Source organism: Mycena indigotica, assembly GCF_014461135.1.
Source record: "Mycena indigotica strain 171206Taipei chromosome Unknown Mind.scaff0001, whole genome shotgun sequence".
Classification (NCBI taxonomy): domain Eukaryota; kingdom Fungi; phylum Basidiomycota; class Agaricomycetes; order Agaricales; family Mycenaceae; genus Mycena; species Mycena indigotica.
In genome coordinates, this window is record NW_023503000.1 from 268,686 (window position 1) to 407,960 (window position 139,275).

A 139,275-nucleotide genomic window follows, 5' to 3' on the forward strand; every position below is an offset into this window, starting at 1 on the left:
ACATCTCATCCGTCACTGCGTCGCACTCCTAGCCGTGGTCCTTGTTCTGTGGTCGCCTGTGTGGGTAATAGTTGAGAGTAAGAAGGTCACACCGTATGATACTATTACTGTTCCCGGCCGACTCGTTCAGCAACTGAACGTATTATCACCTTCTGCCTGGCGATGACAGCGCCTTAGATACACCGTAGGAGTCCCAACTCTGGAAACGTTGCTACTCTCACCAGCGAGGCTTCAAGTATGGGAGAAGACCGGAAATACAGTCCCCGAAGCCAGGCCCGGGCGACTACTGGCTCAGGCTGACTACGGCCAGCTCGTAATCTATTTCATCAAGTTTATGTGTGTTATGCAAACGTCATTCGGTCATCCGTCAGTTGGACCTTCAGCGGTTCTTTAGAGAGCTGGGACTGCTAAATAAGTAGTACTAGCGAAACGAAGGCGCACGAGAATCAGTGGATGGTAGCGCAGTACTCGAGATCGTTTATCGTCACCCTGGTGTATTTCAGTATACGAAAATACATCTATAATTGTGTACAACAAGCGGAAAGAACAATGCCCGAGTCTCAGTCGGTGGTCAGTGAGCCTGAGGCATCCTGTGCACTGTCCTTGTCTTCAATGCCTTGTCCACTGTCAGTGCTTTCACCGGCACTTCCGTCGATGTCCTCTTCTTTAGTAGGCTTGCCCTTGTCCTCCTGGTGCTTGTCACTGCTATTCTTGACCACGCCGAACCCGACGTTCTTCATCAGGTGCTCCTCAAACAGCTGTGCAATGCCAGCTTCGCTGGCAAGGTAACCCCTCGCATTGCACTCGTCTACCCCCAGTCGGATAACGGTTTCGACGTTTCTGAGATTTCGCCTAGTGCCAATGGACATTATGATCCGCCGCTCGGGTTACGAAGATGTGGACACAGACCTTTCTACCTCTGCCCAGCGTGGGTCCCGCCTGTCAGGAACACACTCTTCGAGAAAGAGCAGTATGTAATCTATCTTCCGTTGCATTATTTCGCGATCCAGGGCTAGGGTGGTCAAAGTGGTGAGATCGCAAATAACAGATGGAGAGGGTTTGGTACGTTTGTCTCGCAGCCGTGCAATCTGACGGCGGGCATATTCACTTAGAGATATATTCAGGGCCATCTGCGGGGAGCTTAATGAGCCGAGTCGAATGCTGACGGCCAAGTTAAATACCTTTGCTGTGGACACGGTGTGTGTTGGTGCGGGAGCTTAATGAGACGAGTCGAATGCGAACGGCCGAGTTAAATACCTTGTGGACACGGTGTGTGTGGGTGCGAAGCAGGCTGAGGTGAGTCATCTCATGATCACTCGGAGTCACGGTCACGACTCACGCTTCAAGTTGCCAGTGGGAAGAAAGTTAATTTGAAATGAATACGAATTTACGAGTAAGTAATCGTCGATCTGAGATCTACTAGTATATCGCACGTTCAGACGATCGCAAATCAATCGCAAATAATTCGACTAGCACCACGGAGTGACTCCGAGCTCGAACTTAAACGCCAGTACTCGGAAGTCGGAACCATCCTCTGCAGTCCTCTGCCGAGTCGAACTCGGCTTGGACTCGGATCTGCCAGTGCCAGTGGATCTCTAGATCTCCAAATCTCAGTTGATCCAACTCATGTCGAACTTCGAGTTGTTCAACCTGAGGTTAACCAAGAGGTTAACTCCGAGGCTTCAATCGAATGCTGTGCCTCATGATGTCGAAACTTCAACTTGAAGTTGCCAGTGAACTGGAATCGAACTTGAAGCTGGAGCTCCGCATCCGGCCCGCCGCCGCCGGAAGAACTCGCTCATGATACGAGTACGAGCTGAGTGCCTATGTGCCAACGCTGGCATACATAGAATCACCGGGCAGTGCCAGTGTTCATGTTGCAATTGACAGCCGCGTCGCTAGCATACACGTGCCACGTGGGTAGCATATCGAATAAAGGAGCTGTGCAGCCTGTGCGACTTAATCCCCCCCGGGCCGGGCGGCAGTGCACAGATTCATCGGCACAAATCACGATGTGCTGCCACGGCCCACTGGCACCGGCAGTGCAAACTCTGTCAACACGACTCCGAGTTAGTGATGGCCAAGTCCGGTTCGGTCCGGTTCTTGGCCATTTTTGGCCGAACGCCGGACCGCCGGTTCGGTTCAAAAGCGGATTTGGCCGAATGTGAACGCCGAACGGCGGTTCGAACCGGCCTTTTTTGGCCCAAAATGGCCGAACCTGGCCGAACCGAGGGCCAGGTTCGGTTCAGAAACGGCCTTCGCCGAACCTGAACGCCCGAACGCGCGTTCAGTCCGGTCCGGTTCGGGTTCGAACCGAAATCCCGAACCGGACCTGGCCATCGCTACTCCGAGTCATCATTCAAGTTGTCATATCGGGCACTCGGATTAGATTGGATTGGACTCAAGTCTACACGGCACGGTCCGACTTGTGAGTCGCACATGAGATGACTCTAAACGCTCCACAAAAAAACAGTCGCGTGCCAAGGGCACGTGATGGCGGACAATACTATATATAAGTACGCACTGTTCGATACTGGCACCTTCAATTGCAAGTCCTTTCATCACAACAAGCTCACTGCTATAGTAATGGCGCAGGAGAACCATGACACACTCACCAGTTTCATTGTGGATGCTCAACACAAGCTCGAGAAGATTACTGAACCCTGTTTCCGACTAATACGGGTTGCCGATTCTGAGGCTCTCAACAGACCTGGTGTTCAAGGCGATTGTGAGTCTTGAATGTTTCGATAAACTTGAGCGTTCTTGACACATTCCACTATTAGTAGCAAACACCCGAGCGGACCGAGCTACCCAAGTGACTCCTGCTCAGCCTGGCAGTCACGAGAGACCGGTACAATCCAAGACATCAGATGAAAAACACCGTGACAATCCGCGTGAACCTATTAAATGGCAGTACACGTTGGAAGAGGGTGCCCCACAACGTCTGTTTTTTATCATAATTTATTACGGGATCCAGATGGCTAATACTTGCATAGAGGCACTAGTCGAAGAGGCAGTGGCCTACCCATATGACAAAAGACACAGTCGTGGACTCGTGGTGCCAATTCATGGATAAGTCGGGGGCAATATACCTGTGGTCAACAGTTGCAAAAAATAGCCGTAAAAAGAATAGATCGAGACTCAGACCATGCCAGTGATGGCAAGACTTGGAAGAAGTTACCATCTGAGATTGCTATTTTTTTCGCGCCTCCGGGATCATTCAAATCACGAAGATTCTGATCGGATTGTCCAATGCTTCGGCTCTGCAAACTCCCCCTTCAACGACGACGTCATGATGTGAGTTTGGTCAAATTCTTTACTTTACTGGCATTGGTACTCAATTGCAACTTGTAGCTTTTTTGAATGGTGTGATCATGGATCACTAGAAGCTTCTGTTTCAAACCTCCGCCAGAGTGGGAAGGCAACTGATGCAGAACTTCAAGACCCAATCCTTCTCAGTGGGATTATTAGGCAAGTAGCGAAAGGAGTCAAGTTCCTTCATGATTGTGATATTATCCATGGGGTAAAACAATAAGTTTAATGAAAATTTCATTGTTGGACTCAGTCTCAATACTAGGATATCACGCCAACCAACATTCTTGTATGCCACGATGGCCGCCTTAAGCTAGGGGGGCTCGCTTGCGCCTTTGTTGAAGGTGAAAAATCAGCAACTGAAGACCAATTGAAGGGGACACCAACATTCTTGTCTCCGGAATCTTTTCGGGGCATTAGACACAAGTCACGTGATATTTGGGCGATAATACTCATACTGCTTTATTTCCGGGACAATGGTGGTGAATTGAAGCCTGCTGGAATTGATACTTGGGAAGCTGTTGTGAGTCACACATACACAGTATTATCAACTTACACCTACTAAACTATTCCTGGCAGATTCACAACTTCCGGCTATGTCTACCCAAACAGAAATCGGAACACTCGTGGATCAATGAATTGGAAGCCCAATGCTTGGTTATTGCGTAAAATTCACTTACTCTCAGATTTTGATCTGATAATTGACACTATTGGTCAGGCATGAGCAGCGGCCTTCTATTAAAGCTATCCTAGACTCTGAATACCTACCAAACCCAGAATCTCCAGAAAAATATCTGGCTGCTCTTCTTGCCCGAAATGGCCCTGGTTTTCAATTGCCAGCCTCAACGATCAGGCATAAGTTGGACGGACAGCTACTTGAACCTACTCCCAGGCGCTTAACACCATACACAGCAAGCCAGCTTGTTATCCAGAATTCCATCATCATGGGAGGAGCTGGGGGGCCTGGAGGAAGAGGACCCTTTCGGGGAGCACGTGGAGGAACTGGGGGTGGTCCTACAGTGCTACACTTTTATCTGGGCTCGGGGGAGTATCACAGAACTAACCCTGTAACATATGTCGCTTAGATACGCTCCTTAGCTATACAAGGCGTTTTTGCTAAATGAAAAGTGAATGAGAAACGGAAGAGGGCGGAGGCCATCTTGCGGCTACACTAACCAGACTTGTCTGGGTAACCGTTCAAACTCGCTCCCCATTTGCACCGAAACCTGATGAGTCGATTGCGAACACGAAAGATGCGAAAGGCACAGCCATAGAAAAGACTCAGAACAGGGAAGAGCCATGGGAGGGACGGAGCCGTGAATGGGCGAGGATACATGTAGAAGGGGGGCAATGACACCGGTGAAAGCAATAGCAATGGCGAGAGGAATTGCATTAGACATCTTAGAGCATGATTCATACAAGCTCAAAGACATACGAAATGCATGCATCGACCTTCTTCCGACTGAGTTGCTCGTGTTCCATCCCAACAGCTCTATGACACGGAATAGAGCCCAACAAACCAGCCCCGTCTATGCACCCTCTCGCGGAATTTGCAAGATGTGCAGGTGGCGTTGCGGCGTCTAGTTCTACAGGATGAAAGTCAATGGAATGATAGGACGAGGCACTAAACTCACTCTTTCGTGAGCCACAAGGATTGCGGTATGGCCCTCGCGGTTGAGAAGCGAGTATCACGGTAGGCTGGACTGCTTCATTAGTAACAGACACAGTAAACTGTGGAACAATCACCTGTACTCAAGCCGCCCACATCCAAACCTACATCTTACCACAACCTGTCCTCGCTGTCGGTAGAGGGGCCGTAGTTTTCTAGCACAAGCGCATTAACACGGACGGGTTCGAGGTCGGTCAACGCCGATATGAATGGTTCTCGCCACTGAAAAAACACACGACTAAGTTATTGTCGGGAACAACAAGACACACTCACCAACACCAAAAAGGCATGCTCTTCCCCTACATCCTGCTTCAAGCCAACGAGGACTGCAATGCCGGGGGTGGGAACAATGAAGAGTCGATACAGGTTCCGCCACCCTGGTCATTCGTGGCCCACAATGACAAGAAAGGTCTGTGGCGGGAGGCACCGAGATGGAAAGTCGCTATCTTGAATCATTTCATTAGTGGTGCTCGATAGGGACAAGAGCGGACACGCACACGTTCTCGGACGGAATTGTCATCGACGAAAATGTGAGACTCGTTGAAGAGAGACCATGGCGGGAAGGAAAGACTGAGTGTTGTTGCGTAGGTCCGTCGTCGTCGCCTCCATGGCCGTTTCTGTCTCAAAGGCTGGGAAAGACAAGAAAGGCAAGTGAGTGTTCTGAGTGTTGGGTCGGGAGAAAGATGTCAAAAGTCACGAGACCATTCAGAGTCTGTCTTTGAGAGACGCGTCGAGTCGCGATTCCCCACCAACTCCATCATTTCTCTGATCAATGTGCGATCCAGGGCTACGATGGTGCGGTGGTCAGACATCGCGACTGCGATGGCTTGAGAGTGTGTTCACGTGTAATTCGCGGCGTTCCACCGCGAGCGAAGGCAAGCCTCCAACTGTCTAAAGATATATTCAGGGTCATCTGCAGGTAGCTTCAAGTTGATTAGAGGAGTGGAACACCAGCGAGTTAAAATCCCTTTTTGTGAGTTATTCGATGAGGCCACGGGCAGATACTGAAGAGCTCTTTGAGGCACTACAAGTTGCGGCCACTGTACAGTGACCTCGTTGGCAGAAAACGTGGTCGATCGTGTCTTCTCATGCACACGCGCAGGCTGTCACGGCCCAACAGAAACATATCGTGTATCATCAGCGCCGTCCGCTCTCAGGACCAGCTCTAGTATGAGCGTTGACCACGTAGGTCGAGAATACCGCCGATAGTATTGTTGCGCTCCTAAGTCCTGCCTGACAAAATGGCAACGAAAGCTACAAGAAATGCACACGTCTCGTCCTCCAAGCGTCCAGTACTCCTAGTAACAGCCACGGTAAACAGTCAACAGATGTTGTATGACTTGCGAACACCCAGTTGCGTTGAAGTCGTAGTCTTGCTAAAGCTCCCGTTTTAGGGTGGGTAGACGTTGATAATGAGGGAATTTTATCCTGGGAAGCAGGTTATTTCCGACTCGCAAAGGGAAGCAAAAGAACGCGAAGACATACTCTTGCACTAGTACTCGCCTCCGAGCTCAAGCGATTCGGAAGAAAAACTCTTATCCCAATCGAAACCAGTCTACGACGGAACAAGCCTAAATTTATCAGTTGTACTCAGAACCGACAAGTCAAAACACCCACAATTGCTCAGGCTGAACGATGGGAAGCAAAAGCAGATCCTCAAAGCGGGTTAAGAACACTTGTTGGTAAGCGCATCTTGTTGCCAATTCGTTCGACGAGAGCATGAATTCCAGAGCGTTTGAGGAATTTATCGCCATGAGGAAGGGTATCAATATGACTGGTATTGAGCTCTCCCTGATTCAATGGATCGGGAACTCCTTGAAACACCACCACCAATGCCCTTGCGAGATTCTTCTCTTGTTCTTGTTGGCTGAAGTATAGTGCATGCTACGCTTCACGACGGTGGTACCGTATTCGCTATTCACGCTAGTCCTGTTAAAGTCCTGTAGAAGTTCTAGTCCCGTTGAGAGAGGCTGGTCGAATGACATACCCATTGAGACGACATCCACTTTTCTCCAACGAAAACTTGTTTGCCAGTAAGTTAGAGGGTCCCGTCCGCTGGCCGAGCGCGTAGAAAGGGAGAGAGCGACGCCAGACTAGAGAGTAGCCCTATCAGCCCCGGAGCCCGCGTTGCGACAGAAAACACTTTGACTCACCTACAGACCCGTATCGCTGTTGTCGCCTAACCAAACTATTGGGACTTGTGCCTAGGCGGCCAGTTCCCATGTAGGCATTCAGACTTTATAACGCTGGCGCTGGCCGTTATGCTCCTCTCCATCGTGCAGCTCGGAAGTGTGAACGAGTGTGGACTGTGTGGTTCGGCCAGGCCGTTAAACGGACAAGGACAGATGGGCGGGTGACTCTGCAGAGCTTTCGAAGGATGTAGAGCGCCATGGCAAGTGGGGGAAGACGGAAGCGGGAGATGGTGATGATGGTTGACTCCAAGCCATATCTTCCCTCCAAAACCACGGAGCCCGCGAAACATTTACCACAAATACCCAAGGTACCCAGTGTACATTGTTCAACGTCGAAATTAACAGGTTTAACCAACCTGTTGAGTCTAATTGTAAAAGAGACATAAAATCGCCCCGGCTTTCTCTCGCTAGAATCTCTTTCAAGCTGGCCTTCCCCCTACGGTAAGCGAGACGGTTGAGGTTCGTTTCCGAATTGACACATCGAATCTGTCAAGATCGGATATTGACCCGACACGTCGGACTACTGATCATTTGGGCGGAGAATGGCTGCAAGCAAGCAGCATGATAGCACAGTTATTGTCGTAGCTCTACAGGCAGTAATTGAAGGATTCTCTACGCTTAATCGTCGCCCGAAAAGGCCGACGTGTCCTCTCCGGTGATACACCCTTCTGATTCGTCGGTGGTATCCGGTCCGAGAGCTTCCGTCGACAGCTCAAGTGGGAAGACCTCGTCGAATTCAAGACGCTTGCAGACCTGGTTGCATTGGTGGCTGTTGATGAATGATTCAATGCCTTCCATGCCAAAATCACCAAGTCCGGAGCCACTGAGACAGAGTTAGCACCGTTAAGTAGGAAATTGGGGAATCCAAACCCATCGGCCGTGTGCGTCATCACGTCAAAAAGAACCAGTCCGTCTTTGCCACGGACAGTGGCTGGGGTTCCCTGAATATCAGCCATAACAAGTGTCCCATTCGTGGCACCAAAGACATAATGTGCAAAGCCGTGAATCGTGAGTGTTTGGAGATCAGAACCGCGTGTCGCATGGTTGAGAGTCGAAGTGAACTTGATGACAGTAGCGGCGCGTTTGTCTTCAATAAGCCAGGTTATACCGTCGTCCAACCCCTCGAAACTGTCAAGTCCCGATGCAACACTTGGTGTGCGCGTGATTTGAATAGGTTTCTCGGATGCCAGATAAGCGTCGGTAAAGTCGATTGCTGCAGGGTGTGAGTATGTGAGTCAAGAAGCGCCAATAGAACACACCAGTGAAGATTGTGACATCCATTTCTTTAGCATACGAGATGAAATCTGCCAACAGTTTGCGTCCAAGGGCAATACGGACCAAGTCCGCTTCGAGAAAGGCCCGGTTTTCAATAGTGCTGATGCATGTGTTGGACGTCGAATGTGTGTCGTCATTATCAGAGGCACGATACACACGCTTAGCAACAACGCGTCGCCTCATCCTTACCATCCTGCGTCATGATCATCTAGGAAATAACCTTTAACTTCGAAGACAAATCTGAAATCAGGAAACATACATTGAATGCAAGTTTTGATTCGCCTTTGGCAAAATGGACGTCATCGACCACTGCCTCCACTGTTCCGGGGCGACGGATGACCTCGGGATCATATGTCTTTGGGTCAACCGAGACATCAAAACGCTCGAGCGTAACCCTAGACTGGGATTTGACTTGGAGTGGGACAGCGGAGCGGCTTCCGGAAGGGCCAAAGCGGGAACCAAGGAGGGACCCGATATCTGTTGAATGTCAGCGCCAATAAATGGAAGAATAAGTAACGGACTATTGCTGCTGATAGTGCGAAGCCGTTTACTCAAGCCTATAGCTCCAGTGGTGGAAGCCAGTCGTTTTGCGGCCAGAGTTGCCGGCGTCATACACCCCAGCGGTGAGTTTTTCACGATCTCCGTACTGTCAAACATATGTCAGCGAATATAAGTGGAGATAACAGCAAGTTTATACCGAGTCCATGTTAACAACCAGTTCAAGGCAGAGGAGTTTCGTGTTGTGACCACGCGCAAGGGTCTTGAAAGTGGTAGGAATGTTATTGATGTATGTCGTGACATTTTCCGATGACGACGAGTGCATGGTAAAAAAGCTTCCCAAAGTTCCTGTGGTTGAGTCAGGCTCAGGCAGACGGTTCCCAGACCAGCGAAGATCGGCATCGCCACTGAGAAGTGTCAGCTTGCATAAAATGCTATTAGAACTGTCTTACAACTCAAGCGGCAAAGTTCCTAGCTGGTACTTGAGAAACTGTGGGGAGATCACATCGATAATCTCTTGAAGCAAATCTGGGCTAGCTTCAGACCAACAGCCCATGCGACTAGCATGCACTGTGACATACCTGGCATTTGCGTCGAGGCTGGATACAACTTAATGAGGTTACCGATTTGGGTGTTTGGCGTCTTCGAGTTACTCAAGCGTGTCTGCTCAGTGAGTTAGAACCAACTCCACATGCTCTCGAGTCTTGAGACATCAAAACGTACCGTTACAGCAAGACGAATCTTCTCTTCCGACTGATTCCCAGCTCCACCGCTCTCGTGAAACACCAAGGCTGCTGTGTGCAACGCAGTTCCTGGCCGCGCCGTCCCCCCTACAGCAGCCCGAAGTCGCTGTCGTGTGGCCGCAGCACGCCTCGATGAAGCTCTCAGGGATGGTAGAGCCCGCCTGACTCGAGCCACCTTGAATCTGACCTGAGCCGACGCCTGTTTTTCGAGCCTCAGCAAGGCAGCGGCTAGCGCCACAAGTGCGCGTCGAGCCAATCAGTGGCATATTGTTGGGGCGAGTGAGCCCACAGAAGGCGCACTGCGGCTGCTCCTGTTCCGAACGTAAGAAGCAAAACACGATACGAGGGAAGACTTACTCGAGATTCTGGTAATCGACACTTCCACGTTTGAGGTGAGAGAGTTTGTCACACTTTTGACAGATACTGTCATCGGTGCGAAGAGGGAAAGTTGTTCCGCAATCGACACATTCGGACGGACGGAATTGCGAGTCGGCCATGGTGAGTAGTGAACTTGAGAAGAAAAAGAGAGGTAAGGTCTTTGCTCCCCGACACGAGCTTTTAAAGGCAAGTGGCTGCCTCGCTAAGAGTCTGATATCCGAGTTGACCTCTTCCGGTCCACCAGTGTATTGTCAGTTGATTGAACCGGATCGACAGTGCGCTAAGCGCATTGTCCGTGAACAGGTCGGGGATCCATGGGCAAGAGGCAACAAAAAGACAAAGTAATAAGCGTGGGCCACTCTGCTCAGTCAGCCTTGGCCCTCCATATTTTCCATTCTTCGACTTATGGGGCTCATGGATTGTTTTGTCTTAAGAACAGACATGCTCTTGGGTCCCAACAAGTCAGTACAATGCCGAATTACACAGGAAAGAATGGCTATCCGGAACAGACATGTGAGTTTACTCAGTTCATTGCCAGGCACTGGCAGACTGTCGCAGACACTTACTCAGATACTCACCGCACAGCACCCGATGATGAAACACTCAAGGAGGCATTGCCGATATGCGCGCCAGGGTATGACACGTGAGCTTCAAATCGCAGCGCCGCAAATGACTTCAATTACCACATCCGGTGAGTTGCCAGTGCTCTCTGTTTATACAACTGTTACTTACTCCTTGACTGTTTAAATACTCTGCGAAATGTCAAAATTCGACTTGGTATAACGGCAAGCGTAAGAACACAAAAATTGCCTATGGATGCAATCCGTCAAGCCGTAGTCGACGAGGTCGAGGTCGATCCTGCACAAATGCGAGGCCCAGCTTTCATCAAGGACAAGCTTCGACTGAAGATGATTTTTGCGCCACGGTATGTCGAGACTTGGACAATCAAGTAGTCTGTGTTGAAATTTCTCAGCGATCTCATCCGCAATATCATGATTGAACAGTACCCTGGCGGCTTTGACGTGCGATTTCCTGGGAAGAAGAATCGTCGAGTTGTTCGGATTCCGCTTCGCGCCAGCGGTCCATACTACGAGATCAGCGGAGACGGCCACGAGAAGCTTGCCCCAGCCGCACTCCGGATGGGCGGGGTCGGATTCTCTATCTACGGGTACAAGGACAAATATGGCGACTCGGTGGAGTACCTCCGGGTGCTGCCTGACGTTCGCACTGCCGGGGCGGGCGGGCACATATTTCTTGACTTTGCGGAGTCCACTGGTTGTGGGTTATCATTCTTCACAGCTTTCTGCCAGTGTCTGATTACCTTCCCAGTTATTCCAATCCAGCTCACAACGGATAAAGGCTCCGAGGTTGGGTGGCCGCATGCATTCATGGCAGCATTGAGGTATGTCTTCATTTTATGTGAATATCTGTATTTTACTCGTTTCTAGAGATGTCTATGCGCCTGACATTGATCCAACACTCTATCCATGCCATGTCATGATCAAGAGTACTCACAACACGGTCATCGAAGGATTTTGGCGGCATCTGAAGGACAAATTGGGATTGAATCTGAAGGACTTCTTGCTTGGGGTAAGACTGAACATCTGTTCAATGTGCATGACCCGTTACATGAGTGCGCCACACTCCAAACTCATTCGGCCTGCTTGACTGACCTTATACTTAGGCCACTCTTCTACTGGATTTTTGCACCAATAATCCAGAAGGAGCTCGACGAGTTTGCCGATTGGTGGAATAACCACCGTGTTCGTCACCAGCACGAGAAGATCATGCCATCTGGACACGTCCCGTCTCACGCCATGAACTACCCAGAGCTATTTGGGGCACTTGACTGCCGGATTCACATCCCACAAGCCGCCATCGATGAGCTCCGCGAGCAGATCACTGCCGAAGAAGGACCAAAATCGCAGTTTCAGTCTTGGCCAGGCCTCACCGAAGAGTTTGATGCCTATGCGCAGGAAATTTACTCGGAGATTGGTGCACCAATGCTCACTATGGCCAAAGGATGGGATGTTTTTGTGTCAATGGCTGTAGTTATGGCCGTACAAGCTGTACATGTACAGAATTAGGCTAGAATCATATCCGATTCGAATGGGAACCGATGACGTAGTCTAAGGTGGAGAAAATTTGCTCGACTTTCATCTACGTCATAGCACTGCTTGAAGGCTGGGCGGATCAGCGCATCAGCGCCTCCTCCGAATTGACCTCTCTCTTGCCCCACATGATGGCGCTGACAGAAGCCCTCCTACTACGCTGTTGCCCTTCCTTAGCCCCAGTATAGACAGCGAGGACCACTGAGGAGGGCGGAGTCAAGAAACAAGTGCAATTGATGTGACTTATCTTGCCAAGCCCTGACAGATTCGATCTGTCAATTCGGAAACGAACCTCAACCGTCTCGCTTACCGTATTCCCCACCACTGAAATGGTCTGTAAAAGAAAGACGCAAGACGTATTATTCGACAACCGACACAGCAATACGAAGTCCACCGTCCTCAATCTCTCGCAAGCTCTTCCTTACTTCAGACAAAACCGCGTCCAATTTGGCCTTCGCCTCCGGCTTCGAAAACACCAAGCGTAGTCGCTGAAGAGCCTGACGCTGACCAGTACTCCGGCGAGACTGGACCATCGACACAAGAGAGGGAATGGCAATGTCTGCCGGACAATTCTCCAGCACCAGCTCTTTCACGCTGGGCAGGTTGCTCCCCGCGCGGGACGAGAGGCTCTGCAGGAGCGGATTGAGGTGCGTGCCCGTGTGGTTCGGACGCAGCTCGATACGCAGCGACTCGATGTCGCAGTTGACCGAGTTGTGAATGCCATTCTGGAGGGCAGAGAGACACTCGGCGATATTCGCTGGCCACGTAAACGCAAACCCGACAGCCGTGAGCGGCCATTGCGACCGTTCGGCGAGGTTCATGAGGCGGGAGAGGACGGGAGAAGGTGGGCCAAGCGTGTTCATCCCATTGATATTCAATGTCGTGACAGCGGGGAGCATGAGCTGCTCGAGTAGACCGCCTTCCTCGGAAAATCCGACCGTCAGTGTGTGTAGACGGGTGAGCACTAGTAGCGGGAGACCAGCCGAAGGAGGCAAGGGACCGTGAAATAGGTAGTTGTTTGTCCGTAGATCAGCGGAAAGCGATTCAAGCTGGGGAGTCAGCTCCAGTATTTCGAGACACCCGACAAGCGTTATTCCCGACAGAGTCAGATGCGAAAGTTGCGGCCAGGGAAGCGCAATCTGCTGCAAAAACACCCCCTCCAGGACAACATCCTGCAGCGACGGCGCGATGCCAAACCCAGACCAAATTGGCTTGGTCGGCGTCGTTTCCGCGTAGGAAGAAACGGTCGTCGACACCTGCAGTCGCTTCAAACCAGGCAGCTTGTCGAACAGGAGGTCGTCAGGGAACTTGAATATGCGCTGGAGAGACAGCTCCAGAGTGCGTATGCGTGTCGAATGGACGGCGAGCAGCGTAAACATCTGGTCCATCAGGTCCTGTCGCGAGCAGGTGCCAATGCGAAGATCGATGGGGCAGGGGGCAGAGCGGCGAAGCCACGCCTCGAGCAGGGTCAGCAGACCACTGTATTCGTCTCTGGAGCGGTAGTTTCGGCGTGGGTAGACATCCAGCGACATCCAGAGACTGGGCAGCGAAAGACACAGCGCCCGCCACTGTTTACAGACGCTGGCAAGCAAAAGCGGGCCGCGAGAGGGCGATTCAGAGTATCGCGAGCTGCCGATGTGGGGCGCCACGATGTACTCCTCGAAGACGAGCACGAGAATGTCCACAGGTAGAGTATGTACCGGGTAGACGATGGTGCTGAGAGCAGCAACGATGTCATTCTGTTCGGCAATGAATGTGTCTAGATTGGCCTTCAACGCGGGGATGGTGGTCTGAAGCTCTGCCAAACGGGCCCGGAGCTGCTGGGTCGATGCCATAGCGTAGTGGTGATGGTCTGAGGACAAGTTGGATTCATATCAACCCGAAACGCCGATCTCTGGGGAAGCTCTGTTTTAGCTATTTTAGTTGTACCGTTCGAACGAGTGAAGTCCATTCTACAGTTACTCTCAAGGTCAAAGAATTTCATGTCGTTGGTTATGGAGAGTTTCTGGATCAGCTTATCAACCAAACAGAATAGCTTATATCAAAGCTGGTCGTTATGTGCTCTTGCCCCCCACTCTGACACCTTTGTACCGCATACTTAGCTGTTAAGAAACTCTCCTCTTTATTGCAGTAGGTACATGCGTGGTACTGTTCACAAATAACCATATGCGACCTTCGTTTATGGTCAGCGTCTCGTTCGATTGCAATCATTGCTCATTTGGCATGCTTACTACTTATAATAGGCCATCACATCCGCCCCTTATTCAATTTACTGTTCACTGTCGGTCAGTTTGTGGTTTCTCCTGGCAATTTTGCTCACCCTGAAGCACCTTCATCCACGTTCACGGAGTATATATTCCAGCGCATGTTGTCGTCGTCCCTTCTTGTATTGCCCTTCGTTGCTAGTCCGATGCCATATCTAGCGAAATAACGGGTCGCTGTAGCCAACGCTGGCTGCGCTGAGCAAATGCAGTCATTTGCCAAAGACCCCAAGGCCGGTATGGCTTTACTGGGAATGTTGTCCATATCTTTCGAAACTGACAATGTTTTAGTATTTAGCGAAAGACATTCACGGACAATGGCGTGCTACTCGCCTTTTCGAGTGCCAAAGGAAGTCTTGGGGTCAAGGTTTTGGCTCGGCGGACCCGACTTCGGTATTGCAGCGCTCCGACTTATATTTGGCGGTGGGCTATCGTAGTCGATGTGAAAGACAGAGCGTTCGTCGCAAAGAGTTCCCGCGTTGTGAGAACACCCATCGATTTGAGTCGCATTCGTAGAAGAGAACGATGTGCCGCTCGCTGGTGTAGGTGTCTTCGGTGTTTAAACAGGATTTGGCAATGCAGAGACCGCTATGCAGCCATTTCGGCCAGCCAGTGCGGCTTTGCTCGACGCGGGGCACATAACACTTGCATTGTGGCAGGTATGGGGTAGGAAATGTGGGGGAGGCGGGTTTTATCGCAAAGGGTGTAGAATGCCGAAGTTAATGGGGGCCATGTTGTTGTTGTTCCAAACCGGGCGAAGTTTCGTATTCCGGAACGATGTTGGCAGCGGGTTGGAGGGCGGGACTGAGTTGGACGTTTGGTGCAGGCAAGAGGAAGTGATGGAAGGGTCGGTCTGGCGCTGTCTGGCGCCGTCAACACGAGCTCGGCTTTGGTAGCGACCGGGATGAAGGAGACTCACGACATTGCAGAGCAACCTCATACGAGACACCTTGCCCGCCTGGCTCTTTCCATTCTCCTTCCGACAACTTTCTCTCCCGATAGCAATACATTGCTCAAAAAACGATTGCGAAGTTGTGACTCTGTTCAGAGAGAAAGGTACTCGGGGATGGTGGATTGAAGCGCTACTGGTGGCTGTTGGGTCGATGGGTGGTGATGGTCTGAAGTCAAGACGGATTGATATTCATCCACAAGCGCAAATCTCAGTATCAGCTATTCTAGTTTTATATCCACCTCTTTAAACGACTCCAGCGCCTCCCACACCCTATCGAGGTCAACGAGGCGCATGTCATTAGTCGAAAAAGAAACGTGTAACTTTTCCAGTCGGCCCGCTATCACTTGCGCAAGCAGCTCAAGCGAAATGTCCGTCGGACAGTGGTCCAGCCCAAGCCTCCGGAGGCGTGGGGCATTGGCAACAAGGAACTGGAGGAAGGAGGCAAAATGCTCGTCCCGCCACATGATTTCCACGTCCAAAGACTGGATGTCGCAGCGCAAAGAGCTCTGTTCTGGGTCTTGCAGGCCCGTGAGACAACCAATGATGTTTTCGCAGCTCATGCCGACAATGCGGAGCGAGGAAAGCGGAAATTGCGAGCGGCGCGCGGTGTTGAGAAGACTGGACCGCCACCCGCCTTTGCCTGTTACTCCATTGAAGAAGAGGGTGGACAAATTGGGGCAGGTTAGATGAATGACAAGAAAGTCATCGTTATCCTCGTGAAGAACGAGGGTGCGCAACGACTGCAGTTGAATAGGTTCCGATGCTGAGGCTGGCAGCAATGGGTATTCCAGCAGCATCGATGCAGAGAGGTATTCCAGCCGCGTTGTCAGTCGCAATATTTCGAGCGCCCAAAAAAGCGGTGTTTGCCGGAAGGTCAGGTGCGTAATTTGGGCCCAAGGAAGCGGGAGGCGCAGTTCTCGGACGCTGTTGACCATGACCTCCCGGAGCTGCGGTACCGCGCTGAATGCGTCCAATGTGAGCAGAGGGTTATTCCCATCTCTATTCAGCTCGTCGACATCCACCACCAGTGTTTCGAGTATCGGAAGGCGGCCAAGTAGTTCTTCGTTCGGAAACGGGGGTGAAGTAGTCGAGGGCGACTTCAAGGTATCGAATTTGCGGAGCAAACTCGACGATAACGTTGTACAGCTCGACCAAAAGATCCTGCCGAAAGGTGCGTTGCAGCCGCAAGAATATCGCCCGACCTCTTGCTCGGGACAGCCAAAGACCGAGAAGAGTCACCAGCCCCTCATAGGACTCTACATCCGGGTAGTTTCGGCGCGGGAAGACATGCAGCTCTGTCCACAAAGCGGACAGGGAGAAGACGATGTCCCGCCATCGCCTGCACACACTGGCCAACAGCAATGGTCCTCTCGATGGACTCCCCAGCGGAGCGCCACCCCCAATCCCCGGGTTTTCGATGTAGGCTGCGACTATCTGCCCCACAATCTCGGTGGGCAGGGTGTCGACAGGGTAGGTCAACGCGGAAAGCGCTCCGACCACACGAGAGCGTTCGGTAGTGAGACTTTTGAGTTTACTCTGGAGCTGGGAGATGTCGTCGTCGAGAACGGACAAGCGCTGGCGCAAGGATTGGGGAGATTCGGCCATGGCTGACCATCCCGCATATGGATGCTTTTGAAAGGAGCGGAGTTGATCCGATCTGTCTAACTCATTTCCTTGGTGAATCCCAGCAAGCGCCAAAACAGGAATTATGATTCAAGGAAGACTTTTCTACCCCAAGTATGAAAAAAAAAGACAACAGAACCTAAGCGGCATGGCCTGCCTGAACGACGAGCCCAAGCAGGTTAACCAACGACCCCGTGAAAGCATCCAGGTTCTGTGGACCCGCCGGTGCAGACGGGTTTGCGCTCGGACTGGCTGAATGTGCTGCGGACTTCGAAGGGGATTCGGAATGGGCTGGGCTGGTAGACGACGAAGGCTTTGGAGTCGTGCTTGTCGTCGTCGGCGGGGTGTGTGTTGTCGAGGTAGTGGTCGGCTTGGGCGTGGGCTTGGTCGTCGTTGTGGTCTTTTTTACCGCCGTTGTCGCCGTTGTCGCCGTTGTCACCGTTGTTACCGGCAGATCCGCCGAACGACCATTCCGCTAGAAAGAATGAGAGGCGGGTGCATAAGAGGATATATTGCGCACCTTGAATAACGCCGACAAGGTTGTTGTTTTGCTGGCCACCAACGAAATGACCGAAGAAGCTCTGCGACAAGTCGAGGCCCCAGTCTGGGCAACCCATGCACTGTGGTCGGAGTTAACGGTGGAAGAACGAGACATGGGAAGGAAACTCACCTCATCGACGATGATACCGGTGCCAGTTTTGCCGTTGTAAGAGATGGTAACTTGCTTATTGCAGTATTGTCCGTTATTGAAGTTTTGGTGTGAGAGCGCAACGACCTGTCAGAGTGTGAGCGATGAAACAGATATTTCACGACTAGAAACGGACGAACAAATTCGCTGTCTTGATGCCAGGCACCACACGCGCCTCTAGAAGACTTTGTCAGCCCTCTCTTTTCCTTGCGCCATAGCGGCAAAGACTTACTGGTCTTCACCAGCTGTCGGTCGCTTCAGCAGATGCCTGAAACAGTGACAAGGCACTCACCGAAGTAGTTTGTCATCCGAATATTGCTGTAACGACGGGACAAAGTGTGGTTTGTGGCCAAGACGGAAGGAAGGAGGAGCAAAGCGACAGAGGTGAGTGCAAACATAACGACAGTGATTCACGGTTGTGAAGTGGTAGAGCGAGCGTGTCGAGGGGAAAGAGGCGGGTGTAGGAGGGCCGGTACACAGGGAACAAGCCGGGTCTACAGTGCTGGTGGCGATTGAGGACAAGAGAAGGGTGGTGGGAGAAATTGCATGAAGGCGTGACGACTGTTGTGACCATTACGAATGCGTTGCGGCGTTTCATCATGCCCGATCGCCGAGTCACGGTCACCTGAGCAAAAGAACTGAAGATATTGGCAGCCAGCGCGCGACTGAGAGGACGAAGAGTCTCAAGTTAGTGGATTCTATGCATGTAGGTTCTAATCAATCCTTTAGTTCGCACCCATTAAAGCATTGACTCGGCCTCGTCTGTCACTATTTTTGGAGAAGTGTTTGATCCGCGCTTCGTCACATCAGCACTAAGCCGTGACGAGTCGCGACTTCTTTTCTTCCAACCAGTTATGCATCCCTCTCTCCAGTTATCTAGCCTCTCCCGTCTGCCTATAGGAATTCGAGCGAGTATATACATACACTGATAGAATGATTCACTGACTCTATAGATAGCACCACGCAAAAACTGCTGTGAGCGGCCCAGGTTCCGTGGAGGCAATAAGCGCAATCGTGCGTCGGTGGGATGCTTTTACCGACCCTCAAAAGGCTCTTCTCGGACCAGTCTTTTACTCTCAACTCAACTTATCATATATCCCTGAACTTGAGTTCATCGAGCTCGAGTTGGCCACCGACTCGGAGGAGCTCCCCAACTCAAGGCCTGAAGTCGAGGGGAGATTGGATCTTTGGTCGCGAATATATTGTGCTTTATGGTCAATCAATGCCCTTGGCCCCCTTTTCAAACGATCCCTTCTCCCAGCCGAGACCATCACCGAGATTTGGCCACGAATTCTCGGTTGGATGCAGTTCATCGACGCTCTTTTCGAGCAACTTCCTGCGCTCGTCGTCGAAACAAATCAGAATCAAATCCTTCTTGGAGCCTTCAACATTATATGGATTCTCCGAGACATGTTCTTCGTGCCCAGTGCTGCGGTTGTCGCAGTGAATGACCCTCGTGTATCCCTCCCGATTGTTGGGAGCCTCTGGCGTCGATTGGTTTCCGAATCAAAATTTCGCGACAATTCCCTCTGCATGACAGACCTGGTACGCGCACTATTGAAGCCCAACGGTCACCTTTGGGTCGCTGACGATCCTGATGCCCTTCAATATCTTATTGCTGGAACAGGGGGATCATGGAAATCGTTAGCTCGAGTCATTGTCGCAACCCTACAACAAATCGAACAAGAGCGTCCTCATCCCATTTCGCCTGACCCTGCCTCAATATTTGTTATGGAATTCAGCGTTCTTGCCAGGCTGATGGACATTGGGCGAAAAGGCTGTTCGGATTTTGCTCGATACCTTCTCGACGCTGGGGTTATTTCCCCATTAATCAAAGGAGTGTGCTCACGGGCGACGATGACTGCTGATGCCTATCTTGAACATCGAGGAGGTTCCTCTGAATTACCAATCGAGTCACCGCAAACGCTCATGTTTTACGACATATTCCTTGCCTTCAACCTGAATACTAGTAGCGCGACTCGGAACCGCCGTCTGCAAGAATGGTTAGTCGAGGCTCTTGACGCGGGACTGTTGCGCGCCCTCCTTCTCTGCGCCAAAGCTAACGCCAGGATAGGACATCAGCATGATGATCATATGTTACGCCTTGCACACCGACTTCTCGGATGCACGCTCTCAGCTTATAGCTTCTATTATTCAGTTCTTGTCGCACTGAGCGCGGCGTTCCAGGACGTGGACAATTCAGGCCTCGACCCACTGGACAATGAGTTTGTTCACCCAGAAACTTCGATACTGTGGCGTGTCCTCCGATACCATGTTGAGCAACTGCTTAAAGACGTGGTGGGATACAAACAACAATCAACATCGCCCACCAACCTTCGAGCTTGTGATGCCATTCAGGTCATCGTCTTGTGGCCTTGTTTGCTTTTACGCGCAACTGATTCCTTTACAGTGCGGCCGGATCGTACGCAAAGGAGTACTAAAGCAATGCCCACATTGTCTCAGTCGGCAATACTGCAACACAAGTTGTCAACGTTTAGATTGGAGAAAATGCCACCGCGAACAATGCGCTACTCTGAGGTCCGATACCATGGGTAAGCGCTTGCCTGGGCGTCAATTCGTATGCGCGGACACTTACATCCGAGTACTTAGCGTATCGGACTCTCATCTGCCGCCAAGATCGCTCATTCTTCCGCACAATTACCGGTTGGATGTTCCAAACCCATAAACACGCCATATCTGTCGAGCTTGTGGACGTTCTTGCAAGCCGTGATGTCCCGTTCGACCAACTCTGCGTCAAATTCAAATTGCTGGACATCTACAAGTTGCAAATGGACGTACCAGACGAGCCACTGGTTGTGGGCCCATTGGCACCGGAGATCTTGGATATTACTGATCCAGAAGTGGCGCGTGTCGTTGCTATGTACCCCCATGACTTCCAACGGGTGCGGGAGAGCAGGGGAATGATGCAAATGCATCTTGTCGAGGTTGCACTCGGGCGACAAGACCCTCGAGAGGAAGAGAACACAACAAGGTGGATTCCCATGCCGCTGAGGTTGACGAACAACCAGTACGCTTCGAAATTAACGGAGCTGGCCAGCCTCAAAGGAACTTTGGACCAGATGGACATTACTGCCGAGGTCAGAAAAGTCGTAGACGAGATGGGTGTTTGGGCATACTAGTATCAAGTACTGAGTTGAGTACTAGTGGCGACATTTTGGAACGTTAATAGTCGATTTGGTTTGTCAAAACTCGGCGGCGTAAGCTCAGAATTTAAACTAGAGTCTGAATTTCGGTAGCGCATCCTCCAACGCCGCGCTGAATGACTTGCAAACGAGTGTTTTTCCCCCTTTTCAGAAACTTTGACGTGGCTTGAGCATGGAGGCGAAAATGAAAGGCTAAACATTGACGACCAGGAACGTCGTGACATCCGCGTCTGGAGCAAGCAGTAAACCACCATCATCATCTCCCACTTTCGCTCTTTCCACTTGCCATGGCTCTCTACGTCCTTCATACCCGACCCGGACAGGCCCAGTCGCACCGTACTCGCTCACCAGACGAAGTTACACGCCAAGGGCATCAGGGCACAATATTTGGCTGCCTGTGCTTGCACAGACGCGACTAATAGCCGTTAACCCGTTTGCTGGTGAAACTATGCTCTCCATGTGGGCAGTAGCTTCCAACTCATACCTGTCTCCGACGGGGGGACATGGATATGGCCTTTCTTCGTGCGTAACTTGACCAGCCTCCGTGGACATTGACTAAACTCTTACTCTCTATAGAAGTACCACCAGAGCATCGCTGCGCGTCTAGTGCATTTGTGCCCAGCAACCTCGGCGATGTTTCTCGGAACAGCTGTAGCATCGTGCTCCTCCCCTTGCCCCCAACAAGAACGGACAGCTAATCTCGCATGTCGCTCCGCAAGGCCATCGATGTTGGGGACATGTTTCGAGGAGTTATCCGATGGTCTCATCGAACGAGGGAAAGTGTAGAGGTCTTGGGATACGTGAGTGAACACCAATTCCTTGTCCATCTCCGTCTTATTACACGACCACTTTACAAAACGCGGGAATACCACCTTTCGAAACCGAGGTGAGCAGAGCAGTGGCTACCCGCTGTGACCGCTAATGAAAAGACTCAAGCTGGCGTCTGTATCCAGGGCACGACCTCCCTGGCCGTCATCCCCGCCTTTCCCCTTATAACTGCACAATCTTTGGTCGAATTCTCTGATACCATACTTGGCAGCGAGAAGGCAGTACCAACTAAACGTCAACTACGGGACTACTAGTACTTCAACGCTCTGGACCCGGGCCTCCGTTTGTGTCTTTTATCGTCGAATGTCTCTCGCATCCTCTAGTCCAGCCTAAGCAATTGTGCATGCTTTTTGCATTTCCTGGTGCAGTCCTACTAGTATACCAATTGTGCGTGTTTTGACTGTCTGTTCCGAGACAACTAATAAAATGGCTCAAGCTCGGGCTGGTGGGTCTACTCCATCGTATACTGGTTCCGCCTGAAATAAGGGCTTTCCCCCCCTTCCTCGCGGTCGTTGCATCACTTGTCGCTAGTCTTGACAGCCGACTGGCCATTATTGGCGGTAGTATGGTGTTGTTGATGTGATACTAACTACATACCCTTGGAGTCCTTTCTTTGCTAATAACTAGCTTCTGAACCCCCCCTTCAATGGTGTACATACGCTGTCCAGTATTTTGCCACGATCTTTGTTTCAATCGATGATTTCACTGAAGATTAGATTCTGTTTGACCACAAAAAAAAACCTTCGTGTAGGGTATATAGACTGGTGGTACAAACGTCGCGCAGCTACTTTCTGTACTAGTACCGGCGTTCTGGTTTTTGGAGTTGTCTTCCGTGTCGGGCTGGCTTGTGTTTAGAGGCCCGCGTGCGTGCTTGTGCTTCGCCTCGTCTTCAGGCTCGCTCTCATCTTCAGAGGAGTCGTACATTGTGTATGCTTGCGGGCCCTGCGGAGGGGTCTTGATGTCTGCTAGTTTGTTCTCAAGATCTTCGAGGACACCTTCCACGGTGGCGAGCACGCCATGGTGGTAGCAGTACGCGATGCCCATTTCGATGACCTTGTCGAGATCCTTGAGGCCTTGCCTGGTCAATGTTAGAAGCGATCCGGCGTGTTAAGTATCTGGGCACGCACTTTTCCACCTCGAGCCGGCGCGGGTCCCCAACGGGCACAAAGCGGTTGAACATGTCGAGTATATCCTTCATACCCTTATCCAAGAGCGCGCGATCCAATGCTGTGGTGGGTGGTTAGACGGGGCGGGAAGATTGGAGGGCGGTGCTCACGTCGTTGTTGCAGAGTAATATGCACAATGCTGTTGTCGAACTCTAGCTTTGGCATCTCCATTCCTGACGCTAGATACACCGCTTTAGCTCTGCTTCGAAGTCCGCGAAGCCCACACCCACTTGATAAGGACGGAGCTCATCTCGATCGACGATGGGGCACCAGCAGGGTCGCGGTCGCTCACCGAGTCAGTTTCTCGCCGCAGGAGCGTTGTGTTGTGCACTCGTTGTCGCCTGCGCAGTAGCGTTTGTGTCAGGAGGCTGGGGAGAACGAGGTTAATTGTCGATGTCGGGAAGAAGATGTCAAAGTCACGAGATCATTTGCGACTAAGTATCGCTTTCTTTTCATGAGCGCTTCAGCCTTCACCACCCTCCCATAATGCCTTGCTGCTCAACACGCGGCTGAACTTCAACACTAAACGTCCAATGTGCTAGCGAATTGGCGAAGATGTAGTCGACTGCATAGTTTCGAGCTCCACCAACGATTCGCAAATTGCCAGCCTCACACGATAGATGCTCTGCGGGCTCTGGTCCAGGCCCCTGGTCGTTTCTGGCTCATGCTACGCGTCGCCAGACAGCCGACGACCAGCGACTTCGGAGAGAGACGGGTGCGCCGTGACTCGTAGGGATGACGAGGGTCCTCCTCAGGCTGGTATATCAAACGCGACCTGTACATCCTCCTCCGCTTGACTGACGCATTTTCGTGGCAGATATTCCTGAAACCTTTCCTGGGTGTCTCTGCATCTTTTTGAGCGACACACTGCGCTGCTTATTCCCCCTACGAGCAAAAGCGCGCTATATCGGACGACTACCGCCCGGGACACTGTCCCGGTCAAAGAGGAGGCCAAAGAGACAGTACAGTCAAGCGTCGTCGTAAACGAGCCCCCTCCTGCGTGTCCTTACCCATATATATCGCCTCCGCCAATATTTGTGCAGCAGGTAGTACGAGGCCTACTTTCGTGGCTCCAACGATGAAGAACTGAAAGAATGCAGCAACTCGTACTGGTGTGTGTTGTCCTATGGCTGATGCTGTACTTACTTCATACTAGTATCTCTTCAGAGGCGTAGGACGCCAGAAACAGGACATTTCAACAGCTGAATACAATCCCAGCCAGCGACAAGAAACATTCACTATTCCCTCATCCGTCTCCCCCCATTCGAGAAAGACACCCAAAAGAAGGTCATGGTCGTCAACACATTCGTTATCCATCCCTGCTAAGCCGGAATCCTCACCATCCTTCCCCGCTTCACCTCCGACTCGACAAGACTGCGCCTGCTATTATTCCCGAAGGTCACGTGACAGCACATCGGAGAAAAACGTTTCACCTCTGCTTCTGCACCACATACCGCCCTATAAACTGTATCCCGTGGTGCAGTACAAGCCACCCATTCCAATAAATTCTTTCAGGACGCTTTCATCGATGGGAAGACCTTCGTCGACACCGTTTTCGACGACGTCGCCACTTGTGCTGCAATCAAGCCACGGCCTCGATAACCTGTCTTGTTGTGCCTGCGCATATACCTGGGGCGGAACGGCGATGGGTTCCGCCTTAGTTAGCATGGTGGCTAAGGGAAGCAAGGTGGACTTGCATGCCTCTTTCGCCTCTTTCGCCTTTGTCATTTATTCACGATCGCTTTCGGGCCTCGGCACATAGAACGAAAATATATGGCGTTGCGCGGCCAGATAGAAGTTCCCATTGACGGACGAGGGAGTATCAGACGAGACGAGAGCTCTCCTTGATGCCTCTATTCAGCTCAGCAGCGCCGATAATTCCTGCTGAAAACTTGTTACTTGGTTGTCACGGCTGGAGTAAGATATCGTTTACAGTCAACCATCGCCATCAGCTTCCACTTTCGCTTCCTCTACTTACGACGGCTTTCCACCCCCCTTCGAAAGCCATGTGGCGTCACCGGATCGTCTTCGCTCACCCATACACCCGACCTGAACACGACTCAGTCCAACCGCACCGAGAGGTGCACAATGGCCAGCGGTACCAAAAACCTGGCTGATCATCTGGACAATGCCGGCTGCTAGTTTGGCCACCATATTGACGCGACACGGTTGTAGCCTACATACTTGTAGGTAAGTAAATGTCTTTTTATGACGCAACCCAGAGCTGATGGCTACTTCATAGTCTGTCTGAATCGGCGCCCTCTTCGTTTCTGCATAACATGCTCGTCCGGCGGACGGGGTCTTGAATTCATCAGTCTGGTTATTCTCGGTTCGTCGTTTAGTGTGGACTCTCTTGGGAACATCGACTAAAGCTTCTACCCAAGCAAGTATACTAGTACTGCAAAAATATGCCTTCGTGGTCGATTCCTAGCTCTCCTGCTCCCCCTCAGCCTTGGCCTCGCCTTGACTAGTAATACACGTAGAAAATGAGCAATCAAGGAGATCACCAGGACCTTCAACTCAACTAATCAAATCCTAATTATGTGCGGTTTGTGTTCGGGGTTCGAGCCACAGGAAACGGCTAACAAATTCAGATATTCTTATTGGATCTCAGTTGTAATTGGGATGTTGTTTAAACTGTGTTTAACTGTTTTCACTTTAGATGAACAATAGAGCAGATGGTTGAGATGGTGTGAGATTGTTGAGAGGAGCAATATGGCTCAACTCTCCCTAACTTGACTTGACTTAACTACTTGACCTGACTTGACTTGACTTGACTTAACCTAACTTGACTTAACCTAACCTGACGTTTATCTTAACCTGACGATATGTGAAGTGTGACAAAAACCCGACTGATGTGACGATGGTAGTAGTCACACCCAGGGGCTAATCTATTTATCTAGGGTTTTACAGGCCTCCTTATATACTACTCTCAAATTAATTACATAATCCGTGACGATGTGACTTGATCCGCTGATCCGGTTCTAGAATGTTCTAGTTCAGGCTTCTGGAAGGTTCTAATATAGGTCCTGGGTCAGACTTGCCAAATATGGACATGTTACCCTTGGTTCGGTTCAGAGTCTAGACCAGTCCCTGGCCTAGAGCAGGCCTAGACCTTGTGGCCGGGTGCATATAGATTTGATTCAAAGGTTTGCAACATTTATTCTGAGATTCTTCATATGTTCCATAGCTATTGTGCATGAAAATGAATTTATGGGGTCCATATGTTATCATTCATATGGTGGTCATATTGACCGCTCATTATCTCCCCTTTTCATAAATCTTGACCGTCCTCGGTCAGTTCAAGCAACAATATCTGACTACATTTTTCATCACTTCCAGCTACATTTTTCACTGGGTTTTGTTTTTATGCCATGCAAAATATGAAGATCAAGTCCCAGTTTCAACTAGGTGGAGCTTCACCATTAATGTCCTTGTTTCCTGTTTTGAATCTATCATTATCACTGCACTGTAGTACCTCTGTTGTGCCCTATAACTTGGTCTGGTTATCTCTGCAGGTACCATATATGTATATTATTATTCTATCATTTTTCCAGATTTTTCTCTAATTTTCCAGCACTTTTCTGTCAATTTCTCTGTCACTTAACCAATTTTCAATGGTCCCCCAGTCATCTTGTTGATATCCGGTAATCATAAATGTTTTTCTTAACATTTCATTCATGTCCTCTGGTATGTCCAACCTCTCAAATGACTATGACCTTCTCAGTTTTACGGTTTTATTATCTGTTTGCAAGCGTTTGAAGTACTATCTAATCTCGTTCGGCGATCTCGGCGATCGAATCTGGTTATCTTGGCTAGATCGCCGAACGGATCGTCGGTCGTCGGTCCGTTCCATCTTCGGTCCGGTCAGGCTTCCGTGCTGCCGATCACGAGGCGGTGCCGTGCTTCTTCCTTCTTGACCACCACCACGTCATCTTGCACGACCTCTGGCCCTGCCCTACGAGCCTCGTGCGCTCGTCGGGGCGCTTCTACTGGCGGCCTCGCGTCTCTCTCGGCGCCTTCTTCCTGCCTGCTGGCGCAGCTTTCTCTCTGCCGGCCCGATCCGCTTGGGCGACGCGTCATCGCCCGACGCGCACGACTTATCGCGTTTCTCGTTGTCCTGGGCGGCGATCGGCGCTCTATCGTCGAATCTGACCGATGGGAACGTTCGGATGGGTGGGATGGGAGGAGCTGGGGGCAGGGAACGGCGGTTCTGCGCTGTTCGGTAGAGGTTTGGGCGGGGCTCTCTGGTGAGTCCCTACGTTGTGTTGTCCCTGTCCGACGAGCCTCGTGTTGCTCGTTCGGCTGTCCCTTACCGGTGGCTTCCCTCGTTCTCTGGCTGCGGCGGGCTTCCGCGCGGCTGGTTGGCCTCGTGCTGGCGACGCGTCATCGCTCGACGCGCGCGTTTTCTCGCGTTCGGCGCCGTTCTCGGCGTCTCATCTCTGTGCTCTGGCGAAATATGGCCTGTCTGGAGTGCCGGGTGGCTGGCCGTGGTGGATTTTGGGGCGCAAACAGCGGGGATGAGGGCGGGATGGCGGAACACGGGGCTGGGCGGACAAAGCCAGGTACGTCTATGCCGGTTCTGCTTACTGATCCCTTTACTAGCATCCCCTGTTCCTTTCGCTGGGTGCTAGCCGTCTTCGGCGGTACCCATTCGACCTCTCGCTGTCGATTGAGCCCGGCTCCCATCTTCCACCCTGTGAGCGCGTTTGCGTTCCGTGTTGCTGTGTGCGCGCTGCACAGGCAACTCAGCGTGCTAGCTGGTTGTGTCGGCGCCGTCCCGTGCTGCTGTGTGCGCACTGCGCAGGCAACTCCGGGCCGAACGCCGTCTTCCGTACGGCTCTGTATACCTATTTCTTGTCAATATAGGCTCTTGTCCTGCTTCTATTGGGTCTTAGGGGCGCCTCCAGGCGCGAAAATTGCCTTCTTTGGCCTTGTGGACGTCGCGTGGCAATTGGTAAGCCACGACGCGCCTGCGGACCCTCCCGTCCCTTTTTTCAGAACCCAGAACTGTCCCCAGTTCTGGGGGGGAGGACGACGCGTCATAAGGCAAGGGTCCGGGCTGCAGCTATAAAAGCTGGCCTGCTGCTCCGGTAAGCCCCATCGACTCGTCGACCCCCTCTACTCACTCTTACTTAGTCATCTCAACCATGGTGTCCAACCTCAAGACTGCCTCTCTTTCCACTCCCACCATCCAGGTGTGGAACCCCGACGTTCACCGCATGCCCTGGCGGTTCGCAAGTGCCTCTTGGCCTCCGCCAAGTTCAACGCGAGCCCTGTCTTCAAGGACCTCAACGCGCGACACACTTTTTGAGCGAGTGCTGGAAATGGGTAAATTTAAATTTCCGTGTTCTATCCTGCCTGTTTACTAACATATCTCGAGGGCCAGCATTTTACTTACGCCCACCACATTGCGGACGACCCTGTGTTGCTTCAGGCCGCGCGGGACCTGCTGCTGAACTCCATGGACTTCGTGTCGCATGGCCAGCCCGACGCGGACACGGCGGCGCTGCGCCGTCTCAACACGGAGATCAATATGCGTCTTGACCAGAACAACCACGCGTTTGGCGTCGGTCGGTTCAGTCGAGGCGCCAAGTCCGTGGCCGCGGCCTTCAACAGGGCGCGCCAACATCCCAAGTACGGCGACGCGGCTCCGAGGCCGCCGTGGCCGGCCTATGCAGGTGTGCTATTCTTTCTATATTGTGTATCCTGTTTTAAATTGTCCTTCTTGTAGATCGCGAAGGGGCCTGGTCGCTCCCGCGCGGCTCGCGTTCTTAGCGCGCCGATCGTCGTCAGCTCTGATGATGATAGCTCGGCCCCCACGTCATCTGCGTGCGCGGGTGCTTCGCCTCCGCCGCCTCCGCCGCCGCCTCCTTCGCGTTCCAACACCGTTCCCGACTCCGCGTCGAACTACGGTGAGGGTGGTGCGATGGACGTCGATGACGCCGCTGATACGGTACGTTTGACAGCTTATGTCCAATTGTGGATTAACTCTTTTACAGGCTCCCACCGCTAAGCGTGACTCTCCGCCTCCGCTCGAGAGCGTTGATGCCTCCGAGGAGGAGGGGTCTGATGCTGGTATGTCATTTTCTAATCTACTGCAATTGTTGGTGGCTCATGTGATTGTTCAGCCATGGTAAGCTGTCCTGCTGGTGCGGACATCTCAATACTCATTGGGCATCTTAGCCTGCAGCCCAGCCCACTGGTATGTGTATTTCTAATATTTCCTGGGTTTGTACTCAATCAGACATCCAGGCTCTGCCTCTGAACGCTCTGGAGCCACTGCCTTCTCCTCCAGCATCGATGCTCTTCTCTCCGACGCCGCCCGGGCTGCGTTGGCATCAATCCGCGCGGCCGGCCCGATCACGCCCGAGCGCGTCATCGCCAATGCCTTGCCTCCACCAGTCGCAGGTGCACACATTCTTCTTGGTTCAATTTTGGCTTATGCTCATGTTTGTCTCAGCGCCCCGCTCACCCGGACAGATCCGGCACGACATCGAAGATCAACGCTTCCAAGTCAAAGCGTTGGAGCGCCGCCTCCGGGAGCAGCAACTCAATCCCATCTCCGAGCGCACTCCACGCAAGGACCTCGAGGCCCAACGCGATCACGCCACCGCGAGACTCAAGGCCGCGGAAGCCGAACTCTCGGTTGCAAAGCGTGAGGTTGCTCGTTCGCGCCGACACGCTGATGAGACCCCCAACTCCGTTCGTTATCTTCTTATATCGGGTTTTCTCACTTATCCCATTTTCAGGCGCCCAAAAAATTGTGAATATTGCAAGGATATTCCCCACACCAAAGGGGTTTGTTGCTGAATCAAAGGAGTGATCCAATACTGTACTACCATCCATGCTTATCTCTTACTTGTTTCAATTTACAACATTTTTACGATTTCTGCTTGTGTTTGGTTTCCCCTTATAGTGTCTAGTTGAAGTAGGAAGTTTAGTAGCACATTTCTTGTACTTTCTTTCCTGAGTGCAATCAAATAACTTCAACTGTATTCCTGGACTGTATTCGGTCCTATTGATCTATTGATCGATCCCGATCAATTTTGATTGATCTTGTGATCTAGCCTCGCCCAGCTAAGTACATTTATAGCGTGACTATGCCAGTTCCAACTCAGACTCAGAGTTAGAGTCAGATTCTGTTTCTGAATCAGCAGTTGGATTAATTGTGATATTTGGAAATTGCAAGTCTTTTCCTTGATACTTTTCTGTCTCAGTGTGATCTTCATCTTCCTCTATAAGTTGTTGAAGCCTTTCTTGGGACACATCAATCATCTCTTGAACTCTTTTACCAATTGACAACTTCTGTCTTTAAGCATAGGGGATGACCCTGAATCTTGCAACCTTTCCATGAAAGAGTGCACCATTAAGTTCTGATATGATATATGATCCACCTTTGCTTCTGGCAATGACCACCATAGGTCCATTCCATCTGTTTTTATTACGACTATTAAGTGAACTCTCTACTGCCATATCTCTGACTAGAACCAAGTCTCCTGGTTCAAACATATAGTCCTTTATAACATGTTTATATTTCTCAGCATAGTTTTCAACATCTTTCTGTTTCCATTCTGCAACTCTTTTCCTCATTTCCTGTACATGGTAGGTATGTTTGGCCAGTGCTTGTGCTCTGTAACCAACCAACTCTTCAGTAGTTAGAATTCTATCTGGATATTCAACTAGCCAAGTAGCTTCTTCTAGGTCTAGAGGCACTATAGGGTGTGCTCCACAGACAGCAAAGTAAGGTGAGCATCCAAGTCCTCTCCTAATTGTGATCCTGTCTGACCATAATACTTGGGGTAGGAACCAAAACCATTTCTTTAAGTCACCTCCAGTGGCTTTACTGATTGATTGCCTGATGTCCCAGTGGCCTCTCTCAACTATACCATTTGCTTGAGAGTTATATGCAGAAATACGGATTCCAACGATTCCATATTTGGATTTGAGCCACTCAATGGCTGCTATGAATGGAGATCCATTATCTGATATTAACCAAGCTGGACAACCCCAACGGCAGATTATCTCTTCAAGAAGAAAGCGACCAATTGATTCCGCATTTTGTTTTACGTAATGCCCGTCCTTCAAGATATCTTGATAGAGCACATCTTGCATCTACAATATAAGAGCATCCATTTTGACTTTTCACTCATATGCATAACATCAGTGTGTATTTTCTGGAACAGACTTGGTGTTGCAGTGATGACTGGTGGACTACGAATCAATGCCTGTTTACGAACTTGACATTCGTGACATGTTTTGATGTACCATTTTACATCACTTTCTATATCTGGCCACCAAAATCGCAATTCAATCAACGATCTTGTAGCAAATACCCCTTTATGGCCTAGTGAGTCATGTGCCGCTCGCATCATATACATTCGATGTTGCTTTTCAACAACTAATTTATGCATTGAATTGTCTCCCCGCAGGTAAATCTTTCCATTGGTACTTCGGAAAAATCGTTTACTAAATTTCATAAATCTTATATATTTCAGATTTTCTTTTTCTCCAATTGAAATGGGTCTCTGTAATGGATTTTCAAGCCATCTCCTGACCTGATCAATTTTCTGATCCTGTATTTTGGAACCTTCACTTCTATGAGTTTCATCATAGGGTTCTTGTTTTATCTCATTATTACGTAGTTCTAAATCAGGCAGTAGTTTGCTCTCTGATTTTGAGTATACATATGCAGGCATCTCTAATCCTTCTGAATGATATACTGATTGAACATAATGGACTCTGATATTTTCCTGTTCTCTGGCCATATCACATTCTGATTTGAATGCAGCTATATCCTCAGCAGCTCCTTTGAGTGTTTGAACATAACCTCCACGTTCATCAATATCATCTTTGAAACTTTCAAACTCCAGAGGTTGTTGGGAAAAATAATCCCAATCAGGATGATCTTCAGGTGGTTTGCTGTCTTCAAATTCATCTTCATCTGGGAACCATTCTTCATCTCCTGGTTGTGGTTCCCTTCTTGACAAACCATCTGGAGGGAAGTTTGCTCCCCTTACATGTTTCAACTTGAAGTGGAACATCAATATTTGTTCAATCCAACGATTGATTGTAGCATTAGGTCCCATTCCTGGGTTGTTCTGCATGCCCTTGATGTACAGTGCATCTGTTTCCACAACTAGACGTCTGCATCCTAGCAGCCAATACTGCATAGCTTCTAATGCTCTTTTTAGACCATAGAGTTCCCTTTTTGGTTGAGAGAATCTGGCTTCCCTTCTATTCAAGGTTATGGATGCAAACTTTGCATAATACTTTATTTTTGGATCAACTGGGTCCAGCTGGTATATTTGTATGCCAATTGCCATCCATGATGTGTCTACAGCCAACACAATATCTGAGTCCCAACTATAGTTCAAAGGTTTGAGACATGGTGCAATAGCTATTGCTTGTTTCAACCTGTCCATAGCTTGTTGCTGTTCTGGTCCCCATTCAAATGTTTCATCATTTCTAGTCAATTTCTGAATTGGTCTGGCCAGAGTACCATAATCTTTTATGAACATTCTCATGACTCCAATTGTTCCTAAAAATTTTCTAACATCTGAGACATCCTTAAGTGGTCCCCATCTCAATATAACTCCCACTCTGTCTGTATCAGGTTTCCTTCCTTCAAATGAACAAAGGTGACCAACAACATGAAACTCTTCAGCACAGATGATTGACTTGGCACCTGATAGGGTTCCTCCACAATACTTGATTCTCTGAATAATTCTATTTATATTTTCAAAATGTTCCCAGACAAATCGTCTTATCCCTGGGTTTTCAGGGTGGGTTTCATAAGTTCCATCTTTCAATTGATATCTGGTTCCTGGTCCTCTGACTGGAATATCATCAATGTATGGAATTGTTATATGAGGAATCTCATCTTGGAGAATGAAAGTAACATCATCATGAAATATTGGAACTGAGTTGGTCCAACCTTGTGGTAGTTTCACAAGTCTCAATGCACCAAAGGGTGTTTGAAATGTAGTGAAGTCTCTTGAACTTTCTGCAATATCTCTGTGATCATACCCAGAGTACAAGTCAAGACATCCTCCACAAGCTCTTCCTGCAAAATGATTTGCTAGTTCTTCTGTGGCTGGTGGGATACCAGAGTGTGCAATTGTTACTGCATTCAATGGTTCCAGAGCATGAACTAAGCGGATGCTTTTGCCATCTTTCTTAACAACACCAAAGAATTTACTTCTGTAGGCTGCATTTGATGGTTCATATACCCCTGCATCAATTTTCTTTTTGATGACTTTCATAAATTCCTCTAGTTGTCCTCTTGGTATAGGAATGTTTTTCTCTACCCAAGTTTCATGTTCTATAAGTGGAAATTCCACTGGTGGGAAGAAGTCATGTCTGAAGCTTCCCCTTTCTTCATCATTCCATGCAAAGCCTTCCTCTTGGTTGCTCATGAGATGATGGAGGACTTTATATTCCTCTGGTTGCAGGAATTTATTTCCGTGTAATTTTTCTACAGTTTTTTTCCTTTCCTGAGTGTACCTACCAGTTGGTTTGAATTCTGGAGGATGAGGATTTAGTTTTGGCATATCCTGAAGAGGGTCACCAATTATTTCCCGTTTTATCCGGTACTTATCAGGTAACTCAGTGTAAACTGGTCTCACTTTGAGTCCCACAGGTTTATATTTCTTGCCTGCAAATACTGATTCAGAGGGATATTTCTCTGACTCAGCATATGTACTCTCATTTTCGCCAGTGATCATGTCTATAGATTGACAACAAGCACATCTCACATCCTTGTCAAAGACATGTGCTGTTTTGTCTTTATGTGCATCACCCTTGACAGTGCTCCAAGTAAACACTTCAAGTTTTCTGCCATTCTCTGGTTTGGATACTGTTGATCCTGAATGGAATTCATTGAACAAAACTGTAGCAGTTTTATCTTGTTTTAGTGCTTGGCACTCTAGTGATGCACTGATATATGCCTCTCTTACTTCTGTTGGAGTAAATTTATTTTTCCTTGGTCTAAATATTCCTGTAATTTTTCCACCATTTTCTGGGTCATATTCTATTTGAATTGCCAACTCTTCTCCTTCTTGATCATTCAGGAATTCATTGAAGATTGGTGAAAACCCTCATTTGACTCAGCAGTCTTGTGATATGGTAATGGATCATCTTCATCTGGTACTGACTCAACTGTGGCTTTTGGTGTCTTAGTTGACTTGGTATCTTTAACCCTATCATAGGTTTTCACAAACCAAGTTTTGCCAGTATTTGGGTCAGTCAGAGTCAATGTTTGTCCATTTTCTGAATTATTGATTTGACTTCTAGTTAGTGTATCAAATGGCCTTCCAAGGAGTATCTTGTATGCAGGGTTCCTGATAACATGAACCTGTAAGTATACAGTCATTTCTCCCCATTTAAATGGAACATTTCTGGCCATTCCCACTGATAATTCCATGTCTCCATTGGCACTTTCCATATATATTCTAATATTTGGATCCCATAAAAGTTTCAATCTCTCTGCAATTTCCAGAGACATGGAAACAATTTGTGAACCAGAGTCAAGTAGACCTTCTACTTTTTCCCTATTGTTCACTAATGGGAACGTCACCCGTAGTGGAGCTGACTCCCTAGCAACATAAACTTGTCTGGGCTTTTCATCCCCTTTCAAGTTATCCAGATATTCTAAGTATGGATCTTTTGCAATGATTGATCCAGCAGGAATGCTAGAATCTATGGAACTTGTGATAAATACACCATGAACTGAAGGTAATTCATCCATATTGAGTGCGTCATCTGTCAATTCTGAGCCACCTGAATCAGGAAAAGGAAGTGAAATTTCTTTTACTTCCTGAATAGGCTCAGGGTTTTGTGCATCATTTTTCTGTCTAACTTTGGTGAGTTTTCTTCTTTCACCTTCTCTCAATTCCTGAGAAATCCCAAGCAGGTCTCCCAACTTTATTGAAATTTCTGTGTTATGAATTTGATTTATAACTTCCTCAGTGAGTCCCTCCTTTTCAATTGGTGCACGGATCTTATATAATTTTTCACTAGATCCAGACTCCAATTGTTTGAATGGAAACTCCTCCTTGGATACTGCCGGAGTTCGGGCCACAGTATTCAATGGTACCACTGATTTGTATGGAAGTTCTAAAAGAGCTGGTGATCGTGGAATCTCCTCAACTGTGTCTGATATTTTGACACCTTTCTTCTTAGAAGTTAATGGAACATATTCTGCAATAATTTTGGAAGATCCAGCTTCCTGCATAGTTTCTGATCTTTGGCCTGATTTATCTCTCCAATTAGCTGACAAGTCTGATTTTCTTGTTCTCTCCGGAGGCTTATTTGACTTGTTTGCCTCCATCCTTGAGCTCTTCAAAAATCCTGACTATTATCAGAGGATGAATTTCTGCCACTTCTTGTAACAGCAAATTGTTCTTGAATTTGATTCACCCCATTTTGATTCATCATCAGAGACATAAAGGCACGGACAACTTCCTCTGGATTGTTGGCCTGCGTAAAGGTGGGTTGAACCACCTGATTGGATACTTGACCAGGTGTTGAAACCTTGTTCATTGCTCTCTCATATTGATTCATCTTGACCTGCATAGTATGTATCTCATCTCTGAGAAGATCAGTGTCAGACAACTGGTCTGGGTCCAACATCTCTTCTTCAGCTTGAAGGAAACTACTATTCCGGCCTAATTTCCTTGCCCAATACTTTTCTACTTTGTGTCCAAGATATTCCTTACCAAGTGGTAACATACTTCCATCCCCTAGACGCTGCCTACCATTCTCAACTTTCAACCATCCTTTCTGGATATGAACACTCTTCAATGTACAGTCTCTGGAAAAATGGTCACTGTCACCACAATAGTAACATGCACCATCATAGGCTGATGTCCTTTGCCCAGATGACCTGCTTGATCTATTCATATTTTCAGCAGGTGGATTCATATGAGGAGGTGGGTCCCTTTGGACAGATTTCATATTTTCTTCTAATCTCTTTAACATTTCTTCATGATTGGTCTGTATCTGCTTCTTCAGCAGATCAGTTGAATCTCTTGAATTTGCAAGCTCTTGTTCAATGGCTTCAATCCTCTTGTCAGTTTGCTCAGTAACTTTTGCAAAGGCAAATGTGGATGTTGAACGCATATTATTATACCCAGTTTGTGTACTTGATGTTCCAAAACTTGGGTCCATTTGACCATTTGCAGCAAGTTTCTCTGCTAACTTGACAAGTTCTTGCAGCCTAATTGGATCTTCCTTCCTTGGATCCACTTGCTGAGTTGTTCCAGTAGAACTACTTGTTGTAGTAGCTTGGAACTCCCCTTTCAATAAATTCCTAGTAGAAATTGTCATACGTAAATTCAAAGCAAAAGTTGCTTCCAGTGTATTTAAATAACGTTGGCATGCTTCTTTATTCAATAGGATGGCTGGAGCAGTCATCAACTTATCTGCCAGACTCAGAAACTCAAGCCCAAATCTTCTCAGTTTACCTTCTTCTGTAACTGAGATTCCTTGATTTTTGGCACAAAGTTTCTCTAGCTCTGATAATTTTCCAAGCCTGACTTCTTCCAGTTCAGGATAACATGATTTGACTTCTTTGACAAATGCATCATAATCCTGGGCTGTATCCTTGTAAGTGGGCAGGCCTTTCCAAATATCACGTTTCTTAAGTGGCAGATAGCTTGTTAACAACTCTTTCTGTTCATCTACAGGTATGTTCCCTTTGATGATGATTCTATTGATCTGATCAATATATTCTTGTAAATCATCAGGATCTTCAGTTGTGAACTTGGGTGCACTTTGATCCCAAGGTTGTGGAACTTTAAAAGATGCTACAGACATTCTTGGTCTTCTTGTTCTTACTCTGGGTAAGGGTGTTCTGGGTAAAGGTGGTGGAGGTGGTGGTGGAGGTGGAGGTGGTGGAAAACTTGGCAAGGGTATTGATCCTAAAAGAATAGGTGATTGTGATTCTGACTTAGGTTGCTGCTTCACTGATGGTGTCACAGGTGGTGCTAAGTCTGGAAAGGGGATAGGTTCAAGTCCTTGGAAGTTTGGAAGCTCTGGTGCAGAATAAGATCTTTGAACTCTTGGGAGCTTAGGTGAGCCTTGAGAAGATTCACTCTTTGTATCTGCCAAGTAGTTTAGATCTGGTTCTGGTTCAGTGTCTCCACCAAACAAATCTGGGTCACTGATTTGTGTTTGTGGTGTTTCAGGGGGCGTCTTTCAGATAAGGATTTTGCAGATAACACTGAGATAACTTCAGCCCAAGCAGAAGCTCTTTCTTCTGTTTGAACTCTAGTTTGTTCTCTAGCAGTATCAGCAGGTGTTGAGGCCTTGCTTTTGCCTTTGTTCCTGTTTCTGGGACGCTTGCGGTGAGGGGTAATGGAAAGGGGTTCAACTAGGTCAGTATTCTTGGACCTCCTAGTTGTTCGGGGTGTGGATGGCTCACCTAAGTTCGACCAAGCCGTGTTGACAGGTTACTTCTGAGTTAGCACCCAGAAGTATGTGAAAACAACAAGTTTTGACAACAATGAAACTGATTCAATTTGGATATCTGAATGAATCCCTCGCGGTGGGCTCCAGATAATACACGTAGAAAATGAGCAATCAAGGAGATCACCAGGACCTTCAACTCAACTAATCAAATCCTAATTATGTGCGGTTTGTGTTCGGGGTTCGAGCCACAGGAAACGGCTAACAAATTCAGATATTCTTATTGGATCTCAGTTGTAATTGGGATGTTGTTTAAACTGTGTTTAACTGTTTTCACTTTAGATGAACAATAGAGCAGATGGTTGAGATGGTGTGAGATTGTTGAGAGGAGCAATATGGCTCAACTCTCCCTAACTTGACTTGACTTAACTTGACCTGACTTGACTTGACTTGACTTAACCTAACTTGACTTAACCTAACCTGACGTTTATCTTAACCTGACGATATGTGAAGTGTGACAAAAACCCGACTGATGTGACGATGGTAGTAGTCACACCCAGGGGGCTAATCTATTTATCTAGGGTTTTACAGGCCTCCTTATATACTACTCTCAAATTAATTACATAATCCGTGACGATGTGACTTGATCCGCTGATCCGGTTCTAGAATGTTCTAGTTCAGGCTTCTGGAAGGTTCTAATATAGGTCCTGGGTCAGACTTGCCAAATATGGACATGTTACCCTTGGTTCGGTTCAGAGTCTAGACCAGTCCCTGGCCTAGAGCAGGCCTAGACCTTGTGGCCGGGTGCATATAGATTTGATTCAAAGGTTTGCAACATTTATTCTGAGATTCTTCATATGTTCCATAGCTATTGTGCATGAAAATGAATTTATGGGGTCCATATGTTATCATTCATATGGTGGTCATATTGACCGCTCATTACTAGTACTTCCCTCCTCCTCCGGCTGGCCATTGTGTTCAACCACAGCGCCATCTCGCTCGATGTCGGACAGCATGTCCTCTAGGGCTCGCATGATAGTCTCCTCGTTGATGTGCATGTTGTGGCGGCGACAGAAATCTGTTCCCAACTCGATGACTTTATCGAGACTGGTTAGCAATCCTGTTCTGGTCGATGTTCGAGCGGTTCTGTGCGGGCGAATGGAGTGACCCACCGTTCTGCCTCGGCACGACGTGGATCATCCTTAGAGGGAACACGCCTGGCGAAACGGCGGAGCCGCCCCTCCCAGCGCTCCATCAGCTCCTCTCGGTCCAGTGCTACGGTGATTAGGTAAGTAGATCTTTAAAGCAAGGAGCGCATCTCACGTCTATCGCTGTCATAGTAGATTAATATGTTTATGTGAACAATGGTTCACATGAGGGGGGAGCTCGCCAAATCCAAGTAAAAGCAAAAATATATATGTTAATACAACTGAATTACTAATCATTAAATACATATTCATCCAAATTCATACCATAATCATTGAGGGTGAATCCAAGGGCTGCTCTTCTTTCTATATCAGCCTTCAACATACGTGAAGTATCTGTATCTTCTGGCCGTTGTAACCTAGACAAAGGGAACCTAGACTTGAAAGCTATTCCATCTAAGGTCTTGACTTGTGATATGGCAACAAATGATAATCCTGGGGAAAAGTCTTTAGGACCAAGTTCAATGACAGCTTTCAAAAGTGTCAGGCCCTGGCTTTTGTGAATTGTGATAGCCCAAGCTAAAGCTAAAGGAAACTGGGTTCTAGAACAGGGAGTGCCATTGGTTTCCCAATTTGTTGTTACAGGAGTAATAGGCACCCAAGAAGGATCAATGCCTGTCCAACCTGGAGTTTGAGGGCCTATAATCACATTAAGAAAGAGTTTACAAGAATATTACTGTGCAACATACCTGAGTAATCAGGACAAGAAATAAATACCACTGCTGGAAGGTCCTTTTGAGGATCTGCATTAGAGGCATAACAAATCTTCTGGACAGTGCCTTGTGCACCATTCACTAATCCCTTAGAAGTCCACATATTTCTAGTGATCATAACCTTTGCACCCTCTGAGAGGAGAATCATAGGATGTAACCCTTCTGCATCTTCAGGAGATCCTTTCTTTGACAAAGCCTTGTTTATCCGATGGTGTGTAGCTTTACACCGAACTATAGGTTTATTGAGTTTTGCCAAATTTCGAAGATTAGCATCTTCAACAAGTTTATGAGTTGGTAGCAAGTGAATAACATCACTGAAAGTAGCACACTCTTCAGCAGACAGTTTATCCCAGAAACGCTCTGAAAGCAGAGTATAGTCTTCTTCAGTCACAGCATACTCTCGTAAATGATACAATGCCTCTCTGAAGGCTGTTTGACAGGGATCATCACCTTCTTGACGGAAAACCCGAGTAAGAGTAAGAGACTGTTTGAAGGTTTCATATACCATTCTTCCTTCAGCAGCAAGTTGGCCTCTTGGCCCATCTGCTTGCTTAGTAGAAAACAAAGCACTATCACCCACAGGTGGGAGCTGGAAAAAATCTCCAAAGATTATAGCTGATTGACCTCCTAAAGTTTCCTCAGCTTTAGCTGGAAAAATCTGTCTGAGCCTACGGTCCACTTTCCCTAAGATTGCCCTTCCAATCATTGACTTTTCATCAATGATAAAAATACGCATACTATGCCAGCGTTGCTGCATTTTCTGAAGAGAGGCAGGAGCTAATTCTGAAAAATTACTATCTTTTGTGACTGGAATAGAAAGTGCAAAATTGATTGTCCATCCTCTGATTCCAAATGCAGCAATTCCGGTAGGAGCCATTCGAATAACAGGATCTTTACCATCTAGCTCATCTGCATATTCCTCTCGCAAAGCAGTAGTGATAGCACGAATAAGCACTGATTTACCAGTCCCTGCAGTACCATCCACATTGATTCTGAGTGGCTCTGGTGATTTCCCAGCTTTTAATGCTTTGACATATGCCATAACCTGAAGGAAAAGTTGCTGTTGTTCCCCTTTCAACTTTGTATAATCCTCTGGAGGGAGATTCTGGATAGTATCATTAGGGAATTGTTTAAGCTGTTCAGGCAATCATTCAGTTGCAGCTTTGATATCAGCTATGGGAGGTGAGTTTTCCACCCAGTTGTAACTGATATCTAATTCACGAAGGCCTAATGATTTCAGTAATGAGTCTGTTGTTGTTACTTCTCCTGGACAACACCCAGCCTCACGCATCCAATCTGCTTGAAACTGTGCCATTTGAGGATCATCATCATCAGGTGCTATACTCTCAGAGTCTGATTCAGCATCTGGGTCTTCTTCCTCATCTTCTTCCTCAGCTGTAGGCAAGGTATCATGTCCATGTGGGAGATTGAATGGTACACAATCTGTTTCATATGCAGTAATCCAGTTGTCATGATTTTTTTAGCAAGTCTGCTTCCTGTACAAAAGGATGATGTAGAATCATATGAGCATAGCACCAGTTCTCATAGACATTTTTATCAGCTGTGTCATGAATAAATCGAGGCCAGATATTTAATGCATAAGGTAATGCAGAACGGCCACCTCGCCGTGATAGAGTTTTGCCATTGACAGTCCAGTGCCGAAGGAAATGGAGGAAAGTTGTTTTCTCTAACTCCTCTTTCAATTGTGCAGATATATTGCCAGTAAGCCTAGTTCTGTATGCCTGCCGTAATCCAGTTTTTTGCGAACAGTATTGCCTTCAAAGTCAATCTCTACATCTTCTTCTTGCTTTGATACATTGACATTTCTGACTACTCTTGATGATCTAACCATAGGACAGTCTAAGAGAATGTGACAGGTTTCTTGAGCAGACATATCTCTCTCAGCAGCAAAAGCAGACAACATCTTCTGATAGGCAATTTGAGTAGCATCAGAGTCATTAAGAGAGGAAACTGCTTTTTTAAGCATATCAGCCATAGTGCTAGATTGAGACTCTGCTTTACTTGCATATTTTGCTACATAAGCAATCACTGCATTCTTATTGAGCACAGGCCTAAAGTCCACATTAGCCCGCCATCCTAAAATCATAACAATGTGATGAGCATTTAGGAGTTCATCATTTCTCCTTGGATGGAGCTCAGGATGCATTTGACCTGGTTCTGTATGTAAACCTGTTGTATTTCTCAAAGGTTTGGGAAAGTGAAACCGGCAAAAATCCTTATGTGTATTTTTGTCCCTGCGTAAACAATATCCTGGAGCGCATTTGGTATGTCTTTGAAAACGATTCAAGAGCTGTGCTAATTCTCTCTTGGTATCTTGAAGAGTATCAAAAAGTTGTGCAGATGGATGAGTTTCAGCTGGAGGGTGTTTCTGATCAGGATTCATGGTAGATATTAATGGGTCCCAATAATTGATGAATGTTTGAACATCTTTATCTTTTTTGAGATCCAGTTTTTCTACATCTGGAGCATCTGAAAACCAAAGAAAACCATGTATATGACTGCTTCCTCGATGCTGCCATTCATATCTCCACCAAAAGTCTTTGATCTGAAACTTGACTTTCATAAAATACTCAAAGTAAACCTCCCAACGTTTCTGGAAATAATATGCTGCAATAGCTATAGAGAAGATTAGTATGTTTATGTAATCCAGAATAATTAATACACCATACCTGGATTCTCATTTAAGTCCTTCCATCTGGTCCTATACATATCAGGATCATTTATATTGGGATTCCATCCAGGCATATGTTGATGTAAATCTGGCCATTGAATATCTGCAGCTAAGCAGGTGAAAAAAAACACTAGGACAGCCAATATCCCGTATTTGAGCAGTTAAATCTTTACGTTTACTTGACCAGAATGGTCGAGACCCTTCAATTGGTGCAGCTGACCTAGAAACACGCTGAGCTAGATGATCTGCATTATTCCCCTCAATCAATTCTCTGATTTCTTCAACAGATAATGAGCCATCTTCTGCATGACTATGAGCATACCACTTTGATGCTCTCTTTGCTCTTTTGTCGAAAAATTGTATTTAATGCCCAGTAACGAAACCTGGGATACCTTGCAAATCTTCCATCTTGATAGCGAAGTAGATGTGCTGCCCATTCTTCCATTGTTACATTCTTATGACGAGTTTCTTTGAAATCTGCTTGTCCAAAGGGGAAAAGAGTAGGAAATGTATCAATAGCTATAGGATGTGCACTGTTCTCATTTATTGGAGTACCACGCACGGGAGGTAAAGTCAAAATAATCTCAGGATTATTCCCAGTAGCAGCTGCAGCAAGTTGCTCAAACTCTGTTAAGCCAGAACGAATATTTGGTGCAAAACCTCCAGAAAACAGTGGTACACCTGGATTTTCTGCATTCTGTTGAGGAGGGCCTTGATCCAAATTTGGCTGTAGATTTTCTACTGTCACATTTTGAAGCTGATTCATAACATTTGCATCAGCAGCAAAGGTGTTTAGCCGGTTCCAATCTATTTCAACCTGCCGTGATCGAAAGGTTGGATGATGCTGTTCCAAAAAAGACAACCACTGATATAAAACTGCCTTTCGGACACAAAAGTCCTCATTGACAGTTTCCTGGTTAGCTGCAGATTGACGACGAAAAATAACAATTTCACATTCCTCTGGTAGAAGAGGAACTTTATTGTGAAATACTGCAGTATCTCGTAGAAAGTTACAGATATGCCCACGATAAGCATATTGGCCTCCATGAATCTGCCATACTTGGGTAAGGGCATGTACAGGTGAAATCAAAATTTCCTCCATCTGGGTTAAAGGAGGTAAAAGAGGAGCAATTCCAGGATCCATCTTGTTACCATCACAGAGTTTGTCAGACTTTTGACATTGTTTGCATTTTCCATCTTTAACCTGTAGATCAAACCACTTCTCATGGCAGGAGTTACAAGACTCCAATTGAATATCCATTATTTTTTTACGGACATTTTTAAGCAAAGCACAATCCTCAGCAGATATAGCAAGTTGATCTAGAGGATCTATATCTTGATTCTGATTCACAGCAACTGGGTCTGCTATCTGTGGATTTACCTGCTGAGCAAGTTCCTGTTGTGCTGCTTGCATCTGTTGTACTCCTCTTCTCTGTTCTCTATATGCACGCTGACGGGCACGACAATGTGCACAAGTTTGGAAATTCCCAAAATCAGCAGAGGGTTGATAATGCTTTCCTGTGGTACAATAGAGCAAATTTTCATTATCTGGATGTGGATCTCTAGCTCTTCTAGTAGTTTCATCAGGTGCAGCAAGAATTTGAGGTTGTACTTGATTCTGAGCCTGTGGCTGGACCTGTGGTTGGTCTTGTAGCTGAGCCTGTGGTTGAACCTGTGGTTGAGGTTGGTGTTGTAGCTGAACCTGTGGTTGCACCTGTGGTTGAGCCTGTGGTTGAGCCTGTGGCTGTAGCTGGGCCTGTGGTAGTTGTTGAAGTCCTAAAGTAGGAGATTGTGGTGGACTTTGCATTTCAATATCATCATCATCTGCTTGTGGAACTAAACATATTTAATTTTAATTTTATTCTTTTGTATTTTTAAAAACCAAACCTGGCTATAACTGTTGAGCCAATTGTTGCAGTTGATTGACAGGAAGGCCCATGTATTGATTATCTGCATGACCTTGCTGAAAGACATCAGCAGCAACTTGATTATTTTGAAGACCTAGAGCAGCTAGCTGTCTAGCTACCTCTTGAGAGAGGCTAAGATTTCTGCCATGATAGGGAACCTGTACTAAATTTGGTCTGCTAGGGCCAGCTTGAGGTTGCCTGCGTATATGTGGGCTATCAAGAACACGACCCTGTCTTTCTGCATGTTGAGCAGCTATTCTTTGGCGCTGAGGAGTATTTGGAGGAGTAGTCCTATATAGTTATTATTGTCTGAATAGAAACTTTAAAGTAAAAGATACATCAGGAGCCAAATGAATATCACTAGCAGAATACTATAGACACTTGGAAGTTGCATCAGCCCTGACTATTATTTTAGTCTAAACAAAAATTTATAAGGGATTCTAAGGACAATACCCAGAACAGAGAGGGAGAAGGGAAAGGGAAGAAGCAAGTACAAGAAACAGTCTTAAGTGGCCAGCTGCGAGCATTATCATTCATCTGAGCTAACTATATCAAGCCAATCTGCCTGAAAAGCGTTGCAAACAGCATGTGCTGTCAACGTGTCAAAGGTGACACGGGAGATCAGCCGAAATCACCCGGATGACAGAGGTCACACACAGGTGACAAACGCTCGCGCGTTTGGCTGCGCGCGCGGGCTGCTTACCAAGCGCTGACTAATATATCCAAGGAGGTTTTTCGCGCAGGTTACGACATCAACGGGAAACGGTACCCTATATCAGAAATGGGGGTCGCAAGCTCCCCCCATTATAGTCCTGTCGGACGGCATCTGAACTGGTGGGCAACTTGCAGGCACTCCTTAAGCTTGAGACTGGCGCCGTTAAATAGCTTCTCTGTCTGTGGACACACTGCGCGTGGGTATGAGAAGCTGGATGACAAGATCGAACATGTTTTCTGCCAGAGAAGTAGTCACTTTATGGCGCGACCCGGAGCTGATGGCTACTTCATAGTCTGGCTGAATCGGCGCCCTCTTCGTTTCTGGATAACATGCTCGTCCGGCGGACGGGTCTTTAATTCATCAGTCTTCGATGAAGGAAAGTATGGTTGAAACTTTTGAAGTTACCAAAGCAAGTATACTGCAAAAATATGCATTCGTGGTCTATTCCTAACTCTCCTGCTCCCCCTCAGCCTTGGCCTCGCCTTGACTTCCCTCCGCATGCTGGCCCTTGTTACCTGTGTCTATGGCGATTCGAAGCTGAAGATCGATAGCATGAGGACCCGCGACGCCATTGCCCTCGATGTCGGTGAGCATGTGCTCCAGCGCCTGGAAGATGCCCTCCTCGGTGCTGTGCATGTCGTGGGTGCGGCAGAACGCTGTTCCCAACTCGATGACTGTATCGAGACTGGTTAGCAATCCTGTTCTGGTCGACTCGTTAGAGCCGTTCTGTGCGGGCGAATGGAGTGACACACTGTTTCGCCTCTGTATAACGTGGATCGTCGAGGGGAACACGTCTGTAGAACTTGCGAAGCCTCCCTTGCCATCGATGCCATAGCTCCTCGCGGTCCAGTGCTGCGGTGATCAGATAAGTAGATTATGGAAGCAAGGAGCGCATCTCACGACTATCGTCGTCGTAGATTATAATAGTCCAGTGGGACGGCATCCGGACTGGCGGGTAACTTGCAGGCACTCCTTGAGACTGGCGCCATTAAATAGCTTCTCTGTCTGTGGACACAGCCTGCGCGTGGGCATTCGAAGCGGGGCCCTTGATAAGGATCGGACCGATCGGTGCAATTTCGAGCCTTCGTTCCAATTGAGGCTGTACCTGCAGATGGAGTCCACAGTGTTGCAAAACCTTCACAATCCAGTCGAGGTGCGAGCGCTAGGTAAGAAGCACTCATCGTCGTTCCCGATCTCTGTGAACAAAGCAGAACTGTACCTTGCGATTATGAATAAAGGCATGAAAGAAACGTTGCAAGATTTCGACTCCCAAGTGTCTGGCGAGGACCCGCGACAAGAAGAGGCAAAAAGGTGTGGATCACATTGCTAGCTGGCAGCCTGGTGTACGAGCGGCTGTTACATCCACCAGTAAACGACTTGCGGGCAGCGCCGACGAGTTCATTGAAGTGGGAGTGGCTTTCTGCCTTGGAAGGAACTAGCGGCAATGATCGATGTGCACAGGGAGATGCTGATGATGGTGCAGTTTCCGAACCGCGAGAAGTTGTCCGATAACGAGAGCGAGGCCTCGGAAGAGGGAGAGAAAACGCAGTGTAGAGACCACAGCCACACCGAGAGCGAGTGGAATACTAGTGGCGGCCCAGACTCGGACTCGGAGAGCGAGGGCAAGGCCAGATCCACATTCGGAGCGCGAGGGCGATAACTCTGAATCGGACTCGGACAGCCGCAGAGCTGAGGACAAAATGATTCTGCAGACGAACGCTGAGTGATCATCGAATGCAACTTGTGAAGATCGCTTAGTAGAGCCTTCATTTGTGCAAGTATACACAAGTAATGCCTTCATGAGCCGTCGCAAACCTGAAAACTCGTTTGTCCTGTTCCACCGCCGCTTTGCGCGGCTGGATAGAAGCCCTCATTGACGAGGGAGCATGAGACGAGAGCATTCCGCTCGCTCTACAGGTTCTCGAGCATGACTTGGATGAGTTCCGCAGGAATTATTGGTCGTGACATTCAAGTTCGGAGCAAGATTTGGTTTGCAGTCAACCATCACCATCAGCTTCCTGAATCCTCTACCAATCCTCTACCGGCCTTCCAAGCCTTCGAAAGCCACGAGGAGCCACCCACCCGCCTTCCCTTACCCCTACACGCGACCCCGACACGACTCAGTCTAACCGCACTCATCTACAATCCGAAGTTCTGTAATAATTAGAGAGGGGCATAACGGCCAGCGGCACCAAAAACCTGGCTGATTATGCAAGCTACTAGTCTGGAGACGCGACACGGTTCTGTGGGTAAGCAAATGTGTTTTATGGGGCAACGCAGCTGATATGGCAGTAATTCATAGTAGTCTGACCGAATCGGCGCCGTCCTCGTCTCTGGAAAACATGCTCACCTGGTAGTTGGGGTCTTCAACTCATACAAGCCTTCGATGGAGGGAAGTGAATCTCGTTTTTCTCGGTGCGTCATCCGGCCTCTTTGGAGATCTCGACTAAAATTTCCAGGTATTTAACGTTGCAGAGCGTTGGCTCTTCCAGACGATATTGCAATCTCCGGAGCCAAACCTGCCGTATTTCACCTCCAGCTCGCTCGTCACCCTCGATAAGCCAAAGCACCTCAACCCTCTCACGAGACAAGCACCATTAGTGAAGACGATTGAACGTCCACCGCACAACGTCGCTTCCTCGAAGTCTTTCCTCACATTATTCACCAACCTCAAACTCTCGCTGGCATTCATGCTCTTCTCCGGTTATGACGCAAGTGCCAACGGAGGGAGCATGGGTTTCGCAACCCGTTTTGAGGCTCCACCATTGCATCCCATGGTTCGGTTTCAACAATCGTGCGTATTTCACCTCCAGCTCGCTCGTCACCCTCGATAGGCCCAAGCACCTCAACCCTCTCACGAGACAAGCACCACTGGTGAAGACGATTGAGCGTCCACCACACAACGTCGCTTCCTCGAAATCTTTCCTCGTCATATTATTCACCAACCTCAAACTCGTTAAATTTGCTGGCATTCATGCTCTTTTCGCAGCAAGACGCAAGTGCCAACGGAGGGAGAATGGCTTTCGCAACCCGTTTTGAGGCTCCACCATTGCATCCCATGGTTCGGTTTCAACAATCGTGCGTGTTTTGTCTTGTCCGTTCTGACTACAACTGCTGAAATGACTCACATTAGCGGGTCTTCTCCATCGTCAACTGGTTGCGCTTGAAATAAGGGCTTTTATTCCCCACACGGTTGTTACATCACTTGCATTCGGAAGCGAGTATTCTGCAAGATCATGTCATCGTGGTCTCTTCCCTCCCCTTCCCAACCGAAAATAACTTCCGTACGACGCACCTCCAGCTTCATCTGCGAATGCTTTCAGAGCCCGGCCTCCTTCCGCCAACAGTCCCTCTCCCGTTCACCAGGACTCTTCTTCACCATTCATGCCCAGCTATCGTCGGGCTTCGAACATGTCTTCGACACCTCTCTCGTTTTACGCCCACTTCGACCTTGTCGTCCTCCATCACCCGAGACCAAGCATCTTCGCCATCGACTCTGCTACGACAATGGAAACGACCAAGAGCCTTGCGGTATACTACGCTGGAGCGGTGGGCCTGCACAGAACGTGTCGGGGGAATCAAAAGGACAGAGTACGATTTGGTTATAGAGTGTGCGAAAGAGAAACGAGAAATCTGGTAGGCACTGAGTTACGTGCTCTGAGGATTCCAAAGCTAACCACCAGTGGGCAGATTGGCAAACATATTACCAACGCGTATCTACACTGTCGATATACTCGTCAATACATCCACCGCGTCAGATATCCAACGCCCGCCCAGATTCAAGAGCGCACTCTGCTTCATTGACAAGGATACCCCACGACGCAAGTTCAATCCCATCATTCTCATACCATTCCTCCGTTTTCAAAGGCCGATATGCCGCGGTCTTCAATGTTTCTGCTGGTGCGACACATACTTGGTCCCGATATTAATATTGCTGTCCGAACTTGAGGAGGCTACTGCCGCCGCCGCCTCGTGACCTTTCCACCATGCACATTCAACTCACTATTTTTCTCGTCGACGCCTGCGCGATTCAATCGAAAGCGCGTCCCAAAATGACAAGTCACGTGAACCAAGGGCCATTTGGAAAATCTCGATGTATTTCTCTCGGAACAACAGCTGCGGCTCCCGCTGCCATATTTCCATGTTCCTCGCAGCATTCTCACTCTCATTAACTCTTTGGACCGTCCTATTCGAAGTGCAAGACCTTCGTCGAGCACGTTTTCTCAGCCACAGCAGGCTTGTAGACGAATCTTGTATTGTGGATACATTGTGTGGAGCTCTAAAAGCCATGTCTACTTTGACAAAACACTACCACCCTCACTCCTAATTCTTTTCTCGGCACGTTTCGGCCAATAAGGTCATCGTTTGACACCACACCGTTCCGGCTTCTATGACCTTGTCGACTCGGAGGTCGTCTAGAAATCCTGCTCTAGTAAACGTTAAAGCAGTTTTGTGTGAACGGTGGTGGCGCAATTTTGTGCCGTGGTCCGCCGTTCATCCACAGGGGGGTACACGGAGGTTGAACCTGAGGAGAACGGCGATGGGTTCCGCCTTGGTTAGCGTGACAGCTAAGGGAAGCAAGCTGGACCTTACATGCCTCTTTCGCAACGGCACTAGACAGGTCAGCTTTGTTGTTTCTTCACGATCGCTTTCGGCATATCAATCGAAAAATATTTTGCGCGGCCAGATAGAAGTTCCCATTGATGCGGGAGTATGAGATGAGACGAGAGCACTGGCGCTCTGCTCTCCCGAGGGATTTTCGCGTGCCTCTATCCAGCTCAGCAAGAATAATCGGCCGTGACATCCAAGTTTGTCTACAGTCAATCATCGCCATTAGCTTCCTCTTTCGCCTCCTCTACTTACGACGGCCTTCCGCCCCCTTCGAAAGCCATGTGGAGTCATTACCAGTGGACTCGGACCTGGACACGACTCACTCCAACCGCACAGAGACCTGCACAACGGTACCAAAAACCTGGCTGATTCAAATCCGAACATTACCAGCTCACAGTTTGGTTACTGTTATGCGGCATGGTTGTACTAAGTAACTGTGTTTTCTATGGTTCAAGTTGATGGCTAACTCTCCTCAGGCTCCTCGTTTCTGGCCTCGGCCTTGCTTTGGCTTTCCTCCTCGTCCTTGGCCTCGGCCTCGCCTTGGCTTTCCTCCGGGCCATCGTCATCAATCTCAGCGCCATCGCGCTCGATGTCGGAGAGCATACGCTCTAAAGCGTGCATTATCCCATTAGCATTGATGGGTATGTTGTTCTCGCGACAGAAATCCATTCCCAACTCGATGACTTTATCGAGACTGGTTAGCAATCCTGTTCTGGTCAATGTTAGAGCGGTTCTGTGCGGGCGAATAGAGTGACACACTGTTCGGCCTCGGCCCGACGTGGATCATCCTTGAGAGGAACGCGTCTGTTGAAACTGAGCAGCCTCCAGTCCCAGCGCTCCATCAGCTCGTCTCGGTCCAGTGCTACGGTGATTAGATAAATAAATCATTGAAGCAAGGAGCGACTCGGAATCTCACGTTCATCGGTGTCATAGGTTACTATAATCTTGTAGGATGGCATCTGAACTGGTGGGAACTTGCAGGCACTCCTTGAGACTGGTGCTGTTAAATAGCGTCTCCGTCTGTGGACACAACCCGCGTGCCAGGCTGTAGGTATGAGAACAAGATCGAACACGTTTTCTGCCAGAGAAGTCACTTGATGGTGGCCGCAACTTACACTGGTGTTTCAAGGAGCCTCAATGTTTGGCCTCATCTCGAACAACCCATGAAAAGTTCGCTGGACCACTCGTCTCATCTTTGACCTTCACCTGAGAAACCCACTGCCACGCTATTGGAGTCACAATCGCTGACCACTCTGTCCGCCGTAGCCCTGGATCGCCCATTCATGCAATGCCAGATGAATGGCACGCTTGACTTCTTCCGACACGTTGCGAGGACACGCTGCGCCTGCCTATAGTCGTCAGAACAGTATTTACACGCGTCGGAACCAGACCCAAGTTACCCAAAGATGGAGGCCCGAAACCACTACTTGCTCATGTTCATATACTTATCTCTGTCTATGAACTAAGAACTGAAGCCTTGTTATATAATGTTCTACAAAAGAAAACACTCAAGTGTTCATCACCCTCGTCTTTCTCCATGATTTCCGCATTGGATGGCCGTTCGGCATTGAAATTTCGACACCGAATGTTTTTTGCAGATGCTGCAAGGCGCGAATGTCCTCCTCGTGCGGAATACCATACGGCGCAAACTCGATGACAAGGCGCGCGAGCTTTATTTGGCGCTGGACACCATCGGGACACATTTTCGCAGCGCGCATGGCGATTCCATCCAGGAACGGACGGATGTTGACCGGGGCTGGCACGGGGGGAGGAATGACCAGGGTGAAGGATTCGAGGCTGGAGAGGAGGCTCAAGTCGGCGAGAGTCGCGGAGCACTTCCGTTCCTCGTCGTAGGGCATGGGGAATGCGGTTACGGTCAGATGTTTGACTTGGTGGGCCATGTATGAGGTGGAAAGAGCGCGGAAGCCCACGTAATCTGTGGGTGTGAATAGAGACAGCGAGGTTACAGTCGCTGCGGACCGCCGGATACATGGGTCGATGGAGGACTCGACGACAATGCTTTCGAGGTCGGAGAGGTGGAGAGTTGTTAGGGCGGGCAAGCGGAGGTGGTCGAGGATGGAAGTGCGGGCGCCGGCCACCAGGGACAAGGTTGACAAGCGGGGCAGTTGTAAGGTCGAGTCTGATATAACTGTCTCTTCGAAGAGTGCAGGGAGCGACAGCTCCTCCAGCGCTTCCTGATGAGTAAGGAGAGCGAGGACTTCAGCGTACGTGGCTGGACGAAGGATCGTCAGTTTTCGCAGTTGATGGGCAGGGAATGAAAGCGGTAAAACAAGGCGGTGAATGCTGATGGACAGCTCTCGGAGACTTGGGGCATTCATGAAGACGGGGTTTTCATCCGTGTCGGTTTTGCTCCAGACATCAAACGAGAACTTGGTCAGCAGCGGAAAGTCGAGCTGTGCGTTCGGCGTGTCTGAATTGGGAGTCGCCCAGTTGAAAGGCCACTTAATGCTGGACAGGGATGCTTCCTCCCATTGTGAAGCAGAATCGAATATGCACCGCGGAAGCTTGTATCCGCTCAGGTCATCTGCGGGAATTGAGAACACAATAGGCAGTGCTCTGGCGCGCCGCAAGAAGTGCTCGGAAAGAAAGTCCCGCTGGTCCTCGTCGATTGAGTAGGAAATGCGTGTCCAGAGGTGCGGGTCTGCGATGGCAGTGCGCCGCCAGCGTTGACAGACAGTGGTAATTTGTAGCAGCGTGCGGTTAACGTCGATGGAAGGTGAGGACGACACTGCTGCCGCAAAAATGTGGCAGAGAACTTCGGCAGGAAGAGTGTTGATCGGGTAGACCACGGCTGATAGGTCGTCCTGGAGCGCTTCAAGATGGTCTGCGAGCATTTGTAGCTGGGTTTCGAGTTGATGGATCGTCTTTTTGACTTGCTCTGCCTCGTCTCGGAGCTGAGAGATGGTAGCGCTATCAATAGGATGGTCGTGTCGGCGAGGGGCATGGAAGAACGAGAGCGCCTGGGCAGCATCGTGGCCAGACATTGCAAAGATCCTGATCTTGACGGTCAAGCGGTGAATACTCGGATGCGTAGGCAGAAATTATGACTTACAGAGGGGCTGAAGCACCCAGGGACAGAGCTGCTCGATATGTAGATGATCACCGCCAGAGAGTTGTGCTTCAAATCGTGTTGCTGGTTCTTGTCAATGAAGATCGTCGCGAGTCACACGTGATCACCCGTTCTTCATCTCCACCACCCCGGGTCAATGCCGCGCCTTAGAATGCCTAGATGCCGTCCTTTCACCATCCACGCATTGTCAAACAGGTCCCCAAGCCAACTCTAGACTACTGAGAAGGACGTATCCGAGTCGGCGACAGAGGCAGAAGAAACTTGAATGTCGATGAACTCAGACGTGTATTCAAAGCTTTGCTTATTGAATGTCTTTGCCCACACATATCCTTCTAGCCTCTTCCACTCGATACAGCTTCGTCTCGCGCGCACAATTGCCATCCCCACACCGTCGACGACAGCCCCTCTTTGACAACGGGAGTTACGAGACCAGGCATGCGCGGCAAGCAGAAAACATCACGGCTTAGGAAGCCGTTGTGACGGTGGATATTGGAAAGGTCAAAGTGCGTCTTCAAGTGCTTTCGATATCTATTCCCCAGCTTGACCGGCCAAACAGTTCCACCGCGGTCCGCAGAAATCTGGGTGTGATTTTCTACGGGAATCAGTACGATGTCTATGCTTTACACACCGTAATTCGAAGGCACAAATATATCCCTTCTTTGCCTAACTCTCCTCATCCGCACCCTTGGCCTTGCCTTCACTTCCATCCATGCTTGTGCTTTGCCTGGCCATGACGACACTCCGGCCGCCATCGAGCTCAATCCCCGACAGGTTCTCTTCCAATGCCTCGAGAATGCCCCGCTCGCTGACGGAAACACCGTAGTAACGACACCACGCCGTTCCGGCTTCTATGACCTTGTCGAGGTCGTCTAGAAAGCCTGCTCTAGTAAACGTTAGGGCGCTTGTGTGCAAACGATGGTGGCGCACTTTTGTGCAGCGGTACGACGTGGATCCACAGGGGGAACACGGAGGTTGAACCTGAAAAGCCTGCTCTGCCAACCAATCATCAGCTCCTCGCGGTCCAGTGCTGCAGTAATTGGGTTGGTCGTTGCAGCAAAGGAATGAATGCATCTTACGCTTGTCATTGTCGAAGGTCACTATCATCATCTTAGACTCGGAGGACTGCATCCGAGTCTGCACTAGCGGGCAACTCACAGGCACTCCTCGAGACCGGCTTCGTTAAATAGCGTCTCCGTCTGTAGACACAGCCCGCGCGTGGGTATGAGAAGCTCGATGACAAGATCGAGCACGTTTTCTACCAGAGAAGTCACTTTACGGTGGCCGCAACTCACACTGGTGTTTCAAGGAGCCTCAATAATTTGGCCTTGTCTAATGACCCATGACAAACCCGTCGTCCACTCGTCTCATCTTGGACCTTGTCCTCTCTACAACGCCGCGAACCACACGTTCGAAAAATGTCTTGACAGCGACACGGCCTCGATAACCTGTTTTGTTGCGCCTGCGCATACTATACCTTCCATTTATATGGGGCGGAAGGGCGTTGGGTTCTGCCTTGGCTAGCATTTCATGCCTCTTTCGCAACCGCACTAGACAGGTCAGCTTTGTCGTTTCTTCACGATCGCTTTCGGCATATAATTGATATAAATCGAAAAATATTGTGCGCTTTCCATTGATGCGGGAGTATGAGACGAGACGAGAGCACTGGCGCTCTGCTCGCCCGAGTGATTTTCGCGTGCCTCTATTCAGCTCAGCAAGAATAATCGGCCGTGACATCCAAGTTTGTGACTGTTTGTCTAGATCTACAGTCAATCATCGCCATTAGCTTCCTCTTTCGCGAATCGCCTCCGAGTCCTCTACTCAGGCTTACGACGGCCTTCCGCCCCCCTTCGAAAGCCATGTGGAGTCATTGCCAGTGGACTCGGACCTGGACACTACTCAGTCGGAGTCAGTCCGCACAGAGACCTGCACAACGGGAGCAAAAACCTGGCTGATTCAAATCCGAACATTACCAGCTGACAGTTTGGTTAGTACTGTTATGCGACACAGTTGTACTAAGTAACTGTGTTTTCTATGGTTCAAGTTGATGGCTAACTCTCCTCAGGCTCCTCGTTTCTGGCCTCGGCCTCGCCTTGGCTTTCCTCCGGGCCAGAGTCGTAATCAATCTCAGCGCCATCGCGCTCGATGTCGGAGAGCATACGCTCCAAAGCGTGCATTATGCCATCAGCGTTGATGGGTATGCTGTGGAGGCGACAGAAAGCTATTCCCGAATCTATGACTCTATCGAGACTGTCTAGCAACCCTGTTCTGGTCGATGTTAGAGCGGTTCTGTGCGGGCGAAGGGAGTGACACACAGTTCTGCCTCGGCACGACGTGGATCATCCTTAAGGGGAACGCGTCGGTAGAAACTGAGGAGCCTCCAGTCCCAGCGCTCCATCAGCTCGTCTCGATCCAGTGCTACTACGGTGATTAGATAAATGGATCATTGAAGCAAGGAGCAAATCTCACGCATATCGACGTCGTAGGTTACTACAATTATCTTGTAGGATGGCATCTGAACTGGTGGGAACTTGCAGGCACTCCTCGAGACTTGGCGCCGTTAAATAGCGTCTCCGTCTGTGGACACAGCCCGCGTGTGGGTATGAGAACAAGATCGAACACGTTTTCTGCCGGAGAAGTCACTTGATGGTGGCTGCAACTTACACTGTTGTTTCAAGGAGCCTCAATGTTTGGCCTCATCCCGAACGACGCACGAAAAGCTCGCTGGACCACTCGTCTCATCTTTGACCTTCACCTGAGAAACCCACTGCCACGCTATAGCTATTGGAGTCACAATCGCTGACCACTCTGTCCGCCGTAGCCCTGGATCGCCCATTCATGCAATGCCAGATGAATGGCACGCTTGACTTCTTCCGACACGTTGCGAGGACACGCTGCGCCTGCCTATAGTTGTCAGAACAGTATTTACACGCGTCGGAACCAGACCCAAGTTACCCAAAGATGGAGGCCCGAAACCAAGCGCCGTACGAGCAGGACCCAATCTACCTGCCGATTGAAGACATCAACCGAGGCCTACAACCCCTCGGCCTCCAGCTGCATCTTGAAGAACTTGAAGAAAGTGAGTAATCCTCCAAAATATACTCTCTCTGTCTGACGACCACCACCACAGCGCTGAAACGCCCAGATGTCTTGCGTGGCATGCTTGGCCTGCAGGAGCCAATCTCCCTGCCGATTAACGCCATAAACCAAGTCCTACAACCCATTGGCCTCGAACTGGGAGAAGAAAGTAAGTAACCCTCCGAAGTATCCTCCATCTGTCTGACCACCACTACCGAAGCACTGGACTGCGAAGAAGTCTTGAGTGGCATGCTTGGCATCTTCAATGGTTTCAACCGCCGCGTGCCCCACGACGACGAGCGCTGGGACGAGGCAGAAAGGTGCGCGCCCGTATGATGATCACAGATTGATGGTAACTCCACCAGGAAAGGCCTCTTGAGCCTGGATGAGACAATCAAAACCGGAACGGCATATTGCCGCGAGCGGGGCGCGCGTGTAACGGTGGCGGGTGTACTTCAGGCATATTTGTACAACGTAGGCCGCGTCGAGTTTGGCGACAATCCTCCTACAGCGTTTGAGTGTTCTGATTCTGAAGATGGCGACTGCAACTGCGACGACGACAGTAGCGAGGACGAGGAAACCAGCGGAGAAGATAGAGAGGGGAACGGAGGTAACGATGATTATGAAGAGGAACAGGGAAATGAAGAGAGTGAGGAGGAGGACAGCCATGAGCACAATGACGAGAGGAGGACGAATGGTAGCTCAAACAGAAAATTTGACGAGGGATTTGAAGTTGGTGGATAATAAGGCGTGGCTGCGGTGGATACGGCGACCCGCTCAGAACTCTTTATTGAAGGCGAAAGCTATAAACATTTCGCTCGGCTTATCTCGGATGACTATCTTGTTTCACTTCCTCGAGAAGCAAGCTAGTACAATGAAGTCAGTGGTCAAAATAGGGATGCTGGCGATAACTCACATATTCTGGGACCTCTACACAATTCCTCGCTCGAGGAGAGCGTGAATTCCTGGACCACCAACCAAGATTCTTGTCTTATTTTTGTGAGCTAAAGCTGCAAGCAGAAAGTAAGCGAAAGACGTTATTCCACATGAGGCCAGGCACGCACTGCAATACTCCGCTCTATTGGTAGAAAAGTTGCTCGAATGAGAACAACTCTCCTAGAGTGACGACAGACTAGAGTAGCCATATCAGCTTCATATTACCACAGAAAACACATTCACTCGCCTGTAGGACCGTGTCTCACCACCAAACTAGCAGTTGGTATTCTCCGTATAAGAGCAGTCAGGGTCTTGGTAAGTATCGTCGGCCGTTGTACTCGTTTTCATTGTGGAACTTGGACTTGTCAACGAGATGGGATACAAAAGCGTGCTGCGAGGCTAGATGTGGGAAGGCGTGGTGAGGAAAAGAAAGAGTTGGGAGGATGATCATCGTTGCCGACTTTCAATTTCAAGTGCACTTGGTAGCTGCAACAGAACAGCGGGTTGCAGCCTTCGTGATGTCGACAGTATCTGGGTATGTCGACAGGATACAAACTAAAACCTAACCGAATGTCAGACTTGACGACGTTGTACAGAGAAAGCTGAGAGAGGCGTGACCTAACCTTCGTGCTCCCAACTTCCACCTTGCAAATTATCCACACACTCAACCACAATGCAAGCAAGACGGCGAGGAGGGCAAGGCACGTCGACGGATGAGATAGAGAGACTAGATATGTGGCATGATTATGGTGCGTGTCCGCCATTTCTCGAAGAGTGTTTCTCAGATTGACGAAACTCAGACGCTTAGTAGTTTCCTGCGGCAATGAAAGAGCGATATTCCCTCGTTGTTGGTCTCTTTGAATACTCGGGGAGCGGTTGCTATGGGGTGGGATCGTTTCGAGCTCGACGGTTGGCGCAAGGAATACAATTAAGCAATGGATATGCTACCGCGGCTGCTCTTTCTCCGTCGCCCAGATGCGTGATTCGGCATCAAATGAAGACAAAACTGGACCCGCTCATGGCGCTTTCTATCTCCCTCCACAATGCGGACCCCAACGGCACTCATTTCGAAATTCTCTGACGACGACAACATCCTACACTATACTCGGCCACACGCCCACTCTCCTATCCTCGCCATGCTCGATGGCAGCTCATTCTGTCCATGAACTGGAGCTTCGACTCTTTGTTACTGCACACCTCTCCAAGAGATATTAGCCGAACTCACCGAGTATGCCCTAAACGTTCTAACAACCTATTCCTACCCATATAACTTCTTTCCGACTTCACATTCCTGACCACGACCGCCTTTTCGCGTTGTTTTTCCCGACCATAACCTATCACCGTCGACGTCACGCTTTCGCGCCTGAGCAGGCGGGCTCATAACTCGACATACCCACCGTCGCAGGGCCAATCGCCTAGACCTCAGTCTGCGCAGACATATAACGCCCCCACACAACTTTTACCGCCCGTGGTTTTGCGAGACAAGGTCGTCGTTGGGCACGATCTTGCTGATGATTTTTCCACCCCCATCCGCGGCTTTTTTTTTTTGCTGAAGTGGTGTAAACAAACGGCAGTGCAGCTGCATACCGTGCAAGAATACAACCTAATGCTCGTGTTTATACCGTCTCCCGAGCCATCGACGGCGGGAGAATCATCGGGGGAGTCTGTTTGGTCTGTCGTATCGGATATTGCAGCCACCCTCCCTTGGTCGAGCAAATTTATTGCTTTCTGGAGCCTCGACAGCATCTCTGACTGTATCGACGTGCTACTCGACATATTTGATGACCACTTCGTCATGGAATAATGACACGATGGGTGGTCGTTATTGGCGAGTGGCCAGATGTCAATTCCGGAAGACTGACCCTCGGTTGTCGGGTTTAAGATTGGAACGCTATTGCGAGAAAAGGCGGAGGAGACATCACCTCTCGTCCCTCTGAAGTTTGCATTTCGGTATGGGCAGACCCAGGAAATGAATGCATAGTTTTCCTAGAATCCTAATGAACTACAAACATTTCGAAAAAGCAATCCCTTTCCCTCCGGCATCTTTTGAGTTCCTCTGGCGGGACTTGCACAACGTGTGTCTCGTCCTTATTACTTATGGTCGCACTGACATACTTCGTGGTTAGGCAACGAATGATAGGTTATCGCTTTGAACCTTCATTTTTACACCACCTTTCGGCGCATAGCTACCAGACTATCAGCTTCCTCGGCATTACCGCTTGAGCGGCTTCCGCACAATGGCATTACTTCAAGCTGGAGAAAAAGCGTCACCGACGCCTACTTCGACATTTTCATACGGCTCGCGCGATTATTCTCATGCCGCTCGTTCTCCGCAACAAGCTATAGTTTCGGACATAAGGCTATCGTACAGGTACAGGTATTGGGGGATTTTGGCGAAACGCAAGGTTTGCTCCGCTATCTTTCACGCTGCATTCCTGACTCTTTCGACAAGGGTTGTGATGATGGACATCAAAGATCTCGGGGGGTAGCGAGGCATTTTACGCGCCTAGGTCTAGGTGCGTGCTTAGATTGAAGTTGTATTTCCTTGCTGACTCGTGTCAGTATATTGGGTAACAAGCTTCAAGTTGTGTAGAATCTCTGTATCGGATACCAGAACCCTCCGTTTTGCTACTAAAGCTGGCGTTTGAGCTGGTCTTCATTTTGAGCAAGCGGCATGGTGGTAGTAATAACTCAACGAAAATGTGAATTCAACAAACTCCATACAGGATCCTGAATGCCGCAGGAGTGTTTACACTGTTTCATTGAGCTCGTCTGACGGGCACTGGCGGCAGGAGAGGGGTTCGACGGAATCGTGGAACATAAGTGTTTTCAATGCACATTATGGCTAACAGGCAACGGCGAGGATAGTGACTATTACATGGACATGGTCAATCCTCTGTCACTGCCCTAGGCCCTTCCCTTTTCCCCTACGCTTGCCTTTGCCCTCGTCATTGGGGCTAGTGCTAGTGATACTGTTACTGTTGTCCTTCCCTTTGCCTTTGCTCTCACTTTCGGTGTCCTCGCTTTCGTTGTCACTGCCTTCATCATCAGACTGTTCCTCCGGTGTCGAGCTCTCGAATTGGTATTTGTAATCGTCATCTGCTGGGCCATCCAAGGTTTCCGTGCTCGCTGTAGTATGGATCGGACGTTCAACGTCCGCCACTCTCTTCGAGAACGACAGAATGATGTTTTGCAGGGTGACGGGGCAAGCTTCTTTGTGGCAATGCATGATTGCGGCATCGATAACCTTGTTCACATTCAACAGACCCTGACTAGCAGAAGTTCAAGTTAAGAACTACTTCGAGGTATGAAGACGCACCGCTTAAGCTCTTTGCGTCGCTCATCCGTGCGGGGAACCCTGGCATAGAAACGGCGTACTATCTTCTTCATCTTTTTCTTCACCGCTTTGCGGTCCACTGCAGCACGGTCCACTGTAGCACCATTCACTGCAACACGGTCCACTGCTATAGCAGTCAGCCAAAGAGTTGGTAAAAATGAGGCATTAATATTTCGTACCGTCATTGTGACACCCTTGAAGTTGTAGCTGGATATCAACAGTGCCGCCCTGGCGTAGGAACTCGAATAGTTTCACGGTGTCATCTGTGCGGTCCACTGCCACAGCAGTCAGCCAAAGAGTTGGTAAAAATGAGGCATTGATGTTTCGTACCCTCGTCCCCAAGTTGTAGCTCGATATCAACAGAGCCGCCCTGGCGTATGAAGTTGAATAGTTTCACGATGCCATCCATCTTCTGGTACCGGGGCTCAGGACCTTAGGTTTGTGCTTTAAATGTCTTCCAGAGACACTGCCAGTGGCAGCGTCACGGTCTCTTCGCAACGTGTGCGAAGCACCCTCATGATTCATCATGATAGCCTCGAGTCAGACACGCTTGATGAATCTACTAGACCACTAGCGAGCGCAGCGAAACCGGAGTTTTCTACTGGTGTTGAACAGGCCGCTATATTCCACATGCACCAAAAACTAGTGGCACAGTGCTACCTGAGGGTACAATGAAATCTCCCGCTTTGAAGATGGAACACTTGCCATTTTATCCAAGGCAATTTGAGAACAGGACTTTGGCACCGATGCTCAAGCGACTGGTATAATTCCAAGGGTATAAGTAGGGGATATATAGTGCGGTGGAGGGGTATGACAAAGTGCTGCGGAGACTGGTGGAAAGTATGGAGAAGCGGATGCTGGGTTTCAACAGAAGCGCGAGGCCAAATCACAAATGAACGCCCACACAATCGGGTTCATTGATCGAAACTTTCATGCGAGGAGCGTCATTCAGCGAGTCCTGTGGGAGGGAAAGCCAGCATTGAGTTTTTTTAAGCGTCGAGTAACTCGAGTTTGTTTCTGGGGCACTTCATCGTCACTGAGGGGGTGTATAACGCCGAGATGGGGATGTTGCACAGAGTCAAAGGTGGTAAGTATAACTCGCTCTCTATCCACAAGTAGTTAGTTTCGGATAGAGCTAAAACGGATATGGCCACACACACTATTCATACCGTGGCTGACCGGAGTCTCTCAAATCTGTTACCAAGGGTGAGGGGACGTCTAACGGGCATTGAAGCGTTGTCGCGGAAGGAGTGGTCTCGAGCATAGTAAACGCAAGTGAGTGAAGAATGCAAGTGAATTGCTGATCTGTCACCGCAGGCTGTCACAAGTTATATGGTTGTTCCTCTCCCAGCAACCAACTGGTCGTACGCCTTCGAATTCAAGCAATGTATACCGCCGCGGTAGAGCTCTAGAGTTCAGACTGAGATAGACGACTTCATCACTCTCTTCATCACTCTCACAAGCAACTTTGACAAACGACGATGCAAAAACAACACAATCAGAACTCAAAACGTAACGTCGGTTGGAGTCGATTCTTCTCGCTCCATTCAACTTCCTGGAGAATACTGGACTGATCCGTCAATCCAGGTCCTCCAATTTAGACCTAGCCGTCGACCTCAAAGTCACTCCCAACCCCGCCGAGTTGAACGATGAATCGACGGATAGTTCAATTAGTTATTGTACTGTGCATACTATGCAGAGAAGCGCTGCTTCACCTCCTGCTCCAGAAACTCGTCGATAGTGCCGAGCTTGACGCCAAGTTCAGCGAGACCGGGGTTTGGTACTGGCGTTGAGGTAAACAGGCCGCTATATTCCACATGCGCCGAAAACTGGGTGCTCCGTAAGCCTGCAAGCTCCAGCTCTGTAGATTGGACACTTGCCATTTCATCCATGAATGGGTGGCCTGTCGCTGGTATCGTCGTGTAGGTGACCGGAACGCCCAAAGCTGCAATGGCGCTCAGACTAGAAAAACATAGAAGATGAAAATGGCGACACACTTTTTCCGATGCGCTCGGCGAGTTCCGAATAGGGTATGCACGCGTTGACGATGGGGAAGACCCCTCCGTTGATCTTGGCAAGTTTTGCAGGGTCGGTGTAGCTTTTGAGGACAGCGAGAACGGACTGGGGAACATCGCGGTCAACCCATGTGAATGCTTGTCGTTCTCCAGGTTTGAATACTGGTATGGTCAAGTCAAAACCCGTCTCAGTCTTCCGAAGGTTTCCGAATCTAGGCGTGGTTGAGCAGAACTACGCGTTTGGAGATTTCAAAACCTACTTCCACAAGTTCTCCAAGAAGCCACCGAGGTGGAGAGAGACGTTGGGGATGTTCGATGCTTGGAGGTATTTCTCGACTTGTTCTTTTTCTGGGACAGAAATAAATGTGAGAATAGGTGGAAGAAGTATCAAGCGCACGATCGTAGTGAAGACATTGCGTGTACTTTCCGTCAGAGATTCTGGCGATGCTGGGCATTCCCCTGGGAGGGGCATATGAGAACTTGCACCGAAAAGTTGCAGAAAACGCACGTCCAGATCAGAAACTTGACCCCGACTTCTTGAGCAGCGTCAACGATGTTTTTCCCTGCTGACCACTCGTTCGGGGGGTGGGTCGTGGGCCCAGGAGGGATTATCGGGGCAGTCATCTACAGGTAAGTCAGATATCTGTGTTCCACCCATGCAGCAAGAGCGCACCGCAAAGACTGCCTCACTACCCTTCAACGCCTGAACTAGAGACGCTTTGTCTTGGGCATCACCTTGGACGACTTCTACGCCTTGAGAGGTCAGGGCCTTGGCGGCTTCAGAGTTGGGGTTGCGGGCGATGGCGCGTGGGGAGAAGGTGCCGTCTTTCAGAAGAGCTTTCACGACGGCAGACCCTTGAAAAAGGTCAGCACCTTCAAATGACATTGATTGAGTCATACCTTGCTGCCCCGTTGCACCGAACACAGAGACTATCCTAGCAGACATGGGAGGTTGTGAATGAGAAGCAGTGAGAGCGCCATCGTTCGAGTGGTTATAAGTAGATGGTGGTCGGGTAAACGGTGAGACGCGTGTGACTCAGAATCACTTCGGCACATAAGACGTCCAATTCAACGGCCATTTATTCGCTTTTATTCGCCGAGGTGGTCGTTAGCTCTGGGCAAACTAATTCGATTTGCAACTCAGATTGACAAAAAAAATATGACTTTGCAGCGGGAGGTACGGCCACGTGAGATACATGATGACGTCACGCGTTCTACTCTTATCCCAGCTCGGAGGGATTATAGGTCCTGATATTTGTCAGTCCCAGGTCATGACTAGTAGCTATCATCACTCACATGCAGCTCTTCAGCCCGCTGTTTTGGAAGAGCCCAAAGCTCGTGTTGACATCGTCGCAAAATCCATTCAAGGCTCGTATCGTGTTTGCCTGTTGTCCAAGACAAGTCAACACGACAGCAAAGTGGTAGTCAAATACTCGCCAGATCTTGGGCACAGATGTTGTAGGTTGAACCGGCATCATTGAAGAAAGCAAATCCGCAGCCCTGGAACTCCCAAGCGAGGATGCTATTAATGGGGACATTGTAAAACCCGTTCTTCATAACCGGGAAGCCTGTGTCGAGAGTCAATATCTAGAGTTCGGACGAGCAGTTGCCTACCTAAATTGGCCGATGCTGGTGCACCAGTGACGAGTGCAGCCAAGGTCGTGCAATCTTGGTTGATCGGAATGAAAGGGCTCGGCGGGGTAGAGTTGCTGCAGCTGCTGATTGACACTAAACGGAAGATGAATCGCCGCATGACACTCAGACGATTGGTTCACGCACAAGTGTCCACAGGCACAGTTGGAAGATTGTGGCAAAAGCATTGGATCGAGCCGTTTGCGCATGGACACTGTGTGCATGTTTGACGTCCCTCGATGACTTCCCGTGGGCTCACGTCGACAGCACGCGCTTCGGCAGTCGCTGCAGGGCAGTATGTTGCGCTATATTTGGCAATATGACCTCCCGACACGAAGGTGGCGTTTCCCAGTGTTTTCAGAGTTCCAGCATCGCGACAGGCGGAAAGCCGCTCAGCGAGGTTAACTGGAAGTAGAGTTGTAAGTCAATCTGAGGTCAAGAAGTTGAATAAACGCACTCCTTCCTTCGCAGCGCCCAAGCAATATAAACGCGACAGAGTACAGCGCAATGACCAAGTGTCTAGCTGACGAGCGCAACATGTTCACTCTGATTGAATGTTTGCTTTGGTTTGTTCTTTTATACTGCTCGATGCAATGCCGTGACCCACTTTGTCGATGTGTACCGCTCGACAGCGACAGTCGAACAGAACAATTTCAACAAATGAGTCTGACAGTGCCAGCCACTTGATCCCTGCCAGCGATTGCGGCCCCGACTTCATCGCAAACAGTAAACCCACTTGAGCCTCAGATGAGCAAGTGATTTACTGGATTTGGACTCTCACTTAGCTTCCACGCACATGTTGACACTTGTAGGAAGCACTCACTGATTACAAGAAAATATCCCGGAAGTCTGGACCGAGAATTTGAGACTGTTAATCACGATGATTTTGTTGAACAGTCGCAGTCTGTTATCATTGCTTATTTACCTTTTGCTGCCGCCCCGCTGCCGACGCGACCAGTAACACTGACAGCCTTCAACTTGAAGGCTGCCTGTTGTTCGAAAACGCTAGTTGGTGCCTGGTCACTGGCCGGAGATGGTTCGCCGATGCGAGGATTCAAGAGGAAAGAACACGAACAATCTGTCCATTAATTCAGTCTGTGACGATACCAATACCTACAAAGCAGTTTCGATCTCCCTCTTAAATTTTCAGCTCGTCAGCAATTGAGTACCAAAATGCACAACGCGCGCTAAGATCACGATCAACGGCTTCCATTTGGACAGCGCCGGGATGCAAGAAGATGCGCGGGCTGCCTTCAAGTTCGCTGCTGTCGGTGGGCTATATATAGCAGTTAGCCCTGAGAACACCCGTCCAAAGCAATCTTACTCACCAACCACTCCACAGAAAAGGAGTCCGAAACAGGCTCGCCATTCGTGACGAAGGATGTGTAGTATTCCCTCATTCCAGTGAGAAGTTGATCGTCAAGGTCGTCCACGGGATCCGGAGGATTAAAGAACGCAACGAGTTCGTCACCATGCGTCGATCCCAGAATTGGATTCTCCCAACTGCAAGTCCGCCAATCACCACTTTTCCAGGTAGTTAGGAAGGAGATGCTCACTGATATTCGTATGCTGCATCTCCGCCGGAACCACCGTTGATAGCTCCGACGACTAACAATGCGGAGCAAATGTACCGCATCTCCCCATATATCTGTTGTCCCTGGCGGCTGAAGTTGCCTGCATAAGCGCTGATTGGATAATACTCCTCCACAGCCACATTGAATGAAGCCAAGGTAAGTTGAGTATATTGACCCGCGAGGAAGTTGTACACGGTCATTTGCGATGCATTAGGGTTCGAAGTGTTCGCGCTTGGATTGCTCAGCTTAGCGGACCAGTTCGCGCCTTCGTCGCTGTTGGACCTGTCTTAGATTAGTTGATGAAAGGATCCGGTGGCCAGAACGCGGACCCGAATATGACAGGTACAGAGACAAAGTTTTCATTCATCAATGCTGAGACAGGTCGCTCTTGAATGAAGACGCCATCGAAGACTGGGCCAAAAGGGTACAGGCTGGAGGTCATGTTCTGGAGCGTTTGCCGGCCCGCACTCGCAAGCACTTCGCTGGATGCATTACGCAGACAAGCCACCGTGGCCGGATCATTTGAACGTTTGCCACAATCACTGGTGTATAGTTTCATTGACAGAAGAAGGTCCAAAAGTCATTGCTTACGCATTCTTCACAAACTGCGAGAACAAATCCTCAACAAACGGATCGTTGTAGTCCAAGAGCGACAAAAACGGCGGGCTATCCGCAATCGCTTGTTGGAAGAGCTCGTCATTTGTTCCTCCGTCGCCAATTAGCTGTTGCACAATAAGTTCAAGTCGAGGGAAGCCAGTGTCACTTGCGTGATAAACAACAGATCCTGCACCTGCGGACTGACCGAAAATCGTAACGTCGCTAAAGCCAGTCAGCCGTGAGATGGACGATGAAGGAAGGACACACCCAGGGTTCCCTCCAAAAGCGTGGATATACCGCTGTATCCATTTCAAAGCCGCCTTCTAAGCAAAGTTGGCACAGTGTAGACGTTTGGAAGGATGACATACTTGATCCAGAAGCCCCACATTCAGTGCTCCGTTAGTCTTGATGGCGGTTCCAGCTTTTTTTTCGTCAATAAGGTTATTTACCATCGAGGAATCCATAACGGACCGAGAAAGCCGAATTGACCCAACCGGTATTCGAAGGTGGCTAGAATGAATGGGTCGGAGGATGATTCCATCAGGTCTTCAGGTGGGTATTTCGTGCTTCGTCCGCTCTCAAAGCCACCTCCTACACGAATGGTGAAGATAGCGGAGGAGACAGAGTAAATTACGGACCATGAAAGAACACCAGCACTGGAAGAGCGCTGGCAGGATCAGCGTCGATGGGGATATAGACCTTTTAGTGCTGTCAGCATAGATAACTAGCAGGGTTGTAGATCGTTACATTGCCAAACAGACAATCCTCTGACGTAGTCGCGCCCGGTCCTCGTTGTGTTGTCGCTATACATGCGGAGCCAAACTGGAAGCATGATTAGTTGCAGCTTTAGACCAGATGATAAGAGCGCTACCTTTGTGGCATCCACTGTACCAAGATGAGCTGAAGGTGGAGATACGGGCGGCTGCCATCGCAGCGAGCCGAGTGGTGGGTCGGCGAAGCGTATACCACGGAATGAAATGATTTCGCTCGAGTCGTCAATGTCGCCACGAAAGGTTCCGTCTGTAAGGTAGATATGAGTGTGGTGAAGTCTTTTCACTGAGGCCTCACAATCCAGTGCCACCGTTGACAATCGTGGCTTCGAATGAAATGATGATGCTGGGTAATGCCATGCAAATACCAACAACCATATAACAGAGTCGAGAAACTGCCCCAGGACGGCCATAGGGTCGATATTAGACTCGTATAACGAGGCTTATAAGACGATATCGACAGCCGCCATATCCTTCATCCGCAAACTTGGTAGGTTTCGCTCCCGCCTTACGTGGATGCCGATGAGCCTCAGGTATAGGAAGCTGCACGCCGCATCATGCAAGTGGGCTTTTAATACCCGTGGTTCGTGCTGAAACGAAGCTTGGAGTCAGTAAAGCGATCGTCAACTCTGAAAGGGCCGCACCTTTCCTATTGAAGGAAATAAAGCGGAAAGACAGATAAAGCCCATCTAGCATGCGCTGGAATATGGTAGCCCTAGATGCAACTACTAGTATGACAGCATCGTTCAGGCTCCTGCTGACCACCAAGGTCCAATTGGCAATAATGCCAAATTCATGCAACTACAAGCATTGAGGTGATGCATAAAAATTCAATGTGCAACCGAAAGTCCCATGCTCACTGTCCGCGGAGAAAAAGGCCCACAGAGATAGATTTTCATGCTCCCGCATGCATAGGTGTATGTATGCAGGGACGAACGTCAAATTATGGTTGAGGAGAAGTGTGATGACTGTGACTACCGTGACCCGCCATCAAATCGACAACGACCACTGTCAGGACCGACGTTACCCTCACGATGAGAACGCGGGCATGGCTTCTGTTGGAACCCATCGGAACTTCTCTATCGACGACCTCCTACCTTTCTTGCTGCCGTGCTTGTCCGAATCTTATTCAGACGACCTCCAGGTCATAATCGAATATGAAGCTTTTTTCTATCAAGTGAGCCACTTCTCCTCTAACTCAAAATCCACCTTACTGACAGATGCATGATGATAGTTCCCAATCCGAACTTTTCCACGGGGAACAGTAGCACCAGCCTTCCATCGACTTGGGCATGATGATGGAGCCTGGCAGTCATTGACCAAGGGAAGGTCGCAGCGCGGGTGATAGGACCGAACATCCACATTGAGGGCGAGTTTGAGGCAAATGAACCCAACTGGGCCCCACCTGCCACCTGCCAGTATCGAAAGTGCGAATATCGATAGGCAAGCACTTCTATCGAATTCTGTGATACCATTTGACCTCTAGAATTCACAGTCACACCCACTGTTCATTGGAGAGAAGTCCCGAGAACGGCAAAGGCTCCGGAGAATCGCTATCTCGCAATCTTTGAAGGGCATGCGAAGGACACGTGTACGGGTCCTCATATCTCGCCTCGTTGACGGCGGACCCACTTGTGCTGTTGCTAGTGCTGCTACCGCATCCCTTCCCTTGTCTGTGTCTCGCCACAAGCTGCTTAAAAGCGAGGAATGATAGCATCAAGCGGCGCTTAACCACTTTCGCCACACCCACTACATCGATGGATGCTATGCCAGGACCCTCCAGGTACGCGTTCACCTGCTTTAAACGACACATCTTTTTTACCGTTGGCAGGCTTTCGTCGCCGGTCGACTTACCTGTGCAGGATGGTACACGCCGATACAAGAGCTCACGAAAGTCGCCTCCGATTGGAGACAAAGACATTCCTTTCGGCTCATATCCCCCAGCTAATGGCGGGACCATGAACGATACCATGGCAGCTTTCCTGAAACGTCGTGAAGAAGACCGCGAGCACTACCGCGCGAATAATCACAAACACACTCGCTCCCGTTCCAACAGTACCGTTTCCAATCTGCTTCTTGCAGCGACCGAGCGCCTTGGTCAGGAAACCAACCGTGCAAACGAACTCGAAGCTCGCTGTGGCGAAGTCCTCTCTCGTTTGAAGACTGTCGTGGACGAACGAGAGCAACTGCGTCGCAACCTCGCCACAGTCACCGAAGAGCTCCGACTATACAAAATGCAGCTGGATCTCGCTCAAAAAGAAATAAACCGAGCACAAGTCATTGTGGAAGGAGTGGATAAGGCGAGGAGAGAAGCAGAAGAGCAAGCAGCGAGAGACAGAACGATTGCCCGAAGACTGACGAGCGAAAAGGCTGTTTGGATTGCGAGGGAGGAGGGAAGGAATGAGGGCTACAAGGAGGGTTTGAAGCAAGGCCGTCGGTGGGCCAATGAAATGGCCAAAAGAGAGCGTTATGTGGATGCTCCGACTCAGTGGGAATTTGACTCGGATGGAGGGCAGGAGTATCAGATGCGGCCAGAACCGGAGCCGGAAGACTATTCTCCCTCGACACCTGAGTCATCAAGTCTATCGAGTGGAGACTTCCTCACACAACCCGCAAGGTTAGTCCCAATCTCTCTCGTATTTCTATTTACTTATGTTTACAGACCTGTTTATCAAGTCGCTCGAGCTTCCTCAGACTCGTCATCAGCACCTGGCCACACAACACTTGATCAAGCGCCGACCATCCCCACTTGGGACTCTCGTCAATCGCGACAGCCCACCAAATCAGACCACTATACAAGAACAAATGTCCCCCGTTCCGTATCCCGCCCACCAGTAACGGAGTCACCTCCGCGCTCAATGGACCAAGTATCAAGCCAACGGACCTCTGCATCCCGTCGTTCGGCTTCTCAACCACCCACTCGACGAGATGCCCCACCACCACCACGTTCACGTCCTCTCCCCCCTCACCCCCCACGTTCTTCTCCCCCTGAAGTCCATACGCAAAATGCGGAAGCCCGTCCAGAAACACGAATGAGCAATCACAGTCGCGCTCCCAGCCTTGCGAGGTCGCGTCGCTCTTCTATCGTCCTACCGGACGGATATATCCCAACTGTTGGTCCTGGTGCTGACTCAGTCATTTCATTGCCTGCCCCGCATTCTCTCAGCCGCCCAGTTTCGATGGTCGATGACGATGACGATGAGCCTGAACCCGGGACCAGGTTTTTCCCATCAGGTTTTGGTGGACGAGCGACTTCTCGCGCATCTACACGGTTATCCGACTTTGATATCCTCCAACCACCGCCTCGTCAAACAGACACGCCTGTTACGCATAAGATTGTGCGTGAATGGCGCGCGGCAAATGCGAGCAAGCCAAATGTTTCTCAACCGGAACAACGTCAAGCTCCGAACGCGAAAGGCAAACAGCCCGATCGCAGCCAGGGAGATTCTGTGTGTTCTTTGTGTCTTCCGTTCAGGGATTATATTGAGCTTGCTTAGTTTTCTATGCGTTCTTCGACAACGACACCTTCTCAAGTACCCAGTCGGCGTAGTGCTGCTACTCCGGCGCCTGTAGGTGGTCCAAGAAAGCCACGCGAAATCGTCATGCCGATGCCGTTGTCTGCAAACATGTTTGGACCAGCAACGACTAGTAGCTCAAAAGCTCCGCCTCCTCAAGAACCGCTTACTTCGGCATATGCTTATAGCAGTAAAAGACCGTCTACCGCTGGAGCGAGACCTATCCAAGACACAGTCCTCAATGCTCCGACCCTGCAAGCTATTCCGCCACCTCCAGTCATCGATCTAAGTCACCAACCCGCTCGCCCCAAGTCCGCCTTTTCGTGGCTCAAGCGAGGATTAAGCCGCTCCTTCTCGGCAACAAGTGTTCCAAATATCCAGATTGAGCCTCCCGTCAGTCGCGTTTATATTTGACTACGAGCCATTTGTTGACAGTTTTTCCAGTCTAACTCGAACTCCGGGCCTTCGACGGGTGTTATTGCAGACGCTGCATTGTTGGCTGCCGATGAATCAGAGGCACCGAATCCGCAACTAGTTCCGCACCCGTTTATACTGCCCGACTTGACGGATGCTCTTCAAGCAGCTTCTTCGAGCAAGAAGAGCAGTAATGGAAACACTCTACCCCGCGGTTTCGTTCCTCTCAGCCCGATTCTTCTGGGTGTAACTCCTCCAAACGGAAGTCCTCAACCGCCTGCGTACACTTTGCAAGATTCTTCTGCTTATACGCCCCCGCCAGGGAGCAGCATGCATTCGGAGATGGGAAGCGCGCCAGCCAGTTTGGCGTCAGCATTATTGGGTCAGTCGGGGTCGGCTCCAACTTCGAGGATTGCTCAAGCTGTCCAATGATATGCCTCTGACTCGTTTTTACATCCCTTTGACATTGGCTCCTTCGTCCTCGTATGTCACGGCTCATGTTATGTAGTGGCTGCTTAAACTACTTAGGGTTGTCTTATGCACATGCTCAATCAATTCTTCGGTCTCGTTTGCGCGAGCAAAACCCGCTTGAAGAGACCCCTTGCGATCGCGAGATGTCACCGTCACGGGACATACAGTCACAACGGAAGGTGTGTCATGTGTGCTGACACTACCACGGAAGTTTCTGCGGAGGATGAGCTTCCTTGAGCCTATATATCTACGCAAGTGAGGACTTTTTTCGGAGTCAGTGAACATGCCATCAGACTCACAGCGAGCTCCCGAATCTTACGAAAAGCCCGTTCTTGGGTCGCCTGTTTCTCGTGTTGCCGCAGCGGGGAGCAAAGCAGGAGGGGCAGACGTAGACCAGAGTATCATTCTCACTGGAGGAAAACTTGCCATAGTTTTTACCGCAATGTGAGCCTTGGGACTTGGAGTTAGTTGCCAATCTACTGACGGTCCGGAGGTTATTCTGTATGCTCCTTACAGCTCTCGACCAGACCATCCTCGCCACCGCCCTGCCGCGGATCGCATCCGACTTCGACGCGTTTACCCTCCAGGGCTGGGTCGCGACCGCCTTCATTCTTGCCCAAACGATCTTTCTCTTGTTTTACGGCCAGGTTTTGCGGATCGCACCAGCCAAGTACGTGATGCTGACCGCGATCCTAATATTTGAAGTCGGTTCCCTGGTTTGTGGAGTGGCGAAGGTGCGTATCCCTATAAAATGCTCTAAACTTGGGCATAACTGCATTAGAATATTAATATGCTTATTGCTGGGAGGGCGGTGACTGGTGTCGGGGCAGCGGGACTGTGTACGTAGCTCGGGCTCTCACATTGCCAAAGCAGCAAAACTGATCGGTCCAACAGTTGTCTCCATGATGCAGATTGTCTCACAAGTCACCCGTCTTGAAGATCGACCACGTCTATGGGGGCTTTTTGGGGCAGTTTTTGGTCTGGCCTCCGTTGTAGGACCGCTCGTTGGTGGTGCCTTCACTGACCGCGTAACCTGGCGGGTGAGTGTGGCAAGCAGCTCACAATGTAGCAAGAGGTGACTTTAAGACAGTGGTGCTTTTATATTAATCTTCCCTTTGGTGGTGTTTCTGCAACAGTCGTCGCTTTCCTCCTCAAAGCATCTCCGCCGCTCGGCTCAGACGGTACCCGCCGCACTTGGGCTCATCTCCGCAGACAAGTCTCCCATCTCGACTACATCGGCGCCACGCTCGTTGCTGCCTTTGTGACATGTCTGGTCTTGGCTCTTCAATGGGGCGGCAATACAAAACCATGGAGCGACAAAGCGGTCATCATTTGCTTCGTCTTGTCGGGTGTTTTTGCCGCTGCAACTATTGCATGGGAGATTTGGATTGGCGAGGAGCGCGCGATGGTGCCGACTACAGTTTTCAAATCGCGCTCAGTCTTCGCAATCATCCTCTACTGCTTCCTATCGCGGTTTTCCCTCCTCCTCTTCGCATATTACCTGCCCATCTTCTATCAGGCCGCGCGCAATCACACCGCTACCCGCTCCGGAATTGACTTGCTTCCGTTCATGATTGCGGTCATTTTGTCTGCAGTCGTCTCTGGGCAGATCGTCTCCAAGCTCGGAATATATTTCTACTTCCTCCTCATTGCACCTGTCTTCCTGGCTGTGGGCTCCGGACTAATGTACACAATTTCACCCGCAACTTCGACCGCCTCTATCACCGGCTTCCAAATCCTTGCTGGGATCGGTACCGGTCTGGGTATGCAAAACGCCTTCGTCGCCATCCAGGCCGAGTTTCGCGACAAATCCGACGCCCATCTGCTCGGTCAGGCAACGGCTATGGCCTCCTTTGGCCAATTCTTTGGTGGAACAATCGGTCTGGGTGTCGCAGAGCCGGTATTTGCCACCGAGCTAGGCAGATTTCTAGCGCGATACGCACCAAATGTGCCACAGCAAATCGTCAGGCAGAGTCCGACTGCCATTCATGATGCACTCCCAAAAGAACTGATTTCGGGGGTCGTGAAGAGCTATACGGAGTCGCTGAGGGTAGTCTTCGTGCTTGGCGTGCCGGTAGCAGGATTGGGCCTCATTGCAGCAGTCTTCATACAGAACATCAAGATTGTGGACGAGTCGGCGGTGTCGAGCGCGGGACGCGTAGGTGGGGGGGAAAAGAGCTGAAAGCGCCGCTTAAGGGTGCTTTTGACCCCCAAAATCACTCTGGAACAGTTCGGACCGGGCCGTGGCCGGCCGGAGGCCCCGAAACACGACATGGGACGTGTATGAGCTCAAAACGCTTGCTGAAGCAAAACACGAGAGACTGAGACGTCTCAGTATGCATTAAGGGGGGTAGATTGAAGCGGGATGAGACAAAACAAGCGTCTGAAACTGTCTCAGAGCGAGACATGTGACCGGCAGCCACGGCCAGGGATTATGTAAGGCTGTGACGGCCCCAGGTATATATTCGCGCTGTATTGTAGCATAGGCCCCAGAATACAACGTGCCCCCCATAGCGGTTCTATTGCTCCCCATAGTGGAAAGTGGAACTGTTGACCCTCAAGAACGCCTACGACGACGACGAACCTCTGATTGTCAGTGTTCGCCCTAAGACCTAAGGGCTTAGGTGTTTCCTAAGGGCTAAGGCCTTAGACTAAGGCTTAGCTCAGGCCTTAGCTGGCAGGACAATTGGCTCTCTAAGGCCTTAGATGTCATGTGAGCCCTTAGGAGGAGAGTGATGGCTTGATCTACCATCACAGATTGGTGATTCAGATACAAAAATATAGTCAATCAGTGTCCTATACTCAGTAGGTGTGTATAGACCCTCATATAATCCGGCATAGGTCTAAGTAAGGTCATACACAAATATGTTTAGTGGTGGGAAACAATTTCCTCTTTTGGAACCTAAGCCCCATCTAAGGCCTTAGCCTACCTAAGGCCTAAGGCTTAGTCTAAGGGCTAAGGCCTTAGCTGAAAAGAAACCCTTGAATTAAGGCCTTAGGGCAAACACTGCTGATTGTTGAACAAGTGCTGATTTGTTTTGATTTTACAGGTCATTGGAGTTATTGCTTGATGTGAAGACATGAAAATGGGGAGACTATGCTCAGATGCACTTCCCTTTATGGAATGTCGCCCTCTTTAGATGGAGCGACCCATATTGGAGTTGTTTATGCCATTTATGGTATGGCAACTGATGCTCTTGATGCTAATTGTTCTTCCCTCAATGATGAAGACAACAAAGGGACCAGGTAATGTATCTATTTTCAGCAACGACATACCAGAGGTGACTGTGACTGTGACCACTACCATTTTGGGTTTTGGTGTTGGTTTTGGGTTGGGATCATTTTGGAGTGGGTTGTTGTTGTGGGGATGTTTGGCCACAAGAGGCATACTTAGTATGTCATATCTGTCCTATCCTACATCAACACCTCCTTCCTCTCCACCCAACTCTACAGCAGCACCAACACCAGCATCAACACTAGCACCAGCACCACCACTAGCACTACACTTCCCATCATCAACATCATCACTGTCATCAGTGATCCCATCACACTCACACCACACACACCACCTCAACTTAATCATCATCATCTTGCTCTTATGGGTTGCAGCATGGATATACTTTCCATGGAGCCCCGAACACACAGACCTTGATTTGGGTGTTTTGGTTGTTTGTGGAGTTGTTTCTGCATTCACCATTGCTCTCATTTCACACGTTTCAGCGGTGGTGGATGAAGAGAAGTAATTCACTATTCAAATAATATCTCCACTCTTTATCACCGTTCCGAAAACATCTGCCAATTCTGCGCAAACAACCTTGGACTTGGGATCAGACTGAAAACTTGAAGCTTTAGTGACTCAACTTACCTTGACCACAACATCGGCTGTCGCACCAGGAATATCTCTGGCCCCAATTGCGTCTTCCACCACAAACACGTCGTAGCCCTCTTGCGAGCCTTCACGCGCAGTCGTACTAACGCAAGCGTGCGCCATGTACCCCACCAACACGATTTTGTTCCTGCCCAGCTTATCGAGTTCTTGCTTCAGCGTCGTTTGAGTGAACGCCCCGGGGTGGATCTTCTCAATCGTAACCTCCCCCGCGACCGGGCGTAGCTCGTCAAACTCCTCAGCGAGCGTGGTCCCAGGCGTAAACGCGGGGTAGCCTTCCGCTACTTTGTGCAGGATGTGGATCACTGGGTTGCCTGACGCGCGGTAGCGCTCGACAAGCGCTGCAATGGCGGGGCGGGAGGTGGCGAGATTGGTGATCAAGAGCTCGCCAACGACATACTCGTTTTGCGCATCGATGATGATCAGCACCGAGTCGTTCAAGGCCGCGGTAGATGGGGCAAGGCCCACGATTTCGCGGTACGATTTGCCAGACTGCGTCATTAGAGTTGGGGGGAATTTCTACCCGCTTAAAAGTAAGCTTTGCTGGGTGACACGCGGCGGAATTGAGAGCAGCCGTTATCTGAACATGACTGGTCTGCAAGCTGCCTACGAGAAGTTCAGAAGTCCTTACACCGATCACCGTATTGTGAATGAAGTTGTGGGCTTCTGACTGACTTGATTTAATTCTTCGGACAAGAATCAGTGTTGTGAGCGGTGCCGGTTCCTTGTAGAAAGACAAAGAAGGGAGACTATATAGGTCTTGAGTGGTCGGCGCTTCCGATGAACACACGCTCTCCCGAGTCCCATGGACGGCAAAAGGTTTTACATCCAAATAGCTGAACGCGGCAGGAAAAATAAAGAATGAGTTCAAGGGAGCGCGAGTAGACTGCAGCTAGCCGACAGACGGCAGAAGAGACATCAAGCACTTAGGAAGCTCGGAAACCCACTTGTTTAGCCATCTTTCTGCATCTCTAATTTCCATCATCTCCGTCAAAAATATCAAAGTCGAGTCCCCAGCCTTTGCTCGGATTGAGTCTTGGATACGGCTCATGCGATGTCGCCGCCTCCTCAAGCTCGTCAAAAAGCGCCTGAGGAAGGGCCTGCACTGGAGAGAACAGCATCAGCCCGGCCGTTCCTTCCGTCTAGCCTGACATACCTTGAAGATTTTCCACGATCCGACTCGGCGTAACACTCTTCGGTAACACGACTGTGCCGCGCTGGACGCTCCACGAGATGATGACCTGAGCAGGCGTTATTCCAAGCTGGGAGGCGATCTTGGTGACGACAGGCAGGCGCAGCGTGTCTCCGACTTTGCCATCGCCGCCCAAAGGTGAATACGCCTCGAGTAGAAGCGAATGCTTCTTGGAATACTGCAGAAGCATTGTGTAAGATACTAAGTGGAGAAGTAAATCAGACAAACATCGAGAAGCGCAGGTTGTGGGACCCAATAGCTGATCTCAACCTATAAATGTGTTGGGTCGAGGGAGATGTCAAGGAGCCAACGCGTACTTGGTTCACAGCGGGTTGGATTTTGAGTGGGTTTGCAGTGAGGTTTTGAAGCCTATGGCAAATGAGATCAAGTATATTGAATGACTGCGACACGGACCTGCGGACATTGAAGCTATCAAAGTAGGTCAGAACGGAGATGCATGTCGAAAGTAGCTGACACACTTGCTAACTCCAATGTTTCTAAGCTTCCCCTTCGCTACCAGCTCCTCGAGCTTCTGCCATGTCGGATATGGGTCCTCCGTCAGTGTCTTGTTGTATGGTTGTCCGTTTTTCTGGGCTAGCGGCCTTATGAGGTGTCAATAACAAAGAAGAGCATCAAACAGTTTGAGCAAACCAATGAATAAGATAGAGGTCAAGGTAGTCCGTTCCAAGCTTCTTCAGGGTGTCGTCTAGCGCTGGTTCGATGTCTGCGGGCTCATGGAAAGTATTCCATAGCTATTTGTCGTTCAGGTACGCAAACAGCCATAGTAAAGAACATACTTTTGACGTCAGCCAAAGCTCTTCTCTCGGAACCCCGCTCTCCTTCAATGCTTGTCCAATCTCCTCCTCGTTCTGTCATGCTTTGTGTTAGGATCGTGCTTTTGCTGCGAAAGTGAAGCCAGCTGACACGATATATCCAGGCGCCATCTATATGTCGATATCCCGCTTTCAGGGCTGTCTGGGTATTGTCAAACACAAAAAGACTAAGCAGGGGAGGAGGACACACTTTGACCGCTGCCCCGACCTTGTCCGTCTCTGACTTCCAGCATCCTGCGATATGTGAGAAAACAACGATGGAGAACGACCGCGTGCTTGCCGAGAGCGACAGAGGGTATTCTATCTCCAGAGGGCAACTTGAAGTGACTGGGAAGCGTCGTCGTTGCGAGCTGTCGGTGACACCCAATTCGTGGCAGCCCGTTTCGCGCTATGTGGCGAAGACCAGAGACGACCATCATGGCAAGCACGAGCGGGATGAGAAGGCGGATTGGGAAGGTGTTTCTTCTGGGTTTTCGTCGCTCGGTGGATGTTATGGGAAGTGCTTCGTAGTCCTGTCATGAACGACGTTAGCAACCGAGCAGGGCATTTGTGGGAGGTAGCAGACCGCGCTGGTGCCGTGTTAGAGTAGTCTCAGGAGCGCGTAGCGGATATACTTCTCGTGTTTGGGCATGAAGGTGGACGCCAAAGAGATTTGCTGGCTGACATATCAATGACGTCAGACCACTGAGAACTTGCGCTGCTCAAGCTTCTCTCACCATCGGCCCAGGGCGTGTCAATGAGCTACAGGAATATGCATAAATCAACTTCTTTTATTTCATCCAGTCATTACGACCCTTGGGCCTTTGTGATATAAGGAAAGGAAAGTACTCGTAACTTAACCCCTTCCTTTATCAGTTCCTTGACTCGAAAACCATGCACCGCCCCAGCCTCCCAGACGATTGCGGCAACCCAGACCGCAATAGCGATGTGATAGTGGTAAGATATCGCTGCGGACTTGCCACTCCCGTGCCTTGAAAGCTGAAAGTCCAACGAACAGTCTCCAATCTCGGAAGTGATGCCAACGCATCATCGAATTCCCGCAGTCCTTCTCGGGGGAAGGTGGCCCGCGCCACCTCGCCAGGCGAGCTCTCGACAACGCGGATGCAGAAACGCAACTCCAATTGGGCTAGGAGAGGCAGGGTCGGGCCAAAAAGGGCTTTTGTAAGGAATGCAGGCGGGTTCCATGCATGCACATTGACATTGTCGGCGTCGTGTTGAGGAAAGGCAATGAAGAGGAAGCGAAGATTGGGCAGACGAGCGGGGAGGACGACATGCGTGTGGTCCTTATCTCGGTCTGGACGGTCATGTGAGGTTCAGCGGCAGAAATAGAGACTGAAGACTCACTGACGAAATGGAGGCTCAGTCGCTGGAGCGTTCGAGCAGTGGCAAAAACCAGGCCTAATGGTGCCTCGCCCTCCTCTTCTGCTTTGTTGTCATAGAGCGTAAGTTCACGCAGATCTTTCGTGTAAGATGCAAACTCCGAACGCAGCAGTAGGTCGTTCACAGATGGACTGTGGCAAAGGAGCAGACGCTCGAGTGGTTTGAGGGGTCTGGGTTGTGTGGCCATATCCACAACACGTCCACTAACACTGGTGAAGTAGAACGCGACATAAGGAGCGGAAACCAGAATGTCTGGCACGACCGACGGGGGGATGCGTGCCACGTCCCACAGATTGATTCTCTCGAACATGCGCTTAGAAATTTTGACGATGCGAAGAGTGCTCTTGACGGAGTTCCCGATTTGCATCGGTTTTAAGGCACTCTGAACAATACTGGCCTCGCGGAGAGAGGGAAGCTTTGCTAGGATCGACATGGTTAACCCGAAGTTCACAGACACCAAGCCATTGGAATCCAGGACGGGGAGATACAGTTCAATCGTCGTTACATGGCGGGAAAGATCAGGCGACGCGTCCAGTCGTCGCAAGACGGCTTTTGCCGAAGGTGCTCGATGGGGCAGTAATAATGCTCGGGAGTTTGGACCGAGTGCTTCCGCTGGAGGTTCATGAAACAAGGCCAGTGTGGCAAAAAGTCGTTTTTGGCATGGATCGCGAAAGATGGAGTGGGTGAGGGAAAGTGCCTTGAGAGACTCGGTTTCGCGCATGCAAGACACAATGGCGCAGATGAGGTCGAGTGGCAGGGAGGTTAGAAAGGAGTGGGTTTTGGTGGTAGTCGTCATGAGGAGGAGGAATGGATCAGATGCGTGACCGCGCACTTTAGCTCTCGGTGCTTTGTTTTGAAAACAGCCTTGGTGGTCGACGGCTAGAATGAATGGACATTGTGGCCACAATAGCTGCAAAAGTTGTGCGCTTGTTCGGAACAAATAATGGTTGAATGGCCGGCGACGCTCAGGTTTTCCAGTCTCTGACAGAGACATGGGCTTAAGCGTGCACATGAGTAACTTGGACGAAGTAGGTATATTTTCGCTCCCTCGTCAGCTGGAGTACTAGCTCGTGTCGTCAGTCAGAAGTCAAACTGGATGGCATACGCTCACCTGCAGCCTGGGCCCAAACGAAACTGCATCCTTTTGACGATGGATGGTATTCCGGACTATTCCCAACAGCTCCGTCTACGAGCATTCCACGGTTCAGCGTGTTCGCAATCGAAAATAGCCTGCATATTCCGGTGCTATTTGACAAGTCTTGCTATGGTTGGTTGGCAACAGTCCATCGGTACACCTTTGGAATTCGATAAATATATTCAGTGGATGGTACTGGCAGCGGCAGACACTCTACTTACGGGCTGGTCGTACTTAGTTTCCTGAGCAAGATTCCTGGCTGCGGCAGTTGATGCGATGTGGTTTAGGAAAAGAATTTGGTGGCAGTGCAGGCACGCAGTCACGAATGTACATGCACAACGAAGCAAGAGCTAATTTGAATACGCCCAAGTGCCCATTCCATCGACAATCTTTTCAACCTCTGCAACAAATTCTGTCTCATTTATCCCACCAGTTGCTTTGAGACCTGCCAACTCCTCGAGTTTTGAAGAATATTGGCCGCTATCGAATCTCAACGGCATTGGAATCAGGATTCTTCTGCTGTCCAGGTTAGAGTCGAAGTCATCGTCCAGCTCAAATTCTGATCCCGAGTCAATCTCGGAGTCGTAGCCGTCTTCTTTTTCCTCTTCTTCCAACAGGGGATCCAACGGGGGAGCCTGAGGATTCTGGTCGCGGGACCCATGTACCACCTCTAAGAAGTGCATCTGCATCTTCCCGTTGCTCTCCCGCACACGTTTGAAGGAATGGGAGAAAATGCCAAAGAACCGAGCCCCTTTAGGACTCTGAGAAGAAGTATTCATGATGCGGAAGTCCGACGTCAGGTCATCGCGCGCGTATACGCGAAGGAAGGTGAACTTGACGCAAGTCTGGTAGAGCGGGATATTATGGGTTGCCATGAACTTTACCAGGTCGACGGACAAAGTGTATTTGACCTCCTCAAACGCGGAGACGATGAGGGCACGAAAAAAGGAATGGTTTTGTCGGGAGACCAGAGTACGATATTCTATCGAGAAGATGAGCTCAGTTTGCATTATTAGTAGACTTTACCCATTGTGGATACTCTCAATAGGGAGCATTGCTCTCGGTGGGAGCCTCGCCAGTCCATACGTTGACACGTTACATCACAATATTGGCGGTCGAGACAGTGTGGGCATTGCTTGAGCTGTGTTTTGTGCAAAATTTTGCCACACTGGGGAAACATAAGTCCTTACTAGTATTCGAACAGCGTCGAGTTCCCCCTACCGAATGCATATTATCGCATGCTCGGAAATGTGTCCGTGACGCCGAATCTTTTTTCCTGCGATCAACGGCGAGTAGTTGTTCGACATGCACTCGAAGAAGACTCCAGTCGAAGAAAATTTCGGGCTCCAGAATCTTTTCCGGGTCCAAGTTCGAGTCGTCAACATCTTTGAAAGCCGCATGCAAGGGGATAAGTACTGAGTGATAGAAGCTATACGCAGGCAACAAGTAACGGAATATTTGCACCGTGATGTCTCCGAAGAGTGTATCCTGCGAGTAGTCTGTTCTCGCGTTGACATCGGCAGATAAAAGCACAGCACGAAGCAGACCGGCCTCAAGAGCTTGTGCAAACCATTTTTGAGGGGCCTTTTGCGTGCTGGCTAAAGTTACGTAGAGAGAATGAAGCATTGTAGTTTGGGAGGACTGTGTCAGATTGCCGCCAGCGGGGAGCGTTGGTTCTCTAAAGTGAGAAGGTGTCGTCTCCGCTTGAATACGAGTGGCATGAGCCAATGCAGGTATGATATCAGCGTGGAGAAGATGACTCGAAAAGCTGGGGTAAGCCTTCCTCCCTTGTGTCATTAGTACCCTCATAGCAGTGAATGCGCCTATAGAAATTGACGCGTCGGAAGCAGAGACGACGCTACGAGCAACTTTGCCGCTTTGCTTGTCATACGGAGGATTGGAGTAAATTCGTCGCATAGTTATGACAATGAGCTGCGCGAGAGTCTTCCGGGACCCACCCATCCCAGAGACTAGGCTGTCCAGACCTTCAAGTCCATGGGCAGTCAACATAGCATTTTCTCCCCGTCCGTCATCCGTTAACGCAAGCATCAAGTCTCCGACGAATTCAACGTCATGACGTGATGCCAATCGACACCAGATGCTCCCTACAACAGGAAGATACTCTTGTCTGTTATTCAAGACGGTAGCAAGATACATGTCTGGGTCTTGCCTGATAGCTCCTAAAGTCCTGAGTAGAACTTGGTCTTGCAGTTGATCCACGATGAACGAGGGAATTTGCTGCCATAGATTGTCTAGGAAGACAATCCACTCCCATACTCGGGGCCAAACTATAGCGACGGCGGGAGCTGGAAGGAGGATCCGGCTAATGAGGAATTGAAGACCACGGAGTGATGATAGCACAAGGTAGATTCGAGAACCAAGGTTGATAAGCACTTCTGAAAGCAAGCTCGACTCCGAGACTTCCAAGTATTGAGGAATATGGGCTGTATCAAGCTGGGAGCAGAATACTGGGGCAAGTAGAAGTTTCTGGTTTTGAGGGAGCGTGTTGAACGTGCTAGCGATATATCGCATTCCTGCGAATGAGCCCTCAGCAGCCTCCTTGGCGTGATGCTGACGATTCTTTCAGTTGAGAACCCGCACGGAGTAGTCTTGTAGTATGCTCACACGGAGTCCAATAGGTAGTCTAGAGAGATTGGATAATTTCAGGGAAGGGTGCATGTCGCAGGTCGCGGCCAGTCACACACTCAGGTGCTGCAGTCACGGGGCGACGTTTTCCCTTCACTGCCAACACCATGCCTTCGTCTCGCCCTGGGTTCAACCTCAGTAAGGAAATCACAGTATGTGCACTATAATCTCCTTTTCTTCGTCACAATGACCTGTTTAGTCGCTGATTGACGCGCTTTCATCCAGCAGGACAACCGTTGTGCATCTCAAACAACTCATCGTCGCCATAAACGCCCATACCACCGCGCGCATATCAAGGACAGGGAATAAGCAAGATCTCGTCAACCGGGTCACAGATGAGCTGGAGTCGCTCGACGAGGAAGATGATCTCGACGCTTGGATCAAAATTCGGCCAACGGTGGTGGATTTGCAGATTGTGAGCACCATACAGGGCAGCATGTACGTGTAATATCGACGGCTGATTGCCTTCGGAGCATGGTTTCTTACCTTTTTAATCATAGAAAGCGCAAACAACGCGTCTCTACGCCTCCCGAACCCTCGACATCGTCACTCCCCAGCCCGTCCCCTCCCAGAATACCGACTCCGACTCCGGAACCGGTGGCACGGTCTCCCAGTCCAGAGAAGGAGAAGTTTGGTGAGTTGTCATCGTGGACTTGAACAAATGGCTCATTAGGAGCATTCAGAAAACAACTTTTGCTTCGAAACATCACCCTTCTTCAAGGTTAAAAAAGCTGTATCTGCAATGCTTGAATGCCCTAGTGCGCCCTTTTCTTTCTCATCCTATATTCAAACTCAGACGAGCAGATACCTATGGTATTGGAGACCCTGTCGAAGCGACTTTGGATTTCGAGTTGGACGCAGAGGAAGTCTCGAAGCTACATTCTCCTACGTGCGTCAGCTCTTTTCGACCGTTTTCGTGCTCTGACTAGTTTGATCAGCTCCAATTATCAACTCGGTCTCTTTTGCACGTCCTCGACGCTGTACTCTCCATACTCACCCTCACACCCTGCCTTGCCAATCGAGTTCCCTGCCACTTGTTTAATTACGGTCAACGGACGACGACTCACCAACACTTATCTCAAGCGCCGCGGCTTCAAGAACGCAAAAGGGTCAATCGCTCCCCCCGACCTTTGCGCTGCTGGGTTCTTGCGGATAGGCAACAATTCGGTGTCAATCGAGTATACCGACAGCATGCCGAATCATTGGGGAATCGCGACAAAGGACAAGCGCGACGTATGTATGGGTACTTGCTGGCCATTTTGTCCTAACAATATCACCAGAAATTTTACATTGTGGTTCAGCTTATCGAGGCGCAACGTCTCATGTCTCTGGTCAACACTTTGCGTGAAACACGGTTCGTGCCTGCTGATGAAATACGACGACAGAGTCGGTCTTCTTTCATCTTCAAATCTTTCTCGACTTAATTCTTGGCTTAGTGGTCGCGTCCATGGCTACCAACGCCGACGAAGACATTATCTCCAGCTCGTTCAAGCTCCCTTTGAAGTGCCCTATTAGCTCTGCCCGCATTATCGTGCCCTGTCGATCAGCCAAATGTGCGCATTCGCAGTGCTTTGATGCAGGGTCGTGGTATGCGCTCATGGAGCAGACAACTACTTGGTGTGTTTCATGAGTTGAACTGGGCTGGCTCTTATATCGTCGCAGGTTTTGTCCAATATGTCAGAAAATTCTCGATTGGCGAGAGCTCATTGTCGACGGGTCCGTGTTCTCGCTTTACCGTCATTCCCAGATGATTCAGCGGTTTATAGACTATTCGCCGAGATTCTGCAGCAGGCTCCGCAGGGCGTGGATGATGTCGTGTTGGAGGCGGATGGAAGCTGGCGACCCTATGAGGGGAGATTCACATTGCCATCACGATAGTGGCATTACTGAAAGTTTCATTCATTAGCCTTATTCTTAAATCTATTCTACACATCCATAAGTATCTACATCAAGTCATATTCTCATAACTGCCCTTTTGAAGGTTGTTTGACAAGGGAGCAGAATCAGAGACGATGAGTTAGCTCCCGCAGGACAAGCTTGGTACTGACAGAATTGAGTCAGCATTCTGGTCACAGGCAAGGAACCTCTTTCTATATCTTCTTGATACATTGGTGACAGCTATGGCTCATAAACGCCAACCTCCTCGTTCCGGCTTTTTCCATCTATTATTCCCTTCGCAATTACCTTGGCCTTCCCACTACCATCCTGGTCTTGAACCCATCTTAATGGGCCTTTCACCCACTCATCTCCCGTTTTCAGCCCCGACACAGCTTTTAAAATTTCCCCGTCCAGATTTGGGAGCATCCCATACTCCCACTCAAGCTCGCCACCGTATTTCTTTGGTAGATCTTTTGGGTCCATGAATGCACGTAGCGTTGGGGCGACCTCCGTCTGGGAAAGGACATGGATTTTGGAGGTCGTGCCAGGGTCAAACCACCGTTTTATCCAGCCCCAGACGGTCGGAAAGAAGGACGGGGCACCAAGGATATAAACCCTGTCGAGTGTTTCGGGGTAATGTGCGCTGGCAAGGGTGCTAGCGGCTTGCATGTGGTTTTTTAGATTCCAAAAGCCCATTAGCCCGACTCCACTGACATCAACAATATGGGCTGTCGATGTTATTGGCGTTTCGGGGTCTGGCCGAGACTTGACGGCCGTGCAAAGTGGCAGAACAAACTCGGCCATGTTCTCGTACAGCCCAAATAACACGCGTAGCTTGCCTGGAATAGGCTTGGTTGCGGCATCCCCAGACGAGGGGTTGGAAGGCAGTATTTTGGAAGACTGCTCGAAGGCAGACATGTTGTTTTTCAGATGGGAGATCTCGTAGACATAAACAGGTCGACCAAGCAAGTCGCGTCGGCCGGTCCATTGGTGGTACTTGGTAACGAATAAGATGGAGCATAATCATTCAAAAAGAATAGCGCACCACTCGCCTGGCATCCTCGTAGGCGCTTACATCCAACGTATCGTACAATTCCTCCAGTTTGTTGGCTGTTCTCCAAGCCTCTGTTTCGCGTATCATATGCAGAGCATCAGGTACTTCAAATCTGCGGGCCCGAAGAAATCGACTGGAGTGGTTATGAGCAGCAGAAGCTTTCCAGTTGCATAGGCCACACACAGTAAGGCAGCTTCGTCCAGAGATTGACGCGTTTTGCCAGGCGCGTACAAATCTTCCTTCGTGCAGGCAAGTTTGAACTCGGAAAATTTGGTTTCCTGTTCTGGCGATAGGTGGCCCAAGTGCCCAGCAAGTGGACTGTCTGCGGAGGACGCCATGAAGGGGAAGGCAAGGACGCGGAGCAAACCATTTTCGATGTCAGCTGGGCAACGTCATCCAACCGAGTTTCGGCCGAGCAGAAACGAGTTACGTCATCATCCAATTCTCATGGAGAACCACCCGTTGCTTATTCCTGAACTCCTCGAGCTTGTTCTATGGGAGCTGCATACCTCTCGACAGGACCTCATTCGCTGTTCCCTCGTTACGCGCGCCTGGACTTTCCCCACCCAAGCCTATCTATTCCGCTCACTCCATTTGTCCAATCGGCATCCAATTGAGCTTTCTCCAGCTGCCGCCAACACTCGCCTGCCATCACCAGAGTGGAAACTTCTCGCTTCGGCACTGAACTCTAGTCCACATCTCATACTACATGTTCGTCGACTCCGAATCACCCTGGATCTCTTGCAGCCCGATGAACAGCCTGAGACTGGTGGCATTTCGTTCGAGGACGCCATCGAGAGCCTGAGCAATAATGTTGATGCTCATAATGCCCCTGTCGAAGCACTGGTACTCAACATTGCGAATGGCGCTGGAAATGTTTCCCCGCGCTACCTTGCCGCGCTGCGAGGATTGCTGAGCGTGCCTCGTCTTCAAGCCGTTACGTTCTCATGGGGTCACCTCCAAGCCGACAACTTGGCCACTCTTTGGGAAAACTGTGCCGCGGATATTCGCCATTTAGAGTTCATCTACTCGCCGGGGAGGGGGAGCAACTTGAGGGCTGCACCTGCCCCAGAAGACCGGGACCAAATCACGCTGGAATCGCTGTCCACCCCACGTCTCGACGAGTTTTCCTCGGCCATGGGCTGGCGGTTCGATTTCTCCAAGCTCAAGACGATATCGACGTTCTACACCGACTTTACAACACAACAGCTCTATGCGACGAGTTTCACGGCTGTTCGGGAACTGCGTCTGCGGCTTCCGGTACGTATATCCAGCATCGATGCTTCTGTTTTCCTCACTCAGAATAGAGCCCAGCATCGGGCTTCATGTTACCCACCGAGACCTCCGGGTCGCGTGAGTCAAGAACTGTTGATCTAGCCGCTCTCCCAAACCTGACTTTCCTGGGACTGTCGTTCACTGCCGTCGCGGAGCCAATCCAAACAGCCATCAAAATACTCTCCACACTCGCAAATCCCTCCCGGGTCCTCAAAACGATCCAATTCACGCCCCGCCCGCAGGTTTGGGAGCCTGCACATTCACCGCCGCGGCCTCTTAACCCAAACTTGGCCGAAGTGCGGGCGCTGGATGACTGCCTTGCGGCGTTCCTTGCACCGGTTGAGCTCTGGGTCTTTCTCCCACCATCTACGCCTCCCAACGTCTGGCGATCATGGCTACGCGGTTTGCCGAAAACTCACGCTAGAAGCATGGTAGGTGCTCGAAGCCACGGCGGAATACTGGAACTCATGTTTGGCCAGCTCTGTAGAGCGCATAAGCGGTGTGATTGTTGTCGGGTGAGTGACTCATATGCAGTACTGAGTTCATTGCCTGATTCGTTCCCAGCGACCCTCCGATATTGTTGGACAATTGTGATTCAAGAGGTACTTAAGTTAACAATAATTCATTAATCCAATGCCTCCATCCCGATTAAAGAGCGCGGAGACTTGAGCGATGTCTTCGGGGCCGTGAAAGCAGAGGTGTTTGGCCCTTGGAGCATCGACTCGTACTGAGCGACCAGAGGCGGCGCTCTGACGTCCCCTGTTCTTTTATCAGCTTCGTTTTCAGCGCTTATGGTAGCAACTTGCCGGACACAATCGGGTTCACGATCCGCGTATCGACCCCGCTCTGCGCCAGGAAGGAGCTGGAGTACATGTACCTGTTGTCCCCGTTCGACACGTTAGCGCTGACCAGCGTCTTGACCCCGCCAAAGAGGACGACGGTCTGGGGGTTGTTGACGGCCACCATGTGCCATTTGACATAGACTGTGGAGTTGACGTCGACAAGGTCGCTCCGGAGCATGTCCCCGCGCGGAATGTTGGTGTAGCCTTCGTCGACAGAGGCCACGCCGATTGCGTTCGCCCTAAAGGACATGTTAGCCGTCAGAAGTCGCGAGAAAGAAGTACTTGCAGGAGGTTGCCTAAACTCGAGCTGTCTGGGGCAAGGCCTAGGGTTTCGAATGCTGTATCGGAATCGATAATAACAGCGGTATCCGTGCCGAGGGTGTTATTCACAGTAGGGACCGCAGCGACGACGCCCTGTTAGTAGAGCGTGAGAAACAAGCACACAAAGTTTAAAGACCTCACCGGTGCACTGGGGACGAGCGACAACACTGTCGACGACACGGGTGGCGTTGTACTGAATTTGACCCAGACATCAACCTGGAATTGGTTGACGGGAGCGTCGTTCAGGATTGAGACGTAGGACCCCATGGTGTGTGTGGTCAATGCAGCTCGTAGCACGCAGGTCTGGCTTATAAGTCGCACCTAGGATGATAAGAGCGTATAGACTTGAGTGGCCGATAAAAAATTTGATATGCGATGTCCCATCACGGTACCATCAAAACAGGGTCAGACCCTGCCGAAGTCTTCTAGCCATGCAAAGAGCACATGTGGTCCCTGGAAATGACCAGAGTGGACTGGCAAGTGAGTTGACTTTTTTATTCGCAGTCGTCCATTCGAATACATTCGCTCGTCGTCGTCTTGAAATCTGGAAAGCGCATGACGCTGACCGACAGATGGGCCTGCCTTGCTTCTGTAGATAAGGATTATTAGGGCGTTTCTCCGACAAGGCCAGCTGGGGAGGTATAAGTACGAATATTCGCCTTGACTCCCAGCCAACACAAGCCACAACTCACTATGGGTTCTTACACCTCCACTCTCAACGACACCAACAACGTCCTATACATCAAATACGCCGTGAACCACATCGGCCTCGACATCGCAGCGATTGTCACCGGCATACTTGGAGTCGTTGCCGTCGCCGTCAGCGGGGGCTTGCTCGGAGTCGCATTTGTGCCGCTGGTACCAACTCTTGCATTGGGAGGAACAGGGCTCACATTGTCGTTGGCCGGTGTAGCGTGAGTTTGTTCTCCATTTGTTGACACTCTGACGAGCAAGTTCCAGTTTAGGCGCGATTGATGTGGCGGCCAAAGACGCGGGCTACCATGCTGTTGCGCCAGGCAACTCGTACAAGTCGAGCAAGCTCAGCCTGAGCCTCATTCACCAAGCAGACGTCACGATGGTGCAGAAGATTAACGACACGGCGCTGACCATGTGGTCAGGGAGTTTTACAGTCGTTTCTGGTGCAACAGCGAAGTAAGGGCTTTGCCATCCCGCGACATCGTGATGACTCACAATCTTTAGTTCGGTGAAAAAGTACAAGATGTCGCAGCAGCTCGGAAAGCTTGAGTCAAAGCAGCTCCTGATCACCGACGTGAGCTCCCAGGCGCCAAAGCTCGCGTTGTCCGGGAAGTTTGCCGATTTCTCGTTGGTGCATTATCCTGAGCCAGGCTCGGAGTCAGCGTTCAACTCGGCGGGGTTGGGAGTGACTTCGAGGTCGACGGCTGGGTCCAAATTGGAGGATCTGGATTGACAGACCAGTCCAGCATCCTCCAGGAAGTTGAATGGAGAATCGACTCCAACCGACGTTTGAGTTCTAATTGTGTAACGTGTTGTTTTTGCATCGTCGTTTGTCAAAGTTGCTTGTGAGAGTAATCAAGTCGTTTATGTCAGTCTAAACTCTAGATCCCCCCCCGCGGCGGTATACATGGCTTGAATTCGAAGGCGTACGATCAGTACTAGTTGGTTGGTGGAAGAGGAACAACCATATATCTTGTGACAGCCGGTGACAAATCAGCAATTCACTTTTTACATTCTTCCTCATAGTGTTCTGCAGGGCCGGGCTACCCGGGCCCGGCCCTGTTTTGGGCCGGGCTTTCAGGGCTTGGGCCGGTCGACACCCCAGGCCCGAGCCCTGAGCCCGGCCCAGCCCTGCCAAGCCCAGGGCTCGGGCTTAAGCCCTGTCTGACAGCAAGGCATGTTTGTTTGGTCAATATACCTATGCAATGGTTGTAAAATCATGCAATACTAACTAGTTTACCCACTGGTGAGTTACTGACACCATGTTGAGCCATTGGACAGCCCAGGCCAAGGGAAACCAGCACAGATGATGCGCCATCACGCGCATCAACACACCGGCGGGCAGGAATCCGATGGACACTGCAGTCGGCAGGTGGCGATTGATCAATATTGATCCATGCAAACGCCGTCCCGGCCTGTCCGGAGGTCATTACCAAGCACCGATGTGACAGAAAGTCACATCAACCGTGCTTGCCGAGGCACCGGGCCTGACAGGGCCGAAGCCCCGGGCTCAGGGCTTGCCAACTGCTGAGCCCGAGCCCTGAGCCCTGCCAGGCCCGGTGCAGGGCTCGGGCTGGGCCGGGCTCCGGAGGGCCGGGCTGGGCCGGGCCTCAGGGCTTAAGCCCGGCCCTGCAGAACACTACTTCCTCATTCTTCACTCACTTGCGATTTACTATGCTCGAGACCACTCCTTCCGCGACAACGCCCGAATGCCCGTTCGACGTTGCTTCACCCTTGGTAACAGACTTGAGAGACTCCGGACTCGGAGATCGGCCACGGTATGAACAATGCGTCAATGTGTGTGGCCAAATCTGTTTTCGCTCTATCCGAAACTAACTACTCGTAAACAGAGAGCGAGTTATACCACCTTTGACTCTCTGCGCTCGCTAGTAGTTTAGTAGATTCATCAAGCGTGTCTGACTCGGAGGCTATGAGGGTGCTTCGCACACGTTGCGAAGACACCGTGACGCGGTCTCTGGAAGACATTTAAAAGCGCGAACCTAAGGTCCTGAGCCCCCAGTACCAGAAAATGGATGACATCGTGAAAATATTCAACTTCCTACGCCAGGACGGCACTGTTGATATCGAGCTACAACTTGGGGACGAGGTACGGAACATCAATGCCTCATTTTTACCAACTCTTTGGCTGACTGCTGTGGCAGTGGACCGTGCTGCAGTGGACCACACAGAGAAGATGGATGACATCGAGGAACTATTTGAGTTCCTGCGCCTGGGCGGCACTGTCGATATCGGGCTACAACTTGCCAGTGGAAACGACGGTACGAAACATGAATGCCTCATTTTTACCAACTCTCTGGCTGACTGCTTTGGCAGTGGACCGTGCTGTAGTAAACCGTGCTGCAGTAGACCGCACAGCGGTGAAGAAAAAGATGAAGAAGATACGCCGTTTCTATGCCAGGGTTCCCCCTACGGATGAGCGACGCCAGGAGATTCAGCGGTGCGTCTTCATACCTCGGATCCGGAGCCGTGCCGCGAAGTAGTTCTTAACTTGATGCTAGTCAGGGTCTCTTGAATGTGAACAAGGTTGTCGATGCCGGAATCATGCATTGCAACAAAGAAGGTTTCCCCGTCAGCGTGAAGAACATCATTCTGTCGTTCTCGAAGAGGGTGGCGGACGTTGAACGCCCTGAGATTCGTACTAGAGGGAGCACGGAAACCTTGGATGGGCCAGCAGATGACGATTACAAATACCAATTCAAGAAATTGCCACCGGAGGAAGAGTCTGATGATGACGGCAACGACAACGGGAGCGAGGACACTGAAAGTGAGGGCAACGGCAAAGGGAAGGACAACAGTAACAGCACTAGTGCTGGCCCCAATGACGAGGGCAAAGGCAAGAGTAAGGGAAAAGGGAAAGGCCTAGGGCAGTGACAGAGGATTGACCATGTCGATGTAATAGTCACCATCCTCGCCGTTGCCACAAAATCAAGGTTTTTAATGTTAGCCATAATGTGCATTGAAAACACTCATGTTCCAAGATTCCGTCGAACCCTCCTCCTGCCGCCAGTGCCCCGTCAGAGGTAGACGAGCTCGATGAAACAGTGTAAACACTGCTGCGGCATTCAGGATCCTGTATGGAGTTTGTTGAATTCACATTTTCGTTGAGTTATCACTACCACCATGCCACTTGGTCAAAATGAAGACCAGCTCAGGCGCCAGCTTGAGTCGCAGAATATCCGATACAGAGATTCTACACAACTCGAAGCTTGTTACCCAATATGCTGACACGAGTCAGCAAGGAAATACAACTTCAATCTAAGCACGCACCTAGACCTAGGCGCGTAAAATGCTTCGCTACCCTTTGAGATCTCTCGTGTCCATAGTCACAAGCCTTTTCGGAAGAGTCAGCAATGCAGCGTGAAAGATAGCGGAGCCAACCTTGCGTTTCGCTAAAATCCCCCAATACCTGCACCCGATAGCCTTATTATGTCCAAAGCCACAGCTTGTTGCGGAGCGATCAACGAACGGCATAAGAACAATCGTGCAAGCCGTATGAAAATGTCGAAGTAAGCGTTGATGACGTTTTTTCTCAACTTGAAGTAGTGCCGTTGTGACAAGTTTTCGGATGTGGAAAGTCCTGTATATCATCGTGCATTGCAGCTCTGCGCCGCAAGGTGAAAAATGAAGGTTCAAAGTAATAACCTATCATTTGTTGCCTAACCACGAAATATGTCAGCGCGACCATGAGTAATAAGGACAAGACACACGGTGCGCAAGCCTCGCCTGAACATCCCAACACAATCTCAAACCCAGCAATCGAGGGTCTGTCTTTCGGAATTGACATCTGGCCACTCGCCAATAACGACCACCCATCGTGTCATTATTCCATGACAAAGTGGTCATCGAATATGTCGAGTACCCCTTGATACAGCCAGAGATGCGGTCGAGGCTCCGGAATGCAATCAAGTTGCTCGACCAAGGGAGGGTGGTCGCAATATCGGATACGACAGCCCAAATAGACTCCCCCCGATGATTCTCCCGCCGTCGCTGGCTCGGGAGACGGTAGAAACACGACCGTTAAGTTGTATTCTTGCACCAGATGCCTGCCGTTTGTGTACATCACTGCAGCAAAAAAGGCGCAGATGGGGGAGGAATCATCAGGCAAGATCGGGTCGCAAGACGACCTTGTCTAGCGAAACCACGGGCGGTAAAAGTTGTGTAGGGGCATTATATGTCTGCGCAGACTAAGGTCTAGACGATTAGCCCTCCGACGGTGGGTATGTCGAGTTATGAGCCGGCTAAATGAGGCGCGAAAGCGAGTGATGGGTCATGGTCGAGGAAAACAACGCGAAAAGGTGGTCGTTGTGAGGAATTTGAAGTCGGAAAGAAGTGGGAAGAGGTTGTTAGAACGTCGAGTGGGGTTCAAGACGTCTTTGGCGTGTCTGGTCAGCAGATGTTTTTTCGCTTGAAGACTTTTACAGAAACAACGAGTCGAATCGCTCTAGTTCATGGGAAGATGTGCTGCTATCGGGTGTTGCGATATGAGACTGCATGCGTTGCGAGGATGGGAGAGTGGGCGTGTAGCAAATTATAGTGTAGGAAGTTGTCGTCGTCAGCGAATTTCGGAATGAGTGCCGTTAGGGTCTGCATTGTGCCAGAGGGGGATACCAGTGGAAATCGCCATGACCTGGTCCAGTTTTGTCTTCGCTCGATGCTGGACCTTGTATCTCAGTGACGGAGAACGAGCAGCCCGCGGCAGCATCCATTGCTTGATCGTATTCCTTGCGTTGCCGGTTGTGCTTGAAACGATCCCACCCCACAGCAGCCGCTCTCCGAGTATTCAATGAGACTTACGACGAGGGGAATATCCTTCTTTCATTGCCGCAGGAAACCACTAAGCGTCTGAGTTTCGTCAATCTGAGAAACACTCTTCGAGAATTAGTGAAAACGCACCATAACCATGCCACATATCCAATCTCTCTCTCATCCGTCCATGTGCCTTGCCCTCCTCGCCGTCTTGCTTGCGTTGTGGTTGTGTAGGGATAATTCGCAGGTGGAAGTTGGGAGCACGAAGGTTAGGTCACGCCCCTCTCTCTTTCTCTAACGTCGTCAAGTCTGACATTCGGTTGGCTGTTAGTTCAAGTCCCGTCACCATACCAAGACACTGTCGACATGACCAAAGCCGCAACCCGCCGTTCTGTTGCAGCTACCAAGCGCACCTGAAAGTGGGCAAACGATGATCTTCCTCCTAACTCTTTCTTTTCCTCCCACTACGCCTTCTCGCATGCAGCGTCTGAGCACGCTAAGTGAATGTGTTTCTTGTAGTAACATGAAGCTGATATGGTTACTCCAGTGTGTTGTCGCTCTAGTCGTTCTGCTTTTCGAGCAGACAAGAGTCGATCTTGCTGCGTCATTCGACAACTCTTCTGGGCAACATTACCACCCATAAAATAGAGTATTGCCGTGCGTGCCTACCTCCATGTTGAATATCCGATAGACCGTCGTCTTTCGCTTACTTTCCACTTTCAGCTTTAGCACATAAGAACAGAAGAAGACTTTTGGGTAGTGGTAAAGGAATTCGCGCCCTCATCGAGCGAGGGAATTGTTTAAAGGTCTCGGGCTCATGATACGTGAGTTATCGCCAGCGTCTCTTTCGACCACTGACTTCATTGCATTCCTAGGTCGCTTCTTTGAAGAGGCGAAACAAGCTAGTTACTCGAGATAAGCAGAGCGAAATGTTTATATTCTTCGGCTTCAATAAAGAGTCCCGAGCTGATTGCCATATCCACCGCAGCCACGCCTTTCCACATTATCCACCAACCTCAAATCCCTTCGTCAAATTCTCAAATCCCTTCGTCAAATTCTCTGACATTTCTGGTTTAGCTACCATTCACCCTCACCCTTGTCAATCCAGATCACTGTCCTCTTCCTCCTCGCTCTCTTCCCCACTCTCTTCATTATTAGCCTGTACCTCTTCATCATCATCGTCATCTCCCTTCCCCTCTCCATCTTCTCCGCTGGCTTCTTCATCATCGCTACTGTCATCGTCGCAGTCATTGCAGTCGCTGCCGCCATCTTCATAATCACACCTTGGTGGAGGGCTGTCGCCAAACTCGACGCGGGTTAGACTATACAAGTACGCCTGAAGTACACCAGCCACCGTTACACGCAGGCCCCGCTCGCGGCAATACGCCGTTCCGGCTTTGATTGTCTCCCTCAGGCTCAAGAGGCCTTTCCTGGTGGAAGTTGAGACACTTCAAGGCTGTGATGGCCATGCAGGCACGCACCTTTTTGCTTCCACCCTGCGCTCGTCTTCCTCGGGCACTCTGAAGTTGAAGCCATTGTAGATGCCAAGCATGCCACGCCAGACATCTTCACGGTTCAGTGCTGTGATACGGTGGTGGTCAGACAGATAGAGGACACTTTGGAGGATTACTCACGTTCTTCTTTCAGCTCGAGCCTGAGGCCAAATGCTTGTAGGGCCTGGTTCAGGGCGTCAAGCTGCACGTAGATGGGCTCTTGCTTGTATTGGGCTTCGTTTAGTTGGGCCTCCATCTTTGGGTAACTTGGGTTTGGTTTGTAGACCTACCAACGCGTGTAAATACTGTTCTGACGACTGCAGGCAGGCTTCGCAACGTTAACGTGTGTGCACCGTGCTGCGTGCACCGTGAAGCATGGGAAGCACGACCCATAATTGCACGATGACAATCGCCCGATACACTGTGTTGCAGTCACTATAACTCAGGCCGGGTTATGGGAACTTAAATCGAGGTTCTTTAGACAACCTGTGCGATCCGAGTCTTGTCATCTAGCTTCCCATACCCACGCAGGCTGTGTCCACAGATGGAGACTCTATTTAATGGTGTCAGCAAGGGTTGCCTGCAAGTCACCCACCAGTTCAGATGCCGTCCTACACGATTATAGTAATCTATGACGGCGATATGCGTGAGATTCGCTCCTCGCTTCGACTTGAATTCCACTTATCTAATCACCATAGCACTGGACGCATTGGACCGAGAGGAGCTGATGGAGCGCTGGGAGTGGAGGCTCCTCAGTTTCGACAGGCGTGTTCCCTCTAAGGATGATCCACGTCGTGCCCAGGCAGAACAGTGTGTCACTCCATTCGCCCGCACAGAACCGCTCTAACATCGACCAGAACAGGATTGCTGACCAGTCTCGATAAAGTCATCGAGTTGGGAGCAGCTTTCTGTCGCCTCAACGGCATGTACATCAGCGAGGGGGGTATCATGCAAGCTCTAGAGCGCATGCTAACCGACATCGAGTGCGATGGCGCTATGGTTGAACACAATGGCTGGCAGCCTGAGGAGGGAAGCAAAGGCAACGCCGAGGCCAAGGATGACTCAGAGGTTCACGGTGAGAGTTCGGCAAGCTTGAAGGATACTTGTACAAAGTAGCCATCAACCATAGAAAACACTTAGCACATTTACTTGCCTAGAACCGTGTCGCGGAACGGTGGCCAAACTGTCAGCTGGCATTGTCCAGATAATCGGCCAGGTTTTGGTACCGCTGGCCGTTGTGCACCTCTCTGGGCGGTTGGACTGAGTCGTGTCCAGGTCAGGTGTCACGGTAAGGGCAAGGGAAGACTCGGACGGTCGGGTTACCCCGCATGGCTCTCGAACTTGAAGGGCGGAAGGCGGAAGGCCGTCGTAAGTAGAGGTGAAGGTTGACTGTAAATCATATATCTTGCTATGTCACGCTAATAGTACGTCCTGCTCAACTCATTTAAATCATCGTCGAGAATCTCTAGAGCGAGCGGAATGCTCGCTAGCTCTCGTCTGATCATGCTCCCTGGTCAATGGAAACGCTGCGCAATGCCATATCTTTCCGTCGATGTGTTTATTAAATTGTAGCTATGCTTTTGAGGTGTAGGACGAGTAATCTGTGTACCCTGTCGGATCGCTGCTCCCAGGAGCGTAATAAAACGCTCGATTCCCCAAAGTCAAAGGAAAGTCGTGCATCAACCGCCAAGGCAAATCGGGCTATGAATTGGTCGACCCAGGCAATAACAGGATAGAATGAAGAACCCACATTGGCGATGAAGAGCCTCGCGAATGCAACCAAGTCCCCCTTCTCGGCAGCCTCCATTGCGCTTTCGCGGGTGTAGCCTCCGGCACTGATGAGCGGCCGGTCTCCCCAGATGGCACGGAGAAAGTCGTTGGAATGGCCCTCCTTGACGAAGTCGAGCGTTCTGCTGCCGTCCACGCGCGGTTCGACAATGTGGAGATAGGCAAGCTCAGGAAAGCGACGGCCGAGTTCAGCGACGAGGTAGGTGTATGTCGGTTTTGGATTGTCGTTGGTCATGTCTGAGAACTTGGTAAGCGGTACAAAGGAAGCGATAGTTAGCGCATACCGTTATATGTGCCCCAAGGACTGATGCGAAAGCCAGTTTTGCGCTGTCCTACTGCGTTCACGACTGCATCCACAACCTCCAACGGAAACCTTGCTCTGTTCTGCACCAATTCTCCACCATATTCGTCAACGCGGTCGTTAGTGCTTTCATGAAGGAATTGGTCGAGGAGGTATCCGTTGGCGGCGTGGATTTCGACACCGTCAAAGCCAGCTTTTTCTACTGCATTTGAAGCAGCCACAGCATACAGCCGGAGGTATTCTTGGAGTTCTTCGACCCTGAGTGGCCGCGGCACTTGATTTCGGTCCTTATGGCGGATATTCGAGGCAGAAACGTAAGGAAAGCCGCCTTCTTCAGCTAGAACGGCAGGATCGGCATCACGACCGACAGCCCAGAGTTGGAGGTAGATGAAAGAGCCTTTTGCGTGGATTCTGGCGGTAACCTTGTTTGTTGTCGTTAGCTTCAAGGCGGAGGAAAAAAAGACAGCCACAACAACACCTTTTTCCAAGCCGCAATCTGCTCTTCCGACCATATCCCTGGTGCATTCCTATGTCCACCCGCTCGCGCAGCAATAAACGTCGCCTCTGAAATGAGGAGAGTCCCCGCCACGCTCGCCCGCTGCTCGTAGTATTCCGCAACGTGAGGGAGAACAACATGGTCGGAATCCGCCCGCAGTCTTGTCGCCGGAGCAAAAACGACTCGATTGGAGAGCTCGATGTCCCCAATTCGCGTAGGTTGGAAGAGTTTGGAAGGAGAGGCCATGATTGTCTTTCGCCGTTTGGCCTATCCCACGGCCGTGGCAGAAACCCTTTAGAAACATGATAAGAGCTGCACGGGAGTATTAGTTGGGAGTGGTTAGTCACCTTAAGAACCGCATGACGCCTGGTTTTGAAGTCGACGACATGGGAGAGGGAAAGATAGCGGATGACAAATTCAGTCACGGTCAAGTCACGGTCACGGAAGAACCCTCGACTCCTAATATCCCAGGGGAAAGGCTTTGCTGGAGACATGGCGGCTGCTCTCGCGAGCGTCTCGCACCTTAGCAGCAGTGGCATACCTTACCCGCAGAATAAAAATGTGATTCAAACAAATGTTTTTCTTGCATTTCGCACACTTGAGAGCATTTTTCAATTCGACATAAGCACGATAGCAAAATGATACAAGTTGTAAGCATAACAGCAGGTTCATTTCAAGACAGCAGGACGATGGCAGCGCAACACAGTTCACCTCACTAACCAAACAGTATCAGCATCATCCACACAAGTGAGCGCAAACCCACCGAGAAATACATCAAGTTCTTCTGCCTGGGGTGAATCTGCTGAAACTCGGCTTCGAGCGCCTGATACGCCTGCTCGGGGTCGGTCGTCGCCGTGTGGGTCTCACTTCCCGCAAGAGGGTTGAAGCGGTGTTTCGCACGCGAGCAGACGATGTCGGCGTCTGTGGAGATTATGAGGGCAAGACAGGGCAAGGTTGAGTAAACGGACAATAAACGGGTGCTGGGATAGAGACCGAGCGCGTGGCGCGCGCGTAAACATGGCAGAGCGCGAATGAAAGCGATTGAAGAGCGTCAGGCCTAGACACCATTAGATTGAGAGGAAAGAAAACAGCATTGACCCACGAAAAGTTGTTTTCCTGGCCGACCCGTCAGTCAGCTCGAAGCGAAGACGAAAAAGAACTGACATCGTGAAGCACCTGGTTGCAATCAGCGCAGAGAATGGGGTAGAAAAAGCAAGCATACTGAATAATGGGAAGGCCTACTAGTCCCCAGCAATCCCGCATGGCTCTGCAGGTAGAAGTCCAGCTCCAGCGGATGGCCAATATCACGGTCCACGACCGTCCCGGCTGGACAGTTCCCGCTGCGGTCCGCATCATTGTCTCTCGCGGGTAAAAAGCTGCAGCGACAATGAATAGAACAGCATTACCAGGAGCGAGCACGTACCGGAAGTGGTGCCGCTTCCCAACAATAATCAAAGTGATCTTGGGATTGATTTTAAGTTCGGCGCAGGCAGCTGAATAGCGTTCAGTGAGCGGCACTGGCATGTAGAAGTCGTACCCCTGATCAACGGCAGTTCTGTGTGAGGAGGATAAGCATAAGAAGATAAAGTTGCAGCAGCAAACCAACCTTCAGCAAGAACTTGGGCGAACTGGCCTTCAGACACACCATCTTTTCATCTCAATCAGCTACGAAAGAGGGGGAGAACGACTCGGAGCACAGACCGCGGTAGAAGATAAGTCGCTGTGGGGCTGCCGAAAGAGCCTTCTCGACGGCCGTCCGGTAGCCCATGTAGCTCTCGAGCATCTCCTAATCATCGGTTTATCCAAGGAAACTGGAATTAGTAAGGAAAATTGCGCACTTTCGTCATACTTCCGAGTGACTGTATAAGCTCTTGCCGTCCCGGTTGGATGCCCATTGTGGCTACGTATTTTGCGGAGTTTGTATCCACGCTAGAGACAACCGCCGCGAAGGACGGTCGGTCGAGAGCGCCAGGTCTAACGAAGTGCGTCTCAGAGCACATTGAATGCAAAGGAGCAGTCGACATACGGCGGATGCATAACGTCAGCACCAATGATCACTGTCGGCTGGCGCGGGTCGCCCAGAGTCGCAACCTGGCTGGGGTCAGTAATGACGTTGATACCGCCGCGTTTAACGTTGATTCTAATGGATAGGTGAGACAGGTCAGTCAACAAGAACACAGAACCCACTTCAATGCAACATTTGCCCAGTACTGCGCATTTGCGCGGCTGCACTTCTTGGACTTGAGGCATTGTGTTGCAACGCCTTGCTGAAATCACCATGTCTGATCAGTTCGGCGGTGACTTTGGAGGTAAGCAGCACATACGCGGACATCACCCCAACTAGGAAGGACAGCAATGAGTACCAGAACCAGCACGAAGCATTGAGACCTACTGTTTGACAATGTTGTACAAGTCCGCATTGCCCAGGTCCGGTAGGATAATCACAAACAAGACTGGTGGTCCCTTGTTTGGGGCATTCGCACAGTCGCCGCCGGCCGCTGTCAATGCCTACAAGTGAAAAATATCTTAATAAGAGTATAAAGCGCAACAGAATTTTGTAGCCTCACATTCATAATGTTTTCCTGAGGATTAATCCGACGGACGATGGGATTGGGGTCCCTCACAGTCATGCCTGACAACGATGAACAACACCGGAAATGAGTTTGGACGTAAACATACCTGTTGCGCGGCAACCTCTGACAAGGTCAGTGGCAACTTGCTGCAGAGCGGGCTCGGGGAAACGCGGGTCAAGGGTCACGAGCACCCAATACGAAATTTCGGCTGGCCGATGGAATTTCTTATCTGCCCTGTAATATACGACCGTCAGCATGGCATGGACTGAGGAAAACGAAAAGACGCACATGTTCCATGTACCTCCTCGCACATCCTACAATATCTTGAAAACAATAGTGGAGGCATAGTTTTAGAAACTCACAACAGTCGTACCACCGCCGGCTCCCCCATACTTGAGCCTGGGAGCTTGGATGATCCGGGCAGTCGATTTAATCAGCTCGGTGCCGATGGTGACGCCAAACTTGCGGACGTAGTCAGATTGTCCATATTGCAACACCTGCAGCAACCTTAGGCGATATGGCAAATAATGACGATGCTACTCACTTGGAGACTGTTGCGGATGCTGGTGAAGCGCTCCTTGGGCTTCTGGGTCGAAAACTCCACCATATCTGTGCGCTTCTCGTCCGGGAACTCTTTCTTGAACAGCTGTCCGGGCAGCACTCTGCAGCGCTCCAGTGGAATGAGAGCGCCTTGGCCAACCTAGCGATTCGGAATAATATCAATGACATGCACAGGACACACGATCAAACGGCTTACCTCAACACAAAGCAGCGCCGGGCGCTCGAGCGGGCGATTATTGGCCATCTGGCGATAGTAGTTGGCGACGGTGAGTGTCTTTCCGTCACGTGTGCTGAACGACTCTTCGTTTGCTCCCCGCCGACTGAGTCTCTTGATCGAGTAAACGCGTTCTTCTCCTGCACCATCGGCAGGCTTTACTGCAACTCGAACACCGACCAGGAAGCGTTGGAGCTTCAGACGGATGCGATCTGGCATAGCAGCGTTAAGCCGACCAGGGTCACTCTGTCCTATGTTTTCAAGGCATAGGTTAATCAAGGGGCCGTCGCGGTACATGACACCCGTTGAGATATCGACGTTGACGAGCATCTTGCCTAGTGTAGGTCGAAACGACTGAAAGTAGCCTCGCCACAAGACAAGACCTGCGCCAATGGGTCTGGCCCCCGCGGAAGTAAAGAACGAGCGTCCCTTGGTTGGGTACAAGAGGGACGGTGCCATCTTGATGACGATGTTGAGTGCCTACAAGAGAATTAGCTTCGCCCGGGTTATCAATCGTGTTGTACTTGTAGCGCAGTCTTGATTCTATCGTCCTCCGATTGTTTCCCCTCGACAAAGCGATGAAGCAATCTACGAATCGCGTCAGTAAGGTGCGACATTACAAACGAACAGAAAGCCTACTCCGTCCCGATCGTATTGACCAGTGCGATCTTGATTGCATATAGCCTTGGGGGACGATCTCCTCGAGCAGGACGATCTGGCGCGGGGACATCGAACTGGTAGCATATTGAGTCAAAGGACGGTATGCGGAGAAAGCAGATCGTACTGTCGCTGTATCCGTCGGTCCCAAGTTGAGTTTAACCGAGGAGTAGAGGTTTTTCTTGCCATCGTAAACGGCACGAGCTTCAGCAAAGATACCACGCGCAACTGCGTCCTGTAGGTGTCGGATTAGCTTTGTGTTCAAGGTGGTCGGAAGATTGTCTGGTGTGATGGCTGCGCGTAAAAACGAGTAGTCAGAAAGTACAAAGGGTGCCGCACAGCTCAAAGTACGCACCGACTAGGGATTGTTAGCGGGATGTAAGTTTTCAGTGAAGAGAAAGCGTACCATCGTAATGATAAATGTTTCCATCGGGGATTGTGGCGGGAAGAGCATTGATTATGACCTCCAACGGGCGCCCAGCGGTGCCGTACCCACTGCGGCGAACACCAACAGTAGTAAGATGGGCAGCTACGCATAAAATGAGAATATAAAGGAGACCATTGAAAGGGAAACAAGCCTGGTTGCTGCAGTGGGGCCGCCGCGCCACCACCCCTGCCTCCTCCCCCCACCACCACCGCGACCGCGACCGCGGCCTCCTGCCCATTGCCCAGTAGCGCGGGGCGGCATGTCACTTGAATCGATTTGGTGAGAAAACACGCGCTGTGGTTGTTGTCTGTAGTGGTTGTCCGGAAACAAACACGAGTGTCACTCGTCACTCGTCACAACCCACCTCCAAATGTATGCGGTCATCTCGGCGTCTAAAGAACCTCCATGCGTGCCTCGTTGCGACGCGGAACAAAGAGTTTTCCACTCCCAGCCTCGCCCCAACCAGCCCCCCCGCACTGTCTCCGCCCTCTTGTCGGCTGTGATCTTGAATCGCGACCCCGAATTCGAACATTGTCCTCACGTTTGTCAAAGCGCTTCCTTACAGAGGCAATTCTCGTGGGATTTCCGGTGGCGGTGGGGTTACTTCCATCGACTTTTAGCACGGCGCGAGGACTGGAGCCAAAGTTTTTGTACTGCGGAGAACAACACGAGGTCTGTCGAACTGTCCATGAAGCTACAGTGATGTTCGTGGAACTTGGCCTGGACAGATGATGTAGAAATCGAGGCTGCGGATCCGGGAAACCTACACTGGATGACGACCACTGGCACGAGCTGTCACCGGTGTCAGTGTGTGCACAGTGCTCTATCGTATATGTAGTCCGGTTGCAGAGGGTTGCAGATTGGAGTTGGAGGAAGAGCGTTTGTGTAGGGAAAAGAAGCTTGCGGCATTGCAATTGAAGATACAAAGCAAGACTTGAGCAAGACGCTGAGTCAGGAGGAATCACGGTGACACGGTCACATGCTAGTCAACAAACCGTCCTGACAAGTACGATACAATTCATCTTGAAGGTTGTGCTATGCTTCACCTGGGAAAAGCTTCACAACAGCAAGATACTGAGCATGCTAGTCAACAAACCGTCCTGACTCCTGACAACTTACAAGTACGATACAATTCGTCTGGAAGTTTGTGCTGTGCTCACCTAATCTGCCCACTGATCTCCTCTAATTAGAGAGGGAAGGGGGGGGGGGGGTCTAGCCTCTAACTAGAGGGGTTTATTGCGATTGCCTATGATTCCTTAGAATTCCTTATAGATGTTAGTGGACAACGGTGTTTTAGAGGTGAGTTAGTGGACTGTAGGCTCATTGAGCATTGGGGAGCGTGACTGATGACAGGATGTGATCGTTGTCTGACACGCGTCGGTCACCGTCGTCCATAGTCGCATCACATCCCATCAAATGGTTGATTATTGCTGACCTCGATGTGCCCGCTTGTGCCGCTCACTGTCCCGCCATGATGGCGCATCAAAAAACGAAAGTTGCTCTGTTTGCCTTGAAATTCACATGGGTAGAAGTGCCAGGTCAATAGGTGCCATGGTTGTTGAGATATAGGCAGTTTGATTTGGTGATGAGACATTTGTCCACTAACTTACAACCCCAGGAAGTGGGTAACCACTTGCATTTAACTGAACAGGAGCATTATGTGCATGAGCTGTAACAGATATTATATATGAATTATGTTATGACACCTCCCTCTTCCCTCTCTAATTAGAGGAGATCAGTGGGCAGATTAGGTGCACCCTGCTGACGATCTGTAGGAGGGGAGTTGGGCTACATGGTTCATGTGGTATGTTGTGTCTTACTGTACTGCAGTATCCCAACTGAGTAGATGTCCACTAACTTCCCTAGGCTGGAAGTTAGTGGACATCACCCATATACAACATCATCAGTGTGACTGATATACCCTCTTATATGCTTCAGACGGTATCTACGGTGGAGTATTGGCAGGTACCATCCCTCATCATACTGTGGTATCCCAACTGAGGAGATGTCCACTAACTTCCCTAGGCTGGGAGTTAGTGGACATCACCCAATATATACAACATCATCAGTGTGACTGATATACCCTCTTATATGCTTCAGACGGTATCTACGGTAAGGTATTGGCAGGTACTGTGTCTTACCGTAATGCAGTATCCCAACTAAGTCGATGTCCACTAACTTCCCCTGGCTGGAAGTTAGTGGACACCACCCAATATACAACATCATCAGTGTGGCCAGTATACCCTCTTATATGCTTCATATGGTATCTACGGTGAAGTATTGACAGGTATCATCCCTCACCATACTGTGGTATCTCAACTGAGGAGATGTCCACTAACTTCCCTAGGCTGGGAGTTAGTGGACATCACCAATATACAACATCATCAGGTGTGGCCAGTATACCCTCTTATATGCTTCATATGGTATCTACGGTGAAGTATTGACAGGTATCATCCCTCACCATACTGTGGTATCCCAACTGAGGAGATGTCCACTAACTTCCTTAGGCTGGGAGTTAGTGGACATCACTCAATATACAACATCATCACTGTGGCCAGTATACCCTTTTATATGCTTCATATGGCATGTACGGTGAAGCATTGACAGGTATCATCCCTCACCATACTGTGGTATCCCAACTGAGGAGATGTCCACTAACTTCCCTAGGCTGGAAGTTAGTGGACATCACCCCATATACAACATCATTAGTGTGGCCAGTATACCCTCTTATATGCTTCAGACGGTATCTACGGTGAAGTATTGACAGGTACTGTGTCTTACTGTAATGCAGTATCCCAACTAAGTCGATGTCCACTAACTTCCCTAGGCTGGGAGTTAGTGGACATCACCAATATACAACATCATCAGTGTGGCCAGTATACCCTCTTATATGCTTCATATGGTATCTACGGTGAAGTATTGACAGGTATCATCCCTCACCATACTGTGGTATCCCAACTGAGGAGATGTCCACTAACTTCCCTAGGCTGGGAGTTAGTGGACATCACCCAATATACAACATCATCACTGTGGCCAGTATACCCTCTTATATGCTTCAGACGGTATCTACGGTGAAGTATTGACAGGTACCATCCCTCACCCTACTGTGGTATCCCAACTTAGGAGATGTCCACTAACTTCCCTAGGCTGGGAGTTAGTGGACATCACCTCTATTCAATACTGTCAGTGTGGCCAGTATACCCTTTTATATGCTTCATATGGTATCTACGGTGAAGTATTGGCAGGTACTGTGTCTTACCGTAATGCAGTATCCCAACTAAGTCGATGTCCACTAACTTCCCGAGGCTGGGAGTTAGTGGACATCACCCAATATACAACATCATCACTGTGGCCAGTATACCCTTTTATATGCTTCAGACGGTATCTACGGTGAAGTATTGACAGGTACCATCCCTCACCCTACTGTGGTATCCCAACTTAGGAGATGTCCACTAACTTCCCTAGGCTGGGAGTTAGTGGACATCACCTCTATTCAATACTGTCAGTGTGGCCAGTATACCCTTTTATATGCTTCATATGGTATCTACGGTGAAGTATTGGCAGGTACTGTGTCTTACCGTAATGCAGTATCCCAACTAAGTCGATGTCCACTAACTTCCCGAGGCTGGAAGTTAGTGGACATCACCCAATATACAACTGAGCAGATGTCCACTAACTTCCCGGGGCTGGGAGTTAGTGGACCTTATCTCACTTGTGCTTACTATCCATGATGTTAGTGGACAATATCTCTCTACAACTTATTCTACATCTTTATCCTCTGCTACCCTTAGCAGTGCCTCAAATCTGTCCGTGGCCTCCCCCTCATCATCACTCTCATCATTAACTTCCTCTGCATCCCCATCATCACCTCCATTGGTCACCCTTTCCTCTCTTGCAGACTCTGCCAATGCCCTGTCTATATCCTGCTCCCTCTCTGGACCACTATCTTCTTCCACCACCGACCTTCGAATTGGACAAACTCCGATCCCGGGCTCAATTGAACCAGTAAACCCTGGCAGTTTACTCAACTTGAGCAGTCTTTGCTGGTGAATGCCATAGAATCTTCCCTGTAGCATCCGATACTTTGTAACCTGTAGGGCTCTTGCCAAATTTCCTTCCTTCTTCAGCCGTTCTTTCATGGTGCCGGAGGAATTCCTTCTCCTCCTTCATCCAGGTTACAAACCGCTTGATCTCAGTGTCCAGCCTCCTTCGCTCTTCTTCTGCCCTGTCCAGTTTAAAGTTGAGGTCCATTGCCGTTCGAGCTCCAGGCTGAGCCCATGGTGCCTCACGAATATCTTCTCGTGCAAGCCGTAGGAGGTCGAAATCATCTAGCATCTCCATGTCGAATATTTCCAGCCATGTAAGCATTGGCCGGTCTCCCAGGTCCTGGGCAGCTGAATTGTAGGCTTCTAGAGCCCTTCGAGCGTCTGCGATCCAGCTTGTATTGCCTGTGCAATATGCCGACGCATTTTATAACCTGTGATATAGGGTCATTAATGGAGACTTCTGACACCCGACCACTTACCAGTCTCCACCATATTTGCCTTCGATAGTTGCAGAATCCGGGACACAATTAATGCCTGCAGTCTATCCAAAGACTTTCGGTACTGATGCTCCCGAACAAGCTCCTCTATCTCCAACCACTGCACGGTGCCTGGCATCCATCGTTCACCAGCCCCAATGTCCAACCTCCGCTCTAAATCCTCCACAGATATGATGCATCTTTCCTGCCGGTCTAGTGCACGTCGACGGTCGGCTTCGTTCCTTCGGAGCCGCTTCATCACTCCCTCATAGTCGGGATCATTGACGGACGGCATGAGCACAATGTCAGCACCCATAATTTCCTTGACCTTGTCGCTTTCAATGCCTTAGTTCAATTCTTGCTTAACCAGTAATCACTCACTCGGCATCATTCATATCCACCAACCTTCTCCACAGCTCCATCTTCAATGTCTCTTCAGGTGGCTCCTTTGACAGGGATTCAAGCGCCCTGGTCTCGTCCGATAGCCACTCTGAGAATATATGTCGGTCTGAAGGATTCAGACCCAGCACCTCCATTGCCTCTCGGAGTTGGCTTTTCATTGAAAGAATCAACAGCGCAGCTCGATACTTGCTATCAATCAGGGATGCTATAACACAGACTGTCAGAATTGTTAATCAAAACTTAGCTGACGTACTGATATTTGCCAAGGCATCGAAGTTATCTGCATGTGCGAAGTATTCCACAATATCCTGTTGACGATGGAATGAGGAAGCATGACGTGTGGTCCCCGCTAGAGCATTAGACTTCAAAAAAATGCTCTCTGCATTTTCTGAGCCCTCAAGACCGTCTCCCACGGGTATAAATGGGCATCTTGAGTAATTGACATAGTCGCTTGTGCCCTGTCCCATGGAATGCCCCAACAACCGCCTCAAACCCATGAAGTTGAGCAACAGGGCCACAGAGGGGGTGTGTATAGACCCATTGCTCGAACTTGCAGCCAATGTCATAGCCCAGACGGAACTTGCCGAGAATAGACAGTAGATGATAGGTTGCTGCTAAGCCGTATTTAGCTCTGAAGGGAGTTAGTGGACCAGTGGTGAAGAGCACAAATAACGGACAGCTCGCCGCTTCGTATCATATCGCAGATTGAATGGCACAGGCAGTGCCGACAAAACACCGCAAAGAGCCCAGTTTCTTGATAGATTCCCGAGCTAGCTTGACCACATGTTCCTTCATATTGTGCCAATCCTCTCCACAGCCGCTATCCTTCAAAGCCCACTTGGGATCCGGTAGGAAGTCGCTGATCACCTCTTGCAGGCTTTCCTTCGAAAAACGATTAACCTCCCTGGCGGGCAGGTAGTAATCTCGTGGAGCAACTTCGAGTGTCGATCGCCTCGATAGATGGGCCTGGCAACTTACTGCCATTGGGACCCTCATTGTATTCCCTTCTCTGCACCCTCTTGAGCGAGTTGTTGCCGTCCATTGTGAGAAAGAATGGGGGGTCAAGCGGGGCCTCGCCCTCCACTTTATAATGACAACAAGGACAGCCGTTCTTCAGTCGCCAGTTAGGCCCATCCCTACCCAGATCCCTCGCTACCCTCAGCCGGACTATCTCCTTGGTTCGGAGGAACAGGTCGTATGCAGCGGAGAACTGCGTCTGCAGGTATGGTCTCGGTGCAATGCCGTGCATGTCGTTAAGTCCGCGTAAAAAGGCCTGCTTTCCAAGCCGGGGCAGCGCATACGGAGGGAATGGAATGCATTCAGAGTCCGTGCAGTGAAGACCACCGTAGCGAGTATGGGGTACAAGGGAATAATCCCTGTCGAACGAGGGTCGGTGCAATTGTGCTGTCGCCCGCGCAAAAGGGGTACCGCGACAAAATGCTCTTCTGGGACACAGATTCAGCGAAGGAAGGGACTGAAATGCAGGCCACCCGCACCAAATAGATCCACCACATAGGTGGTACGCTCAGCCTGAACCACCGCCCCTTCAGGCAATGTGTAGGTTGCATTTGGTCCGTGTTCTTCGCGAAAAGTTCCCAGCGCTCGAAGGCATCCGCAATCTCCTCGATTTGCCGCTCAAAGCCGTCAACAACCAGCTGATTGCGGCCGCGCCGATTTCTTCTTGGAGTACGGAGGCTAGAAAGAAGTCAGTGGCTTTGCTGGCAGACAGACAGTAAAAGGCTCACCCATGCTTTGCCAAATAGGCCGCATATATCTCACTAACTTCGAGCGGTGTCGAGGCCATGGGCACCTCGCCCTCTGCGGAAATGTCCATCGGTATGCGGCCCTCCAGGACGGCCGAGTCATAGTCGTCATCAATATCCATCCCAGACGGCTGCTGGAGTCCAGCAATGGCCCTCCGCTCCCGCCGAGTTGCAACTGAGATACCGTGAGACAGAGGCATTGCACCCCTCGTTTGCCACACACCTAGTTGACGATGTTTTTCTGCTAAATGGTCCGCTTGCACGCGTTGAGCTGCTTGTGCCTTGTTGAGATTAGAGCGCCTTCGAGAGCCAGGGCGACCATAAATTGGAGCCCCTGCCTCTGTGATCTGCAATTTGGACGGCTTTCGGCCCTGCACTCGCCCGGAGGGACATAGTTGTTGAAGGAATGATTGGTGTCACGTGTCCATCACTCTTGCAACCAACCACCACATTCGCCCGTGCAGTGCAGGTGAGCCCCATCTCTATATTCTGCTCCCAATGTGCACGGGTTGAGCTCAAATTGGGCTCCCCGATGCCGCCGCCTCCTTCGCCCTGCGTGTAGTAGCTCAAAATGGGCTCCCCAGGGCCACGGAGGCAGGCCAAGCCACACACTGCCTATCCTCCTCTGCCGTTTCTCTGGTGAATCTTCGCTAACTCTTCTGGCTCTCTAGGATGCTCTGGACCCCTGCTGCCAAGAAGGTTAGTCCCCGTGCTGCTGTCAAAAAGAGACTAACCAGAGCTAAGACGCGAAGCGGCCGCATCTTCGCTGACTTCTTCCACTCAACAGCCTTCGATGTCCGGGGGCCCCTGGCCTTAGCGGTGGCCAATGAATCCGATGAGCAAGAAGACATCGAAGCGCACGACAACCTCGCCCCCTCGATGAATCCCTAGAAGACGTAGGGAGACGCTGTTGGGCGTGGACGATGTGGCCCTCCCGCCTACGAAACGTCGCAAGACGACAACGGCCCACGTCACCATTCAGAACATGGAGCCCCCACCCCGCGGTGGCCACCGCGCCCGTGCACATGTGGCACGCTCAAAGCGGAGGGCGCGTGAAATATCGGCCTCGGGTCATAAAACGAGGCCGTCCGCCTATGCCAAGCGGGCGGCTGAACCCGAGGCCATCCATACGCAGCTCGAATCCAGCGAACTGAAGGCCGAGCATGGCTCATATCGTGCCTGCCCGGAGAGCGCCGCCCGATATCAAGGGTTCAAAAAAGCAACACAGTGTTGCAGACTTCTTGAAGCTGGGCTTCCAAGTGATCAAGTGGGATGGAATGTGCGGAATTTATCGACGTCACTAACACACACTGACCCCTTGCTCATTTTTAGCCAAGGACGGCCCCTAACTGACGCGTCAGGACGGGTGTTCGCAGTTCTCGCAGGCCAACCATCTACCATGGCATACAAGTCAGCAATCCAAGGGCGCACGGCCTCTTAGTCCTGGCCACTGCTGCCAGGACTGCCGCCAACGTCCCCCAACTGCCCCATCGACGGGGCAAATTCGCCACTGTCACCATCGGCATCTCGCACGGACAGGGACAAACGACACCGCGACCACTAGAGAAACACTGCCCGGAATTAGGACAACAGCTGGCTCAAGACCCCTCATTCCAATTACTGGCCTCATTTGGCAGCGGTTCGTTCACTTCCCTCCTCTTTTTTCACATCCTGATTATTCCCCTCAGCCATGTTAGCATTTTGGGCCCCGCGGCTCTACCAATACTACCGACAGTACAACGACAAGCTCGATCCCCTGCTGCTCCCCCAAACTAGACCATTCCAACGGTCTGTATTCTCAGCGGCGACATTCAATCTCGGGCCACACGCGTGGACATACAAGCATCGGGACGTCCTCAATCTGCCATTCGGGTGGTGTTCGATCACAGCCCTTGGAAATTTCGACCCTAAAGGCGGGCACCTGATTCTGTGGGAACTGAAACTCATTGTCGAGTTCCCAGCAGGTGCAACCGTTCTAATTCCTTCCGCTACCCTGACCCACTCTAATATACCCGTTTTGCCACCGAATATCGCTCGTCATTCACACAGTATTCGGCAGGCGGACTCTTCCGATATGTGGACAATGACTTCCAAACGGAGGCCCAACTGCGACAGTCAGATCCTAACCTCTACGACCAGCGACAAGAGGAGAAGGCAGCCCGATGGCAGCTTGGCCTGGGGCTATGGAGTACCTTGGACGAGTTGGCTCAACTAGCGGACGTAACAATTTCATAGTAGAATTCAGAAGTTAGTGGACAAATCAAGTGTTGTATTACAGCGGGGTTATATTCTAAAATATTCTGATACAAGAATGAGCTACTCAAGGAAAGACAAGTGGTAGAGATGCATAATCCTACAGGCCATAAATACCAGATAACGATCATGGACCACCTGCTTTCGAGTGAAGTTCTCGCAGACACTGCCTGAATATTGTAAAGCAGCCCACTCATTTATAAGTAGACCACTAATCTTGTCCCTCACAGCATCATCACGGGAAGCCTTTGACATTGCCTGCACTTCAAGCTTGTATCGTTCCTCATATTCCCTCTCACATCTCAAAAGATGGCCATCCACCATTGCACAGATCGTGTATGTGCTCATTTGGTTGGCCTCCGCCTTCGTTGATTTTAGCATCATTGAACGGGGGGTTGCTCCAGCCAAGGAGTATGCGGCCCAGCAGTGAACGTGGGCAGCTGTGCCCTGCGAAATATTGATTTCTTGTCGCAGAGAGGAGCGGTGGCCCATTCTTCGACGGTGTTTGGAATAAGCAGTCGAGGGAGGTGCTTCTTGGCCCGTTTACGCCTTCTGCGGGTCTGGACGCGTTCTTGTCGGACCTTTTGGCCTCTGCTCAACGGCCTCAGATGGTTGTGTTCTAGGTCCTTAGCAAAATACACTTACTTAGCACTCCGCTCGTATCGTAGACGAGAAGCATGTCGGCGCTGCCGACGCTCCACCTCAGAGTCGGTTGGGAAGGGTTGTGTGGAAGAGGCCAGGATATCGATGTAGTGACACCAAGAGAAAAGATAAGGTGAGATGAGGTGGGTGTGACCGAGAAGATCGTTGATACATCCATCTTGCAATAGTGCCAAAAACTTTCCTGGACGCCCTGAGACTTCGGTAAGGAGTCCTCGGGCATTGAATCAGAGCTGAAATCTGAAATTTTTATCCCAATCAAGCGAGAACTTGGCTTTTAAATCAACTCAGAGCGTGCACCGACATGAGGCTTGGGCAGACTAACCACGAAGATTACCCATTGCACTAATTCAAATAAGCTGGGATACAAGCATTGATTTTGTTCATTGTTTATATTACATTTGTAGTCCAAGAAAATTATACTACACAACTTAAGAACGCTGGCCACGATTTGCAAGTAACGCCCCCTGGAATCTGCGAGCTTGATCAGCAGCATCCCCTCCCGTCGGTGTGCCTTGTAGTCCCGTTTGGAAATATGGACACCGACCATGAAAGGGCCCGTATACATCCAGTGTCGTCGCCAATTGCCACATTTCCAGTGGTATTCACGGTCTCGTTTCTCTTGCTCCCCCCAAGGCGTCTGTGGCACGGCCATAAGCGAGTTTGGAGGCAAATCCAGCGGGTAAGTGGACTTGTCGGCAGGACCGGGGCCAGCAGCCGGCTCTTCCTCAGCATTCAACATATTTTCCGCCATTTCCTGCTTGATCTTGAGGATGGTCTTCGGATTCATGGCCGCCATGGAATTGCTCCAATTGGTCGGGTCCCAGGGGTCGCTGTAGGTTGGGTCGGTGGCCCGGTAGAGGAGCGGATCGAAGCGAGGCTGGTAGTGGGGCATTCTGCGATATGCCTGCACCTCTATCGCTCTAATCCGGAAGGTTTCAAGGAGGGCCGTTGCTTGTGCATCTTCCAACTGGTCCTCCGTGGCGATTGCATACGGGCCCTCGTTGCTGCTGCCCGTTCTGGTGTCGTCCTCTTCGTCATCCCAGTCAGGCAAAAACAGCGGGTCCTTGCCCTTTTTGGGCTTGGACTTTGGTTTGGGCTTGGGACGGCGACCCTGTCCTTCTGGGACTTGAGGAGCGTCCTCTTCCTCGTCATCTTCTGGTATGTTGGGCAGCGTTGAGATGGCCGTGGGTAAACGGCGCTTGGCCATCTCTTGAGGGGGCGACTGGCTGAGAAGAGATGATTAGTGAACATGTATTGGCACACAATATATGATTTACCTCTCTTCTTCGGCTCTATCAGTGGGAGACGATGGTAGTGGTGTGAGGGGAGATGAGCGACCGGAGTCTTCGGGGGGGGTGGGAGTCCGAGGCTTTGCATTGGCTCGCCTTCTTCCTTGCGATTTGATTCTGGGCAGCAGGCTTTGGCGGCTGCGTTCTCTGTGATCGACTAAACATTATGGTTAGTTCATTGGAGAGCAAGAGAGAAGGAGTCAAACGCGTACCGAAGTGGTACGGCGGGAGTGGCGGCAGTCTTGTTCTTCTTCAAGTTTTTGCTCCCAGATGTATTCTTTTGGCCCTTTCCCGCCTCGCCCTCGCCCTTGCGTTGTTCTTCAACGTCAGCTGCGCCCTCGCCGTCAGCCTCGCCCTCGCCTCAGCCTCGCCCTGCCGTCAGCCTCGCCGCCGTCAGCCTCGCCTGCCGTCAGCCTCGCCGTCAGCCCCGACGTCAGCCCCGACGTCAGCCTCGACGTCAGCCCCGACGTCAGCCTCGACGTCAGCCTCGACCCCATCCTCTTCGTCCTCGTCATCCCCATCCTCTTCGTCCTTGTCATTGCCGTCGCTGTTGTCCTCTTGCTCGCTCTCCTCTTCAGAACCGTCGTCGCTTTCTTCTAGAACCTTCTGGCGACTGCGCAGGTTGATGGTTAGAGGCGGGGGAGAGCCAATGAGTGGGCCTCCTTCTTCATCGTCTTCGTCTTCATCTGAGGCAATGAATTCCTTGCTCTTGGGAATACGTCGGTTGCGCTTGCGCGGGCTGCGAAAAGAGGAGTGAGGATGATGATGATGGAGTGACAATGATTAGATACCACTCACTTTGCTCCATCTGCCTCATCTTCTGGCACTTCAAGCTCGATGACACGTCCGCGTTTAGACGGGCCGGCCAAGTTGGCTTCACTGTAAGCGAGTGGTCAGAAGGTACAGAAGTTAGCGGAGGGACTGAGCGCGTACCGATGTGTGTGATTCTGCCTCCAGATTTTTTGCCTCTGTGCGTCTACTGTCTTCTGCGCAGGGGTGCGCTTCTCGCGCCATACTTCCATTTTCAGCCTATTATCCTCCCGGAAGTCGTCGGGTTTCTCTGCTTTTAGCTGGGCGCGCATTCGCGCCATGGACTCGCGCTTCTGCTTGCGGCGACGGGCTAGCTGTGGGCCGTCCAGCTCTGACTGACGCTGTTGTGGTGTTTTGCGCTTCTTTGGCTGTTTGCCGTTCGGGAGGGCTTTGGCCATGGTAGTTGAAGAAGAAGTTAGTGGTCACAAGGTCCTGACGTGGCGAAGTCAGCGCAGGTGACCACTAACTTCTTTCGGTGACACCGTGACAATATCCAAGTGACAGGACCAAGTCTACTCAAATGCATAGTGCGTTGGCTTTTGTACTCGCGAACGCGTTCGACGCCTGATTTGAAGCTCAGGAAGAAATATTCAGAGCCAGATGCATTGCTGTAGAGGTGTATTGTGTACTAGAAGGCAATCGACCGTGTCTGGGGAGTTAGTGGACTGCACATCACGACATCACGAGCCGGTGACTGGTGACTGTCACTTTTTTTCTTCAGTCAAGTTATGGGCAAGAAGAAAACAACCGCAGATGCGATTCAAGGCACGCAGGGCATCAGTGGCAGCACTGCAAAGCAAAACAAAGCAGCAGTCCTCCAGAAAATTGACAACTTCTACAAGTATCGCGACAAGTTCATCCAAGAAACCTTCGAGGGCCAGTTCGGACAGAACAAGATGTCCATTGAATGGATTCGACGGCAGGCGACTAGTACTGCATACACCCAGGTCAACCGCGCTCCCAACTACTACAACGCATATACGAGCAGGCTGATGCGGGAATTGAAGGAGGACAATAGCAGTATGTGGTATATAAACCAGTGCTGCGTTGTTCGTTCATATCGTGACATACTTCTAGATGTTACGCTGGAGGACGCACGCAAGGAAACCACGCGCCGCTGGAAAGCTGCCGGATGCCAAAGCTTCAGCGAGTTCCTTACGGATGCTGAAAAGGATGATCTGCGGGCTGAGCTGGGGGAAGACCGGACGGAGAAGCACGCGTCTCCTCGAAAGACAGAGTTGGCGAATGTGGGCGATCTCCAGAAAACCTGCGACAAAATAGGAGTTGTGGTATGCCTGCTATTGTGAAGTTGTGTCCTACAATTGGCTAATGCGGTACTCAGATAGATGGCATTTGGGAGCCGGGCAGCTGCCACATGTCTCTGCTTCATTGCAATGGGCGACGCTAAGGATACCATGAAGTCACAATGCCTCTATACCGGGCCTGCGGCAAACTTTTTGCAAGAGGTCTTCAACATTTCTGTGGTTGAATTTGTCTGGCGATACGAGGCCTATTGTGCATTTCGGGGTAAAGGTTAGCGATCTTGGTCTTTATTCTCAATGCTAGCTAACTGTTTGGCCTGTAGTACCAGCAGCGCCCAGGAATCGCGACGACTCTACGACGAATGATTGTCAAATTGGTCAATGACGGGCTCGGTATGGGAACTGTCTATAACTGCAAGAAGATTTGCTAATGGATTCATCCAGCCCTTGTAACTAATCAAAAAGACGTCAAGATGTACTACAAGCACTATGACTACGGCATTCGGTGCCTTCTGGGGGTTGAACTAGTCGGTCTACTCGCTGGCGATACAGCTCCTGTCAATCCTACAAAAATCAGCTCCTTGGACCGGCTGCAGAAGACTTTAGATGCATTGCAGACGGGCAAAATGCGTTGGCAGAAAATGAAACGAGCAGACCACAAGAAGCTTACTGCGGAGATGAAGGCAGCTGGGAAACAAGAACTCAGAACAAAGGACTCCTTGGGGGTGGATAAGCAGCCACTGATTTCGGATGATGGGGAGTTCAGTGAAGATGACGACGGTGAAGAAGAGATGGAAAATGGAGAGGATGACATGGATGAGGTGTCAAAGGAACTCGGAGGCCTGGAGGCCTATGATCTCAGGGCCCACGCCTCCGAAAAGCCGGCAGGGGAATTAGGAGAGAAGAAGAAGAAGAAACAAAAGACGGCTGTAAAGGATCTGGGCAAGAAGAAATCGGTAACCAGCAAAGAAGGAGGCCTCGAAGAAAGCGGCAGCTGGCCGGGCATTAAAGAAAAGAAACAAGGAGGAGAAGATCACCAAGAAAAAGGCCAAGTCAGATGAATCCATCTCAACCGGAGTAGACCAACCAGCGCGTCCTCGGCCCAAGCCAAACTTCAAACCGAAGGAGGCTTCAACTGACAAGGTATCAAAGCCAGTTGAATTAGAGCAACACTCAGGAGGCGATGGAGGGCAGGCTGGGTCGATGCCCAGGGGAAAAATGGGGGGTTTGGATTCCCCAAAGATGTCAGTGATGAATTTTGGAGAAGGGGTGGAAGAGACACTAGTCAGTGCAAGGAAGGTGGGGTTAAAGAGAGAGTGGGAGAGTGATGAGGAGGAGGAAAGTGTTGCAGTGACTAGAAGACGTCGTCAGCCAACTCAGGAGGCTTTGAGAAGGAGAGAAGAAACATTGGCAGAGTTGTTGGCAGATAGTTCTGAATAATGTGCACTAACATGGCAGTGGGATGTCCACTAACTTCAGAGACTGTGGAAGGCGGCAACTGAGTGAATGTCCACTAACTTCCAGCACCTGAGTTAGTGGACATTGCCTCAGTTGGGATACTGCAGTATGGTAAGACACAGTACCTGCTAATACCTCCCGCATACATGCCATATGAAGTATATAGGAGGGTATACTGGCCACACTAATGATGTTGTATATTGGGTGATGTCCACTAACTCCCAGCCTAGGGAAGTTAGTGGACATCTGCTTAGCTGGGATACCACAGTATGATGAGGGATGGTACCTGCCAATGCTTCACCGTAGATACCGTCTGAATCATATAAGAGAGTATATCAGTCACACTGATGATGTTGTATATTGGGTGATGTCCACTAACTCCCAGCCTAGGGAAGTTAGTGGACATCTGCTTAGTTGGGATACCACAGTATGATGACGGATGGTACCTGCCAATGCTTCACCGTAGATACCGTCTGAATCATATAAGAGAGTATATCAGTCACACTGATGATGTTGTATATTGGGTGATGTCCACTAACTCCCAGCCTAGGGAAGTTAGTGGACAGCTGCTTAGTTGGGATACTGCAGTATGATGAGGGATGGTACCTGCCAATGCTTCACTGTAGATACCGTCTGAATCATATAAGAGAGTATATCAGTCACACTGATGATGTTGTATATTGGGTGATGTCCACTAACTCCCAGCCTAGGGAAGTTAGTGGACATCGACTTAGTTGGGATACTGCATTACGGTAAGACACAGTACCTGCCAATGCTTCACCGTAGATACCGTCGGAATCATATAAGAGAGTATATCAGTCACACTGATGATGTTGTATATTGGGTGATGTCCACTAACTCCCAGCCTAGGGAAGTTAGTGGACAGCTGCTTAGTTGGGATACTGCAGTATGATGAGGGATGGTACCTGCCAATGCTTCACTGTAGATACCGTCTGAATCATATAAGAGAGTATATCAGTCACACTGATGATGTTGTATATTGGGTGATGTCCACTAACTCCCAGCCTAGGGAAGTTAGTGGACATCGACTTAGTTGGGATACTGCATTACGGTAAGACACAGTACCTGCCAATGCTTCACCGTAGATACCGTCGGAATCATATAAGAGAGTATATCAGTCACACTGATGATGTTGTATATTGGGTGATGTCCACTAACTCCCAGCCTAGGGAAGTTAGTGGACATCTCCTCAGTTGGGATACCACAGTAGGGTGAGGGATGGTACCTGTCAATGCTTCACCGTACATGCCATATGAAGCATATAAAAGGGTATACTGGCCACAGTGATGATGTTGTATATTGGGTGATGTCCACTAACTCCCAGCCTCGGGAAGTTAGTGGACATCGACTTAGTTGGGATACTGCATTACGGTAAGACACAGTACCTGTCAATACTTCACCGTAGATACCATATGAAGCATATAAAAGGGTATACTGGCCACACTGACAGTATTGAATAGAGGTGATGTCCACTAACTCCCAGCCTAGGGAAGTTAGTGGACATCTCCTAAGTTGGGATACCACAGTAGGGTGAGGGATGGTACCTGTCAATACTTCACCGTAGATACCGTCTGAAGCATATAAGAGGGTATACTGGCCACAGTGATGATGTTGTATATTGGGTGATGTCCACTAACTCCCAGCCTAGGGAAGTTAGTGGACATCGACTTAGTTGGGATACTGCATTACGGTAAGACACAGTACCTGTCAATACTTCACCGTAGATACCGTCTGAAGCATATAAGAGGGTATACTGGCCACACTAATGATAGTTGTATATGGGGTGATGTCCACTAACTTCCAGCCTAGGGAAGTTAGTGGACATCTCCTCAGTTGGGATACCACAGTATGGTGAGGGATGATACCTGTCAATGCTTCACCGTACATGCCATATGAAGCATATAAAAGGGTATACTGGCCACAGTGATGATGTTGTATATTGAGTGATGTCCACTAACTCCCAGCCTAAGGAAGTTAGTGGACATCTCCTCAGTTGGGATACCACAGTATGGTGAGGGATGATACCTGTCAATACTTCACCGTAGATACCATATGAAGCATATAAGAGGGTATACTGGCCACACTGATGATGTTGTATATTGGTGATGTCCACTAACTCCCAGCCTAGGGAAGTTAGTGGACATCTCCTCAGTTGGGATACCACAGTATGGTGAGGGATGATACCTGTCAATACTTCACCGTAGATACCATATGAAGCATATAAGAGGGTATACTGGCCACACTGATGATGTTGTATATTGGGTGGTGTCCTAACTTCCAGCCAGGGAAGTTAGTGGACATCGACTTAGTTGGGATACTGCATTACGGTAAGACACAGTACCTGCCAATACCTTACCGTAGATACCGTCTGAAGCATATAAGAGGGTATATCAGTCACACTGATGATGTTGTATATATTGGGTGATGTCCACTAACTCCCAGCCTAGGGAAGTTAGTGGACATCTCCTCAGTTGGGATACCACAGTATGATGAGGGATGGTACCTGCCAATACTCCACCGTAGATACCGTCTGAAGCATATAAGAGGGTATATCAGTCACACTGATGATGTTGTATATGGGTGATGTCCACTAACTTCCAGCCTAGGGAAGTTAGTGGACATCTACTCAGTTGGGATACTGCAGTACAGTAAGACACAACATACCACATGAACCATGTAGCCCAACTCCCCTCCTACAGATCGTCAGCAGGGTGCACCTAATCTGCCCACTGATCTCCTCTAATTAGAGAGGGAAGAGGGAGGTGTCATAACATAATTCATATATAATATCTGTTACAGCTCATGCACATAATGCTCCTGTTCAGTTAAATGCAAGTGGTTACCCACTTCCTGGGGTTGTAAGTTAGTGGACAAATGTCTCATCACCAAATCAAACTGCCTATATCTCAACAACCATGGCACCTATTGACCTGGCACTTCTACCCATGTGAATTTCAAGGCAAACAGAGCAACTTTCGTTTTTTGATGCGCCATCATGGCGGGACAGTGAGCGGCACAAGCGGGCACATCGAGGTCAGCAATAATCAACCATTTGATGGGATGTGATGCGACTATGGACGACGGTGACCGACGCGTGTCAGACAACGATCACATCCTGTCATCAGTCACGCTCCCCAATGCTCAATGAGCCTACAGTCCACTAACTCACCTCTAAAACACCGTTGTCCACTAACATCTATAAGGAATTCTAAGGAATCATAGGCAATCGCAATAAACCCCTCTAGTTAGAGGCTAGACCCCCCCCCCCCCCCCTTCCCTCTCTAATTAGAGGAGATCAGTGGGCAGATTAGGTGGCTGTGCTTCACTGGGAAAAAATCTCAGAACATAACGATACTGAACGCCCCTAGCGTGTAAAATCACCATATTTTGTACCAGAGCCAGTCATTTCACCACAAACCCATTTCACCGGATTTCATCAGTGGCTGCGCTGTATTGCTGACTCATCACCATATTCTTCTTTATGGACGTTGACACAAGCAAGGCATCGTCAAGCGAGCCACAGCACATTCAAGATCTCTGGTTTGACGATGGCTCACTTGTTGTTCAAGCCGACAATTACATCTACAAGATTTATTGGGGCACCTTAGCGAGGCTTTTCATCGTCTTCAGAGACATGCCTGCTTTTCCTTGGCCTATGGATGCAGAGCTTGTGGACGGACTGCCCTTTGTACGACTTCCCGACCCAGAAGTAGAAGTGACACCGTTTCTGAACAGTGAAAGCTTTGTTCATCACTCATGTACTAAGCCAGTAAGTATACCATTATTGACCTATAGATTGTGCATAGAACATAGATCATCAATATACACTCAATTTCGGGTGGCCAATTACAGGCTATAGTAACCTACAGGCTATAAGTTACTGTAGGTTGATGTGACCTGCAGGTTACTGCAACCTGTAGATTATTTGAACCTGTAGGCTTTATGAACCTAAGGTAGATGACATTTGATTTCATCGACCGTGACTGATGTGACTGATTTACACAGCCACACGCGAAATTTTCGAGAGAGATTTTGAGATAGCACTATAATAAGCACTGAAAACACCAAATAAACAGTTGAACTTTTTGGGGGCAAAAATTATGGCTAAGGGTTTATGTTTTATCACCTTACTTAAGAGCTTAGACTAGCCTTTAAGTATGTTTTTACACTTATTTCAATCTATCTATAATCTGTACAAACAAACTTCTTCACAGTCTGATGACATGACAGGAAGATGACCTCAGATGTGATTACAATGCGTGACAATCAGTCATGTGACGTGACATGTAACGCGCGAATATTTTGAGATCCTTGAGATGGAAATGCTCAGAAAGCCAAATAACAGGTAGAAAAAAAAATAAGAAAGAGGGAGGTATAACTTGATCTTTGGGGCAGATATGGAAATTTTAAAACCTACAATCTGCTCAGGCCACTGAATGCTCCATTTTTCTAGGTTTTAAAATTTCGCAACCTGCGGGTTCAGTAAATTGCATTTTTCAGGTTTTATAATTTTGATAGATACTACAGGTTGACATGACCTGCAGGTTATTGTAACCTACAGGTCAAAATGCCCATGGGTAAATTGCCATGGGCATCCGCACAGGATCAGTGGCGTTCTGGAAGGGGATGTCAACCCAGTCCACAGCTGGCAGTTGTCCAGCACCCAAGAGCGCGCGCCATTGATAGAATTTGGCCTCTAAAAGACACGTTTAGTGGTAAATTCAAAGTAACAACAAACACAAATACTCTACTGACAAACTCTACACGATAGAGGTAATTAGACAACATTATATAGCCTAGTTGTACCAGAGGAAAGCATAGTAAGTAGGAGAATAATGATAACGACAGCAAATAAGAGAACATGTCGCAACCACTGAGTGGTAAGTTGCAGGGAGGACCATGGTGGTGCCTGCAGTATCTGAGTCTTGGTCTGAGCTAATCCATCACGTCGAAGAAGACGTGAAGAGACCGGAAAGCAATGGAGGTGAAAATCGGTCACATCAGCGATTGCCCTCCTCAAGCCACTCCCTCACAATAGTCCCGACCTCGCTCGAATGTGTCCACGTTAACGCATGCCCCGCATCCGGAACCATGACCACTTGCACTCGCTCATCATTGCCGTCAGCCTTTGACGACGACGCGTCAGCCCCGAGAAAAGGCATACGCGGAAGCTGGAGCCAGCGTTGAGATGTCGAAGGTCTGGCCGGGACAGAAGAGGTATCGTTAGAGCCACGCTGAACGAGCTCGGCTATTCGTTGGGCGTGCACAGGCGGTACAGTGCGATCCGCAGTTCCCTGAAGCGCATGGTTAGCAAGGTCAAACGACAGAAAAAACTCGCACATGTATGATCAGCACTCTTTTCCCGCCCAACCGCTCAAATGCCCAGCCCATCCCTCTGACTGGCCCAACTCTCAAGCTCGATGAGATCGCAGCGTTGAAACCGCGTAGATGAGCAGCCTGCACCCTGACCAGGGCATTCAACGGCGCGGGGTCGACTGACATTTGTGGCGTCTCGACCAGTTTGCGGATGTCGAAATCTTGGAAGGCAGCAAACTCTGCTTCGCTAGAAGATGACCTGAAGTGGGTGAGATACGTGGATTATAAGCGCATGGCGATGCCCGTTAGGAACGTCTGGATAATGGGTGATGCAACGAGTTTGGCTGTCCCTAGGAGGTCGCTGGAAAAAGGCTGCGAAAAGACCGTTAGCTTCAATGAGAATAACAACAAGCAGTGGACATACAACGAGCAAGTCGTCTTATACTCGCATTTGCACCGGCTTCCATCTATAAAGTAAATGGTCAGTTTCATATCCAAGGCGGGAGAAGCACCGACCACGCTGACGCGTTCTTCGTTGCGAAGAAGAGCACTGCCTATGTTGTTGGGTCAGCGAAGCTCAATCACAAAGACTTGCCGAATAACGAGAACAGTACCAGAATGACTGTGTTAAGTCAGCTTGCCGTTTGAACCAGCGAAGGCGACGATACAATGAAGCTTGAAACAAGGTCAGTCTCGCTATAATGACAGTAAGTATCAATGTAAAACTTACCCATTGCGGCGGCGGCGGTAATGTCGCGGGTATCGGTGCAGCAGAGACTTAATGCGGACCTGACCATTCGCGCTCTACACCCAATGGTTAGCATAAGGGCAGAACAAACAACCTAAAACTAACCGTTGAGTGGACTCGTTGCGACTGCGAGGCGGTCAATATGAGGAGAATTGCGTTGCCCAAAGACGATGAACGATTCAATTCTGCGAATAGTATGCATAGACTCGGTATATAACTAACGACATACCAGTATAGCAACGAGCAGAACCGTGGCGGGTAGATACGTGTTCTTTGTGTTGCTGCCGCGAACCGCGCAAGCAGCGGGCCATCGCGTAGGGTACAGTGCCCTAAACGACAGCACACAAACGGTAAGCACAATCTCGAAGAAAAGGAGCAGACATACCGGTATACGAGCAACACGACTGGCCCCTGCTCTTGCGCGTCCCTCGCTGGAGCTAAAACAACAGTTAGCAATCCCAGATCGCAAAGCAGCCATTGTACTTACTTCTCTGCAGCGTTCGCCCGGGCCGGGGAATGTTGCTCTGGCAATACCTCGGTGAGCCCATGGACAGACAGCGGCTTGAAGGGCACGCAAGTCGGCGGCCCAAACGGCACCAGCGCGCGGCTCGCTGCGATGGTCAGGCAGGCGGATCAACGACGCGGACCAAACGTGACAAACGTGAGTGCATCTCCCTGCTTGTTGGCCCCAGCTCAGGCAGCCCGACCAGAGAACTTGCCAGGCGGTGAAGTCGGGAGAAAAGAAGCTGAACACAGCCTTCCTTCGGGCGATCGATCGATCACACGTGCTCGCTGTCAACGGCCTTTCACTGGTGACTCTCGGACCAGTGTTGCTGATAGGGGCCCTATTTCGAGGGAAGGGACCCCTTAGGGCCCTGTATAGCCCTAAGGCCCTATATATAGGGTGATATTTAGGGCCCTATTTCCCAAGAAGAAAAATTTCAATTAAATAAAATTAACCATTGTACTCGTCATCTGTGTCAATCTCTATAGCACCATCATCTGGAATAGCATCCTCCTCTGCATTCGCTACTTCATCTGCCAGGTCACGCTCCATCTGCTCTTCAATCTCAGCTCGTGTTGGCCGAGGCGGTGGAGTCCGGCCTTTACAGCGCTTTGCAACAGGACGTGGAATCCCCCACGTAAATTTCCCTTCGGCTAACAGCTCCGACTCATCATCGGACCGATTCTTGAGCTCTTAGTTTTATCGCGAAGCCTCCGATTCGACATCTATCTCATACTTGTGTTGTCTTAGGTGGCTCCTGTCCACAAGTGTTTATAGCTCACTCTCTTGTAACAACGAGATAGCACCCAGAATAAGGAAAAGTGGTCAATCAATAGCGTGCCGTCAGACATTAGCCGAGGGGAAATTTACGTGGGGATTCCACGTCCTGTTGCAAAGCGCTGTAAACAGCTTGGCAAGTGTGTACTTCGGCCACTTTTTGAGGCGTGGTAGGCGTGATGGAGGGGAACGTTGATCACTATTGCCAACTTCTTCACCAATATCTGAATTCGTCTCAGGCTCCATCTCAGTCTGTGCCTCCTCAGCTTGCGCTGCTGCTGCTCTCTGGTCTCCAATCCACTTTGCCATCATGATTCTCCATCCTCCATAGATACAATGGCTAGAATATGATCAGCGTGGACAGTGCTGACAAGAAAATGATGGACTGACCGTCTTGCGTATGCTGCACTTCGGCTTGATACTTTGCTGCTGCATCCATATCGGATGTGTCGATGGGATGCTCACTTTTCCAGTGAGCAATGCATGCGTTGCAGTAGGTGCGATATTGGAGGCTATTGGCCTTCCTGCCACGCGTGAACTGGGCGGATAGTGACATGCCGGGTGTCAGAAGCTCGATGGTCCGGCTGGGAGGGTAAAAAAGTGGCCACGTCAGCGAGAGAGTTACGCCTGATGTGACGCGTCATTGATCCGATCAATATGACCCTACATAGGGCCCTATCGTTGGATGTCGACTACCTAGGGCCCTACGGTAGGGCCTATAGGGCCATATCACCATAGGGCCCTAAGCTCCCTCGCAGCAACACTGGTTCGACGGCAAGCTCTGCCTCTTCAGCACCAAGTCCTATCGCCGTATACCGCCAAACTAAGGCGTTTGACCGGCAGCAATGGCGACATCTTGTCAAACGGCAAGTTCCCCCCTTCCCCCATCGCCAAACGAAGCCGTTTGACTGGCAGCAAGTGCCCGAATCGACGCAGCGCAACCACAACCATCTCCCGTCGAACAAGCCGCCCTCCCGCAAGGTTTGCAAGCGATGAACTCCTGTAAACGAGCTCAGTAAGGACGAATAGCAAGAAATGACAAGAACACGCACTTCCGCGGCCAGCAAGTCTTTCACAACAACCACAGCTTCCCTCCTTCGCCAAACGAAGCCGTTTGACCGGCAGGACCTGGCCGAATCGATCCAGCGCGAGCGCCTCCACCTGCAGGCCGCCCTCATTCCGAATCGCTGGCGATGGCTCGAGCTTTACGGGGCAAAGAGTCGAAAACGAGCTGGCAGCAAGTCAGCATGGATAAACGGCAAGAAATGGCAAGAACGCGCACTTTTGCGGTCAGCAAGTCCTTTGTGACGGCTATAGCCGCCCTCCTTTGCCAAACGAAGCCGGTTGACCGGCAAAAGCTGGCCGAAACGACCCAGCACGAACATCTCCATCTGCAGCCAACCAAACACCAATCGCTTGGGTTCTCCCGCGCGTCTCTTGGCTCAAGCGTGTCCGAACTTGACAAATAAGCTTATAAACGAAATTAGCATCGATAAAGAGCGTTCAACTGGCAAGAACGCGTACCTCTGCGGCCAGAACACGACTTCAGCCGCCCTCCCTCCCCAAACGACGCCATTTGACACACAGGCATTGGCTGAATCGACCCAGCGCGAATATCTCCATCTCCAGCTGAACAAAACGCCCTCCCGTCAATTGCTAGCGCATCTTTTGACTCCGAATCCGATAAATCTGCTTGTAATCAAGATCAGCCTCGATAAGTAGCGTGAAAATAACAAGAACTCGCACCTTGGCCGCCAAAACATCCCCTTCAAAGCCGACAACCGCCGTCTCTTTGCAAATCCAAGTTCGGTATCCGACAAAGCTGCAAAAGCTTTGACAACGTCGGCATAAATCAAAAAGCAAGACTCAATTCCCCACCAATACTGGACACATGTTTGCTGCCCCAACGTAAGTCCCATCTTCGCGTCGTCCAGAACCACATCTGAAAGTACATCAGTTAGGCCAACGGATGACAGGGAAGCAAACTACGACGACTATCTGAACGCGCAGTCAGCAAGAACGTCAGCGAACTCGGTCGGAAACGGGGGCAAGAAATGTACCTCGGCTTTCTCTTTGTTCGCAGAACGACACGCATTGGCAAGAACTTCAAAACCGGTGTCAGGTTAATCCGAACGAAAAGATGCAATTGGTTACCAAGAAGCCGCCAAAATCCCTTGCAAATATAAACCCCGTCTCCGCGTCTTCGAGGACCACATCTGAAACAGGGTCAGCAAGCAAGAAAGCGAAAGCCACAACTCTGACTCCGCAAATACGAACTGTGCAACGATCAGCAAACTTGGTTGGCAACGGGGAGGAGAGGACGTGACAAACGGGTGGGAATGGGAATGGCGAGACATGTTGGCATCTGTGGAGCATGGTGACTGACCAGTCGAATAGTGGACGCGAAGACGGCTGCGAAGTGGTCAACAACATGAACAAGGATGCGATAGTGAATGGCAATATGAGTAGGGTAATGTAAGTATGAGGGAGAAATAAATGTACTACAGTATACTGTAAGGAGCACAGATGGGAGACAAGGAGCAGGAGCATACATACCTTCGCAGTCGACGACAGGCAAGAGCACGTGAACTTGACTTTGAGTGAAAGGCGAGGATGGGGGGAAAAGGGAAGGGAAGATGACGATTTCTAATCTCTAAGCGAGCTATTCTGGGGCGTGAAATACTTGAAGGAGGTCGTTCCCGATATGCCCAAGTTAAAACCTGGACGACGCGAGGTTAGTATGAGTCTTGAAAGCAGTCAACAACAAAAAGGCAAGTGAATGCAAATGAGTTCAACTTGGGGAGGACCGAGACCAAACCGAGACGGAAATAGACACCCAGTGACATTCGCACAGGGTCCACCTTAGTGCTGGCCAAATATGATTATATTATTTTATGGGCATAATATATTATAATCATATCATATTCAGAGCTTCAACCCAATAATATATTTGTAGTATAATATAATCATATTCAGCTGCAAAATATGAATATGTTATGAATATATTGAACTATAATCTAGTATGCATATCTCTTGATATGTTTGACATATTTGCTGCTAGAAAACAGAATCAAAAATATAAAATACATGCTGGATTGTCGGGGCAACTTCCTTTTCAAGTTGGGCCTCCCTGGGTTACATCATGATAGGACTCTCAAAATACAATCAGGGGCATTGCCACTAGTATTTGGTTAGCTAGTAGACACTTGATCAGCTCCTGACACTTGTTCCTACTAAGAGTAATGTATGAATCACCCTCTATAATAGATAATATGTGACATTTATCAGAAGTAGGGCTAACTCAGACTAAGATTAGTACTATGACTGAGTACATGGACTGAGAAAGTAGCTGTAATCATCCCCCTTACTGTAGTTGAATATTCTGTGACTATAATATAGTATAGTCATAATATAATATAATATATTCAAACATAATCATATTCAAGTGATCCACGAAGGGCATAATATATTCATAATATTCTTAATATATTCAATATTTAATCAAGCATAATATAATTCTGGCCAGCACTAGTCCACCTGTCATGTCCGAGGCTTCGATTCAACACGCGTGCTTGGTAACACGGAAATTAACACGGGCGACGGCCAAGTTTTGCAAAGATCATACACTTACGACGCCGCGCGGGCAATCGGCTGTGTGTTCAGGGTATAGGAACTATCAGCGTCCTTGATCGGTTGCCGCAGACTTGCGCTGTTAAGTCGATGCACAATCTGCGCTGGTTGTTTTCAACTGGAATAGCGTTCTATCGTAAGTCCCGATAGCGACCGGACACATAGGGGAGGTTTGGTGAGGTGGAAAAGAATATCTTTTCTGAATTGACCCCAGCTGAATGGGTGACGCGCAGGGATTCCGAGCCGTAGCCGGCTGTATTGCCTGATTCGGGTTTAGGTGTGAGTGCTGATGGCGAAAGAAAACTGAGCGCCGAAGGACAAGACGAGGACTGGGGATTTTGGCACGTGGCGCGTGAAATAGGCGTCGTTTTTGCTCTCAAATGGTGTTAAATTTGGCAAAAAGAGAGAATTTATTTATTTATTGCCCTATAGACTCGAGAACAAAAGACCTGAACGCGGGAGGAAGAAAACCACAGAGAGAGAGAGCACCAGCTGGGCCAGGATAAGATCCCTCAAAGCTTGAGCGGCTTCACAGCTCGTCACCCTGCCGCCTGTCAAATCAGCTCCGCTCGGATTATTGAAGAAAACTTTTACCTGAAGCGCTGTCTTGATTCTATCGTCCTCCAATTGTTTCACCTCGACAAAGCGATGAAGCAATCTAGGAATCGCGTCAGTAATGGGTGAGAAACAAAGAGGAGGTCTCCTCTGTCCCGATTGTGTTGACCAGTGCGATCTTGATCGAGGGCACATCGAACTGGTAGCATATTGAGTAAAAGGACGGTATGCGGAGAAATCGTACGGTCGCTGTATCCGTCGGTCCCAAGTTGAGTTTAACCGAGGAGTAGAGGTTCTTCTTGCCATCGTAAACGGCACGAGCTTCAGCAAAGCCACTAGGTGCAACCGCGTCTTGGAGGTGTCGGATTAGCTTCTCCGTGTTCAATGTTGTGGGCAGATTGTCCGGTGTAATGGCTGGGCGCCAAAAAATAGTCAGAAAGTACAAAGGGTATCGCGCACTCAAAGGACGCGAAATTGAGATGGACACTGGCATGGCCCGCACGCTACAAGCGAACAACTGTTCAGTTGCCTGCAGCAACTGCAATGCGTCTCGACATCGAAGAACTGGTCAATATTGACACCCCCAAACTGCTTGCGCGGTACGACGGAAAGCCTCTGGCACCAATTACTCAGAAACAGGTGCAACAAGAGGAACAGGCTGTGAAGGAATGGGTTGCGGTGAAGTTAGATGCCAAAGGTCGGACGTGGTAGGCTCTCCTTCTTGGTCGTAGATCAAGAAATCATCAATACATCATCAATACCATCAATACCCATCAATACAATCAATATTAATACTGGCGGGAGTAAAGAACGAGCGTCCCTTGGTCGGGTACAAGAGGGATGGTGCCATCTTGATGACGATGTTCAGTGCCTGCAAGAGAATCAGCTCCGCTCGGGTTATTGAAGAAAACTTGTACCTGGAGCGCTGTCTTGATTCTATCGTCCTCCGATTGTTTCCCCTCGACAAAGCGATGGAGCAATCTACGAATCGCGTCAGTAAGGCGCGACATTACAAACGACTCGGAACAGAAAGCCTACTCCGTCCCGATCGTGTTGACCAGTGCGATCTTGATTGCATATAGTTTTGGGGGACGATCTCCTCGAGCAGGACGATCTGGTGCCGGGACATCGAACTGGTAGCATATTGAGTCAAAGGACGGTATGCGGAGAAAGCAGATCGTACTGTCGCTGTATCCGTCGGTCCCAAGTTGAGTTTAACCGAGGAGTAGAGGTTTTTCTTGCCATCGTAAACGGCACGAGCTTCAGCAAAGATACCACGCGCAACTACGTCCTGTAGGTGTCGGATTAGCTTTGTGTTCAAGGTGGTCGGAAGATTGTCTGGTGTGATGGCTGCGCGTAAAAACGAGTAGTCAGAAAGTACAAAGGGTGCCGCACAGCTCAAAGTACGCACCGACTAGGGATTGTTAGCGGGATGTGAGTCTTTAGTGAAGAGAAAGCGTACCATCGTAGTGATAAATGTTTCCATCGGGGATTGTGGGGGGAAGAGCATTGATTATGACCTCCAACGGGCGCCCAGCGGTGCCGTACCCGCTGCGGCGAACACCAACAGTAGTAAGATGGGCAGCTACGCATAAAATGAGAATATAAAGGAGACCATTGAAAGGGAAACAAGCCTGGTTGCTGCAGTGGGGCCGCCGCGCCACCACCCCTGCCTCCTCCCCCACCACCACCGCGACCGCGACCGCGACCTCCTGCCCATTGCCCAGTAGCGCGGGGCGGCATGTCACTTGAATCGATTTGGTGAGAAAAACGCGCTGTGGTTGTGGTTGTCCGGAAACAAACACGAGTGTCACTGTCACTCGTCACAACCCACCTCCAAATGTATGCGGTCATCTCGGCGTCTAAAGAACCTCCATGCGTGCCTCGTTGCGACGCGGAACAAAGAGTTTTCCACTCCCAGCCTCGCCCCAACCAGCCCCCCCGCACTGTCTCCGCCCTCTTGTCGGCTGTGATCTTGAATCGCGACCCCGAATTCGAACATTGTCCTCACGTTTGTCAAAGCGCTTCCTTACAGAGGCAATTCTCGTGGGATTTCCGGTGGCGGTGGGGTTACTTCCATCGACTTTTAGCACGGCACGAGGACTGGAGCCAAAGTTTTTGTACTGCGGAGAACAGCACGAGGTCTGCCGAACTGTCCATGGGGCTACTGAAGCTACAGTGATGTTCGTGGAACTTGGCCTGGACAGATGACAGATGACAGATGGCACGGTATGTTTGTGGTGACATTTGTCCCCATTTGGTATCTCCCAAAAGAGACGTGCCTAATTAGGCATCTCCCAAAAGGGATAGTCCCGATTAGGCATGTCCTAACCCCAAAAGAGACAGGCCCAATTTGGAAGTGACCCCAGGAGCCGGTCCCAATCAATAATTGATGGGCCTATAAATCGAGTGATAGTTGTGATCTGTGTGATGGCAGTGTGATCTCTTGTGCAAATGGCTGATCTGACTTGTTTAAAGTATAATAGGTGTAAAACATACACAACTATACCCTATAGAAGGCAGTTTCTCAGTGATATATAGGTAAATATGTGTGATGGCACTGTCAGATATGATATAAATGTTTGATCTGACTTATTCAAGTCCAATAAATGTAAAATACTACACTTTCTCAGTATAATTTATTACAATTCAAGCTATATATCATACAAAATTCACTTATCTGAACTAGTCTGTATTTCAATAAGATAAATCATACACTAATATAATAAATGATGGTCAAGCAAAAATAATATTTAATATTGAAATAATACAAAGTTTACAAAATACTGAATCCAACCTGAGAACTACAGGGTATGTTAGGATGTGAACTGCTGCGAACTGGACAATCAAGTCTTTGACAATCAGCACAAGGACTGGCACAGGAAGATCCACCAGGGCAATTTGGACTTCGACACTTATAACACTTCCGTCGTCTGCCTTTACTCTTTTTGTCTTTAGGCCTCTCAAAGATAAATTGAGTAGAAGAACTAGATGCCATAAATTGAGCAGAAGAACCAGATGCCATTTCTCCATATGTTCTCTTCTGAGAAGTTCCAGACTGTTTATCTGAGATATCTGGGAGAGCTAGAAAATCTGTAGCCTGGTTTTGCCGTGCATTGTATGTAGTAAATGAAGAGGGACCTGAGTTATTAAAAGATTCTGTCTGATTGATTGCACTAGTTTCAGCATTTTGAACAAATTTCTCCTATAAGGGAAAATTATCAAGAAGTGTTGGATCAAGTTGCATAAAATCATCAGGAAGATCTGTCTGAAAGTCTGAACCTTTTTCTAATAAGGTCCTAACAGACTGAGTAGAGGATGCAGGCTTGATCAGACCACTATATTGGACAGGCTCTATATTGAGTTGCTCTGCTGGAATAATTTTTGCTCCAGATGCTCGGCTGGGATCTTGATGCTCTGTTTGTAATGCTTGTAAGGCAGGAAGTGCCTAAGCCATAGACAACTTTTCAGTTGCCTTTCTGAGCCATTTATTATGGTATTGCTCTAAATGCTCAGGAAGCTATATGGATACTATTTAAGAAAGGTAAAGTTATAAATTAAGCTGTAACATACCTTATAAAAAATTGTTTTACCATCTGCTGATGCATTCCATTCTAGTACACCCTCATGCCAATTTGGTGTCCCACCTATAGGTTTGAAAGATGTTGAACTTGTCATCAGATTATTGAAATGAAGCTTTCCCTCAGTGGAGTGCACTGATATTGCAGCATATTTAGTTCCCTGCTGAGCAGCTAGATAGGAATGTGCAAACTTTCCATCTATACTAGAGTTGTATTTCAGCATGGCTGCAGACTGCCTAACTATGTCCTCAACAGGCAAAATACCAATACTTTCAGAACTTGGCTGATAAAGAGTACCATTGATCCAGCCACGTAATAAAGGTGCATCAGGAACATAAAGTCTAATAGCAGGCTCCTCCAATAATGCTTGTAACCTGTCATAAACTGTAAGGGCAACCCTCTCCGACGAAAGCCTAGCAGGGGAGGATCCAAAGCGTGAAGAAGAGCTACGGGAAATACACGGAGGGACCGACCTAGCAGGGGAGGATCCAAAGAGAAGAAACTCTAAGGGTCTGCCTGCTAGGGCGCCAACTATATACTGGTCGTCCATAACTGCCGACATAGAGCGCAGAAGGCCTGTGCGGCGTCGCAGGCCATGTCCCAAGGTGATCGTTGGGAGGGTCTTGACGGATCGGTGATTGTGCGGGCGAAGGAGGCCGTGGACAATGGTTGGGATGGGTCGGGCCGTCCGAAGGGGCGCCGGTCGGATGCGCCTCGGATGCGTTCGGAGGGTCCGAAGGAGGCCGAAGCGGGGGTTCCCCTGACATAAACTTCAACATTGTAGTGCCCTTTGTATTGCTTGCCAGTGTGATTTAAAGTGCCTACAACCAGATTATGTATAAAGACATAATCTCTGACACGACATGCAGCATGCTGTATAGAAGCACCAGATTTTGGCATTCACTCACGTAAAGAGTGATGAATTGCACCTTCAGCATAGTTTGTACCACGAAAGCACCGGAAAAGAGGTAGATTTGCATTGTCTTTAACATCTATGCCCATCTGTATATAAAATGTATATCCAGGTGGGTCAGATATCCAGCCAAGTAAGATTGCCTTCAAAATCTTAGTTGCTTCATGCCAAGCTGCAGCATTAAATAATGGCAGTCCAGTTTTAGCACATTTGAGAGGTCCATATGTTGAGTATACTTTTCCAACAGCTGTATGAAGCTGCTTTGGAGAACGAACAGGACCTCGCGCTCGCTAAGTTGGAAAGCGCGGGTTACCACATGGGAACGCGGGATGTCTACGGATATACCGACGACTTCGAGGACTTGATGGACCTCGCTGGCTTCGAAGACGCATTGGTTAAGGTAACCAAGTACCGCCACAGACTTGACCCCTTGATCAACAACGGCATCACCTCTTCGAACGACCCCCCAGACCTCCGTGACTATCTGGGCTGGCGCACTCGGGCTTTCCGACAATATGAAGCCCTGGTGCGAGCGAAGCTCATTAAAGGGAACGGCTACCCTGCGGACCGCCGGGAGCTCCGCGCGGCGCCTTCCCCATCACTCGTTCGGCAACTCCGTTCCCCATCCGCCCGGTGGCCCCGCCTGTGCCACCCCGGCCCGCGCCCCGTCCCGGTACCTCCGGCTCCTGTCCCTATGGAGCTGGATCGTACTAGGGCTCGGGGTGCCCCTCGTCGAGCCTGCTTCAGATGCGGCAACCCCAACCATTTGGCTCGGGACTGTCCGCTCCCCGCCGACGTCCGCCATGTGGACATCCTCGACGAGGTAATCCAGCAACTTGGCGATGAGATGCTGGGAGAGCTGCTTTGCGCGGTTGTCCGATACTGCGGCCTTAGCGGAGGCGCATTCGGAGGCTCCGGCAGAGGATTTTGTCCCCCGCGACGAGTGACTGGTGTGCCCTCGTTCGCGTCCATAAATCGTTTCACTTGTTTGTATGATGAATCAACTCCCTTGCCCTACAACGAGCCCGAAACGAAAGACGCACCCTCTGCCCCTCCGAAGCCCCCCGTTCGGATTCGCCGACTTGCCTGGGAGAAAAAGCTACCTGGCAGTTATACCATCTCTGCCGCTCCTGGCGTTAACTCGCTGCACCTCCCCCTTGAACTTGAGTCCACTGCGAACGCGCTCAAGCTCTCCCTCTCGGGTCTGGTCGACTGCGGAGCTACCGGACTTTATCGACACAGAATATGTCAACCGGAATAATGTGCCAGTCCGAAATCTCTCAGTACCCATCCCGGTCTACAACGTCGACGGCACCCCCAATGATGCTGGGTCTATCCGCCAAATCGCGGACCTCGTTTCTACGGTACAACGGGCACTCCGAACCGTTCAGCTGGCTGTAACCCACCTTGGGAAACAGGACCTGATACTCGGATACTCCTGGCTCAAAAAGCATAACCCCGAGATCAACTGGGAGACAAAGGAGGTGAAAATGAGTCGTTGCCCCCGCAGCTGCTCTACCTGCCGTGATGAAGAGCGGACCGAACGCGCCGAGGTTCGGCGGCTCCGACTCCTTAAATCACGTCTACTTGCGGGCGCCTTCCCCACTGTTTGCGCTATCGATATCGCTGGCCCAGATGATGCTGACGACGAGCTCGGAGCTGCTCCGGACCCTCCGGAGCCCTCACCAGATCTCGACGGCGACGAGCATCTTGAAGACGGCGACCGCATCTTCTACACCTCCTTTCGCCCAGTTGAGGAGATCCCGCTGGCAGTACAGTGTCCCAACGCCTTGCAGAGGCCTTCGCCCGTAACTCGGCCCCCCCGCCCGGAGATCCCGGACTGGGCCAAGGAGTTCCAAGACGTCTTCGACAAGGAGTCCTTTGACACGTTACCAGAACGAAGGGCTTGGGACCACGCTATCGAACTCGTCCCCGACGCGAAGCCCGCTAACTGCAAGGTGTACCCGATCTCTCCCCTGGAACAGCGAACTTGACGAGTTCATCGAGGAAGGACTTGCCACAGGCCGTATTCGCCCTTCGAAATCTCCGATGGCCTCCCCGTCTTCTTCGTTAAGAAAAAGGACGGAGGGCTTCGGTTTGTCCAGGACTACCGCGCCCTCAACGCAATGACGATTAAGAACCGGTACCCCCTTCCGTTGATTAACGACCTTATCAACAGGCTCAAGGGCGCTCGTTACTTCACCAAACTCGATGTTCGCTGGGGTTTTAATAACGTCCGGATTAAAGAAGGAGACGAGTGGAAGGCGGCCTTTCGGACTAACCGAGGGTTGTTCGAACCTTTGGTGATGTATTTCGGCCTGACGAACTCCCCCCTGACGTTCCAAACGATGATGAATGACATTTTCCAGGATCTCATTCTTTCAGGCGACGTTATGATCTACCTCGACGACATCCTTATCGCACATTCGGACCTCCGCAAGCACCGCGAGATCGTCCGGGAGGTCCTTCGGCGGCTCGAATGCACAAGTTGTACCTTCGCAAGGAAAAGTGCGACTTCGAGAAATCATCAATCGAGTACTTGGGGGTCATTATCTCGCACAACCATGTCGAAATGGACCCCGTTAAGGTCGCCGGAGTCTCCGCATGGCCTCCGCCCGAAAACAAGAAGGACGTTCAGCAGTTCCTGGGGTTTGCTAATTTCTACCGCAGGTTCATTCGGGATTTCTCGGCCCTAGCGCAACCTCTCTTTGCGCTCACCAAGAAAGACCAGAAATGGACCTGGGGAGACGCCGGCCGCCGCCTTTCAAGCCATCAAGGACGCGGTCGTATCAGAACCTGTCTTAGCGATCCCGGACGACTCTCGGCCTTTCCAACTTGAAGCAGACAGCTCAGATTATGCGACGGGGCGGTTCTTTCACAACAATCCGCCCGGACGGGAAGTGGCACCCTGTAGCGTTCTATTCCAAAAGCTTAAATGATGTCCAGCGCAACTACGAGATTCACGACAAGGAGATGCTCGCGATCATCCGCGCACTCGAGGAGTATCGGCATTTCCTCGAGGGCGCTGCGCATCCGGTTGAGATCTGGACTGACCATAAGAACTTGGAATACTTCCGAAAGGCGCAACACCTTAATCGTCGGCAAGCCCGATGGTCGTTGTACCTTTCCAGGTTTGACTTTACGCTGCACCACGTCCCAGGTCGCCAGATGGGCCGTCCCGATGCTCTCTCTCGCCCGGCCTGACCACGGTATCTCCGACGACAACTCGGATGTCACCCTCTTACGCCCCGAACTGTTCCACGTTCGCGCTTGAGGCCGTCACCGTCTCTGGGCCTGGCTCCGAACTTGTCCGCGACATCAAGGAAGCGCTATCCGGTGAGCCTGACCTAGAGGAACCCGTCGCACTTGCGGCTCGGCAACTCTTGAAGGTCCGAGGTCAAGCTCGGGGCCCCCGCTCATCGCGTTCGGACGAGTGGGCCGTCTCAGGCGACCTTCTGTACTTCCGCGGCAAGGTTGTAGTCCCCAAAGACAAAGACCTGAGGAGGCGCATTATAGAGCTCTGCCACGACACGTGTGTCGCCGGACATGCCGGGCGGTTCAAGACCCTGGAGTTGGTTTCGCGCAACTACTGGTGGCCACAGATGTCCCGCCATATCGGACGCCTACGTCGCGACCTGCGACTTATGCTGTCGTACGGAAGGCCCTCCGAAGGCTTCCGCACGGGGAGCTACATCCAACCGAAGTCCCCCCCGAGCGCTGGCACACCGTCACTGTGGACTTCATCGTCGAGCTCCCCGAGGCTTATGGGTATGACGCGGTTATGGTAGTGGTTGACGCCCTCGGGAAACGCGCTCACTTCACCGAATGCCATACGACAATAGACGCGGTCGGAGCTGCCCGCTTGTACTATCGGAACGTCTGGAGGCACCACGGAACCCCCGAGAAGTACATTTCGGACCGCGGTTCGCAGTTCATCGCTGACTTTACGCGCGAACTCTGGCGCTTAATTGGCGTCAAGCCGGCTACCTCTACGGCTTACCACCCGCAGACCGACGGACAAACCGAACGCGTTAACCAGGAGCTCGAGCAGTACATCCGAATCTTCACCAACTACCAACAAGACGACTGGGACGAGCTTATCCCTGCCGCTGAGTTCGCCTATAACAACCACGTTCACTCCTCCACTCAACAGGTACCCTTTATGACGGACACTGGCCGGCTCCCCCGAATGGGTTTCGAGCCGGGCACCCGCTCAGAGTTGGAGTCAGTGAACGAGTTTCGCGATCGGATAGCGAACAGCGTCTCCGAGGCGAAGGCCGCGCTCGTCAAAGCCAAAGACGAGTATAAATGGTACTACGATCGGAGACGATCGGACGCTCCGAATATTCAAGTTGGTGATAAGGTTTGGTTAGACGCCTCTGACATCAGAACAACTCGGCCCTCCGAGAAGTTCTCCCACAAGCGCCTCGGACCGTTCAAGGTGCTCGCAGAGGTTAGCGAAGGTGCCTACAAGCTCGACCTCCCCCCGCGTTACTCCAAGCTCCACCCCGTCTTCCCCGTTGCTAAGCTCGAGCTCGCTCAGGACGACCCCTTCAATGGACGACCCGGCTACGACGAACCGCCCCCCGAACTAGAGGACGGAGTCCCCAAATGGGAAGTCGAGGAAATCTTGGATGCCAGGATAAGGTATAAGCGTCTTAACTACTTCGTCAGGTGGAAAGGCTACGATGCTTCGCACGACTCGTGGGTTCAGTTCGACCGTGTCTTCGCGCCAGACAAAATTGCGGACTTCTATCGGAGGTACCCAGGTAAACCACGGCATATCGCCTCAGCGACCTTCGACTCCTTGCCCTTCCGAACTATGCGTCGGGACGCCGCATTCAAAGGGGGGGGTGATGTCAGGGGAACCCCCGCTTCGGCCTCCTTCGGACCCTCCGAACGCATCCGAGGCGCATCCGACCGGCGCCCCCTCGGACGCTCCGACCCACCCCGACCATCGTCCACGGCCTCCTTCGCCCGCACAATCACCGATCTGTCAAGACCCTCCCAACGATCACCTTGGGACAGAGCCTGCGACGCCGCCCAGGCCTTCTGCGCTCTACGTCGGCAGTTACGGACGACCAGTATATAGTTGGCGCCCTAGCAGGCGGACCCTTAGAGTTTCTTCTCTTTGGATCCTCCCCTGCTAGGTCGGTCCCTCCGTGTATTTCCTGTAGTCTTATTCACGCTTTGGATCCTCCCCTGCTAGGCTTTCGTCGGAGTCTCCAGGGTTGCCCTTACAGTCCTGGTATAGATGCGATTTCTAGGATAGATCACATCAAATGGAGTAGATCCCATACTTCCAAGGGACTTGTTATGATGCATAGTCATTAGGGCACCTGGTACTAAAACTTGTTGAATAGTGATTCTCATCCGTGTTGCTGTAAGTGGAGAAGCATGAGCAATGTTTGATGTCTCTGTTGAAATTTTCCCATGGGCAATCAAAACATCATCAGCATTATAGATGGAAACAGGTGTTCCTGATATTGCTTTCTCTGGAATTCGAGCCCGCAGGGTACCACTATTTAGTTTTTGGTAAATTTCTAGAGAAACATATGCATCACATGCTGCATACTGTTTTTGCTCTTCTGATAAAACATGTTTAGACCAATCTTTGCTGACTCTGATATGATCTGGTTTTTCAAGCTGCTTGCCTAATGTTCGTGCCCAAAGCTCAGCCAGGCCTATACGTGCATCTGCTATAATTCGAAGACCTTTTGCCAACCCTGCAATATCAAGTCCTCCTACAGCAGTGATCTTGAATTCTGCAGCCAACTTCTTCAAATCAGCTACAACTGACTTTCCTGCTTTGAGAATCTGTGGACTAGCTATAAAATTGCACAAGGCCTGAGATAATATGCCTCCAAGACGGGAAACCTGCAGGATATATACAGATTTTTTATAAGCAAGCTGAATAATAGCAGTTGATGTTTTCTTTCCAGGAGAAACATCCCATTCCATATCAAATCCTACAACAAGTTTGTCCTCTGCATTCTCAGTATTCAAATGCAATTGTATCAGTGATTTCTGAGGTAGTTGAATTGATAAAGACTTTGACATCAGTTGGTAAAGTATATGCTTCTTTGTCTGCATATTTTCCAACAGCTTGAACATCTTTGGTTAAGGATGGAAAGATTCCTTCCAAAAACTTCTTATCTGCTCCTACATTATCAACAAACATGAATTCTGGTTGAGATAATCCATAAAGATCCAGATTCTTATGCACTTTTTGCAGAGCAGATTTAAAATCAGCATGTGAGCTAGTTGCAACAAAAGCTAATACACGGGCTTCTGCATCTTCATTGGCTACAGTCAAGGTGGCAGAGAATACTGATTCTCCATTGATTTCCATGATCTGTTTTGTAACCTTATAACTATGGTCCATTTGGCCAATCCTGAGATTTTTCATGGCAGCTTGTTGATCCATAGCAACACAGTGCTGTTCAATATATGTATTATACATCATTCCTAGCCATGGTGCACTTGGAATAAACCCTCCATAGCCTTTGGCATTATCAAAGCTGCTAAATGCAGTAAATTTAGGACGATCATTATGATGTTTCTTAAGCCATGACAAGATTCCATCAAGATATTGACAGTGTAGACGATCATAATATAATCGGTGCAGAACCTGTAAGCTGTTGGAAAATTGCTTGGAGCCTAGTCCATACTGGAAACATGTCCACATCATTTCAAAGACTGGCTTGGCAATAGCAGACCGATGACTCAAGTATGCTGGAAAAGAATCTTGCAATTCAGGAGATAGCATAGCCATAATTCTAGGATCCCAGCTATTGAAGGTGACAGTTGTCTTTCCACTTGATGGGTCAACACAATTTGGACAGAGATAGCGATATCCAACCAAATAAAAGTTATTTTCAAAATCGACAACATGTCAGGGTCTCATATACTGATGACGCTGTAGTTTGCTAGAACAGTTTGGACAATTGAGTCCATTTAATAGCCGTTCAGGATCCCAGTAGAATAATCTTAGATTGTATATTGCTATTGCATCTGGTTTATTCTTGCCATGCAATAAGAAATAAGTACACTTCTGGGGAACCCAAAATGTTCCTAGTCCATAAAGTTTATCTGCACTGTGTTTCTTGAAATGTGTATAGGCATCTAGAACTGAAGGGGGGAGAGGACGTCGTTGAGATGATGATTCATTATCATTATCATTATCATCATCACTATCATTATTCTCTTCACCTTGACCTTCTCCTAACTGTTCTGTGGGATGATTGAAATCAATGTAATCACTATTTAGTGATTTGCATCATGTTCTGGAATCACATATTCTACTCTTGGACCTTCAGTCAGCTTCTGTATATATGCTCCTGTAAAATCAACTGCTGTAGGTTGTGAACCTAAAGGTGCAGTAGACTGAATCTGTGCAGATGAAGAAGAAGAAGTAGGATTTCCCCACTCTTTTAATGTTCTTTGACGTCTAGGTCCACTAGAATCTGTCAAAAGTACTACTGGAGGCTGACTGCTATTTTGTCTGCCACCCCAAGAGCGCTGTTATCATTTAAAAATTAAGCACTATTAAATATAGAATGACTTACATGTGGACCACTATAAGGATGATGTCTTTGGGAAGATGAGGCAGATATATGTGGCTCCTCATTATGTTTATCTGAAGATTTTTCTTTGGGAGGGCAGCCTTTTTTAGCTGAAGGCTCTATTAAGTTTTTAACAATTAAATTCCTTATTTCTTTAGGTATATTACTTACTATAGCTTTCATCCACAAAGATAACACCTGAAGAGGCTACAGCAGGATTATCAGAAACTACCAGAATATTGAGAGTAGCTTAAGAGAATAGTAACCAACATACATGTTGCTATAGGG

General features: G+C 49.9%; 25 protein-coding genes across 25 annotated transcripts; 8 read left to right on the forward strand and 17 right to left on the reverse strand.

Annotated features, from left to right (window-relative positions):
* Window positions 1-17,193: 17,193 nt before the first annotated feature.
* Window positions 17,194-18,100, reverse strand: MIND_00002400 (uncharacterized protein; the record flags this gene model as incomplete). The annotated part of the gene is made up of 6 exons (XM_037357000.1): window positions 17,194-17,489; window positions 17,535-17,634; window positions 17,685-17,789; window positions 17,843-17,879; window positions 17,935-17,947; window positions 17,995-18,100. 6 exons carry the CDS (start codon window positions 18,098-18,100, stop codon window positions 17,194-17,196), a joined length of 657 nt encoding a protein of 218 aa, XP_037224910.1.
* A 4,296-nt stretch (window positions 18,101-22,396) lies between these two features.
* On the reverse strand, window positions 22,397-23,031 carry MIND_00002600 (uncharacterized protein; the record flags this gene model as incomplete). The annotated part of the gene is made up of 3 exons (XM_037357001.1): window positions 22,397-22,772; window positions 22,822-22,921; window positions 22,971-23,031. The coding sequence occupies 3 exons, from the start codon at window positions 23,029-23,031 to the stop codon at window positions 22,397-22,399; spliced, it is 537 nt and encodes a 178-aa protein (XP_037224911.1).
* Window positions 23,032-23,480: 449 nt separating this feature from the next.
* Window positions 23,481-24,186, forward strand: MIND_00002700 (uncharacterized protein; the record flags this gene model as incomplete). Its single annotated transcript, XM_037357002.1, has 6 exons — window positions 23,481-23,619; window positions 23,678-23,699; window positions 23,753-23,906; window positions 23,961-23,972; window positions 24,017-24,031; window positions 24,079-24,186. 6 exons carry the CDS (start codon window positions 23,481-23,483, stop codon window positions 24,184-24,186), a joined length of 450 nt encoding a protein of 149 aa, XP_037224912.1.
* Window positions 24,187-44,948: 20,762 nt separating this feature from the next.
* On the reverse strand, window positions 44,949-45,444 carry MIND_00002800 (uncharacterized protein; the record flags this gene model as incomplete). Its single annotated transcript, XM_037357003.1, has 3 exons — window positions 44,949-45,204; window positions 45,254-45,353; window positions 45,402-45,444. 3 exons carry the CDS (start codon window positions 45,442-45,444, stop codon window positions 44,949-44,951), a joined length of 399 nt encoding a protein of 132 aa, XP_037224913.1.
* A 126-nt stretch (window positions 45,445-45,570) lies between these two features.
* On the forward strand, window positions 45,571-45,940 carry MIND_00002900 (uncharacterized protein; the record flags this gene model as incomplete). Its single annotated transcript, XM_037357004.1, has 2 exons — window positions 45,571-45,812; window positions 45,871-45,940. The coding sequence occupies exons 1-2, from the start codon at window positions 45,613-45,615 to the stop codon at window positions 45,938-45,940; spliced, it is 270 nt and encodes an 89-aa protein (XP_037224914.1). The 5' UTR covers window positions 45,571-45,612.
* A 3,634-nt stretch (window positions 45,941-49,574) lies between these two features.
* On the reverse strand, window positions 49,575-50,158 carry MIND_00003000 (uncharacterized protein; the record flags this gene model as incomplete). Its single annotated transcript, XM_037357005.1, has 3 exons — window positions 50,029-50,158; window positions 49,872-49,974; window positions 49,575-49,824 (listed from the first exon to the last, which is right to left on the reverse strand). Exons 1-3 carry the CDS (start codon window positions 50,069-50,071, stop codon window positions 49,575-49,577), a joined length of 396 nt encoding a protein of 131 aa, XP_037224915.1. The 5' UTR covers window positions 50,072-50,158.
* A 462-nt stretch (window positions 50,159-50,620) lies between these two features.
* Window positions 50,621-52,117, reverse strand: MIND_00003100 (F-box domain-containing protein; the record flags this gene model as incomplete). Its single annotated transcript, XM_037357006.1, has 1 exon — window positions 50,621-52,117. One exon carries the CDS (start codon window positions 52,115-52,117, stop codon window positions 50,621-50,623), a length of 1,497 nt encoding a protein of 498 aa, XP_037224916.1.
* A 749-nt stretch (window positions 52,118-52,866) lies between these two features.
* Window positions 52,867-53,331, reverse strand: MIND_00003200 (uncharacterized protein; the record flags this gene model as incomplete). Its single annotated transcript, XM_037357007.1, has 3 exons — window positions 52,867-53,086; window positions 53,131-53,230; window positions 53,280-53,331. 3 exons carry the CDS (start codon window positions 53,329-53,331, stop codon window positions 52,867-52,869), a joined length of 372 nt encoding a protein of 123 aa, XP_037224917.1.
* Window positions 53,332-54,251: 920 nt separating this feature from the next.
* On the reverse strand, window positions 54,252-54,715 carry MIND_00003300 (uncharacterized protein; the record flags this gene model as incomplete). The annotated part of the gene is made up of 3 exons (XM_037357008.1): window positions 54,252-54,468; window positions 54,516-54,618; window positions 54,670-54,715. The coding sequence occupies 3 exons, from the start codon at window positions 54,713-54,715 to the stop codon at window positions 54,252-54,254; spliced, it is 366 nt and encodes a 121-aa protein (XP_037224918.1).
* Window positions 54,716-59,121: 4,406 nt separating this feature from the next.
* Window positions 59,122-59,960, reverse strand: MIND_00003400 (uncharacterized protein; the record flags this gene model as incomplete). The annotated part of the gene is made up of 5 exons (XM_037357009.1): window positions 59,122-59,177; window positions 59,224-59,486; window positions 59,534-59,678; window positions 59,731-59,826; window positions 59,882-59,960. 5 exons carry the CDS (start codon window positions 59,958-59,960, stop codon window positions 59,122-59,124), a joined length of 639 nt encoding a protein of 212 aa, XP_037224919.1.
* A 1,282-nt stretch (window positions 59,961-61,242) lies between these two features.
* Window positions 61,243-62,512, reverse strand: MIND_00003500 (NmrA domain-containing protein; the record flags this gene model as incomplete). Its single annotated transcript, XM_037357010.1, has 8 exons — window positions 61,243-61,380; window positions 61,432-61,496; window positions 61,549-61,778; window positions 61,827-61,914; window positions 61,964-62,025; window positions 62,075-62,190; window positions 62,240-62,421; window positions 62,467-62,512. 8 exons carry the CDS (start codon window positions 62,510-62,512, stop codon window positions 61,243-61,245), a joined length of 927 nt encoding a protein of 308 aa, XP_037224920.1.
* Window positions 62,513-64,336: 1,824 nt separating this feature from the next.
* MIND_00003600 (Carboxylic ester hydrolase) lies at window positions 64,337-66,552 on the reverse strand (the record flags this gene model as incomplete). Its single annotated transcript, XM_037357011.1, has 12 exons — window positions 64,337-64,474; window positions 64,527-64,701; window positions 64,755-65,054; window positions 65,102-65,314; window positions 65,364-65,591; window positions 65,637-65,692; window positions 65,738-65,790; window positions 65,841-65,960; window positions 66,008-66,068; window positions 66,117-66,191; window positions 66,241-66,389; window positions 66,438-66,552. 12 exons carry the CDS (start codon window positions 66,550-66,552, stop codon window positions 64,337-64,339), a joined length of 1,683 nt encoding a protein of 560 aa, XP_037224921.1.
* A 1,344-nt stretch (window positions 66,553-67,896) lies between these two features.
* Window positions 67,897-70,500, forward strand: MIND_00003700 (uncharacterized protein; the record flags this gene model as incomplete). Its single annotated transcript, XM_037357012.1, has 5 exons — window positions 67,897-67,922; window positions 67,971-68,756; window positions 68,802-69,588; window positions 69,637-70,047; window positions 70,099-70,500. 5 exons carry the CDS (start codon window positions 67,897-67,899, stop codon window positions 70,498-70,500), a joined length of 2,412 nt encoding a protein of 803 aa, XP_037224922.1.
* A 322-nt stretch (window positions 70,501-70,822) lies between these two features.
* On the forward strand, window positions 70,823-72,721 carry MIND_00003800 (Major facilitator transporter-like protein; the record flags this gene model as incomplete). Its single annotated transcript, XM_037357013.1, has 5 exons — window positions 70,823-70,983; window positions 71,033-71,273; window positions 71,321-71,378; window positions 71,434-71,579; window positions 71,630-72,721. The coding sequence occupies 5 exons, from the start codon at window positions 70,823-70,825 to the stop codon at window positions 72,719-72,721; spliced, it is 1,698 nt and encodes a 565-aa protein (XP_037224923.1).
* A 1,569-nt stretch (window positions 72,722-74,290) lies between these two features.
* On the reverse strand, window positions 74,291-74,926 carry MIND_00003900 (putative isochorismatase family protein; the record flags this gene model as incomplete). Its single annotated transcript, XM_037357014.1, has 2 exons — window positions 74,291-74,353; window positions 74,405-74,926. 2 exons carry the CDS (start codon window positions 74,924-74,926, stop codon window positions 74,291-74,293), a joined length of 585 nt encoding a protein of 194 aa, XP_037224924.1.
* Window positions 74,927-75,396: 470 nt separating this feature from the next.
* Window positions 75,397-78,626, reverse strand: MIND_00004000 (Aldo-ket-red domain-containing protein; the record flags this gene model as incomplete). The annotated part of the gene is made up of 12 exons (XM_037357015.1): window positions 75,397-75,530; window positions 75,582-75,795; window positions 75,846-75,887; window positions 75,935-75,986; window positions 76,032-76,046; window positions 76,097-76,219; window positions 76,269-76,369; window positions 76,415-76,486; window positions 76,542-76,588; window positions 76,641-76,962; window positions 77,446-77,744; window positions 77,795-78,626. 12 exons carry the CDS (start codon window positions 78,624-78,626, stop codon window positions 75,397-75,399), a joined length of 2,253 nt encoding a protein of 750 aa, XP_037224925.1.
* Window positions 78,627-79,315: 689 nt separating this feature from the next.
* Window positions 79,316-81,644, reverse strand: MIND_00004100 (uncharacterized protein; the record flags this gene model as incomplete). Its single annotated transcript, XM_037357016.1, has 4 exons — window positions 79,316-79,947; window positions 79,992-80,133; window positions 80,187-81,536; window positions 81,591-81,644. The coding sequence occupies 4 exons, from the start codon at window positions 81,642-81,644 to the stop codon at window positions 79,316-79,318; spliced, it is 2,178 nt and encodes a 725-aa protein (XP_037224926.1).
* Window positions 81,645-81,718: 74 nt separating this feature from the next.
* Window positions 81,719-83,489, forward strand: MIND_00004200 (uncharacterized protein; the record flags this gene model as incomplete). The annotated part of the gene is made up of 10 exons (XM_037357017.1): window positions 81,719-81,763; window positions 81,811-82,049; window positions 82,112-82,245; window positions 82,295-82,369; window positions 82,416-82,500; window positions 82,550-82,844; window positions 82,892-82,997; window positions 83,048-83,228; window positions 83,274-83,327; window positions 83,378-83,489. The coding sequence occupies 10 exons, from the start codon at window positions 81,719-81,721 to the stop codon at window positions 83,487-83,489; spliced, it is 1,326 nt and encodes a 441-aa protein (XP_037224927.1).
* A 240-nt stretch (window positions 83,490-83,729) lies between these two features.
* MIND_00004300 (CRAL-TRIO domain-containing protein) lies at window positions 83,730-84,893 on the reverse strand (the record flags this gene model as incomplete). The annotated part of the gene is made up of 3 exons (XM_037357018.1): window positions 84,727-84,893; window positions 84,535-84,676; window positions 83,730-84,485 (listed from the first exon to the last, which is right to left on the reverse strand). Exons 1-3 carry the CDS (start codon window positions 84,879-84,881, stop codon window positions 83,730-83,732), a joined length of 1,053 nt encoding a protein of 350 aa, XP_037224928.1. The 5' UTR covers window positions 84,882-84,893.
* A 97-nt stretch (window positions 84,894-84,990) lies between these two features.
* Window positions 84,991-86,412, forward strand: MIND_00004400 (NmrA domain-containing protein; the record flags this gene model as incomplete). Its single annotated transcript, XM_037357019.1, has 4 exons — window positions 84,991-85,803; window positions 85,851-86,249; window positions 86,298-86,333; window positions 86,383-86,412. 4 exons carry the CDS (start codon window positions 84,991-84,993, stop codon window positions 86,410-86,412), a joined length of 1,278 nt encoding a protein of 425 aa, XP_037224929.1.
* A 3,294-nt stretch (window positions 86,413-89,706) lies between these two features.
* On the forward strand, window positions 89,707-90,569 carry MIND_00004500 (uncharacterized protein; the record flags this gene model as incomplete). The annotated part of the gene is made up of 3 exons (XM_037357020.1): window positions 89,707-89,956; window positions 90,012-90,135; window positions 90,197-90,569. The coding sequence occupies 3 exons, from the start codon at window positions 89,707-89,709 to the stop codon at window positions 90,567-90,569; spliced, it is 747 nt and encodes a 248-aa protein (XP_037224930.1).
* Window positions 90,570-94,540: 3,971 nt separating this feature from the next.
* MIND_00004600 (uncharacterized protein) lies at window positions 94,541-95,053 on the forward strand (the record flags this gene model as incomplete). The annotated part of the gene is made up of 3 exons (XM_037357021.1): window positions 94,541-94,583; window positions 94,636-94,747; window positions 94,795-95,053. 3 exons carry the CDS (start codon window positions 94,541-94,543, stop codon window positions 95,051-95,053), a joined length of 414 nt encoding a protein of 137 aa, XP_037224931.1.
* A 456-nt stretch (window positions 95,054-95,509) lies between these two features.
* Window positions 95,510-96,910, reverse strand: MIND_00004700 (uncharacterized protein; the record flags this gene model as incomplete). Its single annotated transcript, XM_037357022.1, has 6 exons — window positions 95,510-95,638; window positions 95,688-95,962; window positions 96,010-96,448; window positions 96,505-96,789; window positions 96,825-96,834; window positions 96,870-96,910. The coding sequence occupies 6 exons, from the start codon at window positions 96,908-96,910 to the stop codon at window positions 95,510-95,512; spliced, it is 1,179 nt and encodes a 392-aa protein (XP_037224932.1).
* Window positions 96,911-97,234: 324 nt separating this feature from the next.
* MIND_00004800 (Argonaute-like protein) lies at window positions 97,235-100,957 on the reverse strand (the record flags this gene model as incomplete). The annotated part of the gene is made up of 24 exons (XM_037357023.1): window positions 97,235-97,237; window positions 97,286-97,443; window positions 97,491-97,579; window positions 97,625-97,638; window positions 97,687-97,698; window positions 97,745-97,898; window positions 97,946-98,015; window positions 98,060-98,170; window positions 98,224-98,308; window positions 98,361-98,496; window positions 98,549-98,662; window positions 98,710-98,789; window positions 98,847-98,862; window positions 98,915-99,030; window positions 99,090-99,154; window positions 99,202-99,329; window positions 99,384-99,409; window positions 99,458-99,592; window positions 99,640-99,795; window positions 99,853-100,350; window positions 100,395-100,458; window positions 100,510-100,604; window positions 100,655-100,885; window positions 100,934-100,957. 24 exons carry the CDS (start codon window positions 100,955-100,957, stop codon window positions 97,235-97,237), a joined length of 2,580 nt encoding a protein of 859 aa, XP_037224933.1.
* Window positions 100,958-127,691: 26,734 nt separating this feature from the next.
* On the reverse strand, window positions 127,692-128,671 carry MIND_00005000 (Argonaute-like protein; the record flags this gene model as incomplete). Its single annotated transcript, XM_037357024.1, has 5 exons — window positions 128,391-128,671; window positions 128,112-128,342; window positions 127,967-128,061; window positions 127,846-127,909; window positions 127,692-127,799 (listed from the first exon to the last, which is right to left on the reverse strand). Exons 1-5 carry the CDS (start codon window positions 128,436-128,438, stop codon window positions 127,692-127,694), a joined length of 546 nt encoding a protein of 181 aa, XP_037224934.1. The 5' UTR covers window positions 128,439-128,671.
* Between the last annotated feature and the right edge of the window lie 10,604 nt (window positions 128,672-139,275).